General features: G+C 37.8%; 12 protein-coding genes, 2 long non-coding RNA genes and 1 pseudogene across 23 annotated transcripts; 4 read left to right on the plus strand and 11 right to left on the minus strand.

Annotated features, from left to right (window-relative positions):
• Positions 1-15,502: 15,502 nt before the first annotated feature.
• Positions 15,503-17,317, minus strand: LOC112170751. The gene is made up of 3 exons (XM_024308057.2): positions 17,026-17,317; positions 16,850-16,922; positions 15,503-16,773 (listed from the first exon to the last, which is right to left on the minus strand). The coding sequence occupies exons 1-3, from the start codon at positions 17,274-17,276 to the stop codon at positions 15,688-15,690; spliced, it is 1,410 nt and encodes a 469-aa protein (XP_024163825.2). The 5' UTR covers positions 17,277-17,317; the 3' UTR covers positions 15,503-15,687.
• A 338-nt stretch (positions 17,318-17,655) lies between these two features.
• LOC121050101 lies at positions 17,656-18,122 on the minus strand. The gene is made up of 2 exons (XR_005801880.1): positions 17,967-18,122; positions 17,656-17,858 (listed from the first exon to the last, which is right to left on the minus strand). It is a non-coding gene; the product is annotated as an uncharacterized LOC121050101 (long non-coding RNA).
• Positions 18,123-18,475: 353 nt separating this feature from the next.
• Positions 18,476-20,483, minus strand: LOC112172807. 2 transcript variants are annotated; one of them, XR_005801245.1, is made up of 5 exons: positions 20,345-20,483; positions 20,098-20,186; positions 19,439-19,564; positions 19,262-19,334; positions 18,476-19,136 (listed from the first exon to the last, which is right to left on the minus strand). XR_005801245.1 is itself a non-coding variant. In XM_040507843.1 (5 exons), exons 3-5 carry the CDS (start codon positions 19,494-19,496, stop codon positions 18,870-18,872), a joined length of 357 nt encoding a protein of 118 aa, XP_040363777.1. In that variant the 5' UTR covers positions 19,497-19,564; positions 20,098-20,186; positions 20,345-20,483; the 3' UTR covers positions 18,476-18,869. The 2 variants fall into 2 exon arrangements, 1 of the variants encoding a protein (XP_040363777.1); XM_040507843.1 differs by having other exon boundaries at positions 19,262-19,293.
• A 16,952-nt stretch (positions 20,484-37,435) lies between these two features.
• On the plus strand, positions 37,436-41,251 carry LOC112172808. Its single transcript, XR_002925370.2, has 3 exons — positions 37,436-37,892; positions 40,471-40,654; positions 40,864-41,251. It is a non-coding gene; the product is annotated as an uncharacterized LOC112172808 (long non-coding RNA).
• Positions 41,252-44,122: 2,871 nt separating this feature from the next.
• On the minus strand, positions 44,123-48,823 carry LOC112172806. Of its 6 annotated transcripts, none has more exons than XM_040507840.1 (7): positions 48,653-48,823; positions 47,835-47,907; positions 46,680-47,708; positions 46,332-46,414; positions 45,574-45,693; positions 45,392-45,470; positions 44,123-45,315 (listed from the first exon to the last, which is right to left on the minus strand). In XM_040507840.1, the coding sequence occupies exons 3-7, from the start codon at positions 46,710-46,712 to the stop codon at positions 44,251-44,253; spliced, it is 1,380 nt and encodes a 459-aa protein (XP_040363774.1). In that variant the 5' UTR covers positions 46,713-47,708; positions 47,835-47,907; positions 48,653-48,823; the 3' UTR covers positions 44,123-44,250. The 6 variants fall into 6 exon arrangements, with proteins under 6 accessions (XP_040363774.1, XP_040363773.1, XP_040363772.1 ...); XM_040507839.1 differs by adding an exon at positions 48,013-48,075 and having other exon boundaries at positions 46,680-47,907; XM_040507838.1 differs by having other exon boundaries at positions 48,013-48,823.
• Positions 48,824-52,249: 3,426 nt separating this feature from the next.
• Positions 52,250-55,090, minus strand: LOC112172713. Its single transcript, XM_024310173.2, has 7 exons — positions 54,904-55,090; positions 54,649-54,828; positions 54,290-54,539; positions 53,666-53,803; positions 53,457-53,553; positions 53,334-53,378; positions 52,250-53,260 (listed from the first exon to the last, which is right to left on the minus strand). The coding sequence occupies exons 1-7, from the start codon at positions 54,971-54,973 to the stop codon at positions 52,517-52,519; spliced, it is 1,524 nt and encodes a 507-aa protein (XP_024165941.1). The 5' UTR covers positions 54,974-55,090; the 3' UTR covers positions 52,250-52,516.
• Positions 55,091-55,650: 560 nt separating this feature from the next.
• LOC112173333 (histone deacetylase 6) lies at positions 55,651-57,598 on the minus strand. Of its 2 annotated transcripts, none has more exons than XM_024310946.2 (4): positions 57,443-57,598; positions 57,212-57,354; positions 56,168-56,293; positions 55,651-56,020 (listed from the first exon to the last, which is right to left on the minus strand). In XM_024310946.2, exons 1-4 carry the CDS (start codon positions 57,479-57,481, stop codon positions 55,864-55,866), a joined length of 465 nt encoding a protein of 154 aa, XP_024166714.1. In that variant the 5' UTR covers positions 57,482-57,598; the 3' UTR covers positions 55,651-55,863. The 2 variants fall into 2 exon arrangements, with proteins under 2 accessions (XP_024166714.1, XP_024166713.1); XM_024310945.2 differs by having other exon boundaries at positions 57,212-57,359; positions 57,445-57,542.
• A 922-nt stretch (positions 57,599-58,520) lies between these two features.
• LOC112169277 (40S ribosomal protein S29) lies at positions 58,521-59,374 on the plus strand. The gene is made up of 3 exons (XM_024306292.2): positions 58,521-58,683; positions 58,971-59,070; positions 59,172-59,374. Exons 1-3 carry the CDS (start codon positions 58,622-58,624, stop codon positions 59,178-59,180), a joined length of 171 nt encoding a protein of 56 aa, XP_024162060.1. The 5' UTR covers positions 58,521-58,621; the 3' UTR covers positions 59,181-59,374.
• A 9,202-nt stretch (positions 59,375-68,576) lies between these two features.
• LOC112169276 lies at positions 68,577-70,657 on the minus strand. The gene is made up of 8 exons (XM_040509750.1): positions 70,633-70,657; positions 70,345-70,470; positions 70,032-70,120; positions 69,842-69,952; positions 69,489-69,557; positions 69,211-69,261; positions 69,034-69,075; positions 68,577-68,929 (listed from the first exon to the last, which is right to left on the minus strand). The coding sequence occupies exons 2-8, from the start codon at positions 70,442-70,444 to the stop codon at positions 68,687-68,689; spliced, it is 705 nt and encodes a 234-aa protein (XP_040365684.1). The 5' UTR covers positions 70,445-70,470; positions 70,633-70,657; the 3' UTR covers positions 68,577-68,686.
• A 6,358-nt stretch (positions 70,658-77,015) lies between these two features.
• Positions 77,016-84,579, plus strand: LOC112173735 (QWRF motif-containing protein 2). Of its 2 annotated transcripts, XM_024311417.2 has the most exons (6): positions 77,016-78,793; positions 80,376-80,495; positions 82,802-82,918; positions 83,027-83,116; positions 83,948-84,055; positions 84,153-84,579. In XM_024311417.2, exons 1-6 carry the CDS (start codon positions 77,309-77,311, stop codon positions 84,216-84,218), a joined length of 1,986 nt encoding a protein of 661 aa, XP_024167185.1. In that variant the 5' UTR covers positions 77,016-77,308; the 3' UTR covers positions 84,219-84,579. The 2 variants fall into 2 exon arrangements, 1 of the variants encoding a protein (XP_024167185.1); XR_005802064.1 differs by lacking the exons at positions 83,948-84,055; positions 84,153-84,579 and having other exon boundaries at positions 82,837-82,918.
• A 1,605-nt stretch (positions 84,580-86,184) lies between these two features.
• On the minus strand, positions 86,185-87,257 carry LOC112173737 (LOB domain-containing protein 37). The gene is made up of 2 exons (XM_024311418.2): positions 86,943-87,257; positions 86,185-86,851 (listed from the first exon to the last, which is right to left on the minus strand). The coding sequence occupies exons 1-2, from the start codon at positions 87,124-87,126 to the stop codon at positions 86,403-86,405; spliced, it is 633 nt and encodes a 210-aa protein (XP_024167186.1). The 5' UTR covers positions 87,127-87,257; the 3' UTR covers positions 86,185-86,402.
• A 27,823-nt stretch (positions 87,258-115,080) lies between these two features.
• Positions 115,081-115,475, minus strand: LOC112170234 (annotated as a pseudogene).
• A 5,257-nt stretch (positions 115,476-120,732) lies between these two features.
• On the plus strand, positions 120,733-122,204 carry LOC112172547 (probable N-acetyltransferase HLS1-like). The gene is made up of 3 exons (XM_024309940.2): positions 120,733-120,819; positions 120,956-121,125; positions 121,320-122,204. The coding sequence occupies exons 1-3, from the start codon at positions 120,748-120,750 to the stop codon at positions 122,173-122,175; spliced, it is 1,098 nt and encodes a 365-aa protein (XP_024165708.1). The 5' UTR covers positions 120,733-120,747; the 3' UTR covers positions 122,176-122,204.
• Positions 122,205-122,316: 112 nt separating this feature from the next.
• LOC112172546 (BTB/POZ domain-containing protein NPY2) lies at positions 122,317-128,004 on the minus strand. 2 transcript variants are annotated; one of them, XM_024309937.2, is made up of 5 exons: positions 127,794-128,004; positions 126,224-127,034; positions 125,208-125,277; positions 123,390-124,565; positions 122,317-123,170 (listed from the first exon to the last, which is right to left on the minus strand). In XM_024309937.2, the coding sequence occupies exons 2-5, from the start codon at positions 126,283-126,285 to the stop codon at positions 122,613-122,615; spliced, it is 1,866 nt and encodes a 621-aa protein (XP_024165705.1). In that variant the 5' UTR covers positions 126,286-127,034; positions 127,794-128,004; the 3' UTR covers positions 122,317-122,612. The 2 variants fall into 2 exon arrangements, with proteins under 2 accessions (XP_024165705.1, XP_024165706.1); XM_024309938.2 differs by lacking the exon at positions 127,794-128,004 and adding an exon at positions 127,598-127,751.
• Positions 128,005-139,838: 11,834 nt separating this feature from the next.
• Positions 139,839-141,424, minus strand: LOC112174772 (zinc finger protein ZAT10). Its single transcript, XM_024312583.2, has one exon. The coding sequence runs from the start codon at positions 141,151-141,153 to the stop codon at positions 140,404-140,406; it is 750 nt and encodes a 249-aa protein (XP_024168351.1). The 5' UTR covers positions 141,154-141,424; the 3' UTR covers positions 139,839-140,403.
• Between the last annotated feature and the right edge of the window lie 1,047 nt (positions 141,425-142,471).

Below are 142,471 nucleotides of genomic sequence, written 5' to 3' on the forward strand. Positions count from 1 at the left end.
TGGAGTTTCACTAAACCCAAAGAGAGTTTCTATTGAGACCTCTAAATCTGCTCACTTAACCTCACTCTATTATGAATTATTAAATGACATATATAACCTACTATAAAATGACAATTAAGAACAATAATTATACCCAAAAAAATTATATTTATTTTATGTAAACTTTCTAATTCAATAATATTAGATTTATTTCTTATTATTTTCCTTATCTATTTTCATTTTCCAATTTCACTACATACTCATTAAAACGTTCATATATATATTTAATAAGAATTAAAAATATGATTAAGATCATGTGACATAAAAATGTATTATATATATGTTGAACGCATATTGGTGAGGGAAAACAAAATAAATTCTCTTATGATTTATGATCTAAATCTAAGTCAATAAAAATAAAAAATAAAAACTAGCAGTTAAAAATATATATATATTTAAATAATTAATCATGTGGTACAAAAAATACAGAAAAAAAAAATAAACATTAAAAAAAAGATTTTTTTTTTGAGAATAAAAACAAATGATTTTTTTTTACACAACTAAAATAGAAAAAAAAAACATAATAGTTCATGGCATTTTCTTATTGATTAGACATTAATTTTTGAAACTCAAGTTTGATTAAGAAATGTATATTTAATTAAGATTTATAGAGTGATTAAATCATTGAAATGACTAAATTTTTTATTTTAAAGATAATAATTTGTTTGCAAAGTATATGAGTGAGGTTATTTGAGGAAGTTTAGTAAGGTTTAGTGAGTAAATTTAGTATTTGAAAATTTGATAAGAGGTGTAAAAATCATAGAGGTCAAGTGAGTAAATTTGGAGGTTCCAATAGAAAAACTCAAACCCAAAAGGGTGATTAGTAGACAGTGGCGGATCTAAGCACAGACTAGGACGGGCTTGAGCCCGTCCGAGATTTTTGGGCCTAAAAAAAAATTAGATGTATATATATATATATATATATATATATATATATATTAAGTGGGTATTGTCCAATGTCCATAGTCGGATAATCCAGACTCCAGAAGCCCAGGCCAACCGAAGTAACTCCCCACTCTCGACACTTTGTCTTCGTCTCCGTCAATTTCAGATCCAGCCTCAATTTCCTGAAAGAATAACTCATTTCCCAATCTCCCATTCTTGGATTCTCCCAAGCCACAATCTCTTCAGAAATCATTCCTCCGGTGCATGGCCATTTCTTAATTTCCTCTTCAACCTCTTGATTCGAGCAAATTCTGGTTCATGCTTCCACTCATCGACTGATTGACTACGGGCTATTGACTGGAGAATCGTCTCTCACAGTCTCACTCTCTCCTCCTCTGCCAGTGCCGCCTGCGGGTCTAATTCTAGCTCCTTTCTCTGTGGTGTTGAGAGGGTTGGTGGGCCTGCGCTGGTTAGGTCTGGCAGTTGCTTCCCTGCTCTCAATAGTTGAGTTTTTTTATGGAGGTAAATATATATATATATATATATATATATGAAAACAGGGGAACTCTGTTTTGTGTTAGATTATTACATCAAGAACATAATTGGGTAAATTAGTTTTTGCTTCATGAAACTGGGTTTTTGCAGAGATTAATCTCTAAGACTAATGGATTTGTTTTCTCTAGACTTTCATTTGTATATATGATATGATTCTCTTTGTTAGTTTTTGTTCAATACATCTATTCTCATATTGTATTGGATTTTTGAGCAATGATCTGTTTGTGTGCAAATCAAATGGGTCTTCTTTCTGCAATTTATTGTTTAATTGGTGTGGGTTAAATGTGATGCACTGATGTGGGTCTTCTAGTCTTCTTTCTGCTGCAGTGATGTGCAATTGTTGTAGGTTTAGGTTTAATTGATTATTTGATTGATTTTGTCAGTGGGTTAACTGGGGTTAATTGATTTTGTGATTTTGTCAACTTATCAAGGTCTGAAGGTCGATCAGTTCATTCAGTTTTCTTCTTTCCGTGCAAATGTGCAATTGTTGAATTTATTGTGGGTTTAATTGAGTTTGAATTTGTTGTATAATGATGCTCTGCTAAAGTGCTAATCAAGTTTGGGTTTAATTAAAGTGTTGTGCTAATGAACTTTGTGCTTCAAACAGGAGGCTTCTATATGTTTGTTTGTTTAATTGTGAATGGCACTATGAATTGTGAATGGCACTAGTCAGGGGTAAGGCTCACTACGTCCCCCCTGACTAGGTGTACCTTTTTTTAAAATTAATAAAATTCTCTCGCACTCTCGATATTCTCCATAATATAAATAAATATATATATATTTATTTTATTTTTTTGTTTAAGAAATCTTAGCCCGTCCAAGATTTCAATCCTGGATCTGCCATTGTTAGTAGATGGAGTTCATGTAAACCATCCCACCAAAATAGTAAAAATAGCTTAACTAGGCCAAGTGCATCACACAAACTTGGTAAAACTTGTGCTTCCAACTCTTTGATCATGCATCTACAAGAAAATGACTCTTTTACCGCACACATTTTACGGCGTGCATCAATGTGTACCATAATAGACATACATCTACGACGCACTTTCACAGCATGCCGTTAATACCCTTTATGATATAGTCTTTTACGACGTGCATTATGTCAATTTTCATTTGGTCTTTTATGGAATACATTAGATACACGCTGTAATAGTGTTATCTTTTACAACTTGCAAGAATGTGGGCCGTTAATGTGGCTTTTAATATAGTCTTTTACGGCATGCATTAATGTGTGCCGTAAAAGTATAAGGCGCAAAATTTTCACCAAAGTTTGTATTTCCCCCCTCTCTTCCCTCTACACATTCTAATTCTATTTTTTTTCATTTCATAAAACAAAACTTTTCTCTCTCCCCAACATACCTCAATTTTCCATCTCTTCACTCCACCGTCTCTTCCCATCGTCGTGTCGCCGTTCAGTGAATTTGCTCCACCGCCAAGTCGCCAGCCACCTCCCACCACCACCATGTTTTTGCTCTTGTCATCGAGATGTCGTGGATCAATTGAGCTCCAAATTAAAGAACATTGAAGTGATCACCACTCTCTGAGATTCGGGCCACCGGAATCAGGGTCTTGAAGTTTTTGAAACCCATTTGAAGAAAGTTGAGAACTTTGGCCTTGTCTTGCTCATTTGCTATCTTGGTTTTTTTCTCTCGCCAAATCAAGGTACAATTTTTTTCACTTTTTGTTTCAGCTTTCATCTTTTGAATTGTGGGAAGGCTTCTTGTCTGCTTAGTTTTCCTGGTTTGTTGGTTTGACTATCTGTACCTACATTTGAGAGTTTAATTTTGATCAATCTTGACTGTTCTAAGCTTTAATGGGACTTTATTGTTTCATTTCGGGGAATCAAATCCCATTCTGGGTCTATTTGTGTTCAATATTACAGGGATCAAGCAGAGGTAGCGAATTGGGGAAAAGAGGAGAGACTGCAAGATTGGATACCCAAGGTGAATTCGTGCTCTAATATCCTTAGTATGGTTTCATTATGTTTTGCTTCAGACACGATTGATTAATTCTTGGTTTGGGTTTATGGGATGTAAATTAATGAAAGTAATCTTCTTTCTTTGAGCAAATAAACTAAATTGAGTTTCATGGAATTAATTGATAGTCATCAAAACAATGAAAACGGCCAAACTCTATGAAATCATTCACAACAAATCTAAAGCCAAAACCATACAAATCTTCTTTCTTCATTCTGGGTAAGCACATATATGTATGTTTGTATACAGAGTAACTGAGACGTTTAACCATACTGCTTCTTATGTTTTAGACTATTACTTCTTTTTAAAATGGATAGTTGAAGGACATAACTGACATGTATAATGTTGGGTACCTTAATTGGCATATTGAAGTCCCTTTTCTTTATGATAAATTCCAGTGTAGAGATGAAGAAGGGATATTCTTGGGTGAGTATTTTTATTTTTATTTTTTATTTTTAACTTAATTCGCATATGATCATTCAAGGCTTCAAACTTCTAAATCTGATTCTCAAAGTCTTGATCTTTTGTTGCTTTTGGTTTACTTGCAGCACCTGTGTATTCAATTGGACCAATTTAGGAGTGGAATGCCTTCTATGTAATAAAAAGTTTCTGGTCAAGGTAAGTGTTTTGATGCCCTTGATTAGGTTTTTGTGGTTGGAGATGGTCAATTTCCCTAAGAGTTATTTGATTTAGGTCTGAAGTTGTTATCTTCAGCTTGTGTGTGTAGTTGCAGATGCCTTTGATCAGGTTTCTGGGTGGGAGATAGTAATTTTACATAAAGCTTATTGTATATGGATTGAATTGTATTGTTCTTTGTGCATAGTATGAAGGAATTCCTGGGAATGGAGTAGCTTGAACACCGCTTATTATGGTGGAGTATCATTAAAATGAGATGTATTATTTGACATATATTATCTAGAACCCCCACTTATTGTCAAAACAAAAAGAAAGTGAAATGGTTAATTGCTTTTGGGGGTAACAATGAATACAGAAATCATTGCCTACAATAGCTCTTTATGTGAGTGGACATAATGGGGAGTGTAATTTCTTTCTGCTGTTTCGGATTATATAGTGCATATTGTTTCTGTTTCATATTTGTTAGTTGATTACATGGAATGAGAACCTGTAGGCTGTATACTGCTGATATTAAAAGGAAAGTATCTGATCCTATGTACTGTAAATATTGACAGTTAGAAGATTAACATTTCTCTGGAATTTTTTATATGTTATTGCTTATTTATTTGAATACGGTATCAGTTTGCCACAAAGAACTATTTGGTAGGTGGGAATTTGAAACACCAGTTCATCCATATTCTGCTTAGTGCTGCTTTCCTTATTCTACACTCTACATCATTCTAGAGTTGTATACAGAATTACAGTTGAATTAAAAATGGGTTCATAAACACACCCAGTTGAACAAGTCAAAGATAATAATCTATGGCATTCTGTACATACTAGAATTGTCTATTTTTACTTAAATACTGAGACCAAGAGAAGGAAATACATTCATGACCCTTATATAGACCACAGACTTCCATGTCATCGAAAGAAAAGAAAAAGAAAAAAAAACACTTCCATTTGCTAAACTAATTAATAACATCAGCTTGGATAATGAGGTTAATATAAAAGTCTGCTCCTCTTCTTCAACGGTCAGCCTCATTCCAGCAGTAGGTTTGCAGTAACATATAGTTGAGGTCGTTTTCTTGATTAAGCATTTTTCACTGTGTGCCTATACTAGAAGCTTATATTTATGAGTTGTGGTTTATGGCTTCAAATGGGAACTCTTCAGATTTTACCATTATCATTTCACAATTTAATTAGATAATCGAATGTGTATGTTTGTGTCTATTTGTATATGTACTGCTTTTCCTTGACATAGATTTTCATATCCTTCAGTTTGGATCATGTCTGTGTCATATATACTGAGGTTAAGATTATAAAACACTAACTATTTTTATATCAATATCCTAGCTTTTGGAGAAAGCACTTGATGAATGCGGTGTTGATTTGGGTTCTTTTTGCTTATAAATGAAATTTCTGGTATTTTTCATAGTTGGATGCTGAAACCAGTTGTTCATAGTTGAGATTGGTTGGTTTATTACCTGAACTTGCGTCCAAGACTTACGGCCCTGGTTCTCGCACTTGGTATGAATTTCTTGGCCAATCTTATTCTTTCTTATTCCCTGAAATTGTTTGAGATCTGCCTAGTACTGATGTATTATATGTGATTCTGTGCTTTGTTTGTTGTTTATGGTTCTATGATACCTTTGTATCACTTGAGTGTTTACCACCTTGTGAAGATATTTTTGTTTGCTACCAATTTTTTTTGTTTTTGCACCTCTGATCTAAGAATCTATTTGACTACATTTATAATACCTAAATTACAACATGTTTGGTGTCTAAATATAAGGTAAAAAGTAGCTCCAGTGAAACGAAGCTGAAAGAACGTGGATAAAGAATGGGCTTATTGTAAAAGCAGGTTACATCTAAAACCAGAAACCCTAAGGTTATGATGATATAAACCATAAATGTATTGTAAACTCTTTTCTATTTTTTGTTGTTGTTGTTGTGTGTCATTAGCAATCCTAGAGCCTTTTATGACGGAGCCAAAAAGTTTGTTGATAGCATTCATGCAAGTAAGGGGTATCCTGAAAAGATCCAGTGCCCATGTAGTAGTTGTATAATCGTATGGTCTTACCCACCTCGTACTGTATTAGATCATCTAACCTCAAATGGGATATATGAGAGTTATATTAATTAGACCTTTCATAGAGATGAGCCAAGAACTAGTTGCTATTTACAGAAAAACTGTGCTGAAATATTGGGAAACTGAACTTGGTACTGTTATTGGAAAATTGACATATATCTTCATATATATATGTTTAACTTAGATGTTCATTTGCTCTTACATATATGGTTTGCTGAGTACTTGCTTTTGTTATTTAACTGTGTTTTACATTCATTACAGGGACTTCCAATTTTTGAAGTATATATTAACGAACTCTGACTGATGATAAATTTCTTAAAGAGATAGTCGAGAGATTCCACATTTGATAGTTGTTCAAAAGATGATGCGGTATATTTTGTAATGCTATATTCTTAAACTCAAGTTTGCTACCAATTGTACTTAGTTTGTAGTAGATTGGATATGACAAGTTTGTTAAAACATTTTCTAGTATTTATGGTATATATGTTGATTCGCCTGTACTTGAGCTTATTATTCTTGCTTAATATTACAAAATGAAATATTAATTGACCATTTTTGGATTATGAGCAATACCATGAAACCTCTCTATCACAAAGACTTTTATGGCAGGTAGGCATGGCAACGTGCGGGTATAGTGCGGGTACAGTGTGGGTTCTTAACGGGCCGACCCAGTAAGTTAGCTTAACGGGTTTCGCGGGCCAAACCCGACGGGTTTGCGGGTTTTCCATTGGAACCCGTTAAAACCCGTAATTTTTTTTTTAAACTTTTTATCAAAGCAATTAAAAGTTTAAAACCAATTAAGACTTATGTATATAACCCCTCATTTGCCATTTTCTCTATATGAACTTTTTTGGCTTTCTATTTTGAAATTTTTTATTTTCTATCTTTTTAGATTTTTTTTTCCTTTCCTTTTTTGACAAAAAATAATTCACAAAACACAATTATACGACGATCCAACGGTCGGACCCTCACAGATCACCTAGAGGATCATCTTTACTGATTTATACGAAGATCCAACGGTCGGATCCTCACGAATCGCCCTTAGGTTCATCCTCTCAAAATTATACGAAGATCCAACGGTTGGATCACCTAGAGGATCATCTTTACCCATTTATACGATGATCCAACGGTCAGATCCTCACAGATCACCTAGATGATCATCTTTACCGATTTATACGATGATCCAACGGTCAGATCCTCATGGATCGCCCTTAGGTTCATCCTCTCAAAATTATACAACGTTCCAACGGTCAGATCCTCCCGGATCACCTAGATGATCATCTTTACCGATTTATACCATGATCCAACGGTCAGATCTTCACAGATCGCCCTTAGGTTCATCCTCACAAAATTATACGAAGATCCAACGGTTGGATCGTCCCGGATCTCCCTTAGAATCATCCTCACAAAATTATATGTCGATCCAACGGTCAGATCCTCACGGATTGCCTTTTGAATAATCTTTGCACAATTATACGAAGATCCAACGGTTGGATCGTCCCAGATCGCCTTTAGAATCATCCTCACAAAATTATACGACGATCCAACGGTCGAATCCTCACGGATCTCCTTTTAAATCGTTTTTTCACAATTATACGAAGATCCAACTGTCGGATCCTCATGGGGAATAAGAAAAATTAAAAAATACCCTGGTTGAAAAAACAAAAAAAAGGGTAATGGGAAATGGGTTTTGAATTAACGAGTTCCAACGGGTTTAGCCCGCAAAACCCGTTAATTTGAGGGTTTTTTGCGTGCAGGCTTTTTTTAGCCCGGATTAATAAACGGGGGGGGGGGTTTGCGGGTTACTGGTTTAAATGGCAGGCTATGTGCGTCATAAATGACATATAAAATTGATAGAAAAGCCTTCTATGGCATGCAAAGTTGGCCGTAAAAAATAGGTGACAACTTCTTTTACGGCATGCCAGGTGTGCCGTAAAAATAGTCTTTCACGGCATGCGTAGTAGGCCGTGAATAGAGTGATAGACAGTCTTTTACGGCATGCCAGATTGAAGAATTACTGGTGTTTGGACCCAAAATGAGCATTTTGGCCTGACAAGGCACGTCTTGGAGAAATTGAGCCAATGTCAGTGGCTCAAGCTATATATTGTCGACAAGTTCAAAATATATATTTAGAGGCTAAATAAAGCCTACTGTGGAAGCATGGAAATGGAAAGTCAACTTTAGCACATTTTCCTACTTCGGCTAGGAGAAACCGAGCTAAACAGAAGGAGCGGCCGCCTGACCAAATGAACTCGAAATGGGCTGAAACTCTGCAGATCCATTCTAGACATCCTAAGAAACATTTCTTATGAAGAGTGCAAGATCCAGATAGAAGTGGAAGGCCTTCAAAAGATCAGTCCAATGTTCTGCAGAAGCAAAATTGGAAAACTGGACCTGTAAGGGGTCCAACAGCATTTCCGGCCCAACCACTATACTAAAAGCTCTGAAATTTTACCAACATGATCTACACTCATAGTGGAACATTTGTTATGAAGACGTCACGGCCAAAATATGAATTCCTGATGGAGATATACATGAAGGAATAAAGGAGCCGAAAGTGCTTCCTTATCTCCAAAATTCATCATTCCTTATCTCCTTATCTCCCAAATTCATCATTCCTTATCTCCTTATCTCCGAAATTCATCATTTCTATCTCCATTAATGCTCCATCTCCACCTCCCTTATCTCCAATTAGTGCTCCACTTTCATTTGTTTAATGCCAAAGTAGTTGGCATGGTAGCCTATAAATAGAGGTTACATTGAAACACCAAAACACACATTCACAACAACAACATCTCTAAGATGATCTAAGTTCTCTCTAGAGCAACCTCTCTAAGAGCAACTCCTCTCCTTCTCTTTCTCTTACCGGTGATCACACTCCTAGTCCTAGTCTTCCCAGAAGCCGACTTTCAGTGCCATCAAATCCTCTGTCAACGTACTTCGGTCCTAGTCTCCTCGGGAGCCGACGGTAGTGCCGCGACCACAACGGTTACAGAACCAGCCAAGCAAGGGTAACGCCCTAGCAACCCAGCCAAGCTAAAGTCACGCTTTAGCAAGTTCTCCTCACTTCCCAGTGGTTCTCGCTCTGCTCGATCTACAACATCGAGTATCGATTGTGATTTTCAAGAAGCTCAGCAAAAGTCCTCGCCACGAGGCACAAAGAATCCCACGACGAGGTTGGTGCTCTCCTCGTCCACAATTGCTTAAAAGAAGTCAGGTCAAGGGACACCCCCGACGACCGCACCCGAACGGTGCTAGCACGCCCGCGCAGAAAAGAGACTGTTAACCAGCTGCAACAAAATTGGAGCCAAACAACTGGAACTGAATAATTCTTTGTATTGAATAATTGTATTTATAATACAACCATGCTGCTGTATACCAAACGTAGTACAATTAGAACTCTAAGATTACAAACATCTATCAACAACTAAAAGATAATTATGCTAGCTAGCTTAGACTTATCAACACAATAGGACGTTATCACATCCACAACAGAGGACAAGGACAAGTTAGTTAACACCCCCCTGCAAACTGGGCGGCCTTTGGCAGACAAGTTTGGACAAGAGAAGCTGATGTCGTGGTTTGTGTAAAGCCTTAGTGAGTAGATCAGCGGGTTGATCAACAGAGGGTACAAAAAGAACACGATGACTGCCCAACGCAACACGTTCGCGAACAAAATGGTAATCAAGCTCTATGTGACGAGTGCGGGCATGGAAGATAGGATTAGCAGCCATATAAGTTGCACTGAGGTTGTCACAATGGAGAACAGTGGGAGAGACTAGCGGTTGTCCCAGTTCATAAAGAAGATAAGAAAGCCATGTAGTTTCAGCACAAGCGTGAGCAAGAGAATGATACTCGGATTCAGCGCTAGAGCGAGACACAGTTGGCTGCTTTTTAGAACACCAAGAAACAAGATTGGGACCCAAGTAAAGAAGGTAGCCCGTGGTAGAGCACCGTGAGTCTGGACAGCCAGCCCAATCGGCATCTGAGAAAGCATGAATCGTAGGAGTACAGATAAAAGGCCGAAGTAGAATGCCATATTCCAAAGTACCTTTCAAGTATCGAAGAATCCGCTTAACAGCAACCATGTGAGGTTGCCGTGGAGCACTCATAAATTGAGCAACTTGATTAACAGCATAGGCGAGATCGGGTCTAGTGAGAGCAAGATACTGAAGACATCCAACCAAACAACGGTACTCAGAAGGATTAGATAGAAGCTCACCTCTAATAGCATATAACACAGCTTTGGTAGCAAGAGGTGTGGAGCAAGGCTTGCATTCAATCATGTTGCTGCGACGAAGAAGATCAATGGCATATTTTGTCTGCGAGATATGTAACCCATGAGAGGAAGAACGTACTTCTAAACCCAGAAAATAACTTAGGGCACCCAAGTCTTTGATGTCAAATTCACGCCCCAAAGCTTGAATAAAAGAGCCAAGATGAGAAGAGCTACTACCAGTGACAATGATGTCATCAACATACAGAAGCAATAAGATGGTATGAGTAGGGCACCGATGAATAAATAAGGAAGAATCAGCCTTGCTTTGAGTGAATCCAAACCGTATAAGAAATGAGCTAAAGCGATGAAACCAAGCACGAGGAGCTTGTTTGAGCCCATATAAAGCCTTGTGCAGCTTACAGACATAGTGAGGACGAAGAGGATCAACAAAGCCAGGAGGTTGAGACATAAATACCTCTTCTTGAAGGAAACCATGTAAAAATGCGTTCTTAACATCCAATTGACGCATAGACCAGCCCTTGGAGATGGCAAGACTGAGCACAGTACGGATTGTAGCAGGCTTCACCACTGGGCTAAAGGTTTCATCGTAGTCAACACCTGGTTGTTGATGAAAACCCTTGGCAACTAGTCTTGCTTTGTAACGTTCAATGCTGCCATCAGATTTGCGTTTGATCCAAAACACCCACTTACACCCAACTGTGTTTTGAGAGGAAGATGGAGGCACAAGAGACCATGTATGATTCTTAAGGAGAGCATTAAATTCTTCCACCATCGCTTGTCGCCACTCAGGATGACGGATAGCTTGGGAATAACAAGTAGGTTCCAGAGGAAAGGAAGAAAGAGCTACAGTAAGAGCTTGAGAGAGTGGATATCGCACAGTCCCATCTGTGCGAATAAGAGGACGACTTATTCCATCCTTGAGGCGAGTAACCATCTGATGACCAGGAGGGTCTATAGGGGGTGGTGGGATGGTAGGGGCAGGTGCAGTAGGTGCTTCAGGTGTAGGCGGTGGAGGTGGAGAGGCTGGAGGAGAAGGTGGGACAGGTGCCACATGGGGAGGAGGGGAAGGATTAATAGGAAATAATTCCAATTCCACAGGTGGTAGGGTAGGAATGGTGGATTGAGAAGAAGCAAATGGAAAATGAGTCTCATTAAAGATCACATGACGGGAAATATACACTTTGCCAGAACTTGGATCCAGACACCTGTAACCTTTATGTTGCAAGCTGTAACCTAAAAACACACATTCTACAGAACGGGACATTAATTTGTTAGTAACATAAGCCCCAAGATGAGGAAAACAGGCACAACCAAAGGTACGTAAATGAGAAAAATTAGGCGGACGTTGAAATAAAACAGAGAAAGGAGATGACCACCTTAAGAGAGGTGTTGGAAGTAAATTAATGAGATAAACAAAGGTAAGAGCAGCCTCAACCCATAAATTAAGAGGAACATGAGAGGAAGAAAGGAGAGTACGTGTCATGTTTGCAATGTGGCGGTGCTTGCGTTCAGCAAGACCATTTTGTTGAGGTGTATGTGGACAAGATAAACGATGTTGAATACCTAATGAACGACATAAATTCGAGAAATTATGGTTAACATATTCAGTACCACCATCACTCTGAAAATATTTAAGAGAAGTGTTAAAAATATTTTTGACCATAGCAAGAAAAGTTTGAAAATGAGTGAATACTTCGGACTTTCTACGCATGGGATAAATCCAAGTGTAGCGAGAGTAATCATCTGTAAAAAGAACATAGTAACGAAAACCAGAAACAGAAGGCACGGGAGACATCCATACATCAGAGTGAACTAAACAAAAAGGAAAAGAAGAATGAATTCCATTACTGATGAAGGGAAGTTTGGTTGACTTGCCAAGAGCGCAACCTTTACAAAAGAAATTATTATTACGAAAATGGGAACCTAAACTAGGACCTAAACGAGAGAGCACAGAGGATGATGGGTGACCAAGATGATTGTGCCAAACACGAGAGGAAGAAGCGAGGAGAGCTTGAGGAGGTGGAAGCGAGAGTGGATAGAGACCATCTTTACATGGGCCCTGAAACAATAAAGAACCCGTACGTAAGTCAAAAATCATATAACTATCAGGAAGAAAAACAAAACCAACAAAATTATCTCGAGTAAATTTTGCTACAGATAAGAGATTTTTGGTAAGAAAGGGCACATGGAGAGCATGACGTAAGAGAAAGGAATGAGAACCAAGAGACAGAGGAATAGTACCAGTTTGGGCTATGTTAAGAGAGTCACCGTTACCAACTATAACAGAGGTGTTACCATTATAAGGTGTTGGGTTTTGAAGAGCAGAAGGAGTTCTAGTCATATGATGGGTGGCACCAGTGTCAGGATACCAAGTCGGGTCATGATATTGCACGCTATGAGTGCCAGCAAAAGGTGGTGTCAGAGAATCAGGACCAGCATAATGATGAGGACAATGGGCAGCAGCATGTTGATTGGTGGAGCATGTGGGACACCATGGGGAGGGTAGAGCACCTAAGACACCAGGCCCAGAATTCCAATTGTTGTTACGGGTAGGAGGAGCACGGATAGGAGGCCAGGTGCCAGGATTAGGAGGGGCAGACCAAAGATTGGGATGAGAGGCAGAATTGTTCCAACGACCTCGGTTATGCCAATTACCACGACCAGGACGACCTCCACGGTTACGAGATGACCCACGAAAAGAACCACGAGTAGAGGGATGGAAAGAGAGCTGAGAAGCACGAGGTGGAGCAGAGGAGGACTGAGTTGCTAACAGAGCCGTGGAAGGGGAGTTGTCATGGAAAGAACGGGCTGTTTGAGACTCAAATGAAAGAAGGCGAGAGCGAAGCTCTGTAAAGGCCGGTAGTGGTGGAAAATTGAGGATAGTAGTGACTAACATAGCATAGTCAGGACCTAGGCCACGCAAGATAGCAGTGACGAGATCATTGTTGGAGACGGGCTCATTTATGGCGGCCAAGGAGTCAGAAAGAGACTTGGCGTGTTGGAGATATTCAGATATGGTTTTGGAACCCTTTTGCATGTCAAGGAGTTGGAAGCGAAGATTAGCAGCATTAGCCACATTTTGTTGAGCAAAGTGTTGTTGCAAGCAGTCCCATATAGCCTTGGAGGTGTCATGACCAACTGTCACAGAGAGAATTGGTTCAGATAGAGTGGTCGTGAGATAACTGCCCACAAGTTGATCCTCTTGAAACCACTTGCCATAAGCAGGGTTGGGTTGAGGGGGAGCATTTCCAACGGCAGGAAGAGTGGGAGATGGAGCAATGCAGGAACTGTCAACGTATTTGAAGAGGTTATGGCCATTGAGGAAAGGACGCATTTGTCGGAGCCAGAGTAAGTAGTTGGTTTCGGTGAGTTTGAGGAAGTGAGCAACATTAGGACCGGGGAGGGAGGAGGTTTCAGAAGCCATGATGGTGAAAGTGGTGAAAGGAGGAAAAAAAAAAAAACTTCGTTTAGAAGTTGGCAGGCTCTAATACCATGAAGAATTACTGGAACTGAATAATTCTTTGTATTGAATAATTGTATTTATAATACAACCATGCTGCTGTATACCAAACGTAGTACAATTAGAACTCTAAGATTACAAACATCTATCAACAACTAAAAGATAATTATGCTAGCTAGCTTAGACTTATCAACACAATAGGACGTTATCACATCCACAACAGAGGATAAGGACAAGTTAGTTAACACAGATGCGCACTAAATAAGTGGTCAGAAAGTCTTTTACGGCATGCTTATTGGACATTCACGGCGTGCAAACATTCTATAAATCAAATTGGACGACTGTTGAGAGTACATTTAAGGCGTGCTTGGATTCACAATTACGGCCCTCTTATGCGTGCCGTTAAAAAGGAATGTCTTTTACGGCTCGGGCATTTACAGCCTGCTGTTTTACTCCGTAAATACCCTTTTACGGCGCACATTGTGGGCCGTGAAAGACCATTTTTGGTGTAGTGTGATGGCCTTGCAGTCGGCAACTTTCTCGTCCAAGGCGACCATTTCTTCCTTCACCTCATCATACTTCGAAGTTTGTCCTAGCCTGTTGTTCTCTTCCGTGACTAAACAAGCTTCCAACCTTTTTATCTGTGCTTCCAACTCTTTCTTCACTTCATCTACATGCACCATGTATATCGGATATGGTGTGTCGATCACATAGGTGAAATCATGTGTGCTTTGCATATGAATTTCAATTCTTGCAAACCAATAAAAGTATGATATTCTCAATAAATCTTACCTCACATGATAAGAGTAAAACCAATTTCATAAGCTCAACTTATAAATAAAGATATTAGCAAAGAATAACAATATAAAGGAACAACAATTGACACGTTTACATTTGTACAATCCGAGCATTGAAATTTAAGTATGGCATACTTAGCCATAAATATCAATTCGTATAATTGATAATTTCATATAGACTCAAAAAGAGCTATAGATTCATAGCTTTGGAAAGTTAGAATATATTGAAACATTATGAGTATGATTCGAGTTCGATTTTTTTATTCTTGTCATGGTACTCATTAAGGCAATAAGTTACTTTGACTATAATAGAGTTAGTCAGTGGTGTTCACCTGGTCAGCTGCTGACTAAAAAATTTATACTCAACAACCCTTAGATTTACATCCAAGGGTAGAAAACGAAACACCTTAACTTAATAATAATTCTCTCTGCCCTTGGATTTACATTCAAGGGTGGTTGAGCATTATTTTCTTGGTCAATAACTGACCAGGTGAACATTTTCGTAGAATTAGTATATATAGGGAGAGGATAATTTCCAGTATATATAAGCTCTAGACTTTTTATTTCCATGAGTGAGCATTAAGGCTTTTTCATTCATTCATGGACTTGCCTTTGGCAGTTTGAATCCATTAAGGATTTGATTAAGCAATATGCTTATAATGACACATAGGATTTAGGGATTTGCTTTTAGCAATTTGCCTTTAAGATCTTCATAATAACTATGACAACCTGCCATAAATCTCTTTTCAATATAACAATTATATGTAACACTATACATATAGAAAAGTTGTCTCTTAAAGAAAAATAATAATTTCATGCCTCTATAAAGAGAGAATTGTGTCATAATGATTCCAATTCACTGGAATGAACATCCTCTTATAATTTATGGGTTATAAGGTCCAAATATATCATCACATTTTCAATAATCAAATTTATTAGAATTACAATATGGCCAATAGTATAGTTTGGGGAACAGCATTGACCAAAAAAAAAAAATATAGGTTTTTTTTGCCCACCCGGGCTTCTATCTAGATCCCCGCCTGCTCATCTCCCCAATTATCCCAATCAACTTTCAAGAACCCGGGAGCTTTTCCTTCTTGTTTTATCAATCTGCTCCACCATTTATTTTCAGCTTTTTTCACTAGGTGAAAGATGTTTCTCGAGCCAACACTATACCTACTCTCATTTACATCAATCTTGTCATAGAGATCAAGATCAACTACATAGGGTGTCTTTTCTGCTCCAGCTGTAGCAGAGAATAGAAACTTTCCTTCAGGCTCCAGTGTAAGCTTTACATCCTGGGCATCAGGCAACTCAATAGTGATGTAAAGCGTATCAGGCTGCTGAGCCCACTTCACACTAGGATGTCGACTCATGGTGGCGTTTGCAATTGCAAACCTAGTAAACATAATCTTTAGGTTGTCCCAGTGCGACTGTTTTCGAGTTACTAACTGGTAAGCTGCTTGGGTCGTTCCCTCCATGGAAGACACTCGTGCCAAGTCCGAGACCAGTCCATCTCTCGCAGTGGTGACTTGTGTCTCGATCGAATCAATAACCTCATCAATCTTTTTCCTGTTGCTCACTTCTGTGGCTAAACAAGCTTCCAACCATTTGATTTGTGCCTCCAACTCTTTGATCGTGGACTTATAGTTGGCAACTTTCTCGTCCAAGGCAATCATTTCTTTCTTTACCTCATCATACTTCGAAGTTTGTTGCCTCACCACAAACAACTTCTGGGTAATCGAGGCTGATAAGTCTGAGGCCACCTTCAACTCATCTTGAGCTTTAATGAAAGCAGAGGTTTCTTCCGAAAGATTACATCTGAATGATGAAAGGTTAATCTTCAATTCTGATGGACATGACTCGGCTGATAGCAGCGTGGCTGAGTAAAGGAGAAACTCTTCTTGCACCTTGGGATCAGCTAGAGCTTTTAACCCGCGATCAAAGACCTTCCGGAGTCCCTCCTTAGCCAAGGCAAGCTCGTCCTGGCCAACAAACAACCGACCATCCAACTGTGGATGAACATCGATGGTAGGAAATGGCTTGGACAAGAGATCAGTAACATCAACAACCACTGCATCAATGCTCTCTAGCTTGGCTGAAGATGATCGACCCTAAAAAAGCAAGTACGTGTATGAGTTATTGGAAAGTTGATGATGCATAAAACCAAAAATTAAGGGAAAAGCTCACCTTGGCCATCAATTGTTGGAGCACTTGAGCATCTAGATATTTACGGCAAGAGGAACACCAAATTGATTTATTACTGTTTCAAAAGTTGAGCAAGACAGAAGACATATTCATATTGAATCACTGCAGAAAAAGGAAGACTTGAGCCTGTAATTTGTAGAAAACATTGTAATGGTTACCTGCAGTTTACAAAAAGACAGTGTTTTGCCTCCAAATAATGCTCACCAACATGAAGCTTAACAGCACAGAGGACGTCCTTACAGGACAAACAAAACCAATTATTCTTGGGATGCTGACATGTACAGTATGAAATTGTTGCACCGATTAGTAGTACGAGGTATTCTTCAAACTCAGGTACTCGTATTTTGATGATGTAAGAGTAGAGAATCGTGCTAGAGCTTTTTACTATAACTATTAAAAGATTATGCATGTTCGATGAGAAAAACACTGAATTCCTTCTTTCATCAAAACTGTTTTCCAAATGGTGGCTCCAATGTACATGTAAATTTGCAAAGCTAACTGCACATTGTTGACTGAGGTGACTTAGCTAGTTGCTATTTGCTAATGCAAGCACAAATACTTCCAAGAAGGAATCTACTTTTACATGAAAAGGATGGCGAAAATCTCATAGCAACAGTAACAGTTGAAAAACTTCATTCATGTGTTTTGAGAGGAAAAATGAAAAACAAACTCTGTAATTCTGTATAGACAATATTCTTAAAGGATGGCTTTTATAGGAAAACAATCATTTCTACAGCATTGAAGTGGAATGATCAATTGGGAATCTTGCTTTCGAAGATACCAAACAATTATTCAATCTCAATGCTCAAGCAATAGAAAAGCATAAGATGACGATTAGAGAAAATAACTCATGGCATGGCAGTATATAAATTTCAGAGGACACTAATAAAAGATGGACGAAGATGAACCTTTTGCAAGGAGTGTCAGGGCTGGCAACGCCAGTGAGATCACACGACAAAAAAACCGAGTGATGATCGCACTGTTTCTCGCTCTGTACAAAACAAAACCCAAATTACTTATTGCAATCTGCAGAAAAGAAATTGTAGATAGCCTAGGTAACCTTAAGAGAAAAGCCAGAGTTAGAGTCAGCTTTGATTACCATGGCCAAGTTGCAGTTTACCTTGCTGTTCTGGAGGTTTGAAGGAAATCAAAGTGGCCAAATTATAGACTCACACTTGAACTTTGTTTCATGGTGACAAAAGTTACAAAGTATAAATTTGTTTGCAAGGAAAGTATACCTTTGTTTGCAAGCTGTGTCTTCTTATATTCATGTTTGTCAATAATCAGAACTCAGAAGCACAACCATCTGTTTGACACTTTGACAGATTATTAAAAGCTGCTTTCGTTATTGTGAGGTGACTACTTGGATTATGAAGGCTTTTTTTTTTTTTCAATGCATTGAAATTTGAAAAAAATGGAAGTTGGAATGTGCACTAATAAATGGAGTTCCACTAAACCCAAACAAGGTGATTAATAAATGGAATTCATGTAGACACTTGTGGTTTTCCCACCAAATTACAAACAGCAGCAATTAGGCCAAGTGCATCATGCAAACTTAGTAAAACTAAGCTTTAGGTTATCCGAGTCCGACTGTTTTTGAGCTACTAACTTGTTAGCTGCTTGGGTCGATCCTTCGATGGAAGAGAATTGTGCCAAGTACGAGACCAATCCATCTCTCGCGGTGGTGACTTGTGTCTCGATGGAATCGATAGCCCGATCAATCTTTGCCCTGTTGCTCTCTTCTGTGGCTAAACAAGCTTCCAACCTTTTGATTTGTTCTACCAACTCTTTGATCATGGCCTTGAACCCGGCAACTTTCTCGTCCGAGGCAACAATTTCTTTCTTCACCTCATCATACTTTGAAGTTTGTTGCAGCACCACAAACTTCTTCTGAGTGATTGAGGCTGATAGTCTGAGGCCACCTTCAACTCATCTTGAGCTTTGACGAAAGCAGACGTTTCCTCGGAAAGTTGCACCTGAATGATGAAAGGTTAACCTTCAATTATGAGGGGCATGACTCAGCTGATAGCAGTGTGGCTGAGTAAAGGAGAAACTCTTCTTGCACTTTGGGATCAGCTAGAGCCTTTAACCCGCAATCAAAGATCTTCCGGACTCCCTCCTTAGCCAATGCAAGCTCATCCTGGCCTCCAAACGACTGAGCATCCAACTGTGGATGAACATTGATACTAGGAATTGGCTTAGACAAGAGATCAATAACATCAACAATCATTGCATCAATGCTCTCTAGCTTGGATGAAGATGATCGACCCTAAAAATATAAAATGTGTGAGCAAATGGAAAGTGGACATGAGTCTCTTCCTTTCTGAGTATGGTATCGCCACTCCTGTTGGCAACATCCAATACCTAAAACCAAAAATGAAGGGAAAAGCTCACCTTGGCCCATAATTTTTGGATCACTTCCGCATCTAGAAATTTACGGCAAGCGTAACAGTAAATTAAATTGTTACTGTTTCAAAAGGTGAACAAAACCAGAAGACATAATTATAATAAATCAGTGCAGAAAAAGAAAAGACTTGAGCCTGCAATTTGTAGGGATATAGTAATGGTTACCTGCAGTTGACAGAAAGACAATGCTTTGTCTCCTGATAATGCAGAATGAAATGTCCATACACACTACTACTACAGAAGATGTCCTTACAGGACAAACAAAACCAATTCTCTTTTGGATGCTAACATCTACAATATATGAAAAACATTATACAAATTAGTAACAGGAGGTATGAGTCAAACTCAAGTGCTCATACTTTGATGGTGTATAATAAGAACAGAATCCTGGTAGAGCTTTTCACTTTAACAATTAGTTTGAAGATTTTGTTCAATTAGAAAAAACTCTGAATTCCATCTTTCATTGAGATTGTTGGCTCTGGAAATGTAGAGGTCAGATGTGTAAAGCTAATAAATGTACCTAGATCTAGGATTTGAAGAACAAGCTAAATTTGGCTGAGTTGACTTAGCTAGTTGCTTCAAACATAAATATTTCCAAGAAGGAACATGAATGAGGATAGCGAAAATCTCAGAGCAATAGTAATAGTTGGGCAACTTCGTTCATTTGTTTAGAGAAGAAAAATAAAAGAAAAGTGAGAAACAAGCTCTTAATACTTAATAGGCAATAAATATTCCATCTCAACTTCTCAAGCATTAACAAAGCATAGGATGATGATTCATCGAAAGTAACTCATGGCATGGGAATATTAAAGCGGAAGATGAACCTTTTGCAGGGAGTGTCAGGGCTGGGAACGCCAGTGAGATCACAGGAAACCACAGCCTGGTGGTGAGCGCATTGTGTCTGGCTCTGGCTCTGGACCATCATCGATCACCAAACAAAACAGAAGCAATTAATTATAAGCTTTTAAAAAGAAGAGGCAGAGTTAAGAGTTACTTTTATGGGATCCGACAATCTGCAGAGAATAAATTGTAGAGAAGAGCAAGAAGAGTTAAGGAGTCTGCTTTGATTACCATGGCGAAGTTGCTGTTGATCTTGCTTTCCTCTTCTGGAGGTGTGAGGGAACCTCTTTCCTTTAAAAGCGACCAAATTGAACTTGGTCCTCAATTCCTCATAGACTTATGACCTTGCTCTCCTGTTCTGGTGGTGCGAGGAAAGCGTCATGTAAAACCCAGCAAATTTAGTGTTGGGCTTTAGTTATTTATTTTTCCAAATCTACTAAGGTCCAATTTTTTGGGACTTGACCCAAATTATTTAAAAAGTTACTTAACAAAAAAACTTAAGTAACAAAACATATTTGGTAAAATTCAATAAAGCAGTTTATTCTCCGTCGTCTGATAAAGTATAATAATATGGCTGATTCTTACATGCTCACTGATTGCCCAGCCCTACCACACACATGACACGACTACCTTACGTAAGATTATGAGAGATTCATCAAAAGTGAATTTTATTGGTGATATGGGGACTATGGGAGGACTTAGTTAAGTTACTTAAAAAGCTAAACAATAAATAAGTTAAGTAATAAAATGTATTTGGTAAAATTCAATAAAGCAATTTATTCTAGGTCTAGTTTGATTCGCATATTTGAGAGCCCAAGAAACAAAAACTCTGTATTTGTTGTGTTTGGTAAGGGGTTGAAAATTGGAACTAGTCTTTCAGGACAAGGGAAAATATGGAAAAACAAAAATGATTCCTCTCATACCTTCAAGAGATTTATTTTTTATCCTAATTTTTTTATTAATTTATTACATTAATTACGAAATGTCTAGTGGGAAATCACCTTCTTATCACCTCACCAACACACATGTCCAAACACATTACATCCCAAATTGGAAACCACCGCCTGACAACTTTTCAATTGTCTCTGGACACTGGAATGGAAATTTTATGGAAATTTTCTATCCCATGAGAAAGGCAAAAGACAAACTATAATTTCCATGAACCAAATCAAGCCTAAATGTTTAATCATTTGGCACCAGCTTAGAGCAAGTTCACCCGTTGGGTCACCAGGTCACCAGGTCACCAGGGCAGGACACTATTCACTGCCACTGGACCTTTGCTTCCACCCGTTGGGGTCAGGGTCACCAGTCAATTACTGTTTATCGAATATTTTATTAATTTTTAAAGTGTAAATGAGAATTGTATGGTGTAAATAAATACTATTGATGAAAATTTTGAAAATCCACCGAAATGAAATTTTTTGGGTAGAAAAAATGATATATCCATCGACGAGTTTTTTTTTTTTTAATAACTCCACCGACACTTTTATCATAGGAACAAAAAAAATTTAGGAAGTAAAAAAGATTTTTTTTTCTTTGTGTGAGAGATAAAATAGGAGGTGAGGTATTTATATGAAATTTTATAATTTTTTTTATTTTTCTTACCTTTGTAATCTACCCGTTGTAATCTAACTGATATTTTTTTTTCCACCCTCATTCGTCCTTAATTATCCACCGTAGGATCATTTTCACATTCAAAACCAACGCACCAGATCTGTGGACCCTTGGCTTCAAAAACAAAACCAGCCGTCCACTTCATCATGCATTATGCCGCTACCGGACAAAATAGAGGCTCCCACGCGCCTGCAAGGTTGTCCCCGCTAGAGGACAAGAAACTGGAATGCAGTTCGTAGCTGAAGCGCGTCTCCCCTCTTCTCTTCTTCTTGGGCCAGCGTGGCAGCCTGGGTCACGGGCTCAGTCACCCTCCTCCCCGAGTTCGTGACCTGGGCCTCCCACTGTGGTTTTGCCCCAAGCCCGGTGGAATCATGAATAGTGGAGCTGGGTCACCATTTCTGCTGCTTTTGACGTGGTGCCCGGGCAATAGGATGCCCGGTGAACTTGCCCTTATAAAAGTTAGGCCGAGGTAACTTTTAGCTTATAAAAGTTAAAGCTGCTTACAGCTATGCAAATTGCTTCTTCCCTTACAGCTAATGAAATTTTCCATTGACGTACTGTATTCGCATCTCCTGTCTCATTAGTGTTCGACTGTATGTTGTCCTTCTCTCCCAGCCATATTAATAAAGCAATATTGGGATCCTTGCAGGTTATATAATTTATTGTAAAGATTTGATCTTCCCGGGATGTTAAACTTTTGACGTTTCTCAAGCTAGTGATTAATCTAGCTAGACTGTAGATTAAAGATTGTAGTGAGGATGGTGTTCCATTTCATCACCCTTTACCATCCCTTTGCACCAGCCAAGCATGACAAGAAAAACAAGCATTTGAAAGCTAAATGTAAAGCTTTTCAGTGTTGATAATTTCTAGGGTTTAAAACTTTTGTTGGCCGACTCAGCAAGCAAATTTTGAGCCTACACAACATATCAAAATGGTTGTCAAAGTTTTGCCATTTCTTAAAGTTTTGCTTATTCGCTCACACTGCACTGACATATTGATCATGAAAGTTATTAAAAAGTTTGTAAATAATGTAATAAAATAATATGATGTGAGTAATAAATGCAAGGAAAGAAGGAGGAAATTGATTCCTTTGAGATTTGGAAGGAACCACTTTTCCCCTTATTTTCCCTTCCTTCAAGAAACGATTTCCTTTCCTTTTGCATCCCAAACGTAGGAAAAGAACAAACTTCCTTTCCGCAAACCAAACGTGGCTTTAGGGTTTAAAACTTTTGTTGGCCGACTCAGCAAGCAAATTTTGAGCCTACACAGCAGATCAAAATGGTTGTCAAAGTTTTGCCATTTCTTAAAGTTTTGCTCATTTGCTCACACTGCACTGACATTGATCAAGTTCTGTTCTGCTCTAGTGACAGCTCCACTGAAAAGAGTATACTAACATATTGTTTCTTAATACTTCGTTACAGAAAATGAGAGAGAGCCTTGCTATTTATACAAAAACGTGTAATCATACTACTCACACCTAACTAATTAACCTAAACAACTAATTAGTAACTAATTAACTAATTAGCTGATGGAAGAGACTTGATGACAGGAAGACAGCTGGCATAAGGCACGTGTCCACATATTTCCTGAAGAAAAAGTCTTGGGTAGGGGCTGCCACGTGGTAGGGCAGTGCGGCCCACCAATCAAAACTCAAAAAAAAAATTTCTTGTTTCAAAACTGTCCTCAATTTGCAAAATAACATACCCAAAATACCCCCCTGCTAAGCAGTGATTGGAGGGCCTCACTGCCCCATCACGTGGCAGCCCTACCTAAGACCTTCTCTTTCCTGAAACTTTCGGAGAGTTGGTAATCAACTAACACGCATCTGTTATATGAAAAATTGTTATTAGAACTAACTGTATGTATCATTATATGATTCAGGACTCATGCACAAACTTTAATGAAACATTAGTGAAGACAACTAAATTTATATAGGAATAAAAATTTCAACTCTTGTTTTTCACATTGCAGCTGATTGTTCAAAAAATTTTAATCGCATTCTCAGAGTATCTTGATTAACTTTGTGAAAGACCAAAACGCTCTCAATTTCTCAATTATAAGTCTTTGGGTCTTTTTTATCTTCTCCACACATGGATAGATCAAGAAAAAACAGTCTCGCCTCACATCATGCATCAAGTGCATTTTGAACCTTCAGTTGCAATTTTCAACAATACTACATAGCTTTTATGCATATTTGTTTTCCCACTACCAATTACTCATTTGAAAGTAAAAAGCGAAAAAAAAAAAAGACTGGGTTTAGAGAAATTAATCCTGTCGAAAGAAATATAATTAATCAGATGATTAGAGAACTAAAAGAAATAAATAAAGGGAACCTCTTGCAGGGAGTATCGATCAGGCTTGGGAAGGACAATAGCATCAGAGGAGAGCAAAGACACGTGAGAGCACCATGTCTGAATTACACCAACCGAACCATTGAGTTATAAGCTTCGAAACAGTAGCATTTTCAGCCTAAAATATCAATAAAATTATAAGGGATCTACAGAAACAAAGTGTAGAGAGAATTACCTTCACCGCAAACATTTCCCGCGTTGATGGTGAAAAGAGTTGCAAGGTAAACTTTTTGTTTGCAAGTAGTGTCTTATTATATGAGTTTTTCTATTGGAACCTTTAAATTTACTCACTTGACCTCTTATACTTTGTACACCTCCTTTCAAATTTTTGAATACTAATTTTATTCATTAAACCTCACGAAAGTTCCTCAAATAACCTCACTCATATAATTTGCAAACAAACTAAGAGCATCTTTAGCAATTTTTGAGTCAAATTTTAGCCAAAATAGCTAAAAAGTCATTTTAGCTAGCCACTTTAGAAATACGTTTGCATCAGTGCTCTCTATTTTAGCTAGTTTTGAATTTATAATATTTTTTAAATAAAGATTAAATAGTTTAAATGTATTTATAAATTACATAAAATAACTTAAAAAGAATATTTTAAATTATAGAGAGTCTCATCTCGCTCTCTATAGTTAGGAGTTAGATAGCTAAAAGTTATAATAGAGAGCCACTTAGGAGTCTGGTGCAGCTGCTAAAATAGATAAAAAATTAAGAGCATCTTTAGCAGACTCTCTATTTTGGCTCCTTAGCTATTTTGGAGAGCATGTTTAACTTTTTATCTATTTTAGCAGCTGCACCAGACTCCTAAGTGGCTCTCTATTATAACTTTTAGCTATCTCGCTCCTAAATATAGAGAGCGGGATGAGGCTCTCTATAATTTAAAACATTCCTTTTAAGTTATTTTATGTAATTTATAAATACATTTAAACAATTTAATCTTCATTTAAAAAATAATATAAATTCAAAACTAGCTAAAATAGAGAACATTGATGCAGACGTAATTCTAAAGTTGCTAGCTAAAATAACTTTTTAGCTACTTTAGCTAAAATTTGACTAAAAAATGGCTAGCATTGCTAAAGATGCTCTAAACATGCTCTCCAAAATAGCTAAAAAGCCAAAATAGAGAGTCTGCTAAAGATCTTTATAATAAAAACTTTAGTCATTTCAATGATTTAATTACTACATAAATCTTAATTACATCTTCATTCCTTAATCAGACAACATAAATATCTTATCCAATAAAAAGAATCAAACACAAGGTATTGAGTTTTAAAAATTAATAAAAATAAAATAACATGAACTATTATGTGATCTTTTTTTATTTACTTTTTCTCTTTTAGGTGTGCAAAAAAAAAAAAAGATTAATCATTTTTTCTTAATGTTTCTCTATTTTCTGTACTTCATGATTAATTATTTAAATATTTTTTTAGTTTTTTTTAACTGCTAGCTCTGTTTTTTTTTTCCTTTTTTTTTTTTCAAGTATAATGGATAGACTTGGATTTTGGTCATAATACAATTTATTTTGTTCTTCCTGACCAATATGTGTTCAATATGCATATCATACATTTTTATGTCACATGATCTTGATCATAGTTTTATTTCTTATTAAATATATATGAATGCTTTAATGAGTATGTAGTGAAATTGAAAAATGAAAATAGATAAGGAAAATAATAAAAAATGCAATCTAATATTATTGAATTGGAAAGTCTAGAGAAAATAAATATAACAATTTTTTTGGTATAATTATTGTCCTTAATAGTCATTTTATAGTAGGTTATATATGTCATTTAATAATTCATAATAGAGTGAGGTCAAGTGAGCAGATTTGGAGGTCTTAATAGAAACTCTCTTCAACCTTGTCAATAATTAGAAGCACAAGCGCAGAGCCGTCTGTTTGATGCTTTGACTGCCTATATTAAAAGCTTCTTTTGTTCATGTGAGGTGACTTCTTAAATTCCCAAGGTTTTTTTTTTTTTTTGTTGCATCGAAATTTGAAAGAGATGGAAGTTACACTACTACAAAAACTTAATCACACAACAGAACAGAAATCATCTGTTGTGTGTTTAAGTAAGCTCGATTGTACAACGGTATTAGGGATATTCTGTTGTGTGAATGTCAACAAAGTGATAACTTTTTTATCAAAACTACATTGCACAACAGAATTAAGTATTGTCCGTCGTCTGAGTGTTAAAAAATATAGCGGTAGATTTTCCTCCACTTTGGAGTCTTGGTTGGCTCTTGAAACACTAAAATTTGGGCTACTAGGTACAACGGGTTTCATTATTTCAGTTGTGTGATTGAAAAACTAAGCACCAAAGTTTGAGTAAGCTTGCTTGAATGTCTTCCCCTAGATAGGCCTAGTGTAAGCTGTGGTCATCAGACAACAGATTTAAGCTATTCTGTTGTGTGAAGTAGGAACATAGGCGGCAAAATTTTGAGCCAAAATGCTGTAGGCGGCATGTTTCCCTCCATGTTTCCACATTTTGAATTTATGTAGTGCACTCATACGACAATTGGTGAGCTTTCTGTTGTGTGAGTAACTTCAAATTTTTTGCTAAGTTTAATTGCCATGCCACATCGTGTCCAAAAGAAAAAAACAAAGAAAACAAAACCTAGCTTGCTGCTTCTCGACCCTCTCAACCCTCTGTCTCGACATCAGTTTTACAATAGCCTCCACGAAACCTAGCATCTCTCTCTCTCTCTCTCAGTCCTCGCTCTCTCTTTCGTGAACCTCTCTCTCCATCAAGTCTAGCCATCTGCAAGCGTTTAACGATGGCCAGCAAGATTGGACTCTGCGACTCGACTCGTTCTCCAACTCGTTTCGGGGGATCTCGAGCCTCTCGTCGTCACCATCGAAGACCTCGACGTGCAGCAACAGATTCATTCCATGCCAGTCGTCGTCCGAGCTCCACTAGTTTAGGCTGAACGACAAGGCGTCTCCGGTGAAGGACGGCGGGAATGAGGCCTACTCTGGCTGTTGAGATTAGTGCTTTTTGGGTCTAATTTCAATTCTTTTCTGCTCCTGCAGGTGGCGTTGCCAATATGGACGGCGTGAACATTCCGGGCCCAACTTCCCAAACCCTAGTGCTCCCAATTCTTCCACCATGCCATGGACTGCGTAGTTGGGCCTGGGCTACTTCAATTTGGCGTCGGCAACACAGTCAAGGTTAGTTTCTGCACCTCTTGCTCTTACAAGTAATTCTCTTTCTTCTCTGTTTTAATGGGTTTATTTCTTTGTGCTTATAATTCAAATTGAATATTGCACAAATGAAACCACTCAGATTCTGGTTGAGTTATTGGAGGTGGCAATCACATCAATCGTTTTCCTCAAAGGAATTTATCCTGCAGGTTTGCTTTATTCTCATTCAATCACAAAGTCCAGTTCTTGTTTGTGGTTTCTGGTAAAATTTTTGGTATTGGGTTTGTGTTTTTCTTCCATTATTTGGGGAACCTAGAAAGGAAAACCATAAAAGCCCATGTGTATGAGGGGTTTAATGTTTGAAATTGCTTGGTTTTTAGGTTGAAGGTGCTTTTGAGAGAAGGAAGTACATGAATTTGGTTGTTCATAGAACTCGGCACCCTGAGCTCAGAGATTATATCCATTCTGCTGTCTCAAGACTTCTTCCTTTTATCAAAAAGGTAAGTCCTTTAGGAACAAATTCCTTTTCTTTTGTTTTTTTTTTGTTCGTAATATATTCTCTTTTGGGTTTTAGGGGTCATGTGCATTCCCTTTTAGTTTTTTTTCTTTCCCTTTACCCCTCAATTTTTGGTCCATTAGGAGATTGGGAGCTTTTGTTTCCATGTTGGTTACTGAAGGATTGACAAGAAATTGTGGTTTGTATCGACAGCTATTGCTAGTTGTTATCATTGCTGAGATTCTGAAGAACAAGATTGGCTGTTGATAAGAGTATGTTCTTGTGCTTTGCAGATAATTATTTTTTGTTTTTGGTATGTGTTGATGCTTTGGAAACGAGGTCATAATTTTCTCTCATGATCCAAAATAAGATAATGTCTATTAATTGTTTATTGTCTGCTTTATACATGTTTTATTCACTCTTTCTTGCTTTTCATCACTATGAGAATGCTTGTAACTTGTGGTTTGCTTGAATGGTTTTTGTTGGAAGTGCATGTCCAGCTTGTGTCAATTCCTGACATGTTGCTATATTTGCAGATATCTCCTGCTGAAGAAGCTATGCAACTGGTAATTCAAATGGTAATTTTCTGTTGGAGATGTTCATGAATTGATTACTTACTGTAAATTTTTGGCTTGGCATTTGAAAGTTAAGTTAACATAGTTTACTTTGTGATCAGTGGCTGAACTTAATAGATGGAACATGTACTCAAGCTTAAATAAGAGCCATGGAGCACTTCCTTGGACTTCTAGAAATGATATGACTCTGCGTTCTGCAATGGTAAATTTATAGAGTTTATAACTTGAACAATTTGTTTGAAAATGGTAGCTAGTTTTTGATTATGTGTCTATAACAAATGTGTTGGTGCGTCTGAAATGATTTATGAAAAGATGAACGTTATAATTCATTGATCATTTCTTTTTGTTATGTGTTTATCTTGTATTCAAGCTGTCGGGTTGCCAATCTTCTTGAATGATAAAAGGTTGCTATCCACACAAGTAAAAGCACTTGCCCAAGCAAGGCAAATGGTATGTTTATTGATTTGCTCAATTTATACCGCAAATCCTCCGATTTAGTTCTTCTTGTTAATATATTTTCCATTAGTACTTTACTGAAAGAACTAGTGAACTTCACTGTAAAGGGTTAGAGGTGTGACCGTCATCTTGTGCATTATTCATGACCATTGAACTTTTAGTTGTCTAGTCTGTCTCATATTCTAGAGAAGCAATCATGTCATGTGTGCTGACCTTATTATATATGTAGGGAGCACTTAGAGTTTCCATGACAAGTCCAGAACTTATCTATGAGCCTTATGCACCTCGTGAAAAAGTTCCATTTTTTCAAGAGGTTAGTAATTTCTTTTATTATTCTTCGAAATTGTTGTACAAGCCTTCATAATAATGGAACTCTACTGAGAGTTAGTAGCAGTTTTATGCAAGAGCGGCAATAATAAAAATATTATTATAAACTTGTGGATTGAGCATTTCGATCAGTTAATTCCGAGATTTGTTTGGAGTAGCTTTCCCCTCACTCAAGAGGCATCAGTTGTCAAGAAAAAGAGGTACTATCATGCACCAGATATATACCCAGCTTATCTTCTTTGTATTTTCTTTTCCCAAATCTATTTAGCTGATTTGTTTTCATGTATCCTCTTTTTTTTTTTTTTTTGGCATTCAATGGTTGAAGTTTCAGGTTTCTTTCAAATCATACATACCCTGTTGTGTTAACTATCTTACTTACGCATTGTAAAGATTTTTCAATTCGGACATAGTGTTCTTTTGCATCTGCTTTATCTTTGTCTTAAAAATCTAATCTTGGTGCATCATGAATCCATTCTAATCTGATATTAAGAATAATTATAGATATTCACTAATCCCATTATCTAAGATAAGTTCTAATAAGCTTGAGTCTTGCAGGCTTTAACGGATGAAGCAAGGTTTTGGGGAGCTTTTGGATTATACGCTACAATAAATGTGGTATGTAGCGTGAATGCGTGATTAGTTTCTTTAGTTGGGTAGTTTTCTCTTACAATGTACTTTAGCACTCAAGGGGATGAATTGTGAAACTACTTTAGTATATATGGTTTTGAATATTTTTGCTCAAAATGGTTTATGGCATCTAGTCTTAACCCTTGAATTATTTCCTAAAGTTCTATGAATTCTCTTTATCCAAAATTTCTCAAAAAGCATGGTTCATATAATTTCTTGCAGGTTATTTCGTTCCTGACATTGTGGTGGCTGCAGTAATTGGAGTTATGACGAGTTGGTTTGTAGGCCCTCTGGTACCTATTTGTGGTCGCTGGTTAGCCAGGTCATCCATTTTGCAAGTCTTGTTGCATCCTAGTGTGCTAGACTTGGCTATGTCATCTCAGTTCTTTCCATATAGCACGGCTGCACCTAAGAGAGTTGTCTTCCAACATACTTTTCTTACTGCAGGTATCCAAACTAGCACGAGTTATCATGTGAAATGAAGATCATACTCTCTCTCTCTCTCTCTCTCTCTCTCTCTCTCTCTCTCGCCATTGATATATTCCAAGCTTGTTCGTACATGTTTAGTTGTACACCTACTGGTATTTGATAGTTGAAAATAGAGAGATCTGTTTGGTTAGTGAGAAAATTAAGATAAGAGAGATTGTTGTTATCATATTTTGAACGATTTGCTTTGGGTGTTCTAAGCCTTATCTTCAACAATACTGTTTTTGATGATGATTATCAGTTCTTTGTAGGAATGTGGATTTTTTATGTTAATTTTTTTTTTTTTTTTGGCTTTTTGGTTGAATGATATTTAAGTAGGATAAAGGCTAGGTCTTGAGGTTTAATTTTTAGGAATGATGGAAAAAGAAACAATGAGTTTATAGTTGGTTGTTTGGACATTCCCATTGAATAAATCTACATCACGGTCCAGCTAGCCGGGACAATTTCCATTTGGTTTTTGATTCTTCGATCCTTTTGGTTTCGGACGTGGTTGATAATCAGTACAAATTGTATATAATTGTTATTTCAAATACTTTGCCTTAAAACAAAACAACGGGAGCCTCCAGAGTCCGTGCAGCCATCGATCAAGCTCAACCTCAATTGGTGCAGCCACTGCCCTTTCTCTCCCTCTCACTCTCAGCAGTAAGACCAATTCTTTCTTACTTTCTTGTATCAAGTTTTGAATGCTTTTGTTTTTCCTGTCTCATTCAATTTCAGCTTCTGGGTTAAAGCTAATATAACTGATTTAGGTTTCAGATTGCTTTTCAAGCTATGCAAGTGTGTGATTGTATCTCAATTTTTGGGTTTTTCTTTCTCTTATGATCTTCCCTTTTAAATTCTTGTTCTTTCATCGCATTTTTTGTATCTGTTACTGGGCCTTTTTAAAGTTTGAGCTGAAAGGTAGCTACTTCTTTTACAGTCATTTGTCTTCTTTATTTTAAGGTGCCGACGGCAAAATGGGACAAGAGCCAGCTACACTTGAGGATTCTCCAGTTGAGTCCTTGGTGGAGGTAGCCTACTCCCTTTTCCAAACCTCAATTGCATTTTTGGTCTATTCAAATGATATCTAATGTTTTCTAAGGTCGATTAAGAGGTGATTCTCTTAGTGGGACACAACGTATGATGAATTTTGGTAAGTAGCTTCCGTCTTATCTGTTTAATATGCATATTATCTGTTTAATATGCATATTGGCTGTTGATAATAAATTTGTTCCTTCATAAGGATGAACAATTTTCTTTTTCTACTCACATGACCAATTAATCTTGTCATTTCAGGTGACAAATACACCTATTTCTAGTTGTTTATCACTAACTGAAGCTATAGAGATTAAAGGATAATCATTTCTAAGTTAAACTTATCACTTGTATATATCATATCTAGTGTCAATTGTGTAATGCTGTTATTACTTCTGCACAGACCAAATTTCATCAAATTACTAAAGAAGTGTAAATCTTGCAGGCCAATTGCGAGTGAGACATTTGAAGTTTTATTGAAGCCAATGGCAGCTGAAGGCTAAGAGTTATCGAGAATATGAATGTTTTTTTTATTCATGTGTAGCTAGCTAGGAATGCTCTTGTTTGGTGCATTATCTAGTTACTTGATTTTATGGATGCTTGAATAATGGTACTTGAATGATATGGATTAGAATACTGTTTATATGGTAATATATCGAGCATTATTTCTGGATAAACATTTATATGGATATTCTTCTTGTTGTCCAAGGTTAAGTCATGCAACACAATGCAAAATAATGTGTTGTATGACTGTAAAAGAGTTCAAAATTAAGGATTCTCCTACAACAGTCACTACAAGAAATCTAGGCTTTTACGGCCTAAAATTTACGGCGTGCATATTATGCGCGCCGTAATTGGTAGTTATTCACGGCGTGCTCCAAATGCGCGCCGTAAAAGACTCATATGGGTTAGTCTTTTACGGCGTGCTTTGAATGAGCGCCGTAAAAGACTTTTCTAGTTGGTTTTTCACAGCATGCTTTTAATACGTGCCAAAGCACGCCGTAAAAGACTTTTTCTAGTTGGTCTTTTACGGCATGCTTTTGGAGTGTGCCATAAATGTTGCTTTACATTTACGGCATTCATTTAGAGTGCGCCGTAAATAAGTGCGCCACAAATTTTGAGAACCCGCCTATTTTTTCCGGCTAAAATTCTAATCTCCCACCCAATCGACCTCTTACTAATAAATTCACGCTTCACAAAACAAACGCCAGACCCAAACCCTGACATTATTAGCCATCCCTTCCTCTTTCATCTCTCTCCCGTTTCTTCTCTTAATCCTTCTTGTTCAAACTAATCCAATCATCCAGTTATCTGGGTGAATACCTCTCTCTCAAACAGAATTGGGGTTTCTTTCAGATCTGAGGTGAATCGATCGACAAGAAAATTTGATGATTTTGCATTTGGCTCCAACTAATTTGGGTTTCTCATCTCACCTACTTGGATTCCGCCGAAGTGGACATAGCCTTGCAGCGATGGTCATACATGGTAACCCTTTATTCTTTGACATTTAGTTCCTCGATTTCTAGAGTTTCTCTAGTTTTCCAATATTGACCCTTTTTCTGGCTCTTGTGCTTCTTCTTCGTGATCGGCTATCCACATCATTTACACTGAGAGGCCGCAGCAAAATGAGGAGCCTGAGCTATCACATCCGAACCCTAGCCTTCGTCCTTGGCAGGTCTGCTGCAAATCTCTCTCTCTCTCTGCTGCGAAATCAATTTGTTTAATATTGATTTTGAAATATACATATAGTGAAAAGACTGCCAAGGAAGTTCTGGTTTAAAGTTACAAGACGGCTGCCAGTGGATTCTCTGCTAAGCTCACTCAACAGGTCGCCGAAAATCTCGAGTACGCCATTCTCTCTCTTTTCCCGTTCATCTTCGTGATTCTGATTTCTATACTTTTCTGATATGATTGTCTTGATTTTGTTTCATAGAGTGTCATTATTTGCCTTACTATTTTGCGGTGTGTGAATTGAGAATGTAATAATACTTTTTCGATTGCTGGTGGAGGAACTTCAGCACCTAAAGAAGAGGTCAAGCGTCTGCCGGGTGGGAAGGTCAAGAAAAAGGTAATTTTTTATAACACTTTATTCGATGCCATAACTGAAAAGAAGATTTGCAGGGTGAAGTAGTTACGAGCAGCATTTGTTGTGAGAACTTTTAGATTGCTGTGATTAAATTTTGCTGATGTTTCTTGTTGTTCTATAGGAGAAGCTGGAGGTTATTATTGAAAAGGTTACACACAATAAGCGAAAATGTATCACAACTATCAAAGGACTGGAGCTTTTTGGTGAGCAATCTACTGGTTTAAATCCTTTGTTTTTCTGTTTTCAGAGTCTTTTGCTGAAACAATCCATAACTAGTATATTTGGTAACATTTCAGGTGTCAAACTTAGTGATACTTCAAAGAAGTTAGGGAAGAAATTTGCTACAGGAGCTTCTGTTGTCAAGGTGACTATAGTTTAAGAAGTGATTTTGAAATATGCTTAGCTCTATGTCCTTACATTTTGGTATTATTTTTTCCTCAGGGGCCAACCGAGAAGGACCAAATTGATGTTCAAGGGGATATATTTTATGACATTGTGGAGTTCATTACCGACACCTGGCCTGATGTAAGCTACTACACATACTGTCCTTTTATTTAAACAGCAGAAGTTCCTTAATTTCGCCAAGAAAGTTATTCTCTTTGGATTTTTGTACAAGAATTTAGGCTAAGGCTGAGTATTATGTAGTCCAAGCGAGTGAATGAGGATGCTAGTATAGTTCTATGATTTCAGTAGGATCTTCAAAGCCTCATATGTGGCTCATTAACTATACAATCTTAATAACAAGTTAAGAAAGTAGAACATGACAATATACAAACAGTGGCCAAAATTTAGTTTTGCGGCGTATTGAACTTTTGCTGGTGCTATCATTTTCAACTTTTGTCTTTGGTTTCTATTTTCTACGCCCGGTTCCATGAGGCAGCACCCATATTAGGAACTGTCAGTAACGATTTCTCTATAAACTGTCAGCGTATCAAGATTATTGTTGCATGCTTTGTTCTGTTTATGTACGAAGTATATCTCCCATGGTGGAGAAGGCCAAAACCATGCTTTAACCGATTACCGTGCTCTAGGTTTGGCCTGATTTTCTGAAATCTATGTTTTTCTCCGTACCTCTTTTCCTTTTTGCATTTTCATTCTGACTTCAAAAAAAATAAATGAATAACACAATACAAGGCTGGGTGGATTGAGTATGCATAATGCTTAAGTTATCATTCAGATTAAACTGTAAAGTTCTTGGCTGTAGAGATATATTCTGGATTGTGATTGTTCTGAATTGAACATGAACTACTATCAGACCAAGAAAAAGAACATTCACTCAAAGATAAGATGTTCTTTATCTGATTGTTCCTCCCTTCTCCCTCTGTTATTTCTAGCTGTGTTTATGTGTTTGTATTCAACTTGTGTAGCAAAATTAGATCTTTTCTTAAGTTGGAAGATGTGCTTAGTTTGTAATCTTTCACAAATGCATGTGAGTCACTGAAGGTCCACTGAAAGGGGCTCCAGTTGTTTTTAAGGTAATATTGTCATCATTGTCATTCTCCTTACTTACAATTTGATTTTCCAGATTCATACGCTGACTGATTTAAATTGTCTATTAGAATTTTAAACCATGAAGGTTTATCCTGCACAAAGGCCGGTGGAAATGAGGCTGATATGATGGCTGCTAATGAGTTAAATGCTCACACATCCCTTCAAGTAATGAGTTGTTATTTAGTTTTTCATATGTATGATTGCATGAGCCTTTCCCTAATTATAATGCAGATCAATACTAAAGGATTTCCTGGTATTTATTTATTTTGATATTATTTATTGATTCTCTCCTGTTTACTTCTTTTGCAGGACAGTTCAGATGGTATTTACCAGAATCTTGTGACACTCATACGTGGGTTTGAAACAACAACTGGGAAGCAGGTTTGTTTTTGGAATTTTATATTAAAACTTGGCATATAAAAGGAGCTTGTCCTTGTAGAGAAAAGATGACTACCTTTTTTTTTTCAGTTCTAGGACACAAAAATTGTGTCCTTATAGGAAAAAGAGGACACATTTTGCTTGATACAAGAACACATTTTTTGTGTCCTCTAATAGATTCGGAAATTTGGTCGATGTGAATGTTGAGGACTTTATCTCGGATGAGCTCCTAGAGTATATATCACTGATAGGTATGTAGTTTGCTGTTTTTATTAATGTTTTGGCTTCTTAGTATTAAGTTGCAAGTCAGATATGGAATTTTATTTATCTAGTTTCAAAGTTTGTATATGTTTATATGGTAATTAATAAGTTTACTAGGAGGTGCTTCTCCTAGATGTTCTTCACTGTGTTTGTGTGTGCAATATTTCATTTCAGTTCATTTATATGTGATTGGAGTGGTGATTTAAGAGTATGGAGTGGTGATTTAAAAGTATGTTGATAGAAGCTGCTTTTTCTAGTTGACAGGTTAGATGAAACCTCGATGCTAGCTATCAATTGACTGATGAGAATAAAAAGCTCAACAGAGAAGGAAAGGACATGGTAATTGAAAAAGAAGCATATTGAAAACTAGGAAACCAAAAGCGGATATAGTGTAACACTGAACTATTAGTTTATTACCTTCTGTTTTTACTTGGTGAATGACATCCTCTGTTTGATTAATAGGATCAATGATCTCTTTTGCTATACTAGATGAATCATTAGTACATTCAAACAATTGATACCTTGGACAAAAGAAGAGGTCAGTACATACTCTTATCTTGGTGTGGTATGTAAGTGATCAAATTCAAAAGATTGTACACCTTGCAACTAAAAGCTTCAGTTCATTTATATGTAATTCGAGTGGTGATTTAAAGTATGTTGATAGAAGCTACTTGTTTCTAGTTGACAGGTTAGATGAAAGCTCAATGTTAGCTATCAGTTGAGTGACGAGCCCAGATTTCTCTCTTGTTTGTTGTAGTTAGGTAACTTCAAATATGTTTAGGGTTTAGGGATATAGCTAGGTTTAATTGATTGATGTAATGAGTTCTACTGATACATTTCTCATTGTTACTTTGTAAATGAAATTAATTATAATGAGGGTAATATGAGTATGATATTTGAGCAAAAAGAATTTTTTTTTTTTGTTTGAACACACCTCATTTACGGCGCACATTGTGCGTCTTAACTAGGAGTTTAGCCACTCTTTTACGGCATTCTTTTTGTGCCTTTAATAGGAGGTCTTTTACGGCGTGCAATGTGGGCAGTAAATGACCTAGATGATATTTGTGGAACCACTTTTATGGCGTGTTACTTGGTTCTTTTATGACGCATTTATGCACGCCGTAAAAGAGATGGAGTCTTTTACGGCGCGAGCTTTTACGGCGTGTTTTTGTGCGCCATAAATAGGCTTTTACGGCGCACATGGTGGGCCGTAAAAGACCAGTTTTGGTGTAGTGAGTTACTGGATATTAGCCAATTCGATTACAATATTCACACCACAGTTAATCAAATATAGCTGTTGTGTGAACCAACAACCAACAACAGAAAATAACAAAATTTTATTATGTGAGATTCATAACACACAACAGAAATAAAATTATCCCTGTTGTCTGAATCAATCAACAGACAACAGATATCATTTCATTGAGTTGTCTGTTACTTATCTCAGACAACAAAGAAAAAATTCTATCTGTTGCGTGTTATGAATCTCAGACAACAAATAAACAATATAGTTGTTGTGTGTTATGAATCTCACACAACAAAGAAATCAAAACTGTTGTGTGTTATGAATCTCAGACAACAACTAAATTTCATTTTCTGTTGTCTGAATGGCCATGTCAATGCCGAGGCATCCCTGCGCATGTCATGCCAGGTACATGCCTGCGCAGAATTTGCACAACGGAAATAATTATCTGTTGAGGAAATGAATATTGGACAACGGTGAAATCACCGTTGTGTGATTTTTCAATCACACAACACTCGTTTAGACCACAGTGAGGTTGGTCATCACACAACTCCAAATGTTTGTCGTCTGATTAACTTATTGTAGTAGTGTTAAAACTTAATTACGTTAATAAATGGAGTTTCACTAAACCCAAAAGGGTGATTAGTAGACAGTGGCGGATCTAAGCACAAACTAGGATGGGCTTGAGCCCGTCTGAGATTTTTGGGACTAAAAAAAAAAAATTAAATGTATACTTTTTTTTTAAAGTGGGTATTGTCCAATGTCCATAGTCGGATAGTCCAGACTCCAGAAGCCCAGGCCAGCCAAAGTAACTCCCTACTCCCGACACTTTGTCTTCATCTCCGTCAATTTCAGATCCAGCCTCAATTTCCTGAAGGAATAACTCATTTCCCAATCTTCCATTCTCGGATTCTCCCAAGCCACAATCTCTTCAGAAATCATTCCTCCGGTGCATGGCCATTTCTTAATTTCCTCTTCAACCTCTTGATTCAAGCAAATTCTGGTTCATGCTTCCACTCATCGACTGATCGACTATGGGCTATTGAGCTATTCAAAGTTTCGAACTGGAGAATCGTCTCTCACAGTCTCACTCTCTCCTCCTCCACCAGTGCCGCCTGCGGGTCTAATTCTAGCTCCTCTCTCGGTGGTGTTGAGAGGGTTGGTGGGCTGGCGCTGGTTAGGTCCGACAGTTGCTTCCCTACTCTCAATAGCTGAGTTGTTTTATGGAGGTAAATATATATGAAAACAGGGGAACTCTGTTTTGTGTTAGATTATTACATCAAGAACATAATTGGGTAAATTAGTTTTTGCTTCATGAAACTGGGTTTTTATAGAGATTAATCGCTAAGACTAATGGATTTGTTTTTCTCTAGACTTTCATTTGTATATATGATATGATTCTCTTTGTTAGTTTTTGTTCAATACATCTATTCTCATATTGTATTGGATTTTTTAGCAATGATCTGTTTGTGTGCAAATCAAATGGGTCTTCTTTCTGCAATTTATTGTTTAATTGGGTGTGGGTTAAATGTGATGCACTGATGTGGGTCTTCTAATATTCTTTCTGCTACAGTGTTGTGCAATTGTTGTGGGTTTAATTGATTATTTGATTGATTTTGTCAGTGGGTTAACTGGGTTTAATTGATTTTGTCTACTTATCAAGGTATGAAGGTCGATCAGTTCATTCAGTTTTCTTCTTTCTGCTGTGCAAATGTGCAATTGTTGAATTTGTTGTGGGTTTAATTGAGTTTGAATTTGTTGTATAATGATGCTCTGCTAAAGTGCTAATCAAGTTTGGGTTTAATTAAAGTGTTGTGCTAATGAACTTTGTGCTTCAAACAGGAGGCTTCTTTATGTTTGTTTGTTTAATTGTGAATGACACTATGAATTGGAACTACGAACTGGAAGTCTGGAACTATGAATTGTGAATTGCACTAGTCAGGGGTAAGGCTCACTACGTCCCCCCTGACTAGGTGTACCTTTTTTTTAAATTAATAAAATTCTCTCACACCCTCGATATTCTCCATAATATAAATATATATATATATATATATATATTTTTTTTTTTTTGTTTAAGAAATCTTAGCCCGTCCAAGATTTCAATCCTGGATCCGCCATTGTTAGTAGATGGAGTTCATGTAAACCATCCCACCAAAATAGTAAAAATAGCTTAACTAGGCCAAGTGCATCACGCAAACTTGGTAAAACTTGTGCTTCCAACTCTTTGATCATGCATATGGCCTTGAAGTCGGCAACTTTCTTGTCCAAGGCGACCATTTCTTCCTTCACCTCATCATACTTCGAAGTTTGTCCTAGCCTAGCCTGTTGTTCTCTTCCGTGGCTAAACAAGCTTCCAACCTTTTTATATGTGCTTCCAACTCTTTCTTCACTTCATCTACATGCACCATGTATATCGGATATGGTGTGTCGATCACATAGGTGAAATCATGTGTGCTTTGCATATGAATTTCAATTCCTACAAACCAATAAAAGTATGATATTCTCAATAAATCTTACCTCACATGATAAGAGTAAAACCAATTTCATAAGCTCAAATTATAAATAAAGATATTAGCAAAGAATAACAATATAAAGGAACAACAATTGACACGTTTACATTTGTACAATCCGAGCATTGAAATTTAAGTATGGCATACTTAGCCATAAATATCAATTCATGTAATTGATAATAAGAGCTATAGATTCATAACTTTGGAAAGTTAGAATATATTGCAACATTATGAGTATGATTCGAGTTCGATTTTTTTATTCTTGTCATGGTACTCATTAAGGGGGGTGTATTCAATTAAGAGTCTATTGAATTGTTTTGTATTTTAAAAGTCCTTTAAAATCTCGTGGTATTCAATTGAGATTTTAAAAAGTCCTCTCAAATCTAGTGGTATTCAATTGAGATTTTAGAAAGTCCTTTCAAATTTGGTGGTATTCAAAAGCTCAAGAATTTTTAAGGATTTCATTAGATAATTGATTCTATAGGATTCAAGCACCCTAAATATAAATACCAAACCCTATCAAAAATCCACTCTCTAGAGGTGAGATTTTGACATCTTTCATTTTTTTCTCCTCACCCTGAAGATGAAAAAAAAAACTCAAAACAGTATAAGACGAACTGAACTCAACCTCGATGAAGACGAACTGACCTCGACCTCGACTTCTGACTTCGAACTGACCTCATCCTTTCTTTATTCTCTACTAACCAAGGTAATTTCTCAATCCTTGTTTTGGTATCTGGATTTCGAAACTAGCACCGAACATTTGGGTCGGCGCTGAACGTGCTTGGACCAGAGCATATACATAGACACAAACACACGGTAATTATATCAATTTCTATGTACTGGGCAAAAGCAATAGGATTGGTTCATAGTTTTCAATTTCTATGTCCCTGGAAAGAGCAATACAAACTGGTAAAATTGCTGCTCGCACTCTGATAAGTTGTTTCTTTTTAGAGTAATTAGCTTTGTTCGGTCCAGCTTAACTTAGAACATTAATGAAATGGTGAAATAGCTTAACTTCCTTTGCTTGGATTGATAAAAAAATCCATGAAAGCATTAATGCAGTGAAGCTAGGAGAGTTTTGTGCATTGGGATCGAGCTTGTTTTGTGTTTGAAGTCCCTTTCAAAAGTTTGTAATTCTGAGCTAGTTTCCTTGAGTTGTTTGAGTGAAGAGAAACAGAACCCAATTTGGGAAATTCATGGTTTTGTCTAGGACTTTTTGGATTCCAGAAATTGAATAAGTTTGAATTTGGTTAAGACCATAGAGCATCCATTGACTCTTATATTTGGCATTCAGAGGTGTTGGCTGATTTGCACAAGAAATATGGCTCTGTTGTGAAGTTGTGGTTGGGACCAACTCAGCTTTTAGTGTCAATAAAAGATCCAACTCTAATCAGAGACATGCTACTAAAGGCTGCAAATAAGTTGCCTATGACTGGGAGGGCATTCCATTTGGCCTCTGGAAGCTCAAGCCTTTGGAGGTATCAACTCCTTGTTTCACTTCTTGTGCTACTTGGGTATTTCTATTACTTTGCATCATTCTTAGGTTATTGTCCTTTTAAGTTTTTTATGTTGTAATGATCAGGTCCTCAAAGATTTATCTGTTTTAAGTATCAATATTAGAGTCCTTTATCTTGCATTTTGTGGGCCACTTATGTTGGGTGTGTTTTACAACTTTTGCTCCGCACAGTCCCATATATCAGTGTAGCCACTTGGCACGGGCAATCCTAGGCAAAGCTCATAGTAGCCTCACTTCCATATGTAGCATACTCATAAATGGATCCATAAAGGAGAGAGCTGATTCAGTAGATGATGGAAGACAGTCATAATCTTTTAGAGAATACTGGGTGTAGGTCATTTATCGAATGAGATAGATTTAGAGCACCCCTTTGGGTGTGGTATGTTCTGAGTTTAGTGATTATTCCTTTAGCACTACTTTTTATGATTGGAATGCTGTTATTATTTGGATTACTCCTCTGTACTGGTTTATTGTAATCTATGGTGTTTCGAGATTAGACTATTGTGGTATGCCACTTATGTGATTTATACTGGCACTAATCTACAACGTTTTTCATCAATTATGCAATTTCATATATCCAAAATTATTTACTGCGCAAAGCATTTGGCTATATGTCCTTGATGGCTTTTCAAAGGTGGAAACCAAATTATTAGCACAGTTTTCTCTTTTACTTCTACAATTATTCTCAGTTTATACTTTTATGTGGAGATCTCAATAATATACTTCATTTGGAGGTGCAAAAGAGAAGGGGTATATTTCAAAAAAAAAAAGAGAAGGGATACATTATTAACAGAATTAAATGGAAAACTTTGTGAGAACAAAAATTTGATCCCACCAAGGCTCTTGGACTGTGTCTTCAAGAGGATAAACAATGTAATGGGTATACTGTCAACAGTAAAAGTAGTTTCTCAACACATGACTTTTACGGTTTTACCATATTAGGAGCCTATAGCCTGGTCTAAGGCAGCTGTTTACAAGGAGCTCCTTAGGGCAACTCCAACCATAGGGTTCAAAACTATATTTTGTTGAATTATAAGACTTTTCATCTCCAACAAATGCTTTTTAGGGGGAGTTGGTCCTAAAATTATAGGACTTGGGCTCATCCCAAGTCTCATATTTGAGACTTTTCCAAGACCAAGACTCGGATACTGTTTATGGGGCCCAGCAAATGGATTATTATTTGCTTTTACTCAAATTGACCTTATTTAATCTGAAGGCTCAAATTTGAGGAAAAAAAGTGATCAATGACTCTTATTAAATCAAGGATTATTATTTCTATTTTGTTCCAAATTTTTTTTAAAAATTACCAGAAAATTGAGGGAAAAAAAATATATACCTATTGGAACAGTAAATTGTGGGAAATTCTATAAATATCAACCCATTCTTTTCTATTTCCTCACACCAAATATCCTCCATCTCCTTCACAATTTTACCTTATTTAACTATATTAACATACTTTTAATATAATATTCATCAACATTACACTCATATAGCACCTCATTGTTGGAGATGAGAATTAAGTCATATATGAATAGTGCAACAAGGGGGTGCTAAAATGAGAATAGCACCCCCAAATAGAGCATATGGTTGGAGTTGCCTTAGGATGATTATTGTATTATTTTGTCCAAACAAAAAAAATAATTAATTATATTTTATTATTTTATTTTATTTCTATTTTGTGATAAGACAATCCATTGAAATCCAAACAAATCTTGTTAAAAATAATATATTAGAATCTATTTAAATTCATACGGAATTAAAACAATCCGTGGATTATACATAATCTACAGAAATCCATGGATTATAAAAAATCAGACAGAATCATTTAAAATCTAGATTGAATACACCCCCCTAAGGCAATAAGTTACTTTGACTATAATAGAATTAGTATATATAGGGAGAGGATAATTTCCAGTATATATAAGCTCTAGACTTTTTATTTTCATGAGTGAGCATTAAGGCTCTTTCATTCATTCATGGACTTGCCTTTGGCAGTTTGAATCCATCAAGGATTTGATTAAGCAATTTGCTTATAATGACACATATGATTTAGGGATTTGCTTTTAGCAATTTGCCTTTTAAGATCTTCATAATAACTATGACAATCTGCCATAAATCTCTTTTCAATATAACAATCATATGTAACACTATACATATAGAAAAGTTTTTTTTTTTTTTTTTTTTTTTTTTTTAGAATAAGAATCCTTTATTGAAAATAACCAAGATTACATAATATGGGAATGACCGGTGGTGGACAAGAACTCCCCACTCTTCTCCCTAAAAACCGAACTAGTTACGGGTCCGTCATCAAGAATGACATCCATGAGCCAAAAGAGCCCAACCCCTAACCACCTATTTCGCCCAACCTCACAGGCTACAGATAACCCCGAGAAACTCGATAACACCCCATAGACAACCACCAGAGAAACCAGCGCCCTCTTCCACACCGCGTCCCAATGAAACCAGACCACGTGCAAGGATCGCTTGTGAGCACATTGACCATAAGATAAAACCGAATATAAACCAACTCGTCCCCAGGAATAACACCATATCCATGGCACCCCAACTTGACCCAACCCTAGCTCACAAGAGTAGGGACATTCTAATGACAGAAAAAACCTAACCAAAGAACTAACAAAAAAATTACTCTAATAAAAAACAAAAACAAAAAAGAGCCATCATACTCCTCCTCCCTCCCCTTAAGCGCTCCGTCGGCGGCCCACCACCACAAGAGTGTCAGGACTCTCCCTTCGAGCTCGCCTCGCCGAAGAAACCCAGACCATGCAGCGAGCCACGCCAACCTTCTGGCCTATTGTCCAAGAAACTGATCAGAAATCACCATGTCCTGCCACCTCATAGTGGAGGACCTCCACCCGTCTGTGTCCCTCAGTTTGGAAGCCCAAAACCACCGCTGCAATCGCCGTCCAGTGACCCACCATAGAGAAGCAACCATCGCCATACGATCCATGGTATACCGCTGCCATGATCTGGCCACTAACCACCTGCTCCACACCCGGGCCACCATAGGTCGCCGATCGCCAATTACCCACACCTGCGTCGCCGCTTGAGGGGAGAGAAGAGACGTTCCCAACCCAGACCGATGAAGAGAGGCCAAAGCCGAGAACCCCAGATCCCAGGAACCCGTCTGGCAACACCCGCCAATCGTCGATGAGGCGAGGAGCCACGATCAACATGGAGGCGCTGTCGGACAGGCCGCATAGTCGCCTTTGCTTTTTCCAAACCCTAATTGAGTCGCCAGTTTTCTAGGAACAAAAAAACCTAATAATATGGTCACTTTACATATAGAAAAGTTGTCTCTTAAAGAAAAATAATAATTTCATGCCTCTATAAAGAGAGATTTGTGTCATAATGATTCCAATTCACTGGAATGAACATCTTCTTGTAATTTATGGGTTATAAGGTCCAAATATATCATCACATTTTCAATAATCAAATTTATTAGAATTACTTATTTCAATATGGCCAATAGTATAGTTTGGGGAAACAGCATTGACAAAAAAAAATATATAGGTTTTTTTTGCCCACCCGGGCTTCTATCTAGATCCCCGCCTGCTCATCTCCCCAATTATCCCAATCAACTTTCAAGAACCCAGGAGCTTTTCCTTCTTGTTTTATCAATCTGCTCCACCATTTATTTTCAGCTTTTTTCACTAGGTGAAAGATGTTTCTCGAGCCAACACTATACCTACTCTCATTTACATCAATCTTGTCATAGAGATCAAGATCAACTACATAGGGTGTCTTTTCTGCTCCAGCTGTAGCAGAGAATAGAAACTTTCCTTCAGGCTCCAGTGTAAGCTTTACATCCTGGGCATCAGGCAACTCAATAGTGATGTAAAGCGTATCAGGCTGCTGAGCCCACTTCACACTAGGATGTCGACTCATGGTGGCGTTTGCAATTGCAAACCTAGTAAACATAATCTTTAGGTTATCCCAGTGCGACTGTTTTCGAGTTAATAACTGGTAAGCTGCTTGGGTCCTTCCCTCCATGGAAGACGCTTGTGCCAAGTCCGGGACCAGTCCATCTCTCGCTATGGTGATTTGTGTCTCGATCGAATCGATAACCTCATCAATCTTTTTCCTGTTGCTTACTTCTGTGGCTAAACAAGCTTCCAACTCTTTGATCGTGGACTTATACTTGGCAACTTTCTCGTCCGAGGCAATCATTTCTTTCTTTACCTCATCATACTTCGAAGTTTGTTGCCTCACCACAAACAACTTCTGGGTAATCGAGGCTGATAACTCTGAGGCCACCTTCAACTCATCTTGAGCTTTAATGAAAGCAGAGGTTTCTTCCGAAAGATTACATCTGAATGATGAAAGGTTAACCTTCAACTCTGATGGGCATGACTCGGCTGATAGCAGCGTGGCTGAGTAAAGGAGAAATTCTTCTTGCACCTTGGAATCAGCTAGAGCTTTTAAACCGCGATCAAAGACATTCCGGAGTCCCTCCTTAGCCAAGGCAAGCTCGTCCTGGCCAACAGACAACGGAACATCCAACTGTGGATGAACATTGATGGTAGGAAATGGCTTGGACAAGAGATCAGTAACATCAACAACCTTTGCATCAATGCTCTCGAGCTTGGCTGAAGATGATCGACTCTAAAAATGCAAGTACGTGTATGAGTTATTGGAAAGTGGACAATACATAAAACCAAAAATTAAGGGAAAAGCTCACCTGCTTATTGGCCCACAATTGTTTGATGACTTCCGCATCTAGATATTTTTTGCAGGAGCAACACCAAGTTGATTTATTACTGTTTCAAAAGATGAGCAAAACAGAAGACATATTCATATTAAATCACAGCAGAATAAAAGAGACATGAGCCTGTAATTTGTAGAAAACATTGTGATGGTTACCTGCAGTATACAAAAAGACAATGCTTTGTCTGATTATAATGCTCAGAAACATGTCGGTTAACACTACAGAAGACGTCCTTACAGGACAAACAAAACCAATTCTCCTTGGGACGCTGACATCTACACTGCATGAAAATTGTTGTACAAATTAGTAATACGAGGTATTCTTCAAGCTCAGGTATCATATTTTGATTATGTAAGAGTAGAGAATCGTCCTAGAGCTTTTTACTATAACTGTTTAAAGATTATGTTCAATGAGAAAAACACTGAATTCCTTCTTTCATCAAAAGTGTTTTCCAATTGATGGCTCTAATGTACAAGTAAATTTGCAAAGCATGCACATTTTTGGCTGACGTGACTTAGCCAGTTGCTTTGCTAATGCAAGCACAAATACTTCCAAGAAGGGATCTACTTTTACATGAAAAGGATGGCGAAAATCTCATAGCAACAGCAACAATTGGGAAACTTCATTTATGTGTTTCGACTTTCGAGAGGAAATTAAAAAGAAAAAATGAAAAACAAACTCTGAATAGACAATATTCTTAAAGGATGGCTTTTATAGGACAACAATCATTTCTACAACATTGAAGTGGAAAGATCAATTGGGAATCTTGCTTTCAGAGATACCAAACAATTATTCAATTTCAAGGCTCAAGCAATAGAAAAGCATAGGATGACGATTAGAGAAAATAACTCATGGCATGGCAGTACATAAATTTCAGATCGAGGACACTAATAATAGATGGACGAAGATGAACCTTTTGCAATGAATGTCATGGCTGGGAACGCCAGTGAGATCACAGCACAAAAAAGCCGAGTGATGATCGCACTGCTTCTGGCTCTGTACAAAACAAAACCCAAATTACTTACTGCAATCTGCAGAAAAGAAATTGTAGATAGGTAACCTTAAGAGAAAAACCAGAGTTAGAGTCAGCTTTCATTACCATGGCCAAGTTGCAGTTTACCTTGCTGTTCTGGAGGTTTGAAGGAAATCAAAGTGGCCAAATTATAGAATCACACTTGAACTTTGTCTGATGGTGAACAAAGTTACAAAGTATAAATTTGTTTGCAAGGAAAGTATACCTTTGTTTGCATGCAAAGTATACCTTTGTTTGCAAGCTGTGTCTTCTTATATTCATGCTTGTCAATAATCAGAACTCAGAAGCACAACCATCTGTTTGACGCGCTTTGACAGACTATATTGAAAGCTGCTTTCGTTATTGTGAGGTGACCACTTAGATTCTGAAGGCTTTTTTTTTTCCGATGCATTGAAATTTGAAAGAGATGGAAGTTGGAACGTGCACTAATAAATGGAGTTCCACTAAACCCAAACAAGGTGATTACTAAATGGAATTCATGTAGACACTTGTGGTTATCCCACCAAAATACAAACAACAGCTTAATTAGGCCAAGTGCATCATGCAAACTTAGTAAAATTAAGCTTTAGGTTATCCCAGTCCGACTGTTTTTGAGCTACTAACTCGTTAGCTGCTTGGGTCGATCCTTCCATGGAAGACACTTGTGCCAAGTCCGAGACCAATCCATCTCTCGTGGTGGTGACTTGTTTCTCGATGGAATCGATAGCCTCATCAATCTTTGCCCTGTTGCTCTCTTCTGTGGCTAAATAAGCTTCCAACCTTTTTATTTGTGCTTCCAACTCTTTGATCATGGCAACTTTCTCGTCCGAGGCGAGAATTTCTTTCTTCACCTCATCATACTTTGAATTTTGTTGCCGCACGCCCGCACCACAAACATCTTCTAAGTGATTGAGGCTGATAAGTCGGAGGCCACCTTCAACTCATCTGGAGCTTTGACGAAAGCAGCCGTTTCCTTGGAAAGATTGCACCTGAGTGATGAAAGGTTAACCTTCAATTCTGAGGGGCATGACTCAGCTGATAGCAGTGTGGCTGAGTAAAGGAGAAACTCTCTTGCACTTTGGGATCAGCTAGAGCCTTTAACCCACAATCAAATATCTTCCGGAGTCCCTCCTTAGCCAATGCAAGCTCATCCTGGCCTATAAACGACTGAGCCAACTGTGGATGAACATTGATGCTAGGAAATGGCTTAGATAAGAGATCAATAACATCAACAATCATTGCATCAATGCACTCTAGCTTGGATGAAGATGATCGACTCTAAAAATGAAAAAATGTGTGAGTGAATGGAAAGTGGACATGAGTCTCTTCCTTTTTAAGTATGGCATCGCCACTCCCGTTGGCAGCATCCAATACCTAAAACCGAAAATGAAGGGAAGAGCTCACCTTGGCCCACAATTTTTGGATCACTTCCGCATCTAGAAATTTATGGCAGGAGCAACAGTAAATTGATTTTGTACTGTTTCAAAAGGTGAGCAAAACCAGAAGACATAATTATAATAAATCACTGCAGGAAAAGAAAAGACTTGGGCCTGCAGTTTGTAGAAAATATTGTAATGGTTACCTGCAGTTGACACAAAGGCAATGCTTTGTCTCCTGATAATGCTGAATAAAATGTCCATTCACACTAGTACCACAGAAGACCGTTCAAACAAAATCAAATCTCTTTTGGATGCTAACATCTACACTATATGAAAACCCTTGTACAAATTAGGAACACGACATATGAGTCAAACTCAGGTGTTCATACTTTGATTATATATAAGTAGAGAATCCTCGCAGAGCTTTTCACTTTAACACTTAATTTGAAGATTTTGTTCAATGAGAAAAACTCTGAATTCCATCTCTCAGTGTGATTGTTTTCCAATTGATGGCTCTGGGAATGTACAGGTAAGATGTGTAAAGCTAAATGCACCTAAAGCTAAGGATTTGAAGAAGCTAAATGCACTATTTTGGCTGAGTTGACTTAGCTAGTTGCTTTATGCAAACATAAATACTTCCCAGAAGGAATCTACATTTTCATGAATATGGATAGCGAAAATCTCATAGGAATGGTAATAGTTGGGCAATTTCATTCATGTATTTAGAAGAAAAATAAAATAAAAGTGAGAAACAATCATTCAATCTCAAGCATTAGCAAAGAATAGGATGATGATTCATTGAAAATAATTCATGGCATGGCAATATTGAAGAGGAAGATGAACCTTTTGCAGGGAGTGTAAGGGTTGGTAACGCCAGTCAGATCACAGGAAAGGAAAGCCAGGTGGTGATTGCACTGCGTCTGGCTCTGGACCATCGTCACCAAACAAAACGGAAGCAATTATAAGCTTTTTCAAAGAAGAGCCAGAGAGTTACTTTATGGGATCCGACAATCTGCAGAGATTTAACTGTTTTCTTTTTGCTGAGCTTTTGGCCCCATTTAATAAAAAAAAAATATAACAAATTACATATAAGTTATTGACAAAAGATGATTTAACAAATACATCCTCTAAAGATTGAATTAAACATATAAGGACTAAATCTTACAAATAAGGACAATGTGCTCTTCACTTGCCACATGTCATGATTTAATTTACTTTTTTACCCTTGACTACTTCTTTTGACATCTAATCCCTTTATGAGGATCAAATCTTACAAATAAGGACAATTTGCTCTCCACTTGCCACATGTCATGAGTTAATTTACTTTTTTACCCTTAGCTACTTCTTTTTTACTTTTTTTTCTTCTAAGAATAATTCTTTATGTTACTTTTTTTTTTTTAGAATAATCCTTTTATGTTTTTTTTTTTTTAGAATAATCCGTTTATGTTACTTTTTTTTTTCTTGAGAATAACCACTTTATGTTACTTCACAAAACCTTACTCTCCTAATACTCTAATTTCATCATCTAATCCTGCTACTACACTCGTTCAATCCTACTACTGCACTCATACTCGTCCAGTTCTGATACTGCACTCGTCATTGCCTAATCCTGCTACTGCACTTATCCAATCCTGCTACTGCACTTGTCATCTTTTAATCCTGCTACTGCACTTGTCCAATCCTGCTACTGTACTCACTGTATTCATACTCGTCCAGTTCTGCTACTGCCCTCGTACTTGTGTTCTGCTACTGCACTCGACATCGCCTAATCCTGTTACTGCACTTGTCCAATCCTGCTACTGTACTTGCTGTATTCATACTCGCTGTGTTCTGCTACTGCACTCGTCATCACCTAATTCTGCTACTGCACTCGTCTAATCCTGCTACTGCACTCGTCATCACCTAATCCTGCTACTGCTCGCTGCACTCATACTCGTCCAGTTCTGCTACTCGTGTTCTGCTACAACACTCGTCATCGCCCAATCATGCTACTGCACTCGTCCAATCCTGCTACTGTACTCGTACTCGTCCAGTTCTGCTACTGCACTTGTATTCGTGTTCTGCTACATTTTCTTTTTCTTAATAACACACAACTACATTCCTGAACCATGCTAAGAACATCAATAGGTTCAAATGCAACCGAAAAAAAAGCATAAATTGTATTCATAATATAACAAGAAACCACACTATCAAATGGGAATATGAAGTACAAATAATTTTCCGATATCTTAACAAGAGTTCAAGAACTTCAAAGCAACCATTTCAATTCATAACCTTTATACAATTATACAAGAAAAACCAATCCCATTTGCCAAAAACCCATTACATCCACATATCCTAAACAAAGCATCAATCATTCTTCCTCTAAATGACAGAAACAACCATTAAACCTGCAATTTATCAAGGTACTGAGGCTGACCATGGCCTCTCTTAATGGCCCCAGTGAGTTCCAAGAGCCTATCAGCCAGAATAGACTTGCCGTGATCGACATGGGCGATAATGGAGACGTTTATGATACTCTCAGTAGGGTACTGGCTCAAATCCAAAGCGTTTTCTTTGCTGTTTTGGCGAGAATGGAAGCAAAAAGCTTGGCTCAATCTCTACATCTAGATCTAAATTCAAAAAACCTAAATTTGAACAATCAAGCATTTAGAATTCTCCATGAATTAAACAAAATGAAAGCCTCCAAGAAACCGGCGCTTTGAGATTAGAAATAATCAAACTCCAAACACAAAATCGAATTATGAAATCAGACTCACTATTTTGGATTCATGGCTGAGGCGGGAAGTAAATCGTGAGAAATCGGCCAGAAGTTGGATTCCGGCCAGAAATTGCATCGGATGTGAGAGCCTTCGCCGGAGTGAGAGAAAAAGAGAGAGAGTGGAAGAAAAAGATGTCGTTGATCCTCTCCTACAGCAACGACATCAACACAGGCATCAACTCCGCCACCAAACCATCACCAGATTTCCAGCCATGATCGGAATAAGCTTTCGAGAATTCCAGAACCACCAAGTCCGCGGCGGCTGCGAGGTGTTAGGGGATCCGTGAGATAAGCTCGTGGGTTGAGGATGGAGATGCCGAGAGTAAAGTACAGGTCGGGTCTTCTTCTAGGTCACTGGGTCGACCGAAAGCTGTCTTGATGCTTCTCTATTTTGGGGTGCTAATATCAGTGGCATGCGAGTAAATATTTCATCAAACTGAGCATTTTAGTCATTTTACATTAAAATTCAGAGCCAGGCCTGCTTCATTTGATTTTTGGGCCTGAGCTTGTGTCCTTATTTGTATAAATCTATTTAAAGGTGAGTTTTTTGTGTTTACATCTTTGGTCATGTGCTACTATGTAATTTTCTAAAAAAAATATATATATATATATATATATTTAAATTAAATTAAATAAAAATAAATAAAAAAACTTACTTAAGAAAAATAAGAAGGGAAAAAAAAGGTCAAATTGAGTGTTGGGTTTTATTTATATGGAAAAGTTTTAAGACTATAAATAGACTTGATACAACTCGTGTTTGATTTATATTGAGCTCATTTTTAGCTTGTTTAGTTCATGTTCGTAAGATAAATGACCCGAACTTGAGCTCAATATTAAGCCCGACACATAAACGAGCCGAGTTTGAACTAGGCTATATTCAGCTTGTCAAGCCGTGAATAGCTCGTATTTTTCATGAGTAGCTCAAGTTTGTTAAAACTCAACTCTTTTTTTTTTTTTTTTTTGAATCAAATCAAAACGATCTATCATTAGTCTCAAGCCAAAATAGCCATTACATACCCCACTACCATCATGTAGATGACATTAGACAGACAAGAAGCTTATTAAAACTAGTCTCGTTTGTTAAAGCCCGGCTCATGGAAATTTGGAGCATAAATCAAATATAGTTTTTATAATCCCAAATTTTAAAAAAAATTTGTTATCTTCTTTTCAATCCACATCTCTTAGGCTCTTATTTAGTTATTTATGCTTGCCATAAGCCTATAACTTCTAAGAAGCATCCTTGAGGTGCCAAGCTTTCATTTCATCTTGCAAACTAGTGATTACGTACACCCTTTGCACCTGACTCTGAGCTAAACGGTAAGCTTTGAGTGTTGATAATTTTGAGTTCCTAGGACTAAAATGATGAATTTACCATTTATCTTGAGTTTTACTGTGCTCCACTGACAGCTCCGCTAAGAGGTTTGGTTAAACACGAGTGTCAGTTATATCCAGCTTTTGTAGCTGCAAGCAATGAAGGGTTCATTAGACAAAGTTTCTGTTCTTTATATAGGAAAGAATGGGAGATGGGAGATGGGAGAGGTGAGAAACCATAATAGATTTTACCTAAATACAAGTCTGCAACTACACTGCAATTTTGTTAATGCAGATGGCAATCAAATCTTTCAGAAGACTTTTCATCATAAGCAAAGCTTTTTGCCGACCAGGTCATGATGATTCACGAATGAAAAGAGTTAGACAATGAGATAAACTGCAATTAACAACTTACAACAAGTCGAGAAGCAAATGAGTTCTCAAGAGCTTTGGTTAATGAAACATACTCTGAAAGACCATCGTCACTACAATATACGATCCTAAGAAAGACCTAACTGCGAAAACTGTGATCAGGAAAAATGTGGTCAATAGATTCACTACCTAGGACTACTCATGGCTAGTCCAGGAAAATTGAAATAACTGGGGCCAAGTGGCCAAGGACAGCAAAAGTAATATTAACTGGTGGGTTCAGCATGTTGTTCCCCTGCATGCAGATTACCATATACCTCTGTAAAAGTATTCCTTAGGTTCTCCCACGCTGAGTGGCGTTGAGCTACTAACTGGTTGGCTGCTTTGGTCGTTCCCTCCATGGCAGACACTTGTTCTATATCAGAGAGCAATCCATCTCTAGCATCCATTACTCCTGTCTCGATAGAATCCAAAAGCCGATCAATCTTCTCTCTGTTGCTCTTTTCTTCAGCCAAAGAAGCTTCCAACCTTTTGATCATGGCCTTAAGGTTCGCAACTTTCTCATCTGAGGCAATAATTTGTTTCTTCACCTCAGCATACTTCGAATGATGATAACGGAGAACAAACCTTCTCTCAGTAATCGAGGCTGCTAGGTCGGAGGCCACCTTCAACTCATGTTGAGCTTGGAGGAAAGCAATGGTCTCCTCTGAGAGATTGCCTCTGAAAGACGAAAGAATGGTCTTCAACTCTGATGGGCATGAATCGACTGATAGAACAGTGGCTGAATAAGAAAGAAACTCTTCTTGTACATGGGGATCGGCTAAAGCTTCTAAACCACAATCAAAGATCTTCTGGAGTCCCTTCTTGGCTAATGCAAGCTTATCTTGGTCGACAAGTGAGTTATCATCCAGTGGATGAAAACTGGGGCACAGAGATGGCTTGGATATGAGATCGGTAACATCAACCATCAGAGCATCGAGGTTCTCTAGCCTGGATGAGGAGGATGAATCCTAAAAGTTCCATGTATATCAGTTAGTTGGAATGCAGATGATAAATAGTAAAAAGCAAAGGAAAAACGCTTACCTTGGAGGCATCAGGGCTCTCTAGCCTGGATGAGGATGATGGCTCCTAAAAGTTCCCAGTATATGAGTGATTAGAATGCAGATGATCAATAAAGCAAAAAAAAACAAAGGGAAAAGGCTTTACCCTGGAAGCATTGGAGGATGATGAAAAAGCACTCAATTGTGGAATTGCCTGAGCATCTAAGAATGAATTGCAGGAGTAGCACCAAATTGATTTATCACTATTTAAAATTGTAAGCAAAACCATAAGGCTCATTTATTAATAAATCGCTCCATAAAATATAAAAATGAAAGACTTGAGGCTTCACTTCATATAAAACATTCCAATGGTACCTGCAGCTGACAGCAAGACAATGATTTGTCTGCTTAAAATGCTGAAACAAGTGCCCGTTCATCAAATCAACACTACAGAACACATCCTTGCAGCACAAACAACACCAGTTCTCATTGGGATTCTGGCATCTAGTATAACTGTATTTGAAAACAGTCCAACATATTAGAAACACAGGCTACACGACTCAGGCAATCAAACTTTGATTAATGTGAAAATGAGAGGTAATCAAATATCAAATCTTTTTTTTTTTTCGTTGGACTTTATTCAATGAGAAAAACCATAAAATTTCCTTCATCAAAGATCTTTTCTCATAGATTTAGAATTCCTATGTCAAACTAAAGGTCAACTAGATACTACATTGTCACAAAAACAATAGCTACATCCAAAACCAGGCGAGCGATATGGTGCTGCTCCATTTTGGAACAAAACTAAGAGAAACCTCAAGGCTTAGAATGAGAGTCCCAGGTTCAAAGGCTTTAGTATATTGGCAAGATTTCGACAATGCCATACATGCATGCCAAACAACCTCTCACTCCCAAGTATTAGCAAAGCAAACAAGCTAAAATCAAGTCATGGCATAGCAAAAAGAACAATAATTTAGAGGCTGAAAAAAAGTAACACACCTTTTGCAGGGACTGTCAGGATTGGGAATGCCAGTGAGGTCAGCCGACACGAAAGCCAGGTGATCACAGGACGAAGCCAGTGCCGATTTCGGTGGTTTCTTGGCCCCGGTACCCCGCTTCTTCTTCTCCTTCCTCTCCTTCCCCTGATCCTCAAATCTCTTCTTGTTGTACCACAGCCTCACCTGAATCTCAGTTAGCCCCACCTTCTTCCCAAGCTCCTCCCTCTTCGACACCGACGGATTCTTCTCCGCTGATCAAAATCCAATCCAATTTATTTTCACACACACACACACTTACATCAAATCAAAATGCAAAACTCACAATCCACATTGAATTCAATCAAATTGAACCGAACTCACCGGCATAGGTCTTCTCGAGAGTCGCAACCTGATGACGAGTCATTCTCGATTTCTTGGCCACAATCCCTTGCCTCCGATCCTTGGCTCTTCGGTTCATGAACCAAACCGTGACCTGCTCATACCCGAGCTCTAACTGCTTCGATAGCCCCTCCTTCGTCGCCTCCGATGGGGTCCTCTCCACTAATCATCCCAAATTTTTTTCAATTGATTATGATAGATAAACAAAAATTGAGACTGTATTGAATTGGAATGTACCTGAATAGGCCTTCTCGAGCGTTTCGCGCTGAATCGGAGTCCACTTGGTTCGGAGGCGCTTGATCGCCATCGGAAAAAATGGAGAGAGAGAGAGACGGCGCCGGAGTTTGTTGGAGGAAAGAGAAGGATTGATGTGGCAGAGTTGCAGTAGGGGAGTGACTCAGTGGATTTTATTAATAATAAGAAAAGGATGGATGGATATATATAGGTGTGTGTGTGTACTTGACAATTTGACTGCTGCTCCACTTTTTCTGTTATATGAACAGTATATTACAAAAATAATCTTCTTTTTTTTCTTTTTTGATAAATACTACATTTATTTCTTTAAAAAGAAAACATGCGATTAATCGTAACGACGTTGATTTTGCCTTTTGAGTTAGCCCACGTGATGAGAGAGAATGAAAATTTTGTTAAGAGTGGAAATGTTGATTTCGCCTTTCGAGTTAGCTCACGTTGTGAGAGTGAGTGAGAATTTAGTTAAGATTAGATTGGGTCAAGACATCAATCTATTATGTTTGGTTTCCCTGACCTAAAAACAACTCTTTAAATTACATTGTGTGCCTAAATTAAGAAATTGCTGAGGATTGGAGTTATGGCTCAAATTAAGAACTTGGTTTGAAAACTTAGAGGAATTGATGGAATGGCTAGGATTTGAAGGATTAGAGTTGGGCACAGCCATGATTGAAGCAACTTTCATTGCAAAGTAGAAACCTTTTAAGTAACTAGTGGGCTGATATGATCAACAACTAGTGGGGAAACACACTCCAATGTATAAAACAACTAGTGGTACAAAGGACTCTGTTTTTTCTGGCCAAATAGTGGTTCCAGGAAAATTATATCTGTAATACCTTGTAAGATGCAACCGTGACAGTGATATGAACATCTTCTTAAAGCAACTCTTCAACTAAGTAAAATTCCAATTAGGGAACTGCTACTAATTTGACATCCATATATAAATTGTCAATTTGCTGATTGGGAATGTTGGGCATTAACCGAACGGATTGGAGGGGCTTCACCAAACTTCAGCAGGTATGCAGTTTCATATACAGGCCGCAGTTGTGGGATCAATTGAGCATCTAAATATGCATCGCAGGAGAAACACCAAACCGAGAGATCACTGTTTGAAATGTGAACAAAAGGTCAAAAATACAATCACAACAGGATCACTGTCTGAAATGTAAATAAAATCACAACATGCATTTGTAATAAACACTCTAGAAAAAGTAAGGAAAAGATGCGAAACTATGTGCATCAGAAATAGTACCTGTAGCTAAGAGCAACACTATGATTTATCTGCTGATAATGCTGCAGCATATGCTTGTTTACAAAACGGCTGCAGAGGACTTCCTTACAGCACAAACATAACCAGTTCTCACTTGGGTGCTGGCATCTAGTATATGAAAGTATCACCCATATTAGAAACTTAAGGTATGATTCAGAACTCAGCCACTCAGACTTTGATCGATGTCAAAGCATAGAGGATAAAAAGAAGCAAGCTTTAGAAATACAAATCTTTTCACTGAAGCAATTTGAAGGTTTATTCATTAAAAAAAAACTAGCAATATTCTTACAATTGACAGCCTGCGAATATGCAAGACAGACACTAGGACACTAGAAAACAAAGATCAACCAGACATTAAACTGAAAAGAAGAAAAGAGATGTATGTTTGGAAGAGGCTGAATTTGTCTCATTTTCTGGTCACCTAGGCATTAATGAGCTCAAAACGAACCCAATTGTGGTAAAAGTTTTACAGTGCTATGGTCTTAGCTCCATGAAGATACACTAGAGTTCACTTCACTTGCAGATTACTAATCAAACCAGATGAAGCGGACCAAGTCCTCAAAGCCATGCTTTCAACCCAGCCATATGTCATTTTCTCCATATACTTTATTTCAATCCAGGTTTATTACGAATGGCTTAAGTATAAGGATGTAATTAGGTAGAGGCTATGTACATTGTTGGATCTCACATAACAGTCTCTTTCTATGGTGCTACAATATCGCATTTTGGACGCAAGATTGCAAAGAAGGAACCTAGTAACAACTTCATTCATGTGTAACTGTGTAAGAGGCCCCACAAATGAAATTTGGAGGAAAAGCAAAATTCTTGATAGACAATCATAGAAGATGTGACCTGAATTACAAGATGGGTTGTGACTTGGATGAAAAGCTAACCCCTTTATGAAATCTAGTTTTGCAATTGATGCCCATTAAGTTAGTATAACAAAATTTCAGAACTGGGTAAAACTGGATAGAACAAATTATAAACAGAGATCCCCAAATAGAGAATTGTTGAGAAGACAGTAACCTGTTGCAGTGAGTATCAGGGGTGGGGATGTGAACGAGATCAGAGGAGAGAGAAGGAAGGTGATCGCAGGATGTGCGGGCATCGACCCAACCCGATTCAGCTCCATATAACAAGTCTAAGTCGTCTTCTACAATTGGGTTTTCCTGAAACAAGTTTGGTTTATTGGTTATAGGAATTCACAGCAATCGGGTTTGGTTTTCTGCTTCGATAAAGCGTAGATAGGTTGATTACCTGAGGAGGAGAAGAGGAAGAGCCACCGTGTGTTGCCATAGAGGGAGGTGTCAGGTGCTTCAGTAGAGTCTGGCGGTGAATAGAGTTGAAGGCTCTCTGTATTGAAGAGCGTTCGGGTGAGTGGTTCTAGGCTCGGTGGTCAGTTAAACCCGTCAAGTTTTTTTTTTTTTTTTTCAATCGGATGAGGTAGCAAGTTGTCTCGGTTATGTTAGCGAATTAGTACCACAGACTGAGATTTAGATCATGAACATAAAGATCTTTTAAATTTGCTTACTACAAACTTGTGAGAGTTAAGACTTGAACGCTAGACATGAGGTTTCATGCTAGACCGCTCGACCAATCTTAACACATCAAATAGTTAAATGATAAAAAAAATTTGAACCTCAATTATGAATCTTTATTTTTTGTATTCATAATCTGAATCATTTATTTTTAAATTATGTTGATCAAATTACAAGGGTCTTGTAATTCTTAGAAAGAAATTCGAAAGTATTGTGTTGATGGTTAATTACCAATGACGGGTGAAAAAGAGAGGTTGTGGTTTCTAATAAGGTTTTTGAGTTTATGTAAACTTATGCCAATGTTTAACGAGCCTCATCATCTTTGTGCCCGTTCACTTAGCTTGCTAGGATGCTTCATTGTGGCAAGGTTGATCTCATTGCCTCATTGTGGGTTATAGAGTAACTTTCATGAATATCTTCACTGCTTATTTGATTGTCTACTTGTCTCAGTCTTTTCCGCTCTTCTCTTCATCTTACAAAATACTCTTTTATAAAATTATTATCGACCTCTTTATGAAGTTTCCAACAAGTTTTGAAACCAATTCACTAACCAAAACCGACTTGCTTCAAAATAGGTCGGGTTGGTTGGGTGACACGGTTGATCAAATGGATAGTCCGATCCAACCCAAACCCTAAACACCCTTAAATTCATAAAAGTCCATCTTATCATTCTTATGGTACTTAACGGCCCGTTTAAGATTACAATTGGGCGAACAAACCCCCCGCCCCGACTGGATAACCGACCCGTCCGTCTCATAAGACTAGGGTTTTGACTCTCCCACCCCCTATAAATAGCAACTTATAATCAAACCGCTCCACCTCTACAAACTTTGCGATTCCTCTGCGACTGCTAGCTAGAGCTCCTCTCTCTCTCTCTCTCTCTCAAGCTTTTGCAATCATGGGGCACTCCAACGTCTGGAACTCTCACCCTAAGAGCTACGGCCCTGGATCCCGCACCTGGTAAACTCATCTTCGATTCTCCAATACCTCAATTCGTAATCGCTCTTTCCGTCTTTGAATCCTATTGTCTCTGTTTGCTTTAGAATATGTGAATTTGGAATCTGATTATTGTGGCTGGCTCTAGAAATTTGTAGTCTGCATCATCGGTTGTGTTAGCTGTAATACATGTGAACATAGATTAATCGAAACTAGGTCTTTTGATTTTTATATGAAATTCAATGCTTTTGATGACGATGCAGTTAGGAAAACGCTTCTAATTGTTATTGATGTTTTTGTTGTTTTGATAGCCGTGTGTGTGGAAACCCTCACGGGTTGATCCGCAAGTACGGGATCATGTGCTGCAGGCAGTGCTTCCGCAGCAACGCCAAGGAGATTGGCTTCATTAAGGTGAGGCTTCGTCAAACCTTGAGTGTGACTCTGTATGCGCTAGTTTTAGTTTTATTCCGTTCACCGGTCTGATGTGTTTTTGTTTCGACCTTTTTTTGCAGTACCGTTAAGAGCTTGATCTTGGATGGATGAGCTAGTATGCCGTAGAAATGCTTCAGTCATTTCAGTGTAGTGGTTTTTGAGCTTTGATGAACTGTTAAGGTGTTTTTATTTGATCTACTTTTGAAATCAAGTCAATTGTTGAACTATTGAGTGTTGTGGAATTAATGACTTGAAGTTACTTTAAGTTCTTCTCTCTTTTGTGTCTGTACCTCGCAATTCTTTTACTTTCCATATCATTTGTTACATAACCTAATCTTGCTAATTCCGGTAATCCTTGGAGATTTTGGTAATGCCATCCTCTGAAACTGAAAGGCAGTTGAGCAAACTAAGTCGGTGCTAGCTTGCGTTCCATGTTAGTTTTCATGCTTGTGCTGTATGTGTCAGTTTGTTATGTAGCAGTTGTGATGCTTGTGGGAAATCTGATCATAAAATTATGTGGAGAACTAAATTTGTGATGGTGACGTCGACACCTTGTTTATTGTGATATGGTTTAGGTAGTTGTGGAATTAGTTTAGACTGGTAGCTGTTTATGAATTCCCTCTGCCACATGTAGTTTGAATTGGTGGATTTGGTTTTTCTGGTTCCTTTTCTCATCTATCCTACCAGCCAGAAGTGTATTTAAGTTCCTTTCAAGTACTGGCTGGATTATCAAAATTTAATCTGCAGAACTGATAAACTCCACTTTTATTAAAATCCATGTTTGGCATCTTATACATTTCCATTTGAGATTTTGACTGCTTTCTCTGTGACGGTTTAAATCCGCGTATTCATCCATTATGTAAACTGTGGTACCTTTTTGTTTATCTTAAATCTTTGTGTGATTGGTAAAATGTGGTAGTCATTATGTACTGGGGCTTTATAGCTAATGACATCTGACTGATCTGAGATGTGTTTTGAGGAATACCTTCAATTGTTTACGTTGTGCTCTTTTAAGAGTATTAGCAACTGGGGCTTTATAGCTAATGACATCTGACTGATCTGAGGTGTGTTTTGAGGAATACCTTCAATTGTTTACGTTGTGCTCTTTTAAGAGTATTAGCAATGTTTTTGTCAAAAAGAAAAAAAAAAAAAAAAGGGGGGGAGAGAGATAGAGACAGAATTAGCAATGTGTTAAATGTGGTCTAGTCATAGAGCTACCTGGGTTAGTTTCGCACACTTCTGCATTATCATAGCCGGGGTGAACATCTTCTACCGATAGAACGACCACTGTCTCACTTGTAATCTGATAATATGTAAAAACTGGAATTATGGTGTGCAACCTCACTACTCTCAAATGTTTATCAACACCATTAAAAAAGTTGAGAGGAATTTTGTAATCATTTTTCTGTTACTAGCCCGGTCTTGCAGGTCGCATATTATGTAAACTGGGTGGTATTTGTGTCTTAAAATTTGAGAGAGGGACGTATCTTTCACATAAAATGAACATGAACTGAAATTGGGATTACCGTCAATTTAATCCATCAAGTTATCTTTTATGCGCTGTTCTCTACACAATTCACTGGTTCATTTTTCAGGAATGTCTCAGGAAACCTGTAAAAATAGCATATTTAGCTAGCTTCTTAAATTCTGAGGGGTATCACTATTCTAGCAACAAGCGAGTAGTGCTCGAACTCTCGCGAGTAATGCTAGACTCGTTCCTCTCGAGTGATTAATGGGGTCCAAATTAAGGTGCTCTTACAAATTTCCAATGTTGCTGGACTAAACAAGAAAAAAAGGTCTAAGGTGTTCATAAAAATACAATTACATCGTAAAAGTAAGTTAAATAGACAAACAAATATATTAATCACAACAGCTTATAGAAACAATTTAAAGTTTAGAACATAAGAACATGCGATTTTAGGTCATCATTATCCTTTTTATTACTCATATTATAAAGTGCCCAAAAGCCCTCCATAAGAACCTCAGTGGAACCCCCACCCCCTGAAACCATTGGGAACACAAATTTTACAACAATAAAAGACAGCCGTCAGATCTAGATCTCCTTAAAGCACTCTACTGTGTTCTTATAAAAATACATAATTGAAGTTACTGAAAAAAGAAATATATAACTTGAATTGTCAATAGATAGTGTAAATTTCATTTTCCCTTTCAAGTTGACATTATTGCGGGTTTAGCACATTTTAACGCTTTAATCAGTAATACTAAAGAAATTAGATTTGGAGTCAAAATCCTTATTGATCTGGAGCTACCTAAACTCGATATCTTGAGGTTCTCGGCTTCGACACTAATACTTTCATACGACAGACCACTAATGTTCAACTTTTGAAGAGATGGAGCGGTATCAATGTAAACAGTGATAGATACTCAGCTAGAAGTAGAACGCGCCCCACGTGCGGAAAAAAAAAAAAAAGGAAAACCTTCGACAGAGTAGTTCTCTCCCGGCCAAACGCGGTCGGCGTTTTGCCTCTATGTTCTGGCCCGGGAGGGGATTCCGATGGTGAGTAGGGGCAGGCCTTCATGGCAGAGGTGCTGTCCAGGGAAGGGGGGTGGTTCTCCAATCTGGCCTCCTCGATTTGCAGTCGACGGTGGGCGAGGTGCAGCGACACGAGGGTGCTTCCCGGAGATCCTTGTTGTGGGGGAGCGGTCCAGGGAAGGAGGCTAGGGCTCCCTTCTCGGGTTGGGTTGTTTTCTTTTTCCGGCGGTGGGGTCTGGCGGCACCGAATCGGCGATCTGGGAGGAGGCAGTGGCGTGTTCCAGGGCTGGAGAAGGGTGGCTCAATCTCGGAGCGGGCTGATCTGTCTCAATCTGCTCTTCTGGGATTGGGAAGGAAGGCAGCCATGGTGCAGCGCTGGGTTGGAACTTACCGTCGGCGAGTTGTTGCGGTTCTTTGGCATCTGGGATCCGTACGGTGGCTGAGACCTCGTTCTCATGCCGGTGATTCTGGACGGAGGTGTGGTGATGCTGGAGGGCGGTGGCAGCGAGTTTGGATGGCAGCGCTAGAGCCCGGGATGCAGTGGTGGTTGGGCCGGGCATTTGCATTTGGGCCTTGCTGGTGGTTGTTGGTAACTGTTTACTGCTTTTTGTTTGTCTTTTTTCAGTTGTTGCTTTGTCAGTAATAACCTCCAACCGAGTTCCGGTAGGAGGCAGTGGCCTGTGTGCCAGTCTTTGCACCTTGTGTGCCTATTTTGCTCTAGGTAGGCGACGAGTTCCTTGCACTTGCAAATGGTCGCTGCCTCTTAGTAGCAGAGGGAAATTAAATGTCACTGGATGTAGTGTCCAGTGGCATTATGATAGGAAAGCTATGCGTATGGTAGTTATACTTTGCTGCAGTTGGGTTGCAGATCAAGTTATCTTTCCGTTGTATCACCGCTGCGTTAAAGCAGTTAAAGCAAATAGAGTCGCCAGTAGAGCACTCTTTGCTAGTTGGTGCTTTGTTGAGTACAAGCATTTAGTAGAGACTCATGATAGTATTTCAGGATGTTCTACTTATTGTAATCAGGGGTTTAGGCTCAATGTTCCCCCCCCTGTATTCGACAGTTTCTTTAATTAAGGCTATCATGGCTTGAGGGTTGCCACACCACCCTTTTATCAAAAAAAAAAACAAGAGATGGAGCGGTAATGCTAAGACTTCTTAGCCCATGAATACAGTAAAGAACCAGTTCTTGTAAGTTTGTGCACCATTCTGATAGCCACTCCCCAAACGAGTCCTCTTCCATAACACATTGGGTTGGATGGTGAACTTGATCAGAATGAAAATGAGAAAGCACCTGCGCAGCTTAAGTGGCACAAGGTAGTTGTAACAAGAGATAATGACCAATAACTACAAAATGAACTTATTAATTACCAATAGCAAAATCCAAAATACTGAGTCCGTGTGGCCATAATCGTAAAGAAATAACTCTCAAGAATTCAAAAAATTACCAAACATGCCACTGACCAATATAAACCATTTCTCCCAAAATCAAAGTGATCCCAAAATCTAAACCGTCTGAACTAAATCAACATCTAGGGCTCCGGTGAATCTAGGCAACGAAGCAAGGGCGACCCCAGAGGTGAAGCAAGCGGGCGACCCCGGCGGCGAAGCAAGGGGGCGACTCGGCGGCGAAGCAAGGACCCGATCCGGCGGCGAAGAAGGACCCGATCAGGCGGAGAAGCAAGCTCGCAACCCCGGCGGCGAAGCAAGCGCTCTACCCAGCGGCGAAGCAAGCGCGCGACCCTGCAGAGAAGCAAGGGCGCGACCTCGATGGCGAAGCAAGCGCTCTACCCAGCGGCGAAGCAAGCGCTCTACCCAGCGGCGAAGCAAGCGCTCTACCCAACGGCGAAGCAAGCGCGCGACCTGGAGGAGAAGCAAGGGCGCGACCTCGATGGCGAACCAAGGGCGCGACCCCAGCAGCGAAGTAAGGGCGAGACACCGGCGGGTCAGTAGCTATAGTCTTGAAGGTCAGTAGATAAATTTATAGTTACTGAAGGTCAATAACTATGGTCTGATTTTTGTGCAATGCATTCAACACTGTCGAAATTTGATTATGTTTAGCAGCTTTACCTGAGAAATTTTGGTTGAGAAATTCTGAGGGTCAGTACCTTCAGCCTCGTGTTGTCATAGTCTCTCCCTCAAGTAAATGATTTTGGTTGAGAAATTTTAATTATTCTCAATGGTTGAGAAATTCTGAGGGTTAGTAGCTTTAACAAATTAAGAAATTAACATTTAGGCTATTGAGGGTCAGTAAATCTATGTGTATTGCAATCTCATTTTTATGTGTAGCTAGGCGGTGAAAATTGATGTTATGTGGCTGATAATAGTACAAAATGAATTGTCTGAGCTTATTGACAGTCAGTAGCATTAAAATGTTGCAATATGTGCAATCTATGATGATTGAGCGTCAGTAGCATTAAAATTCTGCAATATGTGCAATCTATGATTATATGGACCCTCTAAGATCATTAGCTTTAGAATCTGAGGGTCAATACGTTTAGTTTCTGAGATTTCTTTGTTCTGATGGAAAATGATGAGTTCTGTGACCAACAATAGTACAAAATGAATTGTACGAGCTTCAGTTTCTAAGAGTCAGTAACCTTAGCTTTATGATTTCACTAACCCTATGTTTATTGCAAGCTCATTTTTATGTTTATTTCTAAGGGTCAGTAGCTTTAGCTGATTTTATTAGGCTCTGTGGATATTTGATCTTATTATTGCTGTTAGTCTTTATTTTCTGCTTGAAATTCTGGTCATTGATTTGCTGCAACTGTGAGTATCTTTTGATTAGGTCTTTTGCATTCTTATAAGGTATAATGGTTTTTTAATCAAATTAAGAGTCAAATACACTGTTGAGGGTCAGTATTCATATATTTGCATTTATCATATACAGATTAATCGCAAATGGCAAGGAGGAAGGCTGCTGCAATAGACAAAGAAGATGTACCGATTGAAGAACATGAGAAGAACCATGGTGGAGAGATTTCTTTTATGTGTATACAAACAATCCAATAGGTTAATCATTTAGAATTGACTCTAGAAACTGGAAAGAACTGTAATTCGTGCATGTCAGAATGATACTGAAACTCAGTACATTAAATCTGTAATGCCTTAGAATGATATTGAAGCTCAGTACATTAAGTCTATATAGAGGTTATTTTGGTAATTTACTAGTTAACAGAATCAATTCAAAAAATGGCCGCATGGGCCTGGACATTGCACATGGTTCAGCTACAGTACCGCAAGGGAATTGAAAAAAAACAGACTTGCTTGTGGTAATAAATGGGATAAGATTGTATCTATTGGTAATTTGCTATTGTAACAACGGTTACTGTAAATGTCTAAAACATGTCATATGAATGACAAAACGCGACCTATCCGAAATTAGATGCATGTTCTACAATTTGTTACTCTGTACATGCAATAGTCTTACAAGATATAGCTGGTAGCCTTTAACGAGTTGTATTACATAGTATCGAAGTGGACAAAACTCGAAAGATAATATGAGCTAGGATGGGAAGAATTACTTTGATCTAAAGCTTCTATTTGTGGCTAATCTCAGTATAACCGCTATAACGACAGCTTAACTACTTGGAAGAAAGAAAAGAGTGAGGATAAAAGCCGCATTAAAACATGGATATAATGCACCAATGTAATAAAAAAAACCAACGGTTCTTTGCACAAGTACATGCGAGTTATTCAGATCCCAGTGTGAAATGTATTCTACTATAGAGATGAATAACAACTTGGAGCGAGTGTGATTCTTGTTATCTTTCGCCCAACAACTTTGAGAAGTAGATACCAGCGCTTTATACGTTTACCCAGAAGATGGCTGAAAATTGCAGGAGCAAAATATGCACTCATCTATTTGTGGTTTGAGAGCAAGGCTGTATAAGACACAGGGTAGAAGATCTTTTTCAGAAAGAATACCAGCAATAGCTCCTACAGTCAAACCCAAGCTGATGCAATTGTACTTTGTGTGCATCCAACACATATATTATAGTGATCCATGTGTGAATATGAACTGGTAATGTGCAAGTCTTCACCAAAATGACAAACAAGTCTAATAACAATGCTCCAGTAGGAATTATGTGACATCCATTATCAAACATGACTACATGAGCGGTCGTATCAAGACTGCATCACCAATTAACATTTGAGCCTTGATCGCAATCAAACCATGCAAGTACAGTACCCAAACTTCTAAATGTAACAGTGTTGTAGTAAGCCAAATCCAAAAGGTAGCTATCTCTTTCTTTGTCATGTAATGTCGAGCAAATTCCACATTTGAGGTGGCATTAATTTCTCTAGAAGTTGCATATTCAGAAACAACACATAAGCAACATAGAAGATGGTTTGGATGGCAAATAGATGGTTTGGATGGCAAATAACACCGAGTACTGCTTTCTTCTGGTTCGACGTATTGACAAGATAACACTCAAAAGATTCAAAGACATGCATGTGAAGTAGTTCCCAGTGCAAAATATGGAAAAGGAAGAAGTTGAGTACTCTTGCTAATACTTGAAGAAAAAGAACTCTGAATTGATTTGGAGAAAATCATTAACTTCATCAATAGAAAAACTCCTTGGCTAAAAGATGGCTAGAAGAATGTCAGTAGCAACTACTTTTGGTGACCTTCTAACGTCCAACCATGACGTGACTGCAACCTTTGCAGTGAAAAAACCAGCCAACCTTGTCTGGGGTCTCCTGAAGAGCAGAACAGGCTTCCCATACCGCACCAGCCAACTGTGGAATTGACAGTTTCCAGTTATTCCTGGTAATATCAAGATTTGGAAGACTCAACCATAATCTCCCTATGTGAAGCCTTAAGCTCATTAATCCTATCGAGCTCAATCAACTTGACATTGTTATCACTCTAGACACAAGTGTATTGGCACACAAGTATAAACAAGAGCACTGGACTGAGCATTCAGCAATGACATAATGACCTTACTGACTCTACGAACCTTGCTAATCAATTCCAACACAACAATTTGAAGCAATCAGTGCTCTGGAGATTGTTGCGGAGATGAGGATCACCTCCGGCAGAACTTTGTCTCTGATAGATCTGCTGGACTCGGAAGAGTGACTCAGTGCTGGAGTAGTTGTCGTCGTCGTCCATGAGGATGGCTGCAGCAGTTCATCTTTGAATCGCTAAGAATTTGAAGCTTAGACAAGGGTTTTCGCTTCATCTTAATCTGCAGGTTCCAACCGAGCTCTAGATACCAAATGTTAGGATCAGAATTGCGAAAGAGAACTATGAAAGAAAAGCAAAGAAATTGTTCATTCATTTCATCGAGATAACCTCCAAGACTATGAAATACAGCATATAAAGAGATGAAAGTTGTCCTTTACAATACAGCTCTATCCATGCCATGTGCAAAAATAAGACATTAGATCTTTTGTTTTATGGGTTACAATTGTCATCTTTCCATTCTCCCTTATAAAGGGTTTGACCAAAAGTTTCTTTCACTATTCCAATGCTATTTTGATCAACTTTCAGATCTGATCCAATGATCCAATGTCTACTTCCATGCCTGCGTTCACTTTTCCTTGGGCGGGAAACTAACAAAGTTGGACTCATGTGATATTTCTCCCCCAAATTCGCAGATCTTTTCCCAATTCAGGTTCAATCACCATTAATGCTTACGCGCATCAAGCCCGTGCCCCAAAAAAAAAATCACTAATCATTTACTTCATCCTTTTGAAAGTTTCTAGCACATGTTGTCAACAGAAGTTATAGATCTATAGTTTTCCACCCATTGATTAACATTCTTAAGCAGAAATTATCAACATGATTGATCTGAGATGAAATTTTGTAGACGGAATGGTCTTAACATACAATTGATGAAAATTTCCTTACAGTTATGGAGTACGTACTGGAGTAGTACCTAGCTAATTCAGGGTTTTATGACAGTTGTGATAATTAGAACAGCTTTGACTGAAATCCCAAAAAGAGCAACAGCTAAGTCAGATTGCTTGAAATAAAAGAAAAAAAAAAAGAAAAAATGTCTAGCAGAACAAACCAGGAGACCAAGAACATAATAATGCCCTTAATAAAAAAAAAATTGATAAAAATGTCATGAAGACAACAGACCTCACAAGCACCTGAGAGCTGAGATGGGAGGCTCCAAGCCTTGGACTTAATATTTGAAATTCAATCCTGTTATTGATGTTCAAAATGTTCCCCTTCGTTTCACATCTTCATAGACATTTCAAATTCATTGGGTTCTGTTTAATAGAGAAAAAAAGAAAAAGGGAAAAGATATTTACAGTATAGTTTTCAGGGAAGCTAATGCAGTAAATGGAAAGTATACACTATTATGGAAAGTATCCATGTCAAATTCATTGATTTCTTTCAGAAACTCAGAATTAATATTATTGTTTATGGTTATGCATACACTAGATTTGTAATTATATGACAGTGCATATGCATCTGATCAAACTTAACCACAGCTACCATCACCGTAATAGACATAGGGGTTACAACTTACAACTTACATCACATTTGCAGCTGTACATCGAACTTCGGTGAGTAGGAGATTAATGAGATATGATACTAAATTGCAGAATTTCAAAGGGTAAGTGCAGCTAATTAACCAAAGCATTCATGAAAAGTTTACAAATCTTGCCGTTAACAGAGAAACCAAGTCGATATGAATTAAAGGTATAAATTAATACAGCCATTGGTTTGTAGATTAAGTAAAAAATGATGTTGTCAAACAAGAAAAACTTGTATGTTGAATGGTCTATAATGTAAAAGGACTTTTTGAAAACATATTGGACTAGATTGGTGTGAAAGAGAGATAATAATAGACTCCGTTGATAATTTGCATGTGTGAGAGTTTCCTGTGTGGGAAAAGTGACAAACCAGCACTTGAAAAACTAGCCCAGGAGAGAATCCTCTCCCATTCCTCTAACATCTCTCAGATGTCAGTAGCCATAAACTACCGTACGTAATGACTACCAAATTTATCCAACCACATAAGGATACAGATAAACTAAAATCTTTTCAATTCCAAAAGCTAAAACAGAGTTGCACAATGGATGAATACTAGATCGTCACACAGAAAGCAGAGTTACATCATTTGGTGCATTTCATCAACTCTTCAGATTAAGATTGCGCATTTCATCATTTGGTGCTTCCATCGTAGCATCATCTCCGCACGTGTAAAGCGGGGTCATACTCAAGAAGCAACATGGGCGATCCTTGAACCGCTCATAAGATTGCACCACCACATTGGCCCAGGGTTCAAAATCAGAGCCGCCAAAAATGTATCGCATTATGAGTTGGCCCATTAGTCGACGTACTAGTGGATTTGCCACAAGAAAAATACAGTGTTCCTACTCATTAAAAATCAAGTCAAATTCATAATTCACAGTTCACCTTGAAGTGGGAAGATCAGAAAAGGAAGGGTGGAATAAAAAATAATAATAAGATGACTTGCATAATGTTCAAGTACAGCACAGGGCAACTTGCGACCAAGTTCCTGCACGCCCATTATATTTTGAAAAATTAAAACTACTGGAAAATAAATGTCTACCTAACAGTACCTGCCAAAAGATATAAACTTTTTTTTTTTTTTGCCTTCTTTTTCTGGAATATAAAGAGCAAGATTACTCACATACTCACGATGTAGGCGAATAAAATTGATGTGCCGTTTATGCAATACTTCCTGCAGATAACGGAAAAATTAGAAGAAGGTGAAGAGTGAGCTCTTGCATAAAAAAATATAAAAAGCCACTATATATTACTTGTCTAACATCAACCATAAAACAATACAAGCAGCACTACATTTCTAAAATCTGTCTTGTCTATCAAGACAACTATAGAGAAAACTTTTGAATATGAGCTTTAATAAAATTCAAAAATGAAACTAAAAAAAGTAATATACATGCCCACCTGATTAACCCGCCTGTGTTTCATGTGGTGGGCGGCTATCTCCATATCACCTGACAGTACTTTCAATGCCTGCAATCATCAAAAGAATGTAAAGAAAAAAAGGGTTAAAGTCATAAATTGATTTAAGTTAACCTCAGCTTTCCACAAATGTAATTATTCAATCATTCAACATTAAAATTATATGCATGCACGACTAGCGCTTATCCTGTGGCGAGTACTATTTACAAGCTGTTGGAGTAAAGGAGAGAACATGGGATGGGGGTAAATTAGCAGCTACTTGAATCATTTTGAAGATATAGAATAAGCATAGTTGATTAGTGATATCAGATGAGAAAACAATCTGCTGTCATTACCAAGTCTGCAGGGAAACCATTTGAGACGGCAACAAGAGCATTCGCAGCCCTTTGGAAGACAAAATACTGCGGAGGCTTTGTATTTGGAGCGATTGAAACTTCCAGTTGCTCCTGCCAAAAATAAGATCATTAGCGTCGTTCATATTCCCCAAGTCCTTTTGGTTGCCGATAAAAGAGATTAAGGTAATACCCCTTTCAATTTGCATACAAGGCCATGAACAGCAAAACCCGGTAGCAACACTGAAGTAAGTTCGAGATTCAGTAATTTCAGTTGATCGACTACATAAAGCAAAGGCATCCATGTCAACCAATGTTTATGTTGTTGTTGCACTAAAGTCACGGACTATATCATTCCTTGAAACAAAATATACTATGCTATAAAAGATCTCATATCCATGCTCTAAATAATTGCAATTATAATTAAAATTTCATCCAAGAATAAGAACAATTGAGCACGGATCAAAAGGCATGGATTGACACACAACGAAATAAGAGGAAGGTACCATTGCAGAGAACATCCTTACAGATGTCCACAGAATATGTCAGGGACGGTGACACCTTGTAGCAGTCATTGTCGACGCCGCCGTCTTCATTCTCTTCCATCGTCGCTGTCCTCACGATTCCAAACCCTAGACAGATCCAGAAAGAATTGATCGAGTGTATTGCAATAAAGGCACGCACGTTTTATACATAAAAATATATGAGACCTGAATTCAGCCAAAAAAAATCTACGGGGGATGTGGAAATAAAGTGTAGTGCTGGCTTGACGTAAGCATTAATGGTGATTGAACCTGAATTGGGAAAAGATCTGCGAATTTGGGGGAGAAATCTCACATGAGTCCAACTTTGTTAGTTTCCCGCCCAAGGAAAAGTGAACGCAGTAGACATTGGATCAGTTGGGCCACGGGCCGAGAAGGTAGCAAAAAAAAGTGTTGTCAAGGGAGGTGGGCAGGTTGGGCTAGAAGAGGTTACTGACGTACAGGGGGGCCTAATTCAACAGGCCGGGTTGGCCCCTGACTCTCCCAGGCCTGGTACTAAGAAGGGAGGCAGTAAGAAGAAGGGACTGGTGGTGGCTGCAAAGACTCCCAAAGTTTCTGGCATGAGCTATGGACTTGCTCCGGAGCGTTCACCAGTGAATATTTTATGCTAAAACTGCCCAGGGATCGGGAACCCTTGGACAGTAACGGGGCTTAAAAATATAGTATCCGTCACTCGTCGCGATTTGATTTTTCTATGTGAGACAAGGTGTACAGCGGCGGATATTGTTGGAATTTTTCACGCCCTCCGTCGGCATAGATTCATCAAAACTAGGTCGTTTTGGTTAAGCTTATATGAAATTTGATGCGTCTGGTGACCTGAGGGAAGATGCAGTACTTGGGAAAATGCTTCATGAAATGTTTGCTATTCTTTGTGGTTGCGATTGTTATTGATGTTTGTTACTTGTTCATTTTGGTTTGATAGCCTGTGTGTGGAAACCCTCATGGCTTGATCCGATCCGCAAGTACGGGTTCATGTGCATGCTGCAAGCAGTGCTTCAGCAGCAATGCCAAGGAGAATGGCTTCATTAACGTGAGGCTTTATGAACCTTGAGTGACTGTATGCGATAGTTTTGTTTCGTTCGCTGGTCTAATGTGCTTTTGTTTTTATCTTTTTTTTGCAGCACTGTTAAGAGCTTGTCTTGGATGGACTAGTATGCCGTAGCGATGCTTCACAATGCTTCAGTCATTTGAGTATAGTGGTTTTTGAGCTTTGATGAACTCTTAGAAGATGTTTTCATTTGGCCTACTTTTGAACACAAAGTCAATTGTTGAACTATGATTGTTGTGGAATTAATGACTTAAATTACTTTAAGCTCTTCTCTTTGTGTCTGTTCCGCTTATTCTTTTATTTTTCATATCATTTGGCACATAAATAACACGTGCCAAATCCAGCAATCCTTGAAGATTTTGGTATTGCAATCCTTTGAAACTGAAAGGCACTTGATGAGCAACCATGTCTGTGCTAGCTTATTCCATGTTAGTTTCCATGCTTGTGCTGTATACGTTAGTTTGTTATGTAGCAGTTGTGATGCTTGAGGGAAATCTATTCATAAAATTATGTGGAGAACTAAGTTTGCAATGGTGGAGATATCTAGGAGAAGATATCGATCCTGTTAAGGTGGAGATATCTAATTGAGGCGGAAATATCTAGTCGAGGTGAAAATATCTGGTCGAGGTACGAATATCTGGTTGAGGTGGAAATATCCAGTTGAGGCGGGAATATCTGGTTGAGGTGAAAATATCCAGTCGAAATGAGAATATCTAGTCGAGGAGGATCTCGATAGGACGGAACCCTTCAAGGAAAATCTGAGTGAGGAGAGATTTGCTCAAGGAAAAATCTGAGTGAGGTACAAGCCCTTTGAGATATATATAATTTATTCAAGGCACAATCCCTTCAAAGAAGAACTCTCTTGAGGTGGATCCGAATGAGGCAGAATTGGTTAGCGGGTTATTAACTCATCCTAGTCTGAAAAGCAAAAACACTTTCCCACGTTGTCCAAAGAGTGGAGTTATGGGTCCACTCACACTTAACTACCTGCACTAGTCGATTTGCTCGAGCTCGCATATAAATACCTGACGGAGTAGACATATTGAGGTAAGCAATTAACCCCATCTACACTCACTACAACTCAAATCATTACTGATTTAGTCATCAGAGTGCCTTTTGCACTTCATGTTCAAGCCCGACTTGTCAAACACAAAATCAAACATCAGAAGTACGTTGCTGATAAATTTCTCAACTGCAAATCTTTCATTCCCGCTCCAATCAGAAGAGGTGGTGAGGAAATTTTCTACAGAATTTTTCCGCACCAATTAACACTCGTTGGGAAATCCTGTTGCTTTTACATCAAACTATGATGATCTATGCCTACATATTAGAAAGGAACACAATTTTCTTCTTGACCAAAAAGGCAAAGATTCAAAGAAAGGAACACATTTGGCATCCCTTATTACGCTCAAGACGTGGGCAAGTTGAGCGCAAATTACACCCTCGTTATGTGTGTGGCGGTTAAAGTACACTAGCATAATCTAATGCCAATCGCTTATTCCGTTGAGTACGCTATAGCATAATCTGGATTATGCCAATCGCTTGTTCTACCGGATCTTTCGGACCCAGTTCATATCATATACAACACGACCGGGTCTAATTATAGAAATGAATAATTTCAACCAGCCTATCCTCTGTATGGGGGCGTATGCGAAGGTTGGAATAGAGACACATTTTTGTTATAAATTCAAATTGTGGCAGATATCTGCTTGGTCAGATCAACAGTTCAAAGTCACGCGCTCCCATAATCCATTTTATAGTCGGAGAATTCACTTCAACTATTTTTTTCAAAAATATGTATTTTACCAATGAAGAAATGTACAAACATTATGATCCTGTGTTGCCTCATGTTTCATCCCCTTGGAAGGGCTACAGGTATCAGCATAAGTGTGCAACTTGGTATCTGTAGCCTAGTACTGAGTACTGATGGGTGTTCCAACCAAGGCTACATGTTCATTGATTAGGAAGATCACCTAAAATATGGAGGCACAAACAAATCATAACCAACTTCATTCCATCTTTCACCGATTGGGAAGATCACCTAAAAAATGAAATCACAAACGAACCTTTAAGTGACTTCACCAACCTAGCTAGTTAACTGAAATTTCTTCTGTTCCAAGTTATTTCCATATCCTTCTTTTACCTTTCCCAACATGCATCAGTCAATTCAGGCGAATTAATAACTCATTCAGGAAAGAACTCATTCCAAGTTTTCCCACATCTAAACCGTGGTTCTGTACGGTGAAAAAGCTTCTATTATTAGCCTACAGAACCTTTCTTCATGACTGAATTGACGATTAAGTGTGGCTTGTTGTCAACCATCATGCCAGCTGAGAAAAAGTGGTTAAATGTAATAGTGGAGCATGGCAATTAAAGGAATGTTGTATGAAAAGGGGCTTTATGAATTGTGACTGATCCTTCCTCTATTCTATTGTGAAACTATTGCTTATCTTTTTGATTCTTAGATTCTAAGAAATTGTAGATAATCTAACCAATTATATAAAACACAAATTAGAGCATGCCCAGTTGCCAACCCAAACACCACCTTGAGCACAAAATGGTCACAATTTCTTGCTTTTCTCTTTGGTAGAGGGATGGTCCATGTATTGGGTTGGAGTGGAAATGAGAAGCAAGGTTGGAAAGGTATAGGGTGTGGACAAGATCATTCTTCTAGTTTATAATCACTTTCAAAGCAAACTAACTAAAAACACTATTAAACAAACCCAACTTAGTGGGTGTGTTACTTTTAAACTAATTATTCATCTGAAGTGTACCTTAAGTCACATGGCTGCAAACACATCCAAAACCCTATCATCATTTCAGAATAGCTAGCTACAGTACTAGTAGCAGCTAGCCCTGGCTAAAACAAATGATGCTACTCCTAATGTTAATCTAATCTTTACCTAAGCAACAATAACTAAACTAATTGGGGAACCCATGGTGCGTGACAGTGGTTCACTGCTAAAGTTAGCAGTTGGTATCTAATTTCTTTTTTAACAAGGGCCTTGATTCTGGTTTTGTGTGATAAAGTTGATATGATTTGGGGGTTTCATACTAATTATTGATAAATGCTTGAAGATGAATTTATATAAATCTCACCTGATGTGGGGCAGTAGTAGTACAAGAATTTCATGGTCACTTACTGGTGTTAATGCTTCTGCATTTACAAGTTGGATTGAGGAAGCTGTTAATCATATTATTATGTCTGCACATATGATGACAAGCAACTAATTAATTTGATAAATCAATTTCTAAACTTGGTCGTACTTGCACCAACCACATGGGGGTTATAGCTTTCTTAGGTAATGTTAGATTGTCATAATAAAGAGGATTATGCAGATGGGGATTAAGGTTCAATGTGTACTTTTGGTTGCTGTTTGATACTGTGATCTGGTTCAGGGTTTAATCATTTATTTCCTCTTTCATTTTCTATTTAACTTTTTTATAATTTTTCTGGGTCAGTAAGATTTGTATTTGGTCGGATCACGGATGATATATAAACTTTGGCTTGTCAGATTTATGTATATGATGTCTATGGAATGTCCAAGGAATCCAAGAACTAAGATTACATGGTAAAAGAGCAAAAATGGAAAACGGTCACATTGAGCATTTGAGCTAAAATTCATGAGATACAAAAATTCAAATGCAACTTCTTGGACTAAATCTCTCGCACACCGATCCTCATAACATGAATGAGGCATTAGAGTGATTGGTTGTATGAGCAAAACTTAACAAGAAATTAAGAGAAGATGAGACGACCTTTTGTATGTTCACTCGGTAAGGTTACACTAAATACAACCGTAAACTTTCGGGGTTAAAATCACATGATCACTCTCAAACACTAATGGCTTTTAGATTGTTACCTTACGATGATCATGCATCAATGCTCGAGCAGAAATAATCAAACACAATTATAGTCCTTCTGGTGGAAATGGAAAAATTGGTGAATTAACGTACTCATTTTCATTTGGGCCCTGCAAGTACATGCCAGGATACTGATCGAGAATCAATGCTGGTGGTAAATGGGTAGGCATGAAGCACATAAACAGTTGCAGGGTTCATAAGAAGATGAAATGAGTTGAAAGCAAAGGCATAACTATAAATTGAGTGAGACTGAAAAGGATGTAGCATCTTTATGTATTAAAACTAATACCAAGAGGGGGTTAATATAGCTTAGCTTGCAAAGATTACACAATGAAATAGAATGTGTGATCATCATCTTTTAATTTTGTTTAAGCTTGAATTGCATCACTAATTGATTGATGGCATCAACCACTTTTGTGGCTTGAATGCAGTTTTCATGGAGGTTAGCTCATTCATATCTTTCCTCATCAATAAGACTCTGCAGCTTATACGACCCATTATTACATATTCCCTTTTATAACGAATAACCTGTCTTCTAATCTTACCCTCTTTTTTTCTTTTTTTATTCACTGCTGTAGTTTTCACTATTTTTATTATTCTTTATACGGAAGGGTCTTGCATACCATAAAAGTACCCCGTCATTTTATCTCATACAATGAGATGGAATTAAAGTTAATCAGGGAGTTTCTTGAATCTAGTGATACTCGCCCGGAGGTTTTATGGTAAAAATTGAGAAGAAATCATGAAAATTAAACAACGTGAATAGAAAGAAGCAAATGAGTTTACAAAGACTTTACAAGTTTAAATGTTTAACTCAAAATAGGGTTTGTCTACTTTACATTACTGCAGCGATATATCATGTAGATTAGTATGATATTGTATCAAGACTGACTCCATACTGATATATTAATATACCGTAAAACACTTCTTCAAAATACAGCATTGTATTTTGATAGAAGATTGAGGTATGAGGGTTAATTTCTCGATCCTAACTAGGTACACATAAAGGCAGGTTAGGTTGGTTTTCAGGATGTGTTGACTAGCAGCGTCCTTCAGTTGGATGGCCTTGGCCACCAAAATAAGAGTTTTTGTTGAGGTATTATGCTTCTTATGGCCCTGATCCTACATTCGGATTCTTATGGACTCATGAGAAGAGTGTCTTGCCACCCTCATAAATGACTCAAGTCATTCAGGTTGTGGGATTGAAGGCTCCTCTAACCCCTTCTTCGTCTATTTATGATGTATCTAGCAAGAACAAACTTTCTTAATTAGACGTATCTTTTATTTAGTACCATAAGTGCATGTTTAGTTCAGTTAACCAGAAGTCAATTTCTTTCCTTTCAAATCAATGTAAATTTAATATTTTACCGTCTTATTTTCCAAGCTTCATTATTCATTCCATAGAATAACATTTGTCAAAGGATGGAATCCCTTAAGATACTAGTTACCAAGGCTTGTATTTGGTAGATTCCATTATTAACCCAATCACTTTCCCTCCCAAGCATAGTCTAACAACTCTAAGGTGTCAAGTACTTCACTCTATACTAGTATACATGTACTAAAACATACAAAAGAAGGGCATTTCCCTTTACTAAATTTGTATTGTCCATAAACCAAGTCACATGTGGAAAAACCAGTATTAAACTACTAACACATTTATAATTTAAAAAAAAGAAAGTTGAGTTTAAGAACTAAAACGTAATTAAATCACCCATAACATAACGTTAACGTTCCTCCAAAGTTTCTCATCCCCGGAAAAAGCCCACCTTCAACACCCTCAACACTCCCCAAATCTCACCCCTCTCTCTGTCTCTCTCTTCCTCTACCTACTCCTCTCTCTTCCTCTCCCCCAAAAACCCAGAAACTCAAACACCCAAAATGCAGCTGCGTCTCCTCTTCAAAACCCACCTCTCAATTTCTCCGATTTCCTGAAAAAGGGTTCTCGGAATTCGCGTCTTTCCGCCTCAAAAGTTTCCATCTTTAGAGAGGCAATGTGAGCCGGGTCTTTTTCCTACCATGGTGGCTGCCATTTCCGACCCGACCCATCTCCAGAACCAATCTCGGCCGCCGCTTCTTCCCTCAGACAATGCCTCCTCCGCCGCCGCCGCCGTTCAACGACGCGTCGTCCTCCGCGGCAGGCAGGTCTCCTCCAAGTACATGTCCACTCCTTCTCCTTCTTCTTCAACCACGACTTCTACCTCTACTACAGTCTCCTCCTCCGCGTCTTCCAGGAGATGCCCTTCGCCGCTGCTCTCGCGGTCGATGAACTCGTCTCCGGCGCCGAATTCGGGCCCGAAGCGGGCCCAATCGGCCGACCGGAGGCGACCCGGTACGGCCCGGACCATACCGGAGCACCGGCTGAGCAATGCGGGTTCCGAAGTCTCCGCCGCCACCAGACTCCTCGTCACTTCCACCCGGAGCCTCTCGGTTTCGTTTCAGGGCGAGGCGTTCTCGCTGCCGATTAGTAAGACCAAGGCGGCGGCCGCGGCGGCAGGGGCTGCTCCGGCGAGGAAGGCCACGCCGGAGCGGCGGAGGTCGACGCCGGTGAGAAGAGAAGGAGATCAGGTGGAGAATTCTAGGCCCTCCGGCGGTGGTGATCAGCACCGGTGGCCGGCCCGGAGTCGGCAACCGAATTCGAATTCGGGTTATTCGAACCTGAATTTGAGTAGGAGTATGGACTGTAGTAGTGTGGAGAAGAAGAGTGTGAATGTGAATGGGGTTGGATCTGGTGTGGTAGCTAGGGCGTTGCAGCAGTCTATGATTGAGGAGAGTAGAGGATCGAGGTCAAGATCGTCTTTTGATGGTAGGTTGAGCTTGGATTTGGGGCATTTTGGGGGCAATGCTGAGGTTTTGAGGGGTGCTCAGCACAACCCAGATGCTAATAATGAGTCTTCTGTGCCGTCTGATCTCACTGCTTCCGATACAGACAGTGTTTCTTCGGGGAGCACTTCGGGTGTTCAGGACTCCAACAATGTGGCTTCTGCCAAGGCCGCACGAGTGGCCGCCCCTCGCGGCATTGCTGTGTCTGCAAGGTTCTGGCAGGAGACGAATAGCAGGTTGCGGAGGTTGCAGGATCCCGGTTCACCTTTGGCGACTAGTCCTGTGTCGAGAGCAGGGGCGGCGGGGAAGTATATGCAGGCGAAAAAGTTGAATGGGGAGAATCCTGTGTCGTCTCCGAGGACAGTGGCTTCTCCCATTAGAGGAGCTACTAGGCCGGCTTCCCCGGGGAAGCTGTGGACGTCTTCGTCTTTGTCACCTTCGAGGGGGAATGCTAGTCCTTCAAGGGTGAGGAATAGTTTTAGTGGTCCATTGAGTAGTGGTTATGCTGCTAGTACGCCTTCGTTTCTTAGTTTCTCTATTGATACCCGGAGAGGGAAGAAGGGGGAAGACCGCATTGTTGATGCACACATGCTCAGGCTTCTGTATAACCGTTATCTGCAGTGGCGGTTTGTAAATGCAAGAGCAGATGCTACATACATGGTGCAGAGAGTGAATGCAGAGGTATGGTTGTGGTATTATATTGCTTCATGATCATTTCTATATATGTTTGGTGTTTGTGTACTGTGTAGTCATAGATATTATTACCCCTGGTTGATCTATATTTCAACTGGTTCTTCCTCATTATATTATGTCTATCTAAGGTGGAGGTTTTGGATTCTATATATGGAATGTTTGGTTTTAACTGAATATGGAAAATCTGAAGGCAACATAATGGTTGATACAAATGGCATCAGATGTAATACAGGCATGAACTCTTGAATGAGGTGTGTACTGTCATCAGTTTTATTTTATAGTACTAGTGTGCTGGTGTCATTGAGAGTTGATACAAATGGCATCAGATGTAATACAGGCATGAACTCTTGAATGAGGTGTGTACTGTCATCAGTTTTATTTTATAGTACTAGTGTGCTGGTGTCATTGAGACCAATGGAATGGTTAGATTAGGAAACGAATCAACAATTTAATTCGTGAAAGTGCTTATAGTGATTATTGAGTTTACCAATTGCCTATAAGGTAGATAAAAAAACCTATGGAATGCTTTCACTTGGTATGCAATGAAGAGGGATAACCATCCATCCAAGGGGGAGTTCTTTTTGAGGTGTTCTCTTTGAAGATTACTTGATTGCTCTTTCTGGTTTTCCATAAGATGGAGATTCCATATTGTCATGTTTATGGCTGCATTGATGTCTTTTCACTTCCTACGACCTAACAAACTTATCAAATGAAACACTCATCAGCCAATTCATTATGGATGTCAGTATATGATTTAATTCATGTCTTGGGTATGTACAATCAGAAGCATTCATACTTGTCCACAAGCCTTTTCTTGTTAAAATGTTAATACTCTTACTTTGTAGAGAACCTTTCACTTGATGTCTTCATTTTAGTAAATGCTCATTGTGGAATTGACCAGACTTAATAGAGTGACGGGAGCAGAAGTTCAAATCCCTTTTTTTGTCTGGAAACACTTATTTGAAGTAGCAGTTGATGAGTTGTCTACCTATTTTAATGGATCGACTGTACACTCATTTGAAAAAGCAGTTGACCTTATAACTGTCAAAGTATTAGACATAACCACTCCATTGTGCATGGAATATGTGCTATAAATAATTATTGAAACCTACCCAACAAAATCCATGATTAATATAAAATTTTGGTAATATCTATCTCATACGTATATTAATTCTTCTTTTCCACCCGACAAATGAATCTGTGCTTTTCTGAACGTGTTCAAACTTTTTGACATGTATAAATTTGGTTGTACATAAGATTCTATGGTACATAGTAATCAAATTCATGCTTTCATTTGAACCACAAAAGAGTACTTGTACAGTTTGTTTAAGCTCTTTCACATCAAAAATTGATTAAAGTTTATTTATCTGTTCATCCACATATGAAAAAGGATTCTGTTGACAATTTCTGTTTGTCAATACTCAATAGGGTCACAACAAGTTAGTTTGTTCTGGCCTCTCTGGCTGCCTAATGCGTAAGATGCAATGAAATAAGTTAGTTGCTAAGCTGGTTGGGATTTCTAAGTTTATGTACAGTGCCATTTCTGAATTTTTACTTTCTTTGGTTCCAGGAAAATCTTTGGAATGCATGGGTAACTATCTCAGAGCTACGACATAATGTCACACTTAAAAGGATCAAGTTACTTTTGTTGAGGCATAAGTTGAAGCTAACTTCTATCCTCAAAGGACAAGTAAGATTCATGGCTTTACCCTATTCATAGTGCTTGATTTTCTGCTCCAAATGTATTTACATATCATTGACTGGAATCTAAAGTGTTATAGCAGCACCTGCCATTTTTTCTTTTAATGTAGTTAGCTCATTTGTCTAAAATATTCATGTTTAAATTTCGTGTTGGCCTTCAAAACTTTTCCTGATGTGGGCTTGTGGTTTGCTACGTACAAGTTTAGGGCTCTGAGTATGAGAGACGAAATTGATAACATTTACTGCTCTCATCAACCCAGTTCCCTATCTATTTTTAGGATTTTTATTTCATTTTGGGAATCAAAATCATATCTTCTACTTCCATGACTTCCTTATTAGAACTTTGAACTATGTATTCAAAGAAGTAAAAAACTGATAATGTCCTGTTGCTACCTCTGCACCCCCTGGATTTGTGTACTTGGTCTTTCTTTTGTTAAGCTATGTGGAATACTGAGGAGCTTGTTTTCTGAAAATTACTCAAGATATTGTGTTGATAGTATTACCTTGATATCCATAGTAAGTCAGATCATAATATTAGTACAAGTTAAATGCTTTCTGTGTTCTATATTTGGTCTTCCACATTCAACAAAAGGAAATATGTTGGAAGAATGTTCTGGCCACCTTGACCTCCTTTGTCCTATTACATCAAATGGCTGTATATTAGAGCTACCTTGGTGCCTATAAGGAATTAGTGTGTTTGTGTTAGCTTCCATTAGTTTAGCTGGAATCAAAATTCCTCATAGTATGATCGCATTACTTTGATGAACATAAACTACTCCTTATATGTCCCCTACAATGAGAATGGGATCTACTGTTGATGTAAATGCCGATTTGTTTCAAATTTTACTTTATGTTTTTCCTCACTTCATTTTTTCATCAAATCATAAGTTTATTCATCTCAAATTGAAAAGAGAAGCAAAAGAATTTTTTTAATTCCTTATGGAAATCTCTCCAACCAGAACAAGTTGGAACTGATGAAAGAAAACATTAATCTCAGACAAAAACATAATTGCAATTTAAGTCGTGCTAGTTTCTCGTAATGTGCAGAGGACTGCAATTGTTGTTCATTTGAATATTGATATTGATGGCTAATGGTAGTGATGATACTAGAAGTTTTATCTTATGATTGTGGGGGAACTTTACTTTTGTCTAGCTTAGGGACAACAACACTACTTTCAATTATGTCTCTTATCTAATGGGAGCTTGGCTTGTAGTTACAAAGAGAGGTGTTTGGGATATACTATATCAGAAGCGGAAAAATTTCTTATTGAAGCAATCTACCATGCTGTTTTCCATCGTCTTTAGGGAGGCATGTAACCTATGTCTTTTCCACTAAGAATACGTAATTAGAAAGGTAGATGAAGCTTGATTCATTATTAGATTTAACATTTGTTGAGTCCTTTTCCTGTTAAGACCCTAGGAAATTTCTCTTTCTTCTTCTTCTTTGGCAAGCCTTGACCGAAAAGATGGATGACTTAGTTGCTTAGTCTAATTATTAATCTTTGTATTAAAGTCTCATCTCCTGCATGATTGCAGTTCAGGGAAACCGTTTATTAGTGCCATTTCTATGTTAACAATTCTACTCTTGGTAACGTCAGTTGAGTGCTACCAATAAATGCTTATACACTCTAGACTCTAGAGCTTGTGACTTGTTGAAGTACAGAGTTAAAAATGTCAATATTCTTCTAAAAAAAAATGTCAATCTCAAATCCGTTTTGTCGAATGTAGAAAATGGAACACGAATCATTTATCTATTGCCACTGATATGGTTTAGTGCAGCATCTATAGGTCCTCAAGGTTGTACTAGAGAGTGATTTCATGTGTGGATAGTGGAGCTATGGTCCCTGTATATGTGTGTCAGAGAGAGAGTGTCTGTGTCTGCCTGCATAGTAGTTAATGTCCTTCAGCAAAATAATAATAATAATAATCTTGTCTTTCCGAGATTGTATCTCTAATCATGCAATGGAATCTGTTTCTTTGTCTACCTGAATTAGACTTTTACCTTGCTCAGTCTTATTTAAAAAAAAAAAAATACAAAAATACAAAAAAAAAATAATAATAATAACAAAAGAGAGTTATCCTTGCAGACTTTGATGGCTATGATTGCATTATGATTTTTCAAGTTTTACTTGATGTTTAAGCGCATACAGCTTCCTCTTTATTGAAAGTGTACTGCTGGTTTTGTTTTGTCTTTTGTCTTTTTTTTTTGTCTTATATATATATATATATATATATATATATATATATATGTCATTTTCTTCATATTATCAATGTTGTTGCACTTGGTGATTGTAGATTACTTATTTGGAAGAATGGGCTCTTCTGGACAGAGATCACTCTAGTTCTTTGCTAGGAGCGAATGAAGCTTTGCAAGCCAGTACCCTTCGTCTTCCAGTCGTTGGAAAAGCAATAGTATGTAGTTTCTTTTTATGCTAAATTATATACAGGGCGTAGTACCTAAGGCTTGAACCTGGGAGCCATTATTATCCAAACACTTTAGCATTTTTTACTTTATGTTAGGTTGACTTTCAAAAGCTGAAAGATTCTGTGGGCTCAGCAGCTGATGTGATGCAGGCAATGGCATCCTCGATATGCTCGCTTTCATCAAAGGTAATCTATTCCTTTTTGTCGTGACTCTTTTTCTGATTTTCTAGTTGATATAATTAATATCGTCTCTTTTACAAGAATAGTTCAACTACATTCTGATTTTCTGTAAGTTCATGTAGTACCAAGCTAGCATATAAATGAAGGGAAGATCAGAATGAACTAGGTGCTGGATTGGAAAAGAAACTTTTGAATTGGGTAGAACGATCACCAAAAATTTGATGGTTTAGTATATATAATATATTTATTTCTTCCCAGGCTAGATGAAGCCAATTCAAAAGTTTCTTTTCCAATCCCACACCTAGTTCATTTATGTAATTTTTAAAGTACCAGCTGATTGACCCAACTACCTAAGCAACAGTCACTTACCTCATCCAACCCAACTGGATAGAGCAGCAGTCCTGATCATGATAACAGCCAGCGAGACCCACATTCTTAAGTTCCTGCATAGTCCACCACTTATCATGTACATTGGATAATTCTAAATATGTTCCCTAGGATGACCAAAAAGTAAAAAACTTTTGAATATTCTTATTCTGATATGAAGAAAAGCAATAACTTGATGTGTCAATGTGAGAGAAAATGAAAGAAAATATGTCTTGTGTATGAATTGACATCAACTGGCATTTTGTGGACCTGAGAAGGTTCCTTAAATCTGCAATGAAGAATCTTAACGACATTATGACACCTTGATTCTGGTTAAAACACTAATATGATAACACCTAGCTTTCTACGCATGTTATGTATTCGTGCATGTTAATCTTTATAGATAAGCTTATACTATGCAGCTAAAGAAAGCTGTTTAGGAAAATATCTGACAGGAATTGTCATTTACAGGTGGAAGAAATGAATTCCTTGGTATCTGAACTTGTGAAGGTGACTACAACAGAACGTCTTGTGCTTGAACAATGCAAAGATTTTTTGTCAACGTTATCAGCCATGCAAGTAAGTCTGGTTATCAATCTTAATCATTTTCATTTTTCGTCTCTGAACTTGCATTTGTTCCATGTTTATTCATATTCTTCCTTATACATCATAACAGGTCAAGGACTGTAGCTTGAGAACACATATAATACAACTAAAACGTCTACCATTACCCACAGCCTGACTAAACGTGTGTAGAACTGATGTTTATTTGACTACTCACTCCTAATGCTAACATTACACGGAAAGTTTCTTTTTCCACCACGCGGAGGCAGCAGAGGTAATATGGATGGATGAAATAGCTAGTTTTGGCTTCTGAGTTTGGCATTTTTGGAACCTGTTGTGGTCTTCTCTGTCATGTATCTCATGTATGTTTTGTATCTGAAGAATACAGAAAAAGGGGCTTTTACCTCTTTACTAGTTAGCTGTATACAAGCACTCTTCGAAAATGGAAATGTATATGTATATATATGTAATGTCTCCTGGTCTCTGTTAAGTAAGTAGTTTGTGGTAAAGTTCTTCAATTGATCATATGCACTTGCCTCTTCCTTGTGTTTGATTATACATCATAATTTTAACAATGCCATACTCTTGAAAGTAATAGTAGTCTGAAACATATTGTGCTTTTTTTTTTTTTTTTTTTTTTTCTGATTGAGCAGTATATGATCTAGAAATACGGCTTATATAAGATCCTTGCATCACATCTTAGTTCACAAGGATTGAGATTGGAGATGGGTCATAGTGTTGAAATGGAGGTTCAATATGGTTTGGAAAAAAACAGAATGCTAGAGTCAGTCGTCCATGAAATGATAATGGAGTTGTTTTCACAATGACAGTATAGAAATCTCCATCAAATTAACGGTGCCTGGACATCCAACAACATTGACCAATCAAGTCAACGATTTTTATTATCAAATCTAAGGGTCGACAATCACTGACAAAGAATTAGAAGGGTAAGAACAATTTGAAGGGTTTGACTCAGTTTGACTGGTTAGGTCAACGACAACAGAGCACGTTAGGGTTCCGGCACATGCGGATAGGAGGGCCACCACTAACATGCTCCGGAAGGAGAACAAACCTAATCCAATCCAATCACTTCTGAGTTTCTTATTTAGGATTGAAATTTGTGTCTTCATTCTTCAACAATCAACTTTATTAGGTTTCTGCCGTTGTTGGACTGCAGAGGAAGGTCAACCCTATCCCATTTGGCTTCTCCAATGTTGCCGGTGAAATTTTTCTATACAATTAAGAAAAAGATATCTATTTGATGAGCTGTGGTTTGTACTTTGTTGATTATTTAGAACAACGGTTATCGCAATCGTAGATCTTATATGCTTAAATCTTATTGGCATTATGTGGAGAAAAGTGACCCTTTTTTTTTTGGCAAAAATAAAAAATAAAACCTAACATGTACCGCAAGGGTTGGAGTATATTGAAGATGGAGCTGGAGTCCATATTTGATGTCTCATCCATCTTTTAGTGATGCGGCGACTGACCAAATAAATATCAACTAGCAAAGTTGAAAGCTTTACAGAAATTAGAATCTAAATGGACCCAAGTGATCGATCTCTAAATGCATGTTCAAGTTCAACCAAAGCAACAAAGCATTGAGCATGCAGTGTTGACCTCTAGGCTTACCTAATTTGGAGGAAATTGGTCTGGATTTTGGGCGACCGAAAACGTGGTCGATTCTTGGAGTGTGCTGACATGTCCTGCACAACTAGTAGGGGAACACTTAGTGGAGCCATGGATTTTTCACATTAAAAAAAAAAAAAAAAAAACTAATTGTAACATATTTGTGGGATCGATCTCGTAATCTTATATGTTATGTCACTTTATTAGCGTCATTATTAGTTTTGATCATATAGGCATTTGAATTAATATTTCAATCTTAATTTATGTCCGAGATATTTATGGAAGTGAACATAGGCAACTACCTCAATCAAATTTCGATAAACGATGAAAGAGCTCTACATTATATGTTCTTAGCCTTACCCCATTGAAAACTTCTCATCTTCTTCTTTTTTATAATAGAAAGATATCCTAGAAATTAATTAAGCATATATAACTTGCCAAATCTCATCAAATTATTGTATATGCAAAAGGCCATCAAATAATTGTATGCATATTATGCAAAAGGCCATATCAAATCTCTAAAATAAAATAGTGTTCATTAGATCGAATCCCCACGATAAAAGGTCAAAAAACAACCATGCACAAGAGGTTGCAAAGTCTTTAAAATCAGCTGGGGTTATATTCATTCCCCAACCACATTTGTATCTTATTATTTACTAACAAAATTAAAGAAGATCAATTAGTAAAAATCGAAGAACATCGATCACATATAAAAGATTTATTCCCAGACGCCTCAAACGAATAGTCTTAGAAGCCTTGTTCCCTCTGAATCATTAGTAGTACAATCTGCCGACGACGAACCACTTCTTGACAACATCGTCGTTTCTGAGCCTTCCACAGACGACGGCGTCGCCGCTCTATCGTGATCATCTCTATGCAACTCCGACGATGCCTTCAAGCTAAGATCAAGATCAGGCCGTTCATCATCGTCGAAAGCCAATGGAGCCGGCCTCTTTTTGGTCGAGTACTTGGAGGAATAGCGCTCATCCCGCCGTTGTTGTCGAACGTGATGAATGCCACGACAACTGTACTCGGGAAGTGGCTCCAACGCGCCGCCGCTCAGCACCTTCTCCACCGCAGCCTGGCAGACCTTCCAGTTCCCAGCCAAAAGAAGTCCCGTCGCTCCGTTCACCGGATTTATAGTCCTCCCTACCGCCTCAAACAACAAAGACTGAAACAAAGCTAAAAACAACAACAACAAACATCATCATCTATGTTTTTTATATGTAACTTGTAAACTGATGGAGTTGGATTATATATCATGTTGAAATACCTGGTCTTTGGCTTTCGGAGACAGCGTTGATGAAGGAGAGGAGGCCGGCGCGGCCGAAAAACTTGGCGACGAAAACGGTGGCGTGAGCTTGAGCTTGAGGGTCTTCCATCCACTCTATGCATTGACGTAGCATGCAATTCTCGCTGCAACCCTTTCGCAAAACTCGGCATCCATTGCAGCTCATCTTCGCAGCATCAATAATAATTATTAATTTATTATTATCAGAATTGTATATTCCGATCAACGGACGGCGACAGTGTAGCTTAATAATGATGAGCCCTCGTTTTTGATAATTGAGATGATGTGGGAGGAAAGTGTCTTTGCGTGGTGAGTTAGGAGCTTAACTGTATGTATATATAGAGATAGTGCACTCGCCGATAAAAGTTATTCACCCACCACAATTTCCTAATAATAATTTGTCATACACACTTTAAAAAAAAAAAATTTGTCATACACTATATATGTTAGTAGTACGTACCGTTGAAATAAGCATACTTTCGATATATATAATATTACATCATTTATATATAATATGGATCATGAGACTATACATATCCACTTATTACATCAATTATTATAAAGATGTGGCTATTGACACTCTTTGTCTACTCACCCCACCCTACATTATAATTTTATCTCAGAAATTTCCTACTCTACCCTTATTTATAATTGGGAATAATATAACTAAGAAAAGATAATACAATAATAGAAATTGAAAAACCAACCCCCATTGAAAATCACATACATGCATGAAAATCCTCCAGTATTGCATATTTATGGTACCATAGGTGGAATGGAATATTAAGTAAACAAAGTAAAACAATCTTACATCAAAATATGTTGCATAGTATTGCCGATTTGGCAATGTTTGTCAAACTGTTGGAATTCTTATACATGAAATTCAATCAATTTAGGATTACTTAAAGAATAACGCAATTAAGAAGAATTTAATTAAGAAAAGTTTATAATTAGAGGAGTACTACAATTTCAAGAATGACCAAAAATCCCATGTTGTGATTCTCTTCAATTGATCTAGATTTTGATGTTCTAGAAAACTTGTTCATAAATCTGCATGCAAAGTTGATCCCTAAATTTTATGGTTTTTCTCTATTATTTTCTTGATTAATTATGAACAGGGATAAAATGGAATTTGAACAAAATAATGTAGGGTGTACTAAGCAGACTGTAGGGTGGCAATAGCGGCACCCTTATTATAATCAGTCCTCGGTAGCTGACGCACAATATGACTAGTTAGCTGACGCACAATATGACTAGTTATATCAGATGTTGTTATATTTTAGTAAACAAAAGACACGGTGATTCAGTAAAGGAGCACGAAATTTATTTTTGGACAATTCTTAGATTCACCCTTAGGATGAACGAGCATATTCACCCCCATTGTTGATTAACATACTTTTACTAAATAAATTTATAATCCAACGGTCCATATCTTAAATTAGCCTTTAAAGATCATCTCTGTAAAAAAATCAATCGAATTAGAAATAATTTAATTATCTAATTGAATCAAATAAATGAATGGTTCTAACAACACTTACTACTATTATGATGAACCGTCCATGTATTTCATAGAAATAAACAACTAAAAGGTGTTCAATTTGATTGGTTTTTTACAAAGCTAATCTTTGTATTAGGTTATACAACACGAATGGTTGGAATAGAAAATTACAAAGTTATTATGTGTTAATTGCAAGAGATGATGAATATGCTTATTCACCCAAGGGGTGAACCTAAGAATTGTTCTTTATTTTTTTTTCTTAGACAATAATAGTGTCTTGTTAGAAACGTATGAGATCTGGAACTTATCAAATAATCGTAACATATATAGCCCTGGTTACTTGCTAGGGTTAATTATGGTTAAGTTACCTCGATCAGATAGGGTGGTTGAGTGCATGGTGTTGACTGTGTTGATCCCTCAGGTTGTTTGCATTGGGGCTAGGGCTGTCAATTCCGACACGACCCGATAACACGACTCGAAACCCGCACGAAATAAAGCGGGTCAACCGTGGGTCAACCCGCCGTGACCCATTTAATAAATGGGTCGGCTACGGGTCAACCCGCCAACACGAAGTGAACCCATATAACCCGATTATGCTATACTTCTTCTTGAAAGTTTGGATGTTAGGAGTATTTGATCATAGGATTAGACAATTTGAAATATTTTGCTTTATAAGTATTGGATTTAATTATTTATGAATATATATAATTATTTATATCCTTCTTCTTGTGGAGTTTTTAGTGAATTTAATCAATTTATGTATTTTTTTAGTTAAATGGGTCGCATTGTTACTTAAATGGGTCATTTTGTCTAACACGACACAACATATTTGTTAAATGGGTTAAGCGGGTTGGAAACGGGTAACCCGTTTAATAAATAGGTTGGGTTTTGATTTAAATTTTTGACACGATTATTAAATGGGTTGGGTTTGAATTTGGGTTTAGATCTTGCGACACGACAAATAGCTTGACCTGACACGAACCGAACCCGACACTACCCATTGACAGCCCTGGGGTTGTGTTCCAAGGAACTTGGTGATCACGTACGGACGGCTGCGTGTCCCCGCGCAACAGTTGTGAATTCCCAGTTCATTAATTCCTCCACCGTCGGATATATACCTCTCCATGGATATTATCTACAATCTATTATCAGATTATCGTTCTGTTTCTTTCTATTTCTTTAATTCCTGCTTGTACAACCTTGTAGCTATCTTGTACTACTCGAAGGACTCTTCCATGTAAAGCTAGATAGACCAAGTTTATGTTTTTGGTGTTCTTACTTTTTCTTGCGGTTGGAGTAGAGTGCCTCAACAAATTCCAAAAAGAGTCTAGTGCAAGTAATTTATTAAAAATCTGTTAATTTGTTCACAACAATAAAGCAGTGGGGGTCTAGCTGGATTGAATCTAACCCTCCAATTAAGTTGAGTATAAATGTGGATCCATTCTCTTTGGAAAACCATTCTTTATTGTTTTACACAAATGGTAGAAGAATCTCCAACTTTCTTTTTCTTTCATAACAAAAGGTATGATTTATTGTGTCAATGGTTTAAATTACAAAAAACCTATTTATTTTACCAATCGGATAAATAACAAAATGCGATAATGTTCAATTTACTTGATAAATTGTTATAACATCTTTAAATTATTAAATATTTATAATTAATTAGGTTATAATATAGAGTTGCTAAAATTAGCGTATTTAATGCCGGTCCAAAATTTGAGAACTAAACTCTAATTATGTTCACTAGCTAGGAACTCTATACGATAATTACTCAGAAATTACATGATTCACATCTTATTATGAGGTTTACAAGCATAATATAACCTCATACTTGTAGCTAGGACATCAAGGAAATTCAGTGGGAAAGCTAGGTATCAGGTATGGGACTAATAATTGATAAAGATGACGATGGGGACAAAGTAAAAGACATTGAAGTTATAGTCGCGACTCGGCTACGTGGCATCTTTATCCTATTAGCTAGCTAAGACCACGTTAATTATATCATAATCTCCCACATAAAAGCCAACAAACTGATCATCAAAGTTTGTGGAGAATGGGATTCCAATATACATTTTACTTTTCACAGCTCACTTTAATTTGGCTTCATGCATCTCCCAATGTAAGGCCACTCTAGTAGTAATATTAGGTTATATTTATAAGCAAAAGGATGGGACACCACTTGGCCGTACATATAACGACAAACCATATGCATATGCTACCTCATGGAATAATATATATATATATATATATATATATATATATGTTTGTGTGTAATTAAGAAGATTAATTAATTAAATTAACTAACTAGTTAAGGAAATTTTCAGGATAAACTTATTTTTGCAACTACTCCATGCACCAATAAAGTTGGAAATGTGTCCTTTCATGAGTTTGAAGGACATATATAGTTTGGGAAGGACAATGGCCAAGATAATTTACATATTGCTTTCGTTTTCCTTATCATCCCCAATTACTTACACAAAACAATTAGCGACTTCTCTATGGAAGCTAGAAAATGCACTATTCCCTTTCAAATGAAGGTTAGGCTTACCTCCTGGTTATTTTCACCAGCAAACTTGTATAATTGTTCTCAACACGATTTAAATGTCCATTTACATAGTATTCGTTTGTCTTTTTTATATAAATGGTTATAACCCCTCTTATTGTTTAGAAGAATTCATTACACTCAGGTTATGATCGATGGAAAATTTTAATAACGAAGACAAAAAAGGATTTGTAAAATAACAATATCCTTGAATCAAAGACTACTGATACACCCGTAACTATTTTTTGACATGTGATTGACGTAGGTAATATAAATTGTTAGTTTAGTTTAAAATCAGTAGAGTGTAGATTAATTCAGAGTTAAGCTTTCCAACATTTCAGCAAACCAAACTATTGAACCTTAAATCCTAAATAAGCAGTGAATCAAGCTCTGTCATGAGATTATATATAGAGGCTTGAAGTGAAGAATTAAAATGTGGATTCACATCTGTTTAATCATTTTTCTTTAGTAAGTAGTGTATATAGGGTTGTAATTTAATTCCGGTTCGTGTTATATTCACTGTTTTTTGTTTTTCTTTTGTGAACGAGAGAGGTAGATTTATAAAAATAAAAATAAAATAAAATAAATAAATAAACAGAAAAGGTGAAAAATTGAAATAAAGTGCAACGTCAAGGATAAAACGTTGTTTGACAGAAAAAGAGTGCGTCAAGTAGCAGGACCGCAACACCGCTAAACCAAACATAAATTTGTGTGTACAAAATAAATAAATAAATTATATATATATATATATAATTTATTTTTCTTCTTCTTTTGAGACCACCGAAAGTCAATGGCCTGAGGTGGTTGCCTCAGGCGCCACCCATCAGGGCTGGACTTGTGGTGGATGAGATACAAATTAAAATATAATAGTACTAATCACATGTCAAACAACAATTTATCAAACACGTACGTATTTTGTGCGACATTGTCACATATACCATGTGTCAAATCATATCTCAACGGATAATGTCATTGATTAAATGCTGATAACAATGCTGCATATCGTGTATTCCTCTCTATACTATCTGTGGTGAAGGAAAACTCTCACCGTTCACACGGGTGCGTTCGGGAACACAGACCCAAGTGGTGCATGGTTGTCGTCAGCTTCTAAGGTTCAGTCCCGCAACAGGCGGGTAAAAACCCTAGGGCAATGACGGAGCTCGAGCGACGTCCATAATGCCCGTGTTTCAATGATGGAGGATTGCTCGTATAATGAGTCGTATTTCATGCATTTTCTTCAAGGACATGGAGCAAAAGAGATTTTTTATGAAATATTTCACTATTCGTAAGCTAAGAGAGCATGTAGGACGTAGATTCAATGATGTTATCATTGTTATGAAACGTTCCGTCTCCACCACCACAAGTCTAGGGTAAAGGACCAAACTATTGTAGAAGCTAGGTGAAACCCTAGCTTTAGCGCATGTATTTGAGGGTTCTGAACTTCAGACATACGAGTTTACAGCTCATGAATCACATATTCTTACTATATACCACCGGATTGAAGGCAAAGTGTAATTTTCTTCAAGGTTCCAACAGAAAAGGAAAAAAAAATGGTGAATTGTAGTGACGGCAAATCCATTGCCAATGAAGATCCTTTGTCATAAATGTGCTGTAATGTTATCCGAGTTCTGTCTTTTGTGCCACCGGAAATCGTACGGACCAATTAAGCTGTTTTGGCAGAAACAAAGCTTTTGATCAGATATAGATAGACCGATCCAAAACACCCATCAATTCCAGTACAACTAGGGGAGGTTAACAGCAACCTAGTTTATTACACTAATCGTTTTAACTACTATAAAACTTCGGATAACTGCTTGCCGCGGCACACTTATCTGACCCTTGTTTTGGCTGGAATCTGATCTTAGAGAGATGCAATCTTTGATCCTTTTCTTGGTTTCAACTGAAAATATGTCACCATGTATATAATGCCCACCAAAAAGCCAAAAGCCAAATTCCACATGAGGAAGATGGATTCCGAAGAAAGCTAATTCCTAAGACGGTCGATCATTTCTATGCTAATAGAAAGTTAACCGGTTGAAAAGTTCAGATTTTAGATTAGTTTGTAAGGTTTTGTCGATGCATGCATCAGGTTGTCAAACCTAACAAATACTAACGTTTCTAAACAGTTTTAAAGTCATTAACGGTACACTGTTATCTTTGTTATTACAAAGTCAATTGGACAATTACGTAAGCCTTAACGTTAAAAAATCCATCAATTGGGAATGCATGCAATTTTTTGTGAGAAATTTTTAATACTTTAGATATCTTAACTGCGCTAATTCTATCTCTTTATAGCCTTTTTGGTTTTTATTTTTTTTTCAATTACAATTCATTGGCTTTTCGATGAGATTATGCTAGCCAGATCGATATAGCCATATAGCTAGGGTTCTATTTGTGCTTATGCAAAAGCCGAGTAATGAGTTAGAACTTCGACTAACTTGGGTTCGACCCCATGCTCTTACTTGGTCCTTATATACTCACAACATTAAGCATCATAACATTTAAGCCCAACATTCGAACATGTGACGATGTGAGCTCAAAAAGTTTTACACAGATGTGTAAGTTGCAGGGTTGGCTCTGACTTTTGGAAGACCTGAGGCGAACAATTGAAATGAGGTCTCCAAATGAAACTTGAATACAATTTTATTTTCTTCTTCAAATATTACTACTTAAAGTAAACAAAGATGCTAATGAGAAACCTTTTCCTCTCTTTAGCCACAATCTCCTTTGCGGTAACCCTAGCAGCCTAGCTTTCCCACCTTGTGATAGCGATCAGTTCTATAGTGGCAGCTTTGGCCACTCTTCAATACCAGGACATCTTCGTTCAATCTCTCTCTATGGTTGCTGCAAGAAGGTCCACAAGGAACCTTATTATGAGATGGAGGTCGAGTCTTGATCTCTCTCTCATCCCGTCACTGAGGCCATCAGTCTCGTGCAAGCCACCAGCGGGACAGCCTCCTATTCATAGGTGCTCCGACGCAGTTAGAGTTGCAGCGATACTCGCGGTGTTTGCGAGATATTGTAGGCGTCGGTGACTTTGTTGGGCAGGTCCTCTTGGCCTGAGTTGCAAAAACTGTTGGTGGTCTCTGGCTATGTTTGGGTGACCTGGGTGCTCAAATCATTGTGAATTGAAACCCATGCCGAATTCTGGATGAGTTCGTTGGAGGAGGCGACGCGACTGCTTGCTTTGCTCTCATTCTATCCGGATCATTGTGTTCTTATCTCCTGGCCAGGCGGCTCCATCTCGTCTTTGTACAAGAACTCGGCTTGGATGGAGTTCTACAACAAGAAGGGCTCCGAAGTTGGTACCTCATATGGCGGTGCCGTCGTCTTGGGGGCTTCCGGCAGTCCAACTAGGCTTGATGCTGAATAGGCCTATTGGGGCTGGAGCCTGGTTGGTTTCTGGGATTTGACTTTTGGGTCCAAAAGCTCTAGTGAGTTGGTTAAGAGTTCCTTCCCCAATGGAAAAGGGATTTTAATTTAGTTTGTATGTTAGCCTATAACTATGCAAAACTTGCTCATTGTTGAATAGGCTTACTTGAATAAATGAGGAAGACATGTCTAATGAGTGGATCTATCCTATGTACCACTGTGGCTTCACCACAACTTCTTATCTGTCTATAGATGGCAGTGGAATGATATGTAATTGTCATTCTAGCCTACCTTTATCAATGAAAATCTATATGATGATGTTTATTCAAAAAAACTACTTAAAAGTAAAAATATGACCAAGAATAATAATAAAAAAATCATATAAAATATGGTTAAATATTGTTTACTCTTAAACTTTTATCCAAAAAACACTTCAGTCCATATCCTTCTAATTTCACACGTTTACTCCTTGTACTCTCAATTTTGGACCAATAGGTCCATTGCGTTACTCTCTGTCCAAAAATTTCGTTAAATCGCTGACGTGCAGTCTTTTTTGCTATAAAATGTCCACTCTACCCACACTTTTTTAAATTAATTAATTATTTATTCTTGAAGAGTTTTTTTTTTCCTCCTGTTTATCTCTCCATCTATTGGATTCCGATTTCACCTCCCTCAAATTGAATTGCATTGCTAGAAGAATCACTTCCCTTAATTAACTTTTTCACCTTCCTCAACTGACCCAAATTCTTCTCAATTCCTTTATCCTAACCCAAATCACTACCACTTTTCTGCAATTCAATCCTTGGGACAGTTTTGGGTCAGGCGATCATCATCTGTGGCTTCTTCACAACCTCGAAGGTGGAGCAGCTGTTTGGAGCTTCGAATTGAACCCAAAATCGAGGTTGAAAGAGAAGATGATCCGATCTGGGGAGGAGACGACGAATGTCAGCTGGTGGGCTTAGGGTTATTACAGGTTGGGACTATGATACTGCCACAGTTCTTCATCTTCTCCATTCTTTAATTTTAAAAATTGAATCAATTTCTAATTCATTGAATCGAACAAGAAGGAATGGTAATCCAATCATTCTAGGTTCATTGAACATGCCCAATCTCTTGTTGAACGCACTGTTTTGTCCGACCGTGGTTGCCAGAATCCCGCTCCTCATGATTCTAGACCGTGGTTGCCTGATCCGGGTTTTATGATGGTAAATGGTATTGTTGTTTAAATTGGTAATTGAATTAGGCTTTTTAATTTGTAATTAAATGGTAGCATCTTGCAATTGCCCTGTATCTAGTTTCTGTTGTTGCCGAGAAAGGCCAGGTTTGGAGTTTGGTGACTAATTGCTTATTTGTTTTGTCAATTTTGAGTTTTAGTTTCTTTGTTGCTATGTCTGGAGGAAGTGATCATCTTTTGGGTAGTTTTCTAACCTAGCTGCTCTCCTACGGTTTCCTCATAGACCTCTCGTCTCCGACAAAATTCCCAAACCTATGGCTGATGCCACAAATGGCCTCGCAATAGTGTCCTTCTTCGGTGCATTTTGCGTCGACTTGGGGTGTGCTGGCGGTAGTCTTTTCCTTTTTTTCCTTCTTCTTCTGTTTGCTGGTAGCGGTAATGGTGGAGTTTTGACAGATCCAGTTTGGGATCTGATGTTGGCTCCTGCTAGGAAGCTGGTGAGAGGCACATTTGGTGAGCGTCTGATGGTTGGAACTTGCATTGTCAACGTCGGTGGCGGTGGATGCGAGATCAACGGTGGCTAGTTTGCCGACGAATGTGGGGCAACTTGCGGTGGTAATCCTGGACGGTGGCTCAGGCACATGATAGTGATGGCCTTGCGACGGTGCTAGCTTGTGGTGGCAGAGACTGGAGGCCTGAAAGCTCTTTGAGGAGGCTGTGGGGTGTCCATATCTGTTTCAACAACTTGGGCTTCATGCTCTCCTCCTCAGCTCAGTGTTTGGGCCTTAAGGGTTGCTAGGGCTTCTCTGGATTGGACTTTTGCCCATATTTGGGTCTTTTGGGCTGGACTTTGGATGTTGGGCTCCATGTGGACTACCAATTGGGCTAAGGTAGACTGGAGCTTATTATTTCCGGCGGTTCTAATGAATGAAGATGGAGTGGAGGGTGTTATATCATTCTCTACTCCTTATGTTATTTGATTTTGATCTTTGATCGCAAAGACCAGTAGCTCTGAGGTTTTTTATTCCTGCTTCGGAGTTCCTAGGTTTTTGTTTGAAATAATGGTGCGTGAACTTTCTAAAAGGTGGGTGTACTGGGAGTATGTTGGGTTCTTGTTCTTGTTTAAAATAGGAGTCTTAGGGTGCTCTGAGGAATGATTCTTTCTGTCGACCCCATAGGCGTGTTTCATTTTTGTACTGCATGCTGAATCTATATAATGGGCTGACCTCTTTTGATCCAAAAAAACAAAATGTCTGGAGGAAGTGTTTTAGTTTGTTTGTTGCTCAGTTTGGAATTTCAATATGTTGGAAACGAAAATTGAAAGAGGACAATACTATGGCGAGGTTGAAGAAGAGAGAGAGAGCTGGAAAAAGAATAGCTGGAAGAAGAAAAGATAAACAAAAAAATATTAAAAAGTATATATATATATATATATATATACATACATACATACATACATACATACATGCATGCATGCATACATAAATGAAGGAAAAGAAAAAAGATTATTTAAAAAAAAACTGAAATGATGGTATGATAGACATTTTAGCGGGAAAGGAATTGTCACGTCAACGATTTAACGGAATTTTTAGACGAAGAGTAACGGAATGGACTTATTGGTCCAAAATTGAGAGTACAAGGAGTAAACATGTGAAATTAGAAGACAAGGACTGAAGTGTTTTTTTGGTAAAATTTCAGAGAGTAAACAGTATTTAACTCTATAAAATAAATATAGATAAGAAATTGAGTGTCAAATACTAAAAAAATTAAGGTAAAAAAGCATGTGAATTAAAAGTATAAACCCTTTAGGGGTGGTGCTATTCACACACCCTTTTTCTCTATTCACACATCTCTTCTAATTTTCTATTACTTCAATTCAATCTTTTTTATAAATTAACCTAACTACCCTCCCTTGTAAATCTGTTTATTTTTCTTTTTTCTATTTGGCATTTCAATCGTGAATCAAACATCACTATACAATAAATCAAATTTTTTTCACCTATAAATGAAGGAAAAATAATACGTTTATTAAGTGGAATGACCTGTATTATTAGACAAAGAATATGCTTCCCAAGTAATCACCTTCACCCAACTGAATCCAAATTGTAAAGTATCAAACTCAATGCTTGTTTGTTTATGACTCTTAATCCAGGTGCATCATCCTCAAATAAAATAATAAAATATGGAATCAACGTTTTATCCACTTCAGCCACAAGCTTCCACATTGCAGTTGATGATGTACACAAAATTTGGAGATGATCTACATAATATTGAATGCAATGAGTTGCAATCTTCGTGTGGGGACAAAATTATGTTCTACTAGCATAATATAGTAGAACAAATCATGTTTATAATCATAAGGCCATCATTATTAGGCTGTTGTAAAGTTTTATGGTTGCTCAATGGATTCAAATACACTAAATAATTTTAGTTAGAAGCTTAATTAATAGGAATAATGGATTCAAAGGGGCTCGAATGATCACTAAACTCTCTTTTTTTTTTCCATGTCTCCATTGCAAATCAAATGTAAAATTTTCTCAAAAGATGGGTTTAAAGTTTCTTGTTTCACCATGATTAAACTTCAAAGCATCATATTAGAGAAATAGAATGACTATGCTACATAAGTTTTTGATGAAAAGGAAAAGAGGGAATCAAAAAGAGTTTTGAAGTCCTCTATGCCTGCGGAAAAATAAGGATTCAGGATTTGAGGATAACTGACTTGCCAAATAGAAAAAGAAAAAAAAAACATAATTATAAGGAAGGGTAGTTAGGGTAATTTTTAAAAGAAAATTGAATTAAAATAATACAAAAATAGAGGGGGTGTGTGAATAGCACCACCCAAAAGAAAAGGTAAGCCAGAGTTAAAAAGGCATATGAATGACCAACTAAAAGGAAAAAAAAATAAAAAAGTAAAAAACAAAACAGGGGAAATTCAAGGTCACATCAGCCACTTACCACTACAATAAAACCATCGTAGATGTAAATGATGACACAAAATATCATATACACCTTTTTAAAAATATGAGGCTCCTTGAATTGGAGGCCCAAGACCGGCCCTGACACTTAGTATCATTTGTTCTAGTGGCATTCATACTTACTTTATAAGTTTTAAATTCAATACTAATTGTTGTACATTCAGTTGGATTGGAAAGTTTGACTTCAAATCAAAATCTTTTAAAAGTTACACTACTACAAAAATCGAAACACGCAACACTCATCACACAACAGAACTAAAATTTGTTGTTGTGTGTTAACACAAACTCTATCATACAACGGTACAAATAAGTTTTTGTTGTGTGAATGTAAGAAAATTGAAAACTTTTTTCTTAGGAAGGTATTGCACAACTGAGTTAAGAAGTTTCCGTTGTGTGAATGTGAGGCCTAGATGGAGGGAAATGAGCACATAATTCCCTCCCAGAAGGAGCTCAATTTGAATTATTCACACAACCGTTTTTTCTATATCTGTTGTATAATGAATGTTGCATGAACTTTGAGAAATCCTCTAGGTACACCTAGTGCAAGTTGCACAAATTTGCACAACAGATTGTCATAGTTCTGTTGTCTGAGCATGGAAGCAAATTGCACAGCGCGGCAAAACTAATTTAACTCAAATGAAACGAGTCACAGGAGGCAAATTTTCCCACTCAGCCTGTTTTGTAATCATATACCTATACAATGGTCCGTTAATTTTCTGTTGTTGGAGAAACTTGAAGTCTCCCACTAAAGTGATAAACAACTTATGTAGTCTTTATTGAAATCAATAGTCTCGATCAAGTTCACTCCACCTTTCTTATGCCACCTCTCGTTCATCTTCTTCTTCTAGTATCTTTCTTCCGTTCCTAATATCCCTCTTTCTGTCCCTCTCTCTCTCTCTCTCTCTCTCTCTCTCTCTCTCTCTCTCCAAATCTCCCCCAAATTTTTGATCTTTGGCCCTAAAGCTTCAACCTATCTTGAATCAACCATGGATCTGGCCCCGAAAGAACTTCAATTTCTCTAAATCCCATACATTCTCCGAGAATCAACCTCTCCCCCCAAATAGTCCCCCAAGATCTTCTACCTCATAACCCTAACCCCCAATCCTAGCCCATTCTCTCTGAAGGTAGTGTTCAATTGGAGGTTTTTCCCTGGAGGTTTAGCAATGGCGTATTCTATATCATCAATCTGCAATATATGGTTTTTCGACACTCTCTCTCTCTCTCTCTCTCTCTCTCTCTCTCTCTCTCTCTCTCTCTCAGTCTTCCTTCTGGTTCACTCCACTTTCTTCCTCGATATACCGACCCAGATCCCCACATCTCCTCCACCTGGGTTCACTCATGTTTTACTTTGCCGATGGATTCTGATTCTCTGACCACCACATCGCTCTATCCAATAGGGAACGAATCCCTTTTTTTTTCCTTTCTATTGAAACTGATTGAATTCCAAGTATCGATTAGCAATGGCGGTGAAGCAAGGGCTCCACCGAAACAGAGCCGCCAGATCTCATTCCCTACTGCGGTATTTATATTCGTCTTGTTGTTTGGTTGATTTTCTTCGTCGGCCATGGCCTCTACAGCTCCGGTTGGTCCTTGGCTCCCTTTCAATTTATTTACTTTGAGAACAGTGTGTGTGTGTGTGCGCGCGCGCGCATAGTTAAATGATTCTGTGGAATTTAGGTTTGCATATCTCAATTAGGTTTCACTTTGGCTTTGCAGTTGGGGGAAAAAATTACCTTACTTGCTTGCAATTGCTCTCTTCTTTGCTTTAGAGAAGCAGAAAGAGTGAAAATTGAACGTCCTCTTGTCAAGATTATCTCTGAATCAGGAATACTACTTTTCCTTCTTCTTCTTTTTTTTGGCTTTTTGAGTTGTGAGCAATGCACATTTGTTACAAACTTTGCAAGTGTGTTTTGTGTTTTAAGATAGTGAGTATATGAGTGCACATTGCAGTATTAGGATAGAGAGTTTAGCTTTGTCTCGGTACTTAGATGGTCAAGTTTTGAGCAGATTTTGGTGATTGACAATAAATTGTGGTTTGTATCGACAACTATATATGTATATATCTGCCTCTGCTTCTAGCCTACGTTGAGGTCTTATTATGTTCTTGATTATGCATACCGTGAAACTTTTTCTTGACAGCTTTCACTTTCACCAGAAGTACGTGTAACTCGTATTATCTTGGTAATGTAGTTTTTAGCATGTCTTTTTCATACCTACTAGTTTTTAGCATTTGGAAGGTATAGCTTTCTACTAAGATATCATTTAAGTATGTAGACTCTGTTTTGCAATTTTTTTTAACAGATGTTTTAACTAAATCAACTCACAATTTGAGCTTCTTGTTGGATTTCAATGCAATGGTTCAGGGAAGGGCACACAAGGAGCGATCTACTGATCTAGGTTTGATTGTCAAGTATCCATGTCTACAGATATATTTAGATTCCAGTATGGTAATTAGAGTTCCTACCAGTAAGGTTACTAGAGTTCCTACCAGTAAGGTTACTAGAGTTCTGATTCATGGGCGTGAATTCTTATTCTATATGTCTTTTATTTCTTTGTTTTGGTAGCCTAGTGTAATTAAAGACACATTGAATGGTTTATATGCTTCGTGATTTAGTATTGTCATTTATTCCTGGATATGAAAGATTTGTTGATTAATAGTTTGGATTTGTTAGACGTAATGATTTTCAAATGGTCATGCTAAAACAAAGTAGAACTGCAGGATATACAGTTGCCACTTTTAATTTTCTCTTTCTCTTTGGGATGAATAAGTGACCATGCCTGTTGCTTTTGTCTCTGACTACTTATAATTCCAATCTGAAACAGCTATGCATGGGTTTTCTGCAGAATGCATGTTAGCTAATCTTTGATTTGTAGCAGAAGATATAATAGGTTTGGATGCATGCATGTGTGAAGTTTGAAAATTGACTACTGATCGAATTAGATCTTCTTTGACTGCCATTCTTCCATTCTTCCTATAAATTGCTGCAAATTAAAAGAAATTGTTTTGGTTGATGGGTCTCCAAGACCAGGTAGTCTAATACAAGTGTCAAAGCAACTTGATTCCTGCAGAAAACTGGGTCTTTTGAATTGAGTTTATTGAATGATCCATGGAGAAAAGCAAGCTTCTGTGATGAGAAATGAGCTAAAGATGGGGTTTATCCATCTTTGATGAAGATTCAGGTACATTTTCTGAAAAACCCTTCTTGGAGTTGAAGACAAGTAATGAAGAAAGGGATAGGAAAAACAACAATATAATAGTCAATTTTACAATTCTGGGTACAATTTCTTTTAAGTTTCTATTCTTCTCTTTATTTTTGTTGCATCGAAGTTGGATGAGAAGTGCCATGTGTGAGCTCAGATAGGTGGCACATGGTTTTCTCTAATTTCCAAGTTTTTCAGACTGTAACCAACCAATACAGGGAAACTAGGGAGGAGGGTTTTAGGTTTTTCAAGAGAATCAGTTACAGAGTAAAACCACTCTGATTGGTGGTAGTTGTTATTAGAAAAAAAAATGCAGTCGTTTAGGATTAATGGGGACTTGGGAACGGTGAGTCTCTCTGAAGAGAGAAACAACCCTTTCAGTACCAGCCCTTCAATTTTATAAACACTATTAAGAAAATATATAATATATCTTCTTCTGCTCACTTTGCTTCCTCTTTGCAGACTAGTTAATTAGGTGAGACCTGCTCCTCAAATCTCAAAGCACACTACAGCTTAGATTCATACTGGCTGCCTTTCGATCTACTTCATGCCCTCCTTCCTCTATTTCATGCCGTTTTCATAGAGCTAGCTTAAAATAAAGTGCTCTATACTTTTCTTTTGAAGTTCTAAATATTCATATACCTAAGCTATAACAGCACTAGAGATTTGAAGATTGTACTTTGTTTCTTGAAAAGTCTTTAATCATAGATCCTTTATTTTGCTTATTCTGGACCTGAAAAGGGTAATCTGTCAGCTTTCTGCTATAGATATTTTTGTTCAATCATACAAAGAAAGCTTGCTCTCCTCTCAAATTTAGTTTAATTGTTTTTTGTTCTTGCTACTTAGGCTTTTGTGGTTCTTCATGGAGTTGAAAAACATACTTGAAGATCAAATGGCTACCCCTTTGTGGTTCTTCAGATTCCCACCACCATTGATTGTGGTTCTTGCTCCATTGCTTATATTGGTGGGTTTGATACTGGGCTTTGGTTTCTACTCCATCTTCCTAACATCTATAACATTGATATTCTCAACTCTTTTCTTCACATGTTCCAAGCAAAAACCTGTTCTGCTTGAGAGATTAGTTGAAGAAAAAGTTGTTCTTAAGTCTGATAATGAAAGTGCTTCTATACAAGACAAGGAAGTTCAAGAAGCAAGTATGAACAATGAGGCTCCCAAATACTTGGTAGCGGCACAAAGTTCAACACCAGATTTGGTAGTAGAAAGTGCATGCCTTGATGACTTATCAACTAGTGAGGAGTCTGAAGTACTAGACTGGCCATTTGGAGACAATGTGGATCAGAGTTCAGATTGCTCAGACGGTTCAATCTCCGACGAGAAAAGCCTCATCAAAATATCCCTCCCCAACGGATATTATGTTGGCCATGACAAGGAAGAAGAGTACATCTTTAGTCTGCAACAGAAAATGTCAGGTTTGTCACAGAAGGCCATTTTCCAATAGCATACTTTATTTGAGTTCTTAGCTGAGATCAATGAGGAAGAAAATATGATTGAAATTGACATATCCATGGGCTCAATCAAGTGCTCAAGGTTTGAGATTGAAGCTTGATTAAAGAGTTCAAGGTGCTTTATTGTTGCCCAAGTTCATAGGTAGTTATTGTTTGATCTGCTGATTTGTGCCTATCATTGATTGTTGTTTGGCAGGGTGATGCTGCTGGGTATGATGTAGTTGTTGTTGATGCCATGCATAAAGCAACCTATGCAAGTAGAATTTGTCACTCGTGCCGACCTAATTGTGAAGCAAAGTAAGTTCTATTAAATTTGTTCTTTTAGTCATCGTACCGTCCTCGTCCCACCATGCATATAGGGAATTTTACAGAGCAGTTCGAAGTTGTGATTTTGACTAGTAATTGTTACATCCCCATGATATATGGTGCTGCATCTAGTTAAAAGTTCTTTGTTGCTACTATGTTTTACGGTTACCTTTTGGCTTGTACGTACTTAGCGCTTTTGTACTTTATGATGTTTAGATTATTTTATAGGGGAATTTGATTTTACACCCAAATTGACACACCTCTTTTAGAATAAACCCATCCATAAGAGTGTTTTAATATACACCCAAACCAATTAATTAGATTTATGCAAAATAAAAAAACCTATTAAATAGATTAAATAATAAAACCCAATGTTGTTAAGAATTACTGAATCTGCCACTTTCAAATTCCCATTCACCTATTAAATAGGATTGATAATAAAATTCAGTAATGTTGCTGATGGAAGTCGATCATGAAACGGCTGCCCATAGACGTCGCCCAGAATTACTCAACCCTTGATTTCAGCAATTGATAATTCTCATCTGGGTTGGAGGTTACGTAACTTCACATTGAAAAGTGTAATCTGCACATTCAAAGCTGGTGTCAATATCTCTACAAGCTTGTGATATAAATGGATTGCACAATCAGAGGTTGGTGGGTTGCCTGTGTTCGACAGCATATCCGATTGGTACGGTTGATGAGTATTGTGATTGCTATCTATTCAAAAGGTGTGTGTGCTCCTGACGAAGAGGTATTTGTTTTGTGATGGTTCCAGGTTTTTGATATTGAGTAGGTATGATAGACTATACAAGTTCTTGATTGCAGGTTTTTGTTTCATCTTCTTGTTTCTCAATAGATACTACAAGTTAATTTTGAAGGCTAAAGAGTACACCCACCTGGAATTTAGGTGCGACCTTCTCAAGTTTGGACGTGTTATGACCGACGAGTTAAGGGCTGAAATTACTGAAGTGAAGCTTGATCTGATTGCACCCTCCATCATCTACAATAACATGGACCCTATTATGGAAAATTAATGAACATGGAATATTGATTCTATACCTACGCCTATTGGAATGGGGAATCAAATTTCATTCAAAAAAAGGGGAAAAAAAAAAGCAGAATGACATACCTTGATGAGAGGATGTTTAATCACTACATGATAGGAATACCTCCACAAAAGGATGTTTAATCAGATTGAGAAATCTACAAAATCTAATAGCAATATCTACACAACCACATCTACTTAAAAATAGCAAATATGAAGATCAAATCTGAAAAGAAGAGATATACAATAATTAAGACAATTAATCTTTTTAAATAAGGAATATCTACACAAACATATCTCCTAAAATATGGCATCAGTTACATACAATAATTAAGACAATTGATCACGTTGACATATTTAATAATAGGATTATCTACACAAACATATCTACTAAAAAATTGCAAATATATAGGTCAAATAAAAAAGGAAGAGATATGCAATAATTAAGGCAAGTAATCGTTTTTAAATCAGAAAAAATACATTGATGGTATTAAATTCTAATTTGTGTTTATAACTGATGCCATATTTAAATTAAAAAAAAACACCTACATTTGAGGAACTTTTTCCTTCTTCGACGAGAAGGGTAAAATTGTCAAACTAAAAAAAGAGAAAAAAACTTAATTATAGACTTAAAACCTATACGGTAGGTTTAATTATATGAATGGGTGTAGATTAAAAGAAAACATATGATTGGGTTTCCCTTAAAAGGAGCTTCATTTTTTGGGTTTTTTTCTAATTTTCACTTTGGTGTAAGAACAACTTTCCATTTTAGAATATTTATTTTTTGAATATGCAGTTTTAGATTGCCATTTCAATAAGTATTATAGCACTGTGGTTAAGAACGCCGGAAATACAAATTAGATTGATGTATGCTATCAAGATATGTGTTATTAGCAGTTCTTTATGTCTTATATATATACAAGTACCTATAGTAATCAATGGCATCCTAATCCTAGAATTTAGTCTGGCCAAACTTTGACTACTAGTTCTATAAACATTTACACTTTCGTTAATGCAGAGTTACTGCTGTAGATGATCGTTACCAGATTGGAATCTACACTATACGTAAGATTCAATACGGTGAAGAGATCACATTGGACTACAACTCTATTAAGGAGGTCTGACTCTTTTGCCTATGGGTCTCATATGTTACTCGATTGCAAGTACGTTTGATTTTTCCACTTTTTTTGTCCCATAATTCATTTATTTGTGCTGCTTGAAACCAAAAAGTGTGTCATGCTTATGATTCCGGGGGATTTGAATACATATATAAGTAAATTTTTCAAAATTGTTGAATTTGATCATAAAGACTTTGAATATGTGAGTGGTCACGTTTGATGGCTAGTACAAGTTTAAACTACAACTAAAAAGGTGTTCGACTATTAAAGAAAAAGCAAGTACCTTGATTACACTTAATAAAACTCTTTATCTTGCATATCATCTTTCTTGAAATCGTTCAGTTTTATTTTCACATGTATAAAGTTGAAGTTTTTTAAGAGTTTCAACTAATATAGTTTCTATTGTGTTTTTGTGTTAAAATGTTGGACAACAGATGCATGGTCATATGGGGTAACTTTATATGTGATGTTGATGGGATCATATCCTTTGGAGGATCCAAATGAACCAAAAGATTTTAGGAAGACTATACAAGTATGTCATTTCGCCTTATCACTAGCTAATGATTCTTAATGTAAATTGCATGGGTCAAGCTGTCAAGATATATCATCTACATAGATTCTTAATTATGGGAGGGTCAATTATGGGATCATTTCTCTCAAATGCTGCATCAATGATATATATATATATATATATATATATATATATATATATATATATATATATATATATATATGCATCACCATATATAACATTCATGAAAGGCCAGATTGTATATTCTTCTTTCCAAAGATTTTCTTCCACATATTGGTCTCTCATTTTTAACAGTGCATAGTGGGTTCTGCTTTTCTCTTGGACAGTGACGGTGCAGCTGCATTAGTGATAGTGAGTGGGGAGAAGGCACTTGAACTTGGGTTACATGTTCTTGTTCTTTGATACAGCATTTTGATAATGCAAAGTGCTTTCTCTTAAAAAGAAGGTAATATCAGTCCATGCATCTTTGCATATCTTTCTTCAGCAACCATTAAACCATATTGTGCCTAATGCAAACATTGTTGAATTTCTTCAAATCACTAAACAAGTTTGCCCCAACGTACAATTAAAGCTTGTTTATCCTGTTTGTGCCCCAACGAGCTTTTTATGGTAATTTTGACTTGGGTTACTTGAATTTTTTTTCAGTGGGAGAGGAGAAGCAACCATGTTTATACCCAAGTGGATATTGATGAGATGAGGAATGAGTGGGCTAGGTTTGTGGTTAATAGATACGTGTAGAAGCCATCGCATATGTTTTTGGAAAGCATGATGAATTTTTGCTTGTGCTGATAGATATCACATGAAACAATTATCAGCTTTTGATTCATGCATGCATTGGTCTAGCTAGACTAGGAATGCTTTCTTTGTTTGTTTGGTAGTTTAATTATCTACTTTGGATGTTTAGTTGTACTTGACAAATTCAACTTATATAGTTACACTAATGATATGGATCAATGTGGCTTTATATGTATTAATTGTTCATTTGGTAATATGTACTGTTTTTGTGGTAATATACATGCAGCATTGTTTATGCAAAATTATTCCAGCTAGTTAGGTCATGATTGAACAAACAATAGCTCACAACCAAGTTGTGAGAACCAAGCTCAAACAACAAACCCTAAAATAATCACTGACACAACTGGTTTATAATGCTCACACAATGGTTTATAAAAAGAATATGTTGTTTGAGTTCTCCTCAGTTGTCCAAGTTTCAGTCATACAACACAATGCAGAATAATATGTTGTCTGACTATAAAAGGATTCAAAATTAAGGCTTCTCGTACAACAGTTACTAGACTTACAATATTCACACCACAGTTAAAACAATATAGCTGTTGTGTGAACTAACAACCAACAACAGAAAATAACAAAATTCTGTTGTGTGAGATTCATAACACACAACAGAAATAAAATTATCTCTGTTGTCTGAATCAATTAACAGACAACAGATAATTTCATTGTAGTTGTCTGTTACTTATCTCAAACAACAAAGAACAAATTATATCTGTTGTGTGTTATGAATTTTAGACAACAAATCAACAATATAGCTGTTGTGTGTTATGAATCTCAGACAACAAAGAAATCACAACTGTTGTGTGTTATGAATCTCAGACAACAGCTAAATTTCATTTTCTGTTGTCTGAATGGCCATGTCAATGCCGAGGCATCCCCGCGCATGCTATGCCAGGCACATGCCTGCGCAGAATTCACACAACAGAAATAATTATCTATTGAGGAAATGAATATTGCACAACGGTGAAATCACCGTTATGTGATTTTTCAATCACACAACACTCGTTTAGACCACTGTGAGGCTGGTCATCACACAACACAAAATGTCTATCATCTGATTAACTTATTATAGTAGTGGTAAAGAAAAAAATGGATTGTAATGGGCATGGAGTGCTTATATATGATCATGTAGTTCTTCTCTTCATTTACTAATTACCAACTTAAATGACCAATAGTCTAGCTAATCCACTTTTTATGTAATCTCATGGCCAAGATGGTGTTAATATATAATAATCCCTTTGTCTAATCCAAATCAAATGGAACACGAATCAAAGATTAACTTGTATTAAGCCCAACAAAACTTTGTTTGATGAAATCAATTAAAATAGATATGTCGATACTATGCAATTTAACCATTTACTTTGTGCGTACATAATCAAGTTCTCTAGTACTAATCGGGGATGACTCGCAAAGTGATGGAGAATTAGGGCTAGTTTGGGATTGCTGCGACTTTTAAAAAAAAACTGCTGCTGTTGTGTTGTAAGAATAATCAGCTGTGAATTAAAACAGTTTTGTGTTTGGTAAATAAATATTTTTAAAAGTATTGTCAGTACATAAAACAGAGTGTGTTTTGATCCACAACAGCTTCTAAAAGCAACCTTTGGGCTGTTTCTAAAATCTGCTGCTAGTAACCTATACTTTCAATTAAAGCTGCTTTTTATTTATTTACCAAACACGATAAAATCTAAAATTTTGAACAAAAATGTTGAAGGAAGTCGACATGATGTGTGCCTCTTCAAACTAGGGTTTAGTCTTAGAGTTGTAATAGGAGAAGGTTCTAGATTTCCTAATTATGTTCGGATTCTATTACCTTTTGTGTACTCTGTAAATCTTTATATATAGGGCTCCTATTATTAATAATACTATTATAATTCTCCCATCAATTCTCTCTGCAATTTCATTTTTCCTACAACACGTTATCAGCACGAGCCCTAACCCTAGCCCTAAAAGAGAGAAAAAAAAAACCATAAAAACTCTCTTCACCAAAACTGCCGCAAGAACCCAAACACGACCAAGCCTACCCTCGGCCACCTACTACCCCGCCTGCCACCTGCCGCAAGCCTCCTTGCTGTCCCTACAGCCAACGCACCCAGCGCCCAGCCCAACGCTCGCCTGCCAGCAAGCCCTGCGCTCACACCTGCTCGCTGCTGCCCTGCAGCGTCCCTGCTGCCCCTGAGCTCCTACCTCACACCTAGCGCGCCCATGCTCCTGCCACCCCGCCAAGCAACACGCTCGTACGCCTGCAGCCCCACAACTCACTGCAGCCCTGCGTTTTAGCCCTCTGCCACGACCAGGATTGCAAACCGGTTGCAATCCTAGCTTAGGATCAAACAGCCATTGCAATCCTAATTTAAGATCGAACAACCACTGCAATCCTAGCTTAGGATCGAACAGCCACTGCAATCCTAGCTTACGATTGAAGCGTCACCACCACTGCAAGCCTCACTTCATCATCTCCTCAGTTAGCTTCGCTCCATCACGCCTGTATCAACACGAGGGTGACTCAAACCCGGAATCAACAAGTAAGTGTTTGAGATTAAAGTTCCTACTTTCTTGTCTTTTAAATTCCTTTATTTGCTGCAGGATTTGAAATAAACGAATATGGGTTCGAGTGTTCATAAGCGGAATTGTGGGGATTCACGCTAAACAAACTAAGAACATTCATAATCAATAAACTAAGAGTGTTCATAATAAACGAACTAAGAGTGTTCGTAATCAATGAACTAAAAGTGTTCATAATATTCGGACTAAGAGCGTTCGCAAGCATTAAATTGTGACCATATTAAAACATCATTGTTTCGATCTAATCCAAATTTCTTGGAAATCGATTTCTTGGTAGCATTAAGGCTCGGAAATCTAATATTAGTTTTCGTGGAAGCATTGACTCCGAAACTAATCCGTTCTTGTTTCTCCTTTTTGTATATCAAACTTGAACAAGATCGATTTTACTCCATTGGATTCTACAGGCACGAGATATTTATTGCCTACAATCCAAGAGTCCTGTTCTAAAGGAACCACTCAAGACTCACAAACTGAGATAGATAATTCTAGGGCACTTATCCTGATGAAGCGCCACATGGAGATGGCACTCCAGTTTGAGTACATGAATGAGGATAGCGCTAAAAACCTTTGGGTAGCGCTTCGTGAATGTTCTAACAACATTCACAATTTTCCAAACTTAGAAGCATGATGGAATTATCTCTGCTTCTCTAACTTTGACAAAGTTATGGAATATTGTTCAGAAGCTCTCCGCATCAGACATTGATGCATGCCTGTGAAAAACTATCACAGAAGAACAATTGATTGAGAAGACTCTCAATACCTTCCCTATCTATACTATGAGGTCCTCTGATTTATTCCGGACTCATGTAAATGCAAGACGGATCACAAATTTCCATCAGCTAATTGGAGCTATGGCATGTGTTAAAAGACACAGCCACGAACTTTGTGAATGGAAAATATGGTAGGCCTCAAGATGGCTACCATGAGCACCGTTCAATGGCTAGAAGAAGTCGCCATGCATGATATGATCAACATGCTCATGAAGGTAATCGCCAAAGTTGGCAAATACATGACCAAAGGAGTCATGACATTGAGGGTTGGGGGTTGGACACCATGGCGCCACTTTTGGCCATGGTAACACTATTCCAACGCCAATGGTCCTAGGGACCATTTATATTGCGTCAATACGCCTCAATAAATAGAGCATCCTTTACATTATGTTTTATGGAGTACTTGATCAATGGTGATCAAGACATCGAGTTCAAAAAAACTTTCAATCTGGTGATGAAGACAAAATGCCTCAAATTTTCATTTCGAATAGTCTTTTATTTTTCCAAGAATTATGTAATGACAATTATGCCTTAATCAATAAATGACAATTTTGTATTAACACTTTCTCAAGTGGCGCATCCAATGAAGTATGAAGTCTAGAAAAGTGATTGAGATTAGAGGTACTTAAGAGAGCCTCGCTCCACCGACATCTCTCTCTACTTCCCTGGTCATATTTGATTGGAGTTACCAAAAAGATTGAGTGACTACGATTTATCTATGTTTAATTTTTATTTTAGATTAGACTTTGGTTAAGAAACTTTGATGTAATCATTGGCCATTAATAAAGTGTCGATTCTTTTACTTAATTTCTTGGACATACCTTAATTCAAACTTTATTTGAAAGATATCAAAGATAATGGTTTTCATGTGGAAACACATTGTGAGAATGGATAAGAGAACCTCGCTCCACACTGACATCTCTCTCTACTTCTCTGGTCATATTTGATTGGAGTTACCAAAAAGATTGAGTGACTACGATTTGTCTAAGTTTAATTTTTATTTTGGATTAGACTTTGGTTAAGAAACTTTGATGTAATCATTGGCTATTAATAAAGTGTCGATTCTTTTACTTAATGTCTTGGACATACCTTAATTCGAACTTTATTTGAAAGATATAAAAGATAATGGTTTTCATGTGGAAACACATTGTGAGAATGGACAAGAGCTCCTTTGCATCACCTCTAATGACTACGGACATAAACGAGTATTAGAGAAACATATGTGTCTCTCTAGTGGGTTGTATGCAACCACTATTCGAGTTATTGAATCCAACCATGTCATGTGAGATGACTTATGGGATTCTGACACATATAGGCTTTAGGACACCCAGGTCATGATATGATGATCCGTGATACTTTCACACTGACATCTCTTCTTCAGAAAGAAGAGAAGTAAGAATCAAAAGTCGATTCAAAGAGAGCATTGCACCGCCGCCGCGCCTTGGAGCGCCGCCGCCATGCACCACCGGCTGCCAACGCCGCGCCGTGATCCCCTTGTGGCAAAATCACGGCCTTGACGCCATGTATGGAGACTTGGCGCCTCTCTCTACTTCTCAAAATAAATTGTGACATTGTGGCTTAACCAAAACCTTCATTGGTTGATTATAAGACCAATCTTTCATTCTGTAAAGCCTTTTTTTTAGGATCAAGACCATCCTATGCAAAGGACACTAAAGAAATAATTTCATTCTTACATAGAATCCAAGGGGATTTTGTGGATTGATTCAACCAACTTGCAGACTGCTTAGATATTTTATGTTGTTGGTTGATATGCGGACACGCTGGTCACATGTTACGCTATCATCCACTCGTAATGTTGCTTAAGATGAACTCCTAGCCCAAATCATATGGCTACGGGCTCACTACCCGGATCATCCCATTAAGTCAATTCGACTTGAAAATGCTAGAGAGTTTACATCGAAAATTTTCGATAACTATTGTATATCATTGGGTATTGATATCAAGTATCGTATTCCCATGTACACACCCAATTGGTCTCGCAGAAAATCCACCATTAAAAGACTACGATGGTAGCCCAGACATTGGTAATACGCACCAATATTTCCGCTTGGGTTATGCAATATCGCATACAGCTATGCTAATTCGTCTACGACTCATAGCAGCCACTCAACTTTTATTTGCATTACAGCTAGTGATTGGGTTTGAGTCTAATATCTCGTACTTATGCATATTTGAGTGTGCAGTTTATGTGCCAATTGCGATGCCACAACGCATCAACATGAGTCATTGCAACGATAAGTCCGCTATGTAGAACCCTTGATAGGCGATCTCTTTTTCGCTGGATTTGCGAATTGTCACTTTGATGAGACAGTCTTTCCATCGTTAGGGGGAGATTAGAACGTTAATGTTCAACAGGAACGACAGGAATTGTCGTGGTCTGTCCCCACTATGTCTCATCTTGATCCCCTAAAAGTGACGAGATCACATATACATGCTACAAACATGTCTGCAAGGATTGATGTCTCCACAAGAGGACATGGTGCCACCCAGAGGTGATGGGTATGGCACCACTACCATGGATGGTGGTATGGTGATTCCACAAGGTGGCATCATGGCGTCATAGGCCATGGGTTCCGCTAGAGAGCATAGGAGACCCATAGATTTGATGGATTCTCGCCCTAGGAAGAGAGCGAGTTTGGCATAACTTGATCCATTGATCATTGATACTCAAAATCCGTCTCATGAGAATATTTTGGATTGTAGTTATGTCCAAGAGACATCGTTGGGGGACGCCTCAATGTTAGAACCAATTCCTGAGAATATAGAGATCTTTACGAATTACACTAGTGTACATGAAGATGTGGAATTATTGAGACCAATGACATCGAACCTTACTCCGTTGAAGAATGCCAACGTAGAGAAAATTGGACTAAATGGAAAGATGCGATCCTGGTTGAATTGGATTCACTAACGAAGAGAAAGGATCTCGAGCCTGAGATGCCAACACCTCCTAACATAAAACTTGTTAACGTTGATAGGTCTTCGTTAGATAGCGTGATGAGAAAAAGATATGGTAATCTCTCCTTATGGCGCAAAGCTTCTCACAAAACGCCCTGGAATCGACTACGAGAAGACATATTCTCTCGTAATGAATGTCATTGCACTCCACTACCTTGTCAGTTTGGTAGTTTCCGAATAACTGAACATGCAACTTACGAATGTGGTCACTACGTATGTTTATGGGGATCTAGATACATAATATAATGAAGGTTCTTGTGAACTTCATTTACCCAAGTCAAGTGGCTCTAGACCATGGAGCGAGTTTGCAATGAGGTTGAAACGCTTACTAAAGTGACTGCTTGATTGGGAAGGGATATGATGAACTATGCCCACACGTTTCCATGAGAAGTTCCGGATTTGCAATTTTCGCGGTTTATGTTGATAAACATAATTGGAACCCTTGAGAGTTAAGGGAAACTGCTGAACAACTGAAATCCGAGTTTGAGATGAAGGACCTTGGGAGAACACGGTTTTGTCTAGATTTAGAACTTGTATACCGTGTCAATAAATGCTTTGCATTTTGATAAAGTCAAAGATGCACTCCCATGGTCATCCATAGTCTTGACCTTAAGAGGGATACGTTTCGTCCCAGGGATAATGACGAAGACGTGTTAATTGGCAGAAGTGTCTTACCTGAGTGCAATAGACGCATTATCGTACTTAACACAATACAAGACCAGACACCTCATTTGCTATAAACTTGTTGGCTAGTAGCCCTGCGTCAACGCAATGCCATTGGACTGGTATAAAGACAATCTTTTTATTACTTAAAATGTACGATAGATATGGGCTTATTCTATCCCTACAGAGAGAAAAGAATAACGGAAGAATGAGAAAGGATCTCATTAGCCCAAGAGGCGCCGTCCAAGACGCCTTGGCCGGCAAAGCTGCCACCGCCAAGGGTGGCCGCGTCATCCCCTCCCTCACACCAAAACGATAGTGATGTTTGCTGATGCAGGGTATCTCTCTGACCCTCACAAAGGTCATTCCCAAATGGGTTATGTCTTTACCATGGGAAGCACCGCGATATCTTGGAGGTCTACAATGTTGCTACTTCCTCGAATCATGCCGAGACTATTGCTCTACATGAAGCTATGCGTGAATGCATATGGCTAAGGTTTGTAATTAGACGTAGGGAAAATGGCTCCAACAGTGTCCCACCTTTCGGCCATTCTAAACTTTCGTACCTCAATTTTAAAAAATATCATATTGGTATCTGATGTTCTCACCCCGACTCAATATTGGTATCAGGAGCCGTTAGCTCCGTTACGGAGACTGCCACCTAGCTTGTTCTGAAGGGTATTTTCATCCCTTCATGTTTTAACCTTTTTTTTTATTATTCTTTTCTCTTAGCTTTTTTTTTCCCTTCTCTCTCTCTCTGCAACTCGTCTCTAATGAGTCTAATCTAACCATGTTCCCTTCTGAAATCTCTTGCTTCTCTGCCTCTTTCTCTCTCGTTTCTGATCATAATGAAGGAAATCATGGGAAACCCTCTTCATCTAAAATGTCTGAACCACATCTCACTTATCTGCAAATCAGTTGAAGAATCCATTAATTTTTACCAAAATGTTCTTGGGTTTGTTTCAATCAGAAAGCCTAGATCCTTTTATTTATTTTTTTTTTATCATAATGAACTAGAATAAACGCAATTATCTCTGCAACGCAAACACAAAGTATCTCTTAAAGGATTCACATTTTAACAAGATCGACATTTCAAGATCAGAAAACCACACAAACCGATTCGACTCAGTTCTTATTCTTCTTCAATCGCCCCACGCTCTGGTTCAGCTACTCGATTCGGACGATGAGGTGAGTAACGGTGTAGAGCAGCCAGTAGAAGATGAGCGCCGCGGCTAGGAGAATTGCATTGCGCTGGCTCTTCATGATGAACTTCTGGTGGCGGAGGTGCTCGGACAACGTGCAGGAGTCGCCGTTGCAGTTTGGTAGATTCTCTACTTCCAATAGATGTCCATGAGGAGGAAGAGGCAGAAGGGCACCACCGAGAAGAAGGGCTTGAGGAGGTTGCGCGTGATGGCCATAAGGCCCTTGCGGAGGCCTTCGAGGCCGGGGAGCGTGATGAGGAGGACCATCAGGGCCTCTGCGTCGACGGCATAGCCTAGCACCACCCACTCTAGAGCCATCGGATCTGAGATTCTGGCGAGGTGCTTTAATAATCTGAAATTTTTGAAACTAAGTGCTCAACTGGGTTATACCCACCAAAGGCTTCAAATCTCTCGCACCCAAACCAACGGGTTTGATTAACCCAAGAACAATGGCACGACCCAAAACAAAATTTACTGGTTAGATTGCATTTTTGTGAGTTTGAGTCTGACATTACCAAGAGCTCGTTAAATTTTGTTCTTCTCACCCATTTAGATATCTCAATTAATCTGATTAACGTATGATGTACAAACCAAACCCAGAAGAAGAAGAGGCTATGAGGAAGAAGAAGACATTAAAGAATAGATTGAGGGTGAGACAGAAGGGAACAGTGAATGGATGAAAATACCCTTCAAAATATGCCAGGTGGCAGCCTCCGTAACGGAGCTAACGGCTCCAGATACCAATATTGGGTCGGGGTGAGAACGTCAGATACCAATCTGATATTTTTTGAAATTGAGGTACGAAAGTTTAGAATGGCCGAAAGGTGGGACACTGTTGGGGTCATTTTCAATTAGACATATTCAAGGAACTTGTGGTTTGAAGTCCAGCACAGATGAACCTACATGCATTTATGAGGATAATGCAGCTTATATTAAGCAAATGAAATTAGGTTTCATCAAGGGCGACAACACCAAGCATATACCGCCTAAGTTCTTTTACAATCAACAACAGAACCAACAACAACAAGCACTTCTAAATATTGAAGTGAATCAAATCTGATCTAAGGATAATGTAGCGGACTTATTTTTAAGTCGTTACCTAAATCCACCTTCGAGAAACATGTGAAGAGCATCGGATTGAGAAAGTTATCTGAACTCTCATGATTGTAGCAATCAGGGGAAGGTATGATGTCTACATGTTCGATCTCGAAGAGTGAAGGACGTGTTGTGCTCTTTTTGTCATTCGACCAGGGTTATTTTTGTCCCACAGGGTTTTTGTTACCTAGTAAGGTTTTTAGTGAGGCAACGATCAAAGCGTCATCACCAAGTTTGAGCGGCACAAGGGGGAGTGTTGAAGAAAGTCGACGTCATGTGTGCCTCTTCAAACTAGGGTTTAGTCTTAGAGTTGTAATAGGAGAAGGTTCTAAATTTCCTAATTATGTTCGGATTCTATTACCTTTTGGCTGTGTTTGTTTTGCAGAATCTGGGTATTGGGAAATAAAAGTGTTTCCTTTCTTGTGTTTTCCTGTGTTTGGGATGGCCAAGGAAGGGAAAATGATTCCCAAAGGAAAGGAAAAAGAGGAGGAAACTGGTTCCCACCCACTTCAGGAAACTGGTTCCCCCCCACGGCCCCACCCACTTGCAAAATTATATGACTAAATTGTCCCTGCTCAAAATCATTATTTGCTAATATAATCAATTGTACTTATTGTTTGTATGATTTTTGCACTACCCCTGTAATGGAAACTAAAATGTGTATTTTGACTACATTCCTAGTCTTTCCAAACACTGAAAAGGAAAATTGATGGAAATTGCAATTTCTCATGCCTATGGAAAGAGCAAGGAATTGATTTCCTTTCCTTTCCTTTTCGCGAACCAAACGCGGCCTTTGTGTACTCTGTAAATCCCTATATATAGGGCTCCTATTATCAATAATACTACTACAATTCTCCAATCAATTCTCTCTGCAATTCCATTTTTACTACAGCAAAAAGCTTATTTTTTTTAAAGCAAAGCAATCCCAAACGGGGCCTTACACGGGTTAACATAAGCTACTTTTTCAAGTGCTCCTCTAATAGCCTATTACAGCGCGGTTGGTATTCCCTCAACTGATGAAGTCCAAACTCCAAAGTATCAAGGACTAAAATATCGAGTTTCGAGGAAATATCGATGGTCCCGGAAATGGAAATTTCGACAGAAATATCGGGGATCGATTTCAGTAAATATTTCAAAAAAAAAAAAACGGAAATCTATATAAAAATATGGGAATTTGAAATGAAGCTTTAAGAAATGCTTATTTGATCAATTATCTCTTGTATTTATGTCAATAAAATGTTGAGCAAACTCATTGCATATGGATTTGTAGTGAAATAAGATAAATTCATATACGCTGATAAAATAAAGATTTTTGAAATTTAACTTAATACATCTCAAATTCTCAACTTTTGATGTTATGTGGATTGGAACACAATTTGAAACATGAAATTACACCTATAGTCTTTTACACATCTAGTTTATGTGTAATATAATTGAAAATAATATGCATTTTATTACGTCTATTTACTGAAACATCTTAATGTAAAACTAATCTAATTAGAATGAAAGATAGGTTTAATCACACATTTTCATTTATTTTTATAGAGAGAAATAATTGTTTGGCTAATATGGTTTTTATTTTTGGTCAAAATTTGACCAAGAAATTTGGGTTTTGTTAATGGGAAAAAAATACAAACAGTACCCAACCTAAGGTCCACTCCGAATTTCTATACCTAAGTTTCTGAAACTATCACAATAGTACCTAGATTTCCCAACCCGACCCAACATTCGTACCTGTCGTCCATGACTGCGTCAAGCGGCATGCCAGGTGGCATATTTTAAGGGATATTTTGGTCACTTCATTCACTTAGACTTTTTTTTAATATTTTTTTCTTTCCTCTCTCAAATTTTTTTCTTCTGGTGATTTCAACAGACCCATCCTCTCTCTTTTGGGTCCCTATGCTCAACTCTCAAACCTTGAGCACCACTGCCATCAGTTGGAGGAACACCTTCCTCCATGCCACCACCTATACGACCATACCCATGTCAAGAGCAGCCCCATACATATTGGCAATGATGGGATTGCAAATGCTTTCGAGCTCATTCACCTTCTCATCTTTAATGGTGTTCCTCACTTGAATCTATAGCTTTGGAATCAGGACCTTCTGGTTGCAATTGAGGCCGGAATCGGCACCTCCCAAGCTTCCACATTTAAGCTTATCAAAACCCAAAATTTCTCACAACCCACCTCATATCTCCCCTAAAATCAACTGACCCAAAAACGATCAGCCCCAAAGCAAACAATCAGAGCTAATAAAAACACTACCTTCCCCCCCATATTTCTTCTTGCAAACCCTTTTTTTACACGCAACGACGAAAACAAGAGCAGAAAACAAAAGGGGATGAAGTGTGAAGAAAGTGATTGTGAGAAAAATGAGAGGAAAACAGAAAAGAGGTTGTCGAGGTCTCTCAATCGGCTATGTTGGAGCTTAGACTCCACCATTGTTGATTGCTACTTCTCTTGGGGTGTTAGAAAGTGATTTTTGCTATTAATTCACCATTTTGGGTTTATGGGTAGACTCCACCATTGTTAATGGCATGTTTCCTCCACCATTATTGATTGTTTCTAGGTTTGCTGGATTTGAATGGGGACGCGAGAGAGAGAGAGAGAGAGAGCATGGTTTATCTGTCTGGGTTTAAATGGGGACGAAAGAGAGAGATAACAATACTTCTTTTTTTTAATTTATCTCTTCATTAATTATTAATTTATTAATACTAATTTAAAAAACATAACCACTTGGTTGGATTTACCTCTAAATATACGCCACGTGGCATACAGGATAACACCGTCAGGGATGGCAGGTACATATGTTGGGTCGGGCAAGGTATTTGAGGTACCATTGTGATAGTTTCAGAAACTTAGGTATAGAAATTCGGAGTGGGCCTTAGGTTGGGTACTGTTTGTATTTTTTTCCCTTCGTTAATTGTTAGAAACTTTAACTAATTTAATTTCGTTTTGGAAATATGGAGTATGAAGAAAGTAAAGCAAAGAAAGAAAGAAAGAGCTGATGGTTTAAATATAATCCGAGGTGCAGTTACACTGAGTAACAGTTTGGTTGGATTGGCAAAGGCTTTCAATTTAATTGGGGTTGGCACAGGTTCGAAACCCAGCCTTGAAATTTTGGCTGGTTTATTTGCTGAAAAAATGCTAATATCTCGGCAAAGTTCCTGATATTTTCGGAATTTTTGAGATATTGGCGAGATTTTCACGAAATTATTGGGATTTCGTCGATATTGGCGAGATTTCAGGAAATTTCGATAAAATCTCACGAAATTTAATTGGGAGGTAACTAAAATCCTTGCAAAGTATGAAAAGCTCGTATTAACCTTCAAACCCATCAACCAAATTAGATTCACTTTCAAAATCTCATGTTGTCCATCTGCCCCTAGTCTTCGGTCTTCATGCCCAACAAACATTCCATTAATAGAATGGAAGTATATAACTATATACTATAATGCAAGTACTTCATAGGTACAGTATACTAGTTTATATGTTGCTAGTCCATGTAGCTGCCAAGAGCTTGAAGCTCATGGCTCTACTGAGATAACGAATATATGAATTATATATACATAAACTGAATGAATTCTAGATTCTCAAGTAGGCCACGTCTCAAAAGTATCTAAGCTAACTTACTAGGTCGTTGGATTACTTCAGCAAAATTTTTGCACCCATCACATTGCTGACAACATTTATCATACAAACAAAGTGAGAATTCATATGGAACTAATGGAAGCCAACTCTATAACAGCTGCAATCAACAATATTGTATTACATATCATATATATGCATCAAAACTAGCAAGCCAAAACCTAATTATAAAACAAAAACCCAGTTCTTTAATCTCCACGATTCTCAAAGATAACCATGGAGTAATTAGCAAATGAGAGAGCATGAGCAACCGGATCGTCTGCCCTATAAGCTTTGCTTATAGTGGGACTATAATTGCTGCTGCGCACCTTCCCAGGAATTCAAATTATTGTTTACGTTAAAAATTGGAAAAGGTTTAGAGCAGCCACTACAGCCGCCATTAATTAGTACTCAATAACTCTCTTTCAATTTCTCTCTCTCTCCATGTGTAACTGATCAGCCAATGATTTAAACGCCGCGTAACAGCTCCTTTCCTATTTCCAATTATTACACAAGCTTCACTCCGTACCATGTGTTGTAGGGAAGAAGATGAAGATGAATCATCATCCTCATGACCATCATCAACCATAAATACCAAGAGAGGCAGTATCCCAATGGCCACTACCCAATGCCACGCTCTCTTCCATAGTGTAGAACTACTACTGTATATAGGGAGCCTAGTTCTCCATACCAGTCATTGTAGCTCTGTGTTTTACTCTGTTTTTGTTCTGTCATTAGTTATTGGTTTTGGTTATGGAAGAGGAAATGAGAGCCAATATATTAGTGATTAGAGAGCTGGACTCGAAAAAGGACACACCAAGAGTCGAAGAGTTAGAGAGAGGGTGTGAGGCTGGCTCAAGTGGCGAAATGTCACTCTTTACTGATCTTTTGGGTGACCCGATTTGCCGAATCCGAAACTCGCCCTCGTTCCTCATGCTGGTGAGAGCTTTGTAAATTCCATGTCATTTTCGTTTCTGTTATTATCTGAAACTTCAAAGTTGAGAGTTTCTATCATACTCCGGAGTATGTGATTTGCCCATTTATGATAATGAGTTTGTTTTATGATCACGAGCAGGTGGCTGAAATGGGAAAAGAAATCGTTGGGATCATCAGGGGTTGCATCAAAGTCGTTTCTTGTGGTAAAAACATCACGAGGCCTAGCAATGAAGATTCCGATCTTAAATTCAAACCCATTTGCACCAAACTTGCTTACATTCTTGGCCTTAGAGTTTCCGCTTCACACAGGTAACTTAAAATTACTCTTCGCCTTATGAAAATACTGCTTAAACTTTCTCAAGTAGTGTTAGAATCCTCTAAGAGGGTGGCCGTCTTTATGACAATGTGTGACTATATAGTAGATCGTAGCAAGCTCAAAGTATTGCCTTACTTGGTTATGTCATCATGACATAGTTTAATGGTTTTTAACTTTTGATATGCAGGAGAAAAGGTATTGGTCTGAAACTAGTTAACAGAATGGAGGAATGGTTTCGAAGAAATGGTGCAGAGTACTCATACATGGCTACTGAGCTTGACAATAAAGCTTCACTAAATCTTTTCACCCAAAAATGCTACTACACCAAATTTCGTACCCCTTCAATTTTGGTCCAACCAGTCTTTGCTCACCGAGTCAAAACTCACCGCAACCGAGTCACCATTATTGAACTCACCCCACCAGAGGCTGAGACCCTCTACCGCCGCCAATTCTCTGCCACCGAGTTTTTTCCTCAGGACATTGATACAATTGTGGAAAACAAGCTCAATGTAGGTACATTTTTAGCTGTCCCAACCGAGTTTTTGTGGACGGGTTTGGAAAGGTTTCTATCCAAGCCGCCCGAGTCATGGGCTGTTTTGAGTGCATGGAATTGTAAGGAGGTGTTTACATTGGAAATCAAAGGTGCATCGCTTGCACGGCGCTTGGCTGCCGGGGCAACTCGCATGGTGGATAGGGCGCTGCCTTGGCTGAGGATACCTTCGGTCCCCAATATTTTTAGGCCATTTGGGTTGCTTTTCCTGTATGGGTTAGGAGGACAAGGCCCACGCGCAGATAAGCTGGCAAAGGTGCTCTGTGGCCATGCACATAACGTAGCTAGGGAATTGGGCTGTGGGGTGGTGGTGACTGAAGTAGCCAACCAAGAACCGTTGAGGTTAGCAGTACCACATTGGAAGCGTCTATCGTGCGCCGAGGATGTGTGGTGCATCAAGAGGCTTGTTGAGGACTATAGTGATGGGTCACTTGGGGACTGGACCAAATCTCCACCCGGGTTATCAATTTTTGTTGATCCAAGGGAATTCTAGTAATGGAGGCAAATTTTGTACTTCTGAGATGTACATTTTTAGTCCATGATGAATGAAACTTTTTGCAGAAATGTTATATGATGCAAATTTATACCAAATAAATTCTGCTGTCAAAATGTCCATGGGAAGCAGTCATTCATGTTCCAACCTAATCCATGGTTTTGCTTAATAATCTGATAATATAGCATTGGTAGAGAATATTTAACGAAAACACAGTTAGGCCTGACAGTTGGAACTCTAGACATTGGATCAACAGTTACATTCTCTAGGTAATCATTTTCTCACAACCTGTGGATTTTTCTCCAGATGCAACAAAAAGCCCTTCTCCCAAACTATATGTACTTCACTTTCGCTCAAGTAATAGACAACAAGTTCTTAAGTAGCTAAGATTATGAGGAGAGAAGGGACCAAAAAATTTCAAACCTATTTTCTGTGTTCTAAGAAACCGAATGCCTCCGATTTCTGGAAGGTGTGGACTTAGCAGCCTCTTCAGGATTTGCAGAACCAAGACTCTCGGATGAATCTGAGCCACTATTCTCGCCTTGTCCCCCTTTGCTTGAAAAGAGCTTTGCAAAGACCTTCTTTGAATCGAGTAACCTTCTCATTTTACTAACTGCAGCCTTGTCAACATTGCTTTTACCATCTCCATTCCTCTCACCACTGGCCAATCTTAAGGCAGCTAACTCTGCTTTCAGGGCCCTAAGCTCCTCAGCAGACGCAACTACATCCCAATCCTCCTCTGTGTTAGTTGTTGCAGACCTTGAGCTCCCATGAGAACCACTGTTTAAATCCTTCATGCCTTTAGGTAAGTCGGGAGTGCTACTGCCTGATGAAGCAGCAGCCCTGACTTGCTCAAAAAAGAGTACCTGCACAACTACGCGCAACGGGAGTCTCTCATTTTGCACAGCGTGCATGCAGGCATCAACTGACAGCTTTTTGCAGTCCATCAGCTTGCAGATCCTCTTTCTCTCACTCTTACTAATCCCAGGGTGCTCCTGTTTAAGAGAAGACCAAAGTGTGAACAACATATCATTTAGCAACACTAAACAAAAAACTAGACAGAAGCACTGTAAGAATCTTTAATGAAATTTAAAAGAAAACAGCTAAGTTTTAGCACCTAGTTTGTGCAATAACAAGAAAAGACTTTGCACATCACCATCAATAGACCAACTGAATGTATATTAGGAGATCAACATATATCAGGAGGCTCCTACCTTGAGAAACATGTCAATGGCTCGGTAAAGCCCATCATGAGCAGGGCGAGAGAAACCTGACACCATTTCTGCAAGATCGACAAACTTGGACAAGGGTAGGTTCGGATCCTTTGAAATTTCAGCAAGATACCCATCTATCAGTTTTGCCACCATCAACTTAGAAGCATCTGACAAGATCCCTGGCCTCCTCTCCTCCTGAATCTCATGGCCCTCTCCTAATGATTGAATCTCTGCAGTCTGATCTTTCTTTAGAAACTCTTCTACTATTTTTTTAACTGCACTAACATCATATATAGTAGCTTCTCCTTCTGCTGCTCGTATCAAAAGATCATTTACTGAAGCCTCCTCCAGTTGCTGTCCTATTCTCTTTACCATCTCATCCTTGGTCGTTTCTCCAGAGTTCACATATATAGCTGCTTTTAACAATTTGAGCAAGAAACTACAAGAGATGCTGCCTTTCTCTGCAGGCAACAGCCAGACAATTGCATCCACTGTTGATCGATGCTTTGCCATATCTCCACCCTGGATCATACCTTTGCTGAAACCTGGCAACCTTCTGTAAGCATAAGCTTTCAAGGCTTCTCCGATCACTTCACCAGAAAGTACTGCTTTGGTTTTAATACTTATAAGAACACGCTTAAACAAATCAATCTCAAGCTCACATAATTCCTCCACCCACCAATCCTTTGGAACTTGACGGTTTCTGACACCATTCCAATTTGGATCGTTCCCATTTTCCTCTGCAAGTTTCTTCCGGTTATAGGTATAGGACCAGTCAACTTTTGAAACATCGACACAGGCCTTGGTAGCTATCGAATCAATGCACTGGCTGACCAACTTCAGGTCCTCAGATATCGGCAAAAGAGACTTTGTAGTCTGAAGAACAATGATTGAATCCTTCCAGCTGCGGAAAATGCTAGAGTTAAGAAACACATCAATCTTGTATATGAGATTTCCTTTCTCAATAGACTCGTGCATTCCCATATACTCAGCCGCACATCGACACACAACAACATTGTAAGCATTCAGGGTGACAGTCATGCCATAACAGAACTTGGCACATATCTCAAATGCAGCAGGGCCACCAGGAATGTCTGAAATGTGAATTTCCAAAGGTTTCGACTCATTGGTGTTTGCTAATTTCTGTAAGCGGGCACTCTTTGATAGAAGAGGAAACTGCAAAGCATATTATAACTGTAATCAGCGTCCCAAGACAAATATCTATAGCTATACAGCACAGTAACAGCAAAATTTTGAGATGCAACTGAACTGTGGAAATAAGTTTGCTAACACTATCATCTCTGGAGTTTCAAAAATCAGCTTAATATACATCCTCAATGTGTGTGGTCTGTATCTAACAATTCTTTATTGATCGCAACCAAATCACAATAATTCATCAAGTGACAAGGTATTTATCAGCAAAGTAGGTATTAAACTAATATTTGAAGTACTCCTATCCTATGGCAAGAACATGTGCAGTTTATCACTATGAAAAAAACAAGTTGAGCACATACATATAGCATATGAGCCTTACAGAAATCATGAATTGTACCAATCAGCGAACTCAATCAATACCTCTTTTTAAACCACATAGTTTTGGTAGCTGAAATATCTGTTATTTCTCTAGTAGCTTGCAATATGAATACCATAACATAATCTTGACTATAGATCGTTCAACATGAAAATATTTAACATACTAGGCATGAAACTTGGGAGCCATGACATTGCACAATAAAACCAAAAATGTCAAGGACTGAAACAGTTATTGTCATTCCTGATACAATATACCATATATTGCAAGATAGATCCAATCAATACCTTGTGTAGATAAAACTTTGAAACTCCAACATTAACGATGATATCTGTTTCCAAATCAGCTGCCACATACCTGTACATATGAAATTTATTTTGCAGTGTTAATAACGACTCTATAGTACCAATTCCCGCATAGTTACATGTAGCATTGGCTTTAATATTCCTCGTTCAAAGGACAGGATGGCTATGATGTAGCAACATCATTATACTAGAATTCGATTCATTTCCCTCATATCCTTCATCTGTATTATAATGGGTTTAGAAAGACACTTGGCATTTTTCTATTTTGTGTCCATTTAGCACAACTTTATCACTTCTCACTGTTTTTCTTTATGTTATATTTGTTCCTTTTCTGGATCACTAGGTACTGCATTGCCTATTGTCAAAAAGGATAATACCAATGACTCTAAGGTATTGAAAAGAAAAATAAGTATCCAGAGCAAAAATAAATAAACGAAAATCAAAAGTGTTGTATGATCATAGCAAAATGGATAATACCAATGATTCTAAGGTGTTGAAAAGAAAAAGAAGATCCAGACCAAAAATAAATAAATAAAAAAAATTAAAAGTGTTGTATGATCATAGCAAAAATGACAGGCTGAAAAAACAGTGATTGTTTATATCTCCCCTCTCTTGGTTTGAGGGGAAAAAAAGGAGTTTTTCCCTTAAAGCCTCATGGTTCTGATATAATGTCCCAACTTAATTAGGTACAATAGAATGGGAGAAAAAAATGAGACGCGAAATGAGAGCAGAATTTTAAAGCCCAATGTTTGAGCAAGAACCAAGGTGACTGCAAAATGGAGTAGCCAAACTGCCAAAAGGCAATATCAATGAGTAGGAGATCAACTTTTTACTATCATGAACAGAAAAACCAAAAAAAAATGATACAAAGAAATATACTAACAGGCTTATGGAACGAGAAATGAAATGCATCAGAGAATAGCCAGATAATTAATTCAGATTCATAATTGAGGAAGAAGCAGAGCAGAGTCGAAATAGAAGGCCATAGAAGATCTCACCTAACATTATTGCCATCAGTCTGAAAGGAATCCGGCTTTGATCCAAGTTTCATAAACTTCATCTTGGCAAGCAAAAGATCTGCTTTTCCTTCTGCACTTCCCAGACTAAACTTCCCCACTACTCAACCTGTAACTGCTTGATCAAATACTTCACACCAAGATCACCAGGCATCCCAAATAAGAACACATCTCGATCAACGAAAAACTGCTGGAAATGGAAAGGAACACACCAGGAGTGGGGACCAGATATGATATCTGAATGCAACCAACTTCCTGGGCTTCAAGAGTGGAAAGAAGACACACAGAGGGAAGGATATATATATGTATGCAGGGGAGGCTATGACCGAATCTTGACAAGGACTGAATGAGTCTAAGAGATAGAGAGAGAAAGAAATGGGAAAGAGAAGATGGGCTTTGTGCAATTCTTTAAGAAAAGGTTCTCTTGAATGGCAAGAGAGCCAAAGAAGAGGGTGTTTCCTTGGTCGGCGGCAAAGCCCACGGAGTCCGGGTACACCAAGTCAGCACAGGGAACACAGCCAACAGACTCTCAACTCTAAACAATTATCAAACACCAGAGACACTCACAAGCACAAATCTGACTCCACCACACTCCCCCACTATTTCTGTATCTCTCTCCCTTCTGATTCCTGTGTTTCTTTGTTTTCCTTTTTTAAAAAAGCTTATTAAAGATTCATGCCACCAAGACCCTCTTAACGTCTTTAAAGCTTCAAGTTCCAAACCCAACATGTACACATCAACCAGATTTATTTTATAGACTTCTTTTATACCGTTGAAGTTTGAAAACCTGCAACTGAAAACAGCATCTCGGTATCAGTTGAAGAAACCACCAAAACGGTAGACAACAAGCATCTCTTTTTATTTGGGCAAAGTATGGGAATAAATGAGAGAAAGATCACAAATTTTAAGTTTATTATAGTTATAGACAACCAAACATCAACTACCAGCAAAAAAATTATTACAAAAATTGAACTGAAATCTGAGGAATCTACCAGAATATATTGCAGAAAATCTATTAAAATACTCAAGCAAAGATCATATTGTGCTATTCACCCCAAGAGAATCACACATATTGTGCTGCAAAAGTGAAAAAAATTCTAAAACCCAAATAATGCCCTTCATATATAGACAGACCCCAAAAGCCACTCTCCGTGTAAACCCCACAAAACCCAAGACCACCATTCACCAAATCTACAGAGCTATGCAACTATATCACACACTTGCAACTTGAAATAAAAGAAACCCAGTTCCAGACTGAGAGCAATCAGCCAAAACCAAAGCCTAGAAACCAAAACCCAAATAGTATAACTGAGCAAAGAGACCAATAAAGACACAAACTTGCCAAGTACAACTCACCAAAGTTTGAAGCTTTAAGCTTGGAACAATCAGAAAAGGAACAGAGCAAAACAGTATCAAAAACCAAAAGAGCGAGGCTTTATACACGCATTGAGTCCTTGAGAACCAAACCCACCACCACCACAAGACAAAAGGAAACCCAAAACCCAAAAACACCCATCAGGAAAAAAAAAAAAAAAAATGAGCTGTAGCTTACCCAGTTCAGAACTGAAAAGGACCAAATTGCTACGAAATGTATGTTTCAGTCATTGACAGAAGTAGTAGTACGCACAGTAGTTACTACTTTTCCTTTTGGTTTTTCATTTCTGATTTTCTTTCCTTTTCCTTTTTTGCTTGCCTACTTTAATGTATGTGGAAGGCGAGAGAAGAAAGTAGAAGAGAGGGTTTTATTCAGATTTTGGGGAAGCAAGCATTAAGAAGAGACACACTCACTCACTCACCACCATGACCACCTTGCACAGTAAAGCACGCCAAAACTGACACACTGCTTTCTTTGCTGGGATGATGCCCCCATAACGCGGAGTCCCTCTTTATTGAATCGTCCACACCCTCCTGGTTTTAACCCACAAAGCCCATGACCCGGATGCTCTTTTCATGGAAAAGAATACCATAAGGAAATGAAATTTATATTTATATTAGCATATATGCTGTTTTGTATCCTTTTTTTGGATAAGATGCTGTTTTGTATCCTTTGATAATTGTATTTTACATCCTTTTTCAGTATGTTGATTTTGCAACTTTTCTGAAATTGGGAGTATTTATAACCTCACCATCTAAGGTAATGAAAATAACATTTTACCTAAAGCATTAAGTGAGATTCACAAATGCACAATTTCAAAAGAAAACGTCTTGTGTCCTCCTAAGTTTGATTAGGTTCCAAACTCCACTAAAAAAATAAAAAATAAAATCCAACAAAAAAAAAATGTATTGAGTAAAATGAAAGAAAAAAAAAATTCATACCCCACAATCTCACTAACGTTTATTTTCTGTTTAAGATGAAATTGAAACTTTTTAAACAACTGAAATGAAGGGTAAAAAACTCTAGTTAAAATAGTATAATTTCAGACATTCTCTTTATGCTATTGTGATATGGAGTTAAGACTCAATATCATTCATTGTCTTCTACAATTTTATTAATCAAGATTTGAGGTCAACCACACCATCATTTAAAAGAAAAGAAAAAAACCTTTAATCTATATCATAACATGTGATTTAGAATTGTTGGTCACTAGGACATGACGAATGAGATTAAAGTTTACAATTGTCTATTTAATCTCAGTAGTTGATATTTAAAGTAAGTTTGAGCGCCCATGAATTTCTTGATTATCATGTGACCATAACATTTCTAGCAAATTATTAGTGTTTTTGTACCATTTTATGATGGTCGAGGTAAAAGATTAGTGTTTTTGTACCATTTTTATGATACTTCTAAGTTCATCATTTGAACTCCCTAAATTCAACATTTGAACATATAAGCCAATATGCAAGAATTATTTCTGCTTTGTATTTTCTTAGAATTGAAAGAAGAAATAAATCTGATATATATTTTTTGGAAGAAGAAATATATGTGATAATTGAAGGCATATCGACCTTCCATCTTTTGAGGACTTGTTTTGCATCCTAGCCACTTGTATTTAGTAGTTCCTTTCCTCTACCTTGAATACTGTGTTTCAATTTGTATAATTGTCCCCGCAGGTGCTCCCAAAGTTTATAAACTATTTAAATGGTTCCATGTGAGCTAAGCCTAAAGGAATCATGTCACTGCTGCTACGTTTCGAGCCAAATGGCATGTTCATTGAAACTAAGAGAATGAGCATAAACAACTAGATCTGTAATAACAAAGAAAAGACTAGTTGAAGCACAAGGTCAAACTCTTGCAATAAGAGACCCACTGAGTCTAGGAAAAGGGGTAATTAAATAATACAGGATGATGTAAGGAAAAGAACACACATACATACATACATATATATATATATGTATATATAATTTGTTTAAGAGGAGATATGATGTTCTCAAACTTTAAGTATTTTTGAAAGACATCTACTCATCTAATAGATAGATGTTGAGACTCATTCTCAGAATTGGATATTCAATGTTTTCAGATTGTATTAGACATGATTTTCATATAACTTTTATTATCAAAATTTTGATTGTGTGTTCTTCTGATGTATGTATCTTAAAATAAAAAGATTGAGCCTCTAATTGAATTCCATACCACATCTTCAACATAAATAAATAATCTTTTTTTTGTTTTTTTTTTTTTTTTTTGTATCATATCAAAGTCATGCATTTCAATTTATACCTCATTTTTCAACGATAATTAATCATCTGATATCATAATAGTTAAACTAAATTTTTGGAAAAGAGAGATGTCAATATCCTATGTCAATGTCTACTTAATGGAAGCCACACTTGACTGGTTGACAACGGTATATTTTCTCATCCGAAGTCAAAAATCTTGTGCCTCTCTGCCTCGTGAAAGCGCCAAAACATGAGCAAGCATGATAATATTCATTATAATACAAGCTAAGCTTAGGACACATCAAATTCCCATCGACTCAACACTTCCCTATGATAGTGCTGGATTTCTTTAGATTTTAGAAACACCTCCTCACTCTCACGTACTGCGCCACATTTTGAGGTAGGACAATCTTGCTCTTATTTAATATACCCTCTACTATCAATATAATACACATGGTGCTGACTGTTGTATCTTTAAAACTAAAACTACTATTTGATTATGAACAATCTTTCATAAATAATATTATAGATAAACAATAATTAGTTCCTTGTGAAACACTTGATACCTTCTGCTTTATAAGGTTGTGGATATAGCTAGCGAGGGCTTTGAAGTTGCTCAAAGTTATCGAGTGGTGGGGGTTCATTGAGATACTACTAGATTAGTCAACAGTTTCATTATTGAACCCGTAATCTCAGTTTGTAAAACAAAAGCATATCTAATCGAAACAGAGCCTCTAATCACAATATTAATCACTAGTTCATCTCTTATGACGAAACCAATCGTAGCCAATCTAGATTATTTGAAAAAGCCATCAAACTTTCGGGCATATCCGATAAAAAGGTTGTGGATATAGCTATGGTTTTTGAAGTGTTGCTCAAAGTCTATCGTGTGGTGGGGGTTTCTTCTTCTGCTTGCTCGATGAGAGATCACTAGATTGGTCAACAGCCTATCGTCATCCGAATGGTTAAGATAATAATGGTCCTACTTGCCTAATTTTAATCATGATACTGTATACTCAGAATCATAATAGTATATATGTACATGTCACGTACGTATCAAATCACAACTTTGCGGTCATAACTCATATGGTTGTGAAAAAGGAGGTCCCCTCCCTTTTGCCAACTTTGACATACTATAACGTGAATTGGATATACTTGTTTGATATGCTTGTCCCTCATTTTGCATATGCATGCGGCATGCCTTGATTGATATGAATCTCCTCCGATTTGTGTGGACAATGGAGACCCCTACCAGTCTACCACTATTGAACAGAATCTTAGCAATAATAACAAGAGGGTGATGTACAAAGGCTCTCTCTCAACAATGACCGGTACGTCTCAAACTTTTTGTCCCCTAAGAGAAATTATGTGACAATTAAGTACTCACTAGCTCATGAACTATGATTTTCCGTGACACAAGTAAGTTCAAATTCTTCGTCTAAGATGCTAACTTGATGTCATGTGGTGGTACACACGTAGTGCCTCTCGTCCATCTTCTTTCATGTGCCATGCATGTAGTGTCATTTTAATTAGCATCTCTATCAGAATAAATAATGAAGAATACGGCATGACAAAGAAAATAATCAAAGTTAGGATTTATGCACAAGTAGACAATTAATCAACCGCTATCGGTCACTTTTGCACGAGTAGACGATTAACATGGGAAAACCAATACTTACCAATGGTATAAGACTTACATTAATCAACCATTATTAGACACTCATATAAGTATTGGTGTGACTTACTTGGTAAATAATCTCGCTGTTAATAATTATAAATTTACTATGAGGAGGATATTAAGCAACGGCTGTTAGTCGCTTTCCAACCTACACAGACATATTTGGATTCAAATTTGCTCACCATTTTTATTTTGTGATGATATCACTACCCAATTAAAACTTGACACGTCATGTATAATTAATTTAATACTTAAAATTTATTTGTTTAATAAAACATCATGATTAACTATAATTATATTTCATAACACATGACAGTTTATATTGGTGGTGAGCAAATTTGAATCCGACATATTTGCTAAAAGATTGCCGTTGGAGAAATCCCAATATCAAAGCCAGTCGTGGGGGACAATGTCTATAGCAACATTAAAGTCGAAAGATTTTGATATTTATGCCTAATGTAGAAGATATATATGTGCTAATTGAAAGATTGCAATCTTAGTTTAAATAGCTATCAACTTGTACTTCTGTCCTTAGACCTAATTAAAATGGATGATCCATACAACTCACCAGTGTGGCATTGTGGTACATTTGCATATTATGTTATCGATAATCCAACAAAATGCACATGACCACCACCAATGCTTGTTCTCCCTCTAGTTAGCAAATGCATTGCTTAATTATATATACCGTATCTAAATTAAGAACAATATCCCAATCATGACAACCATTACAGAATCACATGAACCCGTGAATATCGAAACCCAGCAAATTGGCAATGGCATGCGTCAAAGAACTAGAAGCTTAAGTCATTGCTTATGCAAGTTATGCTCTGCAAATTATGATCAACATGGTCTGGCATGGACCACCCCCTTAGTAGCTTAAGCATCTTCTCCATGTTTCCGGTTAGATTTACCAATAAGAAACTGGAATTTAAAAAGTGGGAAAGAGTACAAAAGCACACGTAAATTAATCTTGATTTGGGATGAGTAATTGTATGTTATTTAAGTTTGATTTAATTATATGCAGTAGTACTACTGTAGTAGGTGGAAAGCTAAATTAGGCAGCTAGTAAATAAAGGAAGAGGAGGCAACATAGTTGGGAATTAGTTCAAGTTGTTGACAGTGCTTTCCTGCAGTAGAGTGGGGGAGGAAGTTTTAGAGGTTGATTAGTATAATCTGCATATTTTGAGCTTTGCTTTGATTGTTTCAATATGTAGCACAACTATTTGGTGCGCAAATCCTGCAAACCGGCCTACTCCTTTATTGAGGTGATATAGACAGGGGTTTTTCATACATTATAGGATGATTTTCTCATAATAGTACTCAAAGTTCAACCCATTAATTAACACATTGATATCTAATATTGACACTAAGGGGGGTGTATTCAATTCAGATTTTAAAAGATTTTATTTGAGTTTTTATAATCCATAGATTTACTTAATCCACGGATTGTTTAAATTCTATATGGACTCTGATTGATTTTAATGGATTGATTTACTAGTATTTGTTTAGATTTTACAAGTTCTTATGATGTTTTTGGTAGGTTAATTTTTTTTTTCTTCTTTAAAAGCAATGGATGACTATAATGCTAGATCAGTAACAAAAAAATGTGTGTGTGTCTATATATATATATATGGCAATCTACCATTTTTTATAGTGTATAATGATATATGAATAATAAGAGAAAACTAATCAACCAAAATGTTACACAAAAAATAAAGTAGTAAACTAATGACATAATTTATTTCATATCTAATTTACAAAAGAAACATGTGTGTATGTAACGGCCTATTCTGGTTTTAGATGAATATTTGTATATATACCGGCACCCGGCTTCGGGTTTGATTCAAAAAAAAAAAAAAACATGTGTGTATGTGTCATCTTAACAATACCATTGAAAGTGAGCTTAATTAGCTAGAAGTATTAAGGCTTTCAGAGCTATAGTGATAAAAATAAAAATAAATTATTAGATGAGAGCAGAGTCACAGGCAGATAAGGATAGTGGGAAGATAGGTCTAAGACAAAATAGATGAGTGTCACCTATTGAGAGCTGTTTGTTCTTCTTCTTTTTTTTCTTTTTTTTTTGTTTGGTGAAGAGCTTCTTCATTTTTTGAGTGAGAAAGAATCCATCAAAATATCTTGGGAAATGGTTGGATTGTTTTTGAGTTTTGATATGTTTAAAAAGCACTATAAAATCCTTCAAAATCCAACATTTAATGAAATCCTTAAAAATCCGTATACTTTTGAATATCTGCATATTTGAATGTATAATTTTAAATCTTAATTGAATACATCAAGATTTTAAAGGATTATTTAAAATCTCAATTGAATATCCATAGATTTTCAAAATACAAAAAAATTTTGTAGACTCTTAAATGAATACACCCCCCTAAAAAGCAACCCAACTAAATTAAAGGTTTTTTTTTTTTTTTTTGCAATGTAACTAAATTAAAGTTGCATCATGCACTTAATTTTTTTTTTTTGATGGTTTATTACTCTTTCTTAACATCAGCAAATACAACTCCTATAATATTGGTAATCAATTCGCCTGCTCATGCTGTGGCTCAAACTGCTGCATAAATTTGGGCCTAGCCTCTTAGGAAGGCAGCCACCAAGATTTCTCTTGTCTGGTGCCCGAGCTTTTCCAGAAGACTTCACCTTCCTTCTTGCCCTCTCCTCTTCACCGTCGGAGTCATTTCCTTTTTCCCTGTCTGCATGGATTGCTACCCTCCCTAACTCTTCCCATGTCTTTCCTTCTTCCTCTTTGATTGACCGTTAAAATTACGGGCATTTTCATCCCACTAGTATTTTCTCACTACAATAATAATAAAAAAAAGGATTCCTTTATGTAAAACTCAGTCCATTTAGGAATCTATCAATATTACTGGTTACCCTAGTTTGAGGCCCTAATTAAAAAGAAAAAGAAAAGATAAAAATTAGAGGGATATATTAAGTTAATAAGGTCTGGCCATGGAGATGCTTTGATAGATTAGCATGGTTTTTCTTTGTTCCAACCATTATGCTTGGGTACGATTGAGGGAGGATGCTAAGGGTATAATAGGTATTAGATAGGAGTGGTTATTTTTGGATAGTATAAAAGTCTTCACTCTGTAATATTCATGATCAGTTGAGTAAAAATGTAGCCCTCACAAGTTTCTCTCCCTTTCTCTTCTCTCTTTACCTTTCTTCTTCAATGTTTCTCTGTATTGCTCTCACATGATACTTTTAGGAGAATATTCAAACGTCCATGACATGCATTGCCCAACTCAAATAGAAGAATCACAAATAGTACAACTAGAGCAATGATCGATTCATGCCAATTACTTCTGTGGATTGAGGAATAGTTCTGCATGCGCGCTCAACTATATATATATATATATATATATATATATATATATAGAAGAACCAGAAATAGTGCAGCCAGCAATTATAGTGGTTTTGACATTTCCATGCCGGCCAATTAGTTTCTGTGGATTGAGGAAATGATGGTTTGGGATTCAAAGCCTCAAACCATGCAAATCTAACCTAACACTTGGTGTGCAATTTATTCTCCATGCCACAAAAGTTTGTGGCCCAAGTGCATGAATATATTCAAGTGCTTTGTACAGATATGGGAAATCATTATTAGGCCCTTTACCACCCCCATAAGATTCTCTCTCTCTCTCTCTCTCTCTCTCTCTCTCTCTCTCTCTCTCTCTCTCAATAGTGATGCTGTGGATGACAAGGGTTTGGCAACAAAGAAATAGACATGATGATAATAATGAAGAGTGACACAGAAAGGTCGGAGAGATATACGCATCAGCCAAAGGCAGGTCACTTAGGCCAGGCAAAGGTACACGTACAGTGAGAACTTCACTATTCTTCTCGCTTTTCTTTTCCTCCTTCTTCTTCTTTGTGATTTCTGCTTTTCTTTTTTTCTCATTTTCTTCGCGTCGCTTTCCTCTGAAAGTGGTTCACGTGGTTTCTCGATGACCCAGTCCCTTGTTAAATTATGAACTAGCCAACATTATGCAGAGAGTGAATGTGCAGAAAGAGATTAGCAATCATAGCATTGATATTCTACAACTACGTACTACCTTGATATTTTCTGTATTAACAAGTGCATGCCCCAAAATTATGAGGGTCGAATGATCAGTTTATAGATTGTAAAGAACCACTTAAGCTAAGCTCAATAACGAACTCTAGTTACATAACTAGCGGACTCAAAAAGAGAGTCAATGAAGCTATGAAGGTAATCGCGCGCCCATCTCAAATTCAACCGAGTTGTCAAAAAAAAAGCCTCAAATTTGACTTGTAGGATTCATCTCACTCCGATCCTTAGAAGAAATTAATATTCCCAACTTTACCAGTGTTACTATTGCCAGGCCAAACCCTGCTTATTGCTAGTTGAATATTTGAGTTCGGTGAGATAGCAATAGCGTGGGTCGGTCTCCAAATTCCCATTTGGGTACCTTATTTAGATTTGGGCTGCACTAGATTGAAACATCTACCAAACCCAAAGAAGCCCAAGCCCAACTGATTGCCTCAAGACTTGGGCAACAGTGTTCTGGGATTTTTGTTTTTCCTTTTGTTGATGTGAATGTGACACACTTTTCATACTGAGGACTGTCAAACCAGAGACCACAAGCAGCAGAACAAAGAAAGTAAAGAGACTGCAGACAATGACTTGAATAAGATCATTGGAATCTAGAGAAAACAAAAATCATGATGTAATAAGATAAAAGGAGTAGTATATGTGCAAGCTGGGAGAGTTCAATGGAAAACAATCTTCCCTAACTGCAGCAGTCATACTTGAACCAAATATAAGTCAATTTTGGATTTAACTGTTCATGTGCCTAATTAATATCTTGGCTGGACCAAGTGCAATGTTATAAACTTGCTTACTAGGTCACCCAATACTCAACTGCTTTGCCACCTGCAAATATTTTACACCAAATTGCAATGCAACTTTGAACCCAAATAAAATCAACTTTGATGGATTTTCAGTCATTGCCAAGATGCTTCTCATATGGTTAGACCACCAAACATGAATCATCATTAGCAATCTCACATTGTTTGGACTTTAGATCATAAACTAATGAAGATTTAATTATTACAAATAGGGAAAAATGAACTCACTTTTGGTCATTAAAGAAAGATGTTTAAAAGGCAGACCTTTTTCACATACATTTTTAAACAACCGCGCAGTCTACATGAACTAATTTTGGATCAAAAGGTGTTTGTGGTAAGTGGTAACCACCATATAGCAGTTGTGAGAGGTTTATGTTTGGTATGGAGGTGTCTATGAATGGAAAGTCAACTACCCCTTTTTTATTCTTGTATTTGAGCTTTAAAATATCCTCATCTCCTTTTTATATATCAATCACTGCATGCATCTCCCTCTCACCACAACATTGCACTATTCATTGAATCCAAGATAACAATTGGGACCTGAAGAAAGACATAGAATGTTGCAGTACTAGTTAAATGGAACTGAAAGTTTCAAGGCAAGAAAAATGAGATCTTGATCCAACCATCCCATACATCCCCTAACAAACTATTGACTGCTGAAAGATATTCTAGCTTTGTGTTTACTTCAGCATTATTGTTCTTAGTCTAACCCTATTAAAGAACACTAAATCCTAGTGGTACCCTTCATTCCTCCTCCCTTCTTCTTCCTTTTTTCTGTGGCAAGTGGAACCCTTCATTCTTAACAAACTATTCAAAAAGAATAAAACTTCAATGGATAATCAGAGTTGATGACAAACTCATCAATCACTAAAATATTAGTGGGCAAGGTTTTCATTGCCTAACTATTCCATGCCCTTGTTTGATTTGGTCATCTATTGCCTGATGTCACTAGCCTGCAAAATATGCAGACAGATAAAACCAAGAGAAGCAAAACACTGAAAATACTAGTTATATTTAGCTGATGATGCAGATTTTCCAGTTCAATCTTGTGGGTAGACTGCAGAGGCATCAAAATTGAACATAAATATAGAAAATAAGCATGAAAGTGAAGTTCTAATTAGTAGTTTAAATGGGAAATTGTGGGAGTCTAATTAGACTATTCAAGTTGTGAAAAGGAATCATGTGCGCCAAAACATGATGGCTTCCAGTCTTCTCATTTCTTCCAAGTTTCTATTGACTTTCCTTTCTTGAACGTCCACTCTGCACTCATTAAGCAGTCAACTTACTATTAAATAATTATTAATGAGTTAATCCTGCATACGATTAATACCTTCTAGTATTCTGAAAACGGTAATCTAAAGGAAGAAGAAATGAAGCCAATTCAAAGACTAATCCTAGCCTCCTGGTCTTTTAGTGATTTTCCATTTAATACTTGAATACTACGTGTCAATATTTTTCAAAGATATAGTACTTTTCAACTTATCCTTAAGTGAAGTTATCTAAATAATGCATGTACATATTTTCTTTCCTCATTACATGTCCGGTATTTTACTAACTTACACCTCTTTCTTACTAATTTATTATGCAAAGGAAGTCCCTTTGAAAAAAAAAATATGCAAAGGCAGTTAAATACTTAAATGTGAATGACCAAATACAAGAGTCTTGAAGTATCTTCCAAGCAAGTACCTCAACAGAAAATGTTAATCAATTAGCATCTCTCTAAGTTGTAGTTAGTTAGTTTGGCACCTTAAGTTTGTACCATTAACTAACTTAATTAACATAATTAGTTTGCATGTTGTACGTGTAAGACAGGCGCGCGCACCTAAGCATGCATTTGTAATTTTGTATACACATAACCGCACGCAATGAACACAAAACATCTTCTTGAACTTGTCTTCTTTAATTCATTTGCTTCACAGCATCTCTCTCCTTACTTCATCTTAAAAGTTAAAACTTTGCAAAGGAGGCAATCGAGCTCGGCCATGAAAGTCTATTTTGCGTGTATTATATCACACCACATGATAAGTCTAAGCCTATAACCTTGCTACTGAGACAGCTGAAAAGCGATGATCATATCCTATTTTTAATACTATAACTAACAACTTGTAGACAACGAGAATCGAACTTATAAACTCTCACTTTGAAAAATATGAGACTTATGCCTGTGAAATGATAAACAAATAAGACTAGTGTATGTCTCCACTATCCTCGAGGCTTGGATGTACGGGAAACAGAAAGCGAGCTCTCAAGTCTCAACTCTCTTAATCAAATTCTTTGGTTGGTGATCGACCATGTAGGAGGTCCGTGAATTGACGGCGGCAGCCTAATGTCTAATGCATGTTGGCGTCAACGCAAGAACACCCGGAGCGAAGTTGCAAGGGGAAAGCGTGTTCCCCAAACTTCACATTAGTGCAATTGTGCAATTAATCCTTGTTTTTTTTCATTCTCCTTACTCTATAGTCTGTACCACCATTTCTTATATAACCTATTGTAAATATAAACTATTATCTTATTATTGTTGAGTTGGATGTCTTCACATAGTTGTCATACAACAAAGAGTACTCTAGTGACTCCGCAAAACGTTTAATTTTGAGTAATTAAGGGAATGATACTGCCAAAAGGAAACCCCGCATTTATCTCATTAAGATGAGAAAGAATCTACAAAATAATATGGGCGTTTGATAAAATGAAATAAATAAATATTTCATAAATTGAGAACAAGTTGAGACACGCATCTACTCATATTCAGTATCGTTAATCTTTTCATCATCCCAAAAACGTGAAAATGTGCATAACTTGATTGTATATCCATAAAAGATAATTATTGGCGAAAGGAAAAACCAAAAGAACTAAACTTTATCTCTAAGATAAGATTGATATTGATTTAATACCCACTGAAGAGAAGCTAGCTAGCTTATTCGATCTGCACTCTTACCTGTAAACTTAATCTCAGAGACAGATTAAGGCACAAGGGAAGCGGGACTTTTTCTTGATTGATTAGTGAAGGGAAAGAACATCTCACTTAAATTAAGAACCAAAGTATAATTGTCAAGCTTAGGCCGCGTTTGGAGGAAGCACCTTGAGCCACACGGCACACTTAGGCCATTGAGCATTCACACTTGAACAAAGAGTGGACTACCACTACAAGTCTAACTATATCAAAATCTTAATTAAAAACCATTAATTCAGCTACGCATCTTTTCACTACGTACGTACGCTATGTATAAGTATGGACGTCTTCAAATATACGTATGCTCCATAACTAAGAAAACCACTCACGCAGTCACGCTACTCAAAGAGAGAGCTAGCTAAGATAGGTTTTCATTTTTGGGTCTACCTCTGGTTTCTATTTTGCAAAACTTTATCAAAACCATATAAAATCCATGTGATTTTACACTCTTTGACATGATAAAGTATATAAAATTAATACAGTGGGTACAAGTAACCAAATTTATTAGATTAAACGACGAAGTGTTCTAAGCCACGCAAAGGCCTATTGAAATATGGCTGTGGTGCAGTGTATTATGATTGCTAACATGTGCATTAAAGGCATGAACCACATGGGAGGCGAGAGGCTTCTCTGTTTCATCGGCAACTCGATCTATAATGCACCACTCACTCAAACCCTACACTAACATGGTCTCCCTACGTACTTCACGCATCAAGCGTAGATCCGTACATCACACCCCTTTAGATGTTAATCGATAAACAAATACGATAGTCAAATTCCAATAAGAACCTAACGAAACTAATATGCAGCTAGACCAAATGATTATGGTCGTCCTACGTACCTTGAGTCGAGTGAATTGGTAATGGGGTGTAGAGCAACAATGAACAAATTGAACCCATACCCAAAATCGAATCAAAGAACCAACACGATGATTTTCACAAGAACGAAACGAACCAATGAAATTAAATTCTATGTACACCACCCCCAATTGATAGAACACACTACTACAAACATTTCTGTAATTCACCAAATACATATAGTCCAAATTCACTCAGGCCCCAATGTCAGACGCGGCTTCTTCTCCGGCATCGGACTCTGCACCTCCTCCTGCTCGGCGGAGGCTTGAGTACTCTTCTTCTTGTCGAACCCGGTCCACACTTGTAGCACTTCCGGCTCAGCAGGCAAGTTCAGGTCGAGTACGAACCCACGCTGGCTCTGAGTCTGGCACTGGCCGTGGCTGGAGGATCCACCGCCGCCTTCGGAAACAGTCGTGACGGCGCTGTTGGCGGTGCTGCTGCCACCGTCGTAGTGGCAGCGCTTGTGTCCTCCCAAGGCCTGCCCGGTCGGGAAGCACTTGTGGCAGATGGAGCACTCGTGGGTCCTCCCACCACTCGCGGCGGTGACAGCGGGGATTTCAGTCTTGACGGTGGCGGTTACGGCGGCGGAGACGGCGGAGACGGCGGAGGTGGCGTCAGACTTACGGTGGCTAGCCTTGTGGCCCCCAAGAGCCTGGTAGGAGCCGAAAGTCTTGCTGCAGACAACACACCTGTAAGAAGCAGCAGGGGGATGCGGCGGCAGTTGGGCGGTGGTGTCGGTGGCGTTGGTGGTGCCGCCACGAGCAAGCAAGAGAAGACAGAAAGCCATGTACTCCTCTTCGGAAAGCGAGTCCTCGAAGCGCGGCCTCTTGGAGCGCTTACGTTTCGCGGCGAGGTGGTGGTTCATGTTGCGGTTAGGCTCCGCCTCTTCGAAGCCGCCGAGAGAGGCGGTGTTTGGGGAGTTGAGAGCCTGCAAGGCCATGACAGATTAAAATAAAGCTTTGAAAAATTGATTGATGAAATGGAGTTGTTACCCAATTGGGTTGTTGTTGTTGTGAGATGGAATGGGTTGGAGGAGAGAGAGGGCGTAGGGTTATATAGGGAGAGAAAGAGAGGGGAGGAGTGACTAGTGAGGTCGGTCAACTAAGCAAAAGAAAGGAGGTGTGGAGTGGGAGTGGTGGGAGGGATAGAGATGCGGTGACTGAAAGGGAGGGGGGTTCTAGTTTAATTTCGAGGACTTTTTCCAGGTCAAAACAATGGTACGCCTGCTCTTTCACAACTCACTCACAGTAATATACTACTCTGCTTTGCGTGTAAAGCACGCTTCCAGCTTCAGCTACTGGTTTTCTCTGCTATTTTTTTACTTTGTACGGAAGCCAAAGTACTGCCCTTACTGTCACGGTTTTGACCGTGCCTTGCCTAGAATGGACGGTGCAGAGTTCTCCATGTACTTGGAAAGCTCTTACTTGGAAGGCAAGTAATTGCCTGAAATTTTACCTTTTCTTTTCTTTGCTTTGCTATTAAGAGTGTTGTTGTTGCTACTTTGGTAAATGTTTGCTACATGGTGGTTTTGATTTGTGGATAGTTTTGTTATGGATGGTTTTTGATGCTATCTGGGTTTTGGAAAATCCTGGATTCGCTCATGCGTTTGATAGATTCAAGCAAAGCCATCCGTAAGAAATCGCTTTTATTCGGTCAGTTAAAGCGAGAGATGGATTCGATTTGAACGAGCGGAGGATAGGGAATCCTTTACTGATAAGATTATTTATCATCGGATCAGAAACTTGATTTACGCTTCTCTTTTGCTAAGAAAGTATGGCTACTAGTTTGCCTTCGAAAGATAGTGATCGAGTCAGGCGCTTTTACATAATGATTTTTTATTTATGAATATTTTTTGATATTATCCCATATCTGGAAAATCTCCAATTTGCTCTTATTTTTTAGTGAGCACAAGCAAAAACCATTTGAAGGGAATCGCTTTTGGTCTGTTCGTTAAAACTAAAAATGAATTTTGTTTTGATGAGTAGAGGAGATGAGATCCATTACGAATAATAAAAACATTATTTATCATCAAATCTGGGTTACGGTTTTGTTCACAATTAGCCAAAAAAAAAATTATTTCTATCAGTTAAAGCTAAAATTGACTTTCAGAGCAACTCCAACAGATTCCCTATATTTTGATTTTTCTCTACTTTAGGGGAAAATGAGTCTCTTTTGCTCCAACAGATTCCCTATAACTATCTCTATTTTAGGGAAAGTGGAGGAGAGAGAAAACCAAATTTCCTATATTTACAGCAAAC

Source organism: Rosa chinensis, chromosome 6, assembly GCF_002994745.2.
Source record: "Rosa chinensis cultivar Old Blush chromosome 6, RchiOBHm-V2, whole genome shotgun sequence".
NCBI classification, from domain to species: domain Eukaryota; kingdom Viridiplantae; phylum Streptophyta; class Magnoliopsida; order Rosales; family Rosaceae; genus Rosa; species Rosa chinensis.

Coding starts and splice junctions, on each gene's coding strand:
- LOC112170751 (XM_024308057.2), bottom strand. CDS start 17,276: ATGCATAATCTTTTAATAGTTATAGTAAAAAGCTCTAGCACGATTCTC. Junction 16,923..17,025: donor TGTCTTTTTGTAAACTGCAG/GTAACCATTACA, acceptor CTTTTGAAACAG/TAATAAATCAATTTGGTGTT. Junction 16,774..16,849: donor TCCAACAATTGATGGCCAAG/GTGAGCTTTTCC, acceptor TTGCTTTTTTAG/GGTCGATCATCTTCAGCCAA.
- LOC112172807 (XM_040507843.1), bottom strand. CDS start 19,496: ATGGACATTTCATTCTGCATTATCAGGAGACAAAGCATTGTCTTTCTG. Junction 19,294..19,438: donor TGTCTTTCTGTCAACTGCAG/GTAACCATTACT, acceptor GTAAATTTCTAG/ATGCGGAAGTGATCCAAAAA. Junction 19,137..19,261: donor TCCAAAAATTATGGGCCAAG/GTGAGCTTTTCC, acceptor TTATATTTTTAG/GGTCGATCATCTTCATCCAA.
- LOC112172806 (XM_040507840.1), bottom strand. CDS start 46,712: ATGAATATAAGAAGACACAGCTTGCAAACAAAG. Junction 45,694..46,331: donor CATGACATTCATTGCAAAAG/GTTCATCTTCGT, acceptor CATGCAGTGTAG/ATGTCAGCGTCCCAAGGAGA. Junction 45,471..45,573: donor TGTCTTTTTGTATACTGCAG/GTAACCATCACA, acceptor CTTTTGAAACAG/TAATAAATCAACTTGGTGTT.
- LOC112172713 (XM_024310173.2), bottom strand. CDS start 54,973: ATGGCGATCAAGCGCCTCCGAACCAAGTGGACTCCGATTCAGCGCGAA. Junction 53,804..54,289: donor CCTGACAGTCCCTGCAAAAG/GTGTGTTACTTT, acceptor TTTCAAATACAG/TTATACTAGATGCCAGAATC. Junction 53,261..53,333: donor AGAGCCCTGATGCCTCCAAG/GTAAGCGTTTTT, acceptor TGGAACTTTTAG/GATTCATCCTCCTCATCCAG.
- LOC112173333 (XM_024310945.2), bottom strand. CDS start 57,481: ATGGCAACACACGGTGGCTCTTCCTCTTCTCCTCCTC. Junction 57,360..57,444: donor CTCTTCCTCTTCTCCTCCTC/AGGTAATCAACC, acceptor AACCAAACTTGT/TTCAGGAAAACCCAATTGTA. Junction 56,294..57,211: donor CCTGATACTCACTGCAACAG/GTTACTGTCTTC, acceptor TTCATATACTAG/ATGCCAGCACCCAAGTGAGA.
- LOC112169277 (XM_024306292.2), top strand. CDS start 58,622: ATGGGGCACTCCAACGTCTGGAACTCTCACCCTAAGAGCTACGGCCCT. Junction 58,684..58,970: donor GGCCCTGGATCCCGCACCTG/GTAAACTCATCT, acceptor TTGTTTTGATAG/CCGTGTGTGTGGAAACCCTC.
- LOC112169276 (XM_040509750.1), bottom strand. CDS start 70,444: ATGGAAGAGAATGAAGACGGCGGCGTCGACAATGACTGCTACAAGGTG. Junction 69,558..69,841: donor ATGGTTTCCCTGCAGACTTG/GTAATGACAGCA, acceptor TGATGATTGCAG/GCATTGAAAGTACTGTCAGG. Junction 68,930..69,033: donor GTGCTGTACTTGAACATTAT/GCAAGTCATCTT, acceptor TTTAATGAGTAG/GAACACTGTATTTTTCTTGT.
- LOC112173735 (XM_024311417.2), top strand. CDS start 77,309: ATGGTGGCTGCCATTTCCGACCCGACCCATCTCCAGAACCAATCTCGG. Junction 80,496..82,801: donor CTTCTATCCTCAAAGGACAA/GTAAGATTCATG, acceptor TGGTGATTGTAG/ATTACTTATTTGGAAGAATG. Junction 83,117..83,947: donor TATGCTCGCTTTCATCAAAG/GTAATCTATTCC, acceptor TGTCATTTACAG/GTGGAAGAAATGAATTCCTT.
- LOC112173737 (XM_024311418.2), bottom strand. CDS start 87,126: ATGAGCTGCAATGGATGCCGAGTTTTGCGAAAGGGTTGCAGCGAGAAT. Junction 86,852..86,942: donor CTCCGAAAGCCAAAGACCAG/GTATTTCAACAT, acceptor TGTTGTTTTTAG/CTTTGTTTCAGTCTTTGTTG.
- LOC112172547 (XM_024309940.2), top strand. CDS start 120,748: ATGTCACTCTTTACTGATCTTTTGGGTGACCCGATTTGCCGAATCCGA. Junction 120,820..120,955: donor CGCCCTCGTTCCTCATGCTG/GTGAGAGCTTTG, acceptor GATCACGAGCAG/GTGGCTGAAATGGGAAAAGA. Junction 121,126..121,319: donor AGAGTTTCCGCTTCACACAG/GTAACTTAAAAT, acceptor TTTGATATGCAG/GAGAAAAGGTATTGGTCTGA.
- LOC112172546 (XM_024309937.2), bottom strand. CDS start 126,285: ATGAAGTTTATGAAACTTGGATCAAAGCCGGATTCCTTTCAGACTGAT. Junction 125,278..126,223: donor ACTGATGGCAATAATGTTAG/GTGAGATCTTCT, acceptor TCATATGTACAG/GTATGTGGCAGCTGATTTGG. Junction 124,566..125,207: donor CAAAGTTTTATCTACACAAG/GTATTGATTGGA, acceptor TATGCTTTGCAG/TTTCCTCTTCTATCAAAGAG.
- LOC112174772 (XM_024312583.2), bottom strand. CDS start 141,153: ATGGCCTTGCAGGCTCTCAACTCCCCAAACACCGCCTCTCTCGGCGGC.